This window comes from Phyllobates terribilis, unplaced genomic scaffold (genome assembly GCF_046119375.1).
Source record: "Phyllobates terribilis strain yellow unplaced genomic scaffold, ASM4611937v1 Scaffold_12__6_contigs__length_324123572, whole genome shotgun sequence".
Classification (NCBI taxonomy): Eukaryota; Metazoa; Chordata; class Amphibia; order Anura; family Dendrobatidae; genus Phyllobates; species Phyllobates terribilis.
Window position 1 is genome coordinate 299,370,728 of NW_027362772.1, and position 144,179 is coordinate 299,514,906.

At 45.0% G+C, this 144,179-nt stretch overlaps 4 protein-coding genes and 2 long non-coding RNA genes across 6 annotated transcripts; 4 read left to right on the plus strand and 2 right to left on the minus strand.

Annotated features, from left to right (window-relative positions):
• The first annotated feature begins 14,164 nt into the window (after positions 1-14,164).
• On the plus strand, positions 14,165-35,747 carry LOC141172749 (nicotinamide N-methyltransferase-like). The gene is made up of 3 exons (XM_073657220.1): positions 14,165-14,379; positions 14,870-15,077; positions 34,175-35,747. The coding sequence occupies exons 1-3, from the start codon at positions 14,229-14,231 to the stop codon at positions 34,596-34,598; spliced, it is 783 nt and encodes a 260-aa protein (XP_073513321.1). The 5' UTR covers positions 14,165-14,228; the 3' UTR covers positions 34,599-35,747.
• A 136-nt stretch (positions 35,748-35,883) lies between these two features.
• Positions 35,884-46,995, plus strand: LOC141172748 (nicotinamide N-methyltransferase-like). Its single transcript, XM_073657218.1, has 3 exons — positions 35,884-38,935; positions 42,992-43,199; positions 46,303-46,995. The coding sequence occupies exons 1-3, from the start codon at positions 38,665-38,667 to the stop codon at positions 46,727-46,729; spliced, it is 906 nt and encodes a 301-aa protein (XP_073513319.1). The 5' UTR covers positions 35,884-38,664; the 3' UTR covers positions 46,730-46,995.
• Positions 46,996-55,903: 8,908 nt separating this feature from the next.
• On the plus strand, positions 55,904-88,991 carry LOC141172750 (nicotinamide N-methyltransferase-like). Its single transcript, XM_073657221.1, has 4 exons — positions 55,904-56,125; positions 76,523-76,854; positions 77,300-77,507; positions 87,159-88,991. Exons 2-4 carry the CDS (start codon positions 76,701-76,703, stop codon positions 87,592-87,594), a joined length of 798 nt encoding a protein of 265 aa, XP_073513322.1. The 5' UTR covers positions 55,904-56,125; positions 76,523-76,700; the 3' UTR covers positions 87,595-88,991.
• Positions 88,992-104,565: 15,574 nt separating this feature from the next.
• Positions 104,566-111,411, minus strand: LOC141172752 (uncharacterized). The gene is made up of 3 exons (XR_012252530.1): positions 110,913-111,411; positions 107,356-107,494; positions 104,566-105,923 (listed from the first exon to the last, which is right to left on the minus strand). It is a non-coding gene; the product is annotated as an uncharacterized lncRNA (long non-coding RNA).
• A 22,083-nt stretch (positions 111,412-133,494) lies between these two features.
• LOC141172753 (uncharacterized) lies at positions 133,495-135,061 on the minus strand. Its single transcript, XR_012252531.1, has 3 exons — positions 134,756-135,061; positions 133,785-133,862; positions 133,495-133,701 (listed from the first exon to the last, which is right to left on the minus strand). It is a non-coding gene; the product is annotated as an uncharacterized lncRNA (long non-coding RNA).
• Positions 135,062-135,079: 18 nt separating this feature from the next.
• TARDBP (TAR DNA binding protein) lies at positions 135,080-141,984 on the plus strand. Its single transcript, XM_073657222.1, has 6 exons — positions 135,080-135,260; positions 137,004-137,253; positions 138,238-138,401; positions 138,493-138,633; positions 139,387-139,557; positions 140,256-141,984. The coding sequence occupies exons 2-6, from the start codon at positions 137,013-137,015 to the stop codon at positions 140,802-140,804; spliced, it is 1,266 nt and encodes a 421-aa protein (XP_073513323.1). The 5' UTR covers positions 135,080-135,260; positions 137,004-137,012; the 3' UTR covers positions 140,805-141,984.
• Positions 141,985-144,179: the final 2,195 nt, after the last annotated feature.

Consider the following 144,179-nt stretch of genomic DNA (forward strand, 5'->3'; position numbering starts at 1 on the left):
CTTTGTCTGGCCTTTCTTACCAACCCTTCTGTCCGGCTGCCTCGGGCCTCCTCTTGGTAAACTTGGCGCCAGTTTCCCTGACCCTATGTGGTGCCTTCCTAGCGGGTGTAGCGAGGGGCTGCGCCACATAAAATGTCACAGCCTCCTGTTTCTAGCTGAGGGTCGTTTCCTGCCTCCACTAGTTTCGGGGACCGGTCTCCCCCTTTGGCCTGACCCCTCCACGCAGGTGGATTCGGGCGTGCGGTGGCGACTCGCCCGTCCGCACCCCTGAGATCCCTTCGTTCCTCATTCCTGGAGCCTTCTCCGCTCCTCTTCCTTCCTTCTCCCTCTTCCAGGCCTGGGCCTCTGTTACTAGGCCTGCCTCCGGAGCAGAGCTCATGCAGAGCCCCTGCTCCCTGCCACTTCTGCTCAGACTTCTCTGCACTGAACTAAGATGGTGCCCACCTTTTATACTCCCTTCTCAATGCACCCAGGAACTGCTTCCTCCCTGCTCCTGCACTACAGGGTTCCCCTTCCTCAGTGTTCCCTCCCCCCACTCCAGCCAGGGACAGGGACTGTCGTGCCCATCTCAGAGGCATATTGGTCGCCCTGCCCCACGGCAATGTGGTGTAATGCATGCAGGTGTCGGGTCCTGATCCACACTCCATCCTTACCTGAGAGTGAGATATCACACCTCTGGGTGAGGTGCAATACCTCTGTAGCAACCGAGCCCTCAGGGTGCTACAGTTCCATTTATCTTCAGCCTAGGTGACGTATTGCGATACATGGCCGTGATTATGGCTATAAAAGGGTCCCCTAGACCACAACCCCAAGCTTTTTAAGAGAATCATATATGGCGTGCCAGGAGACTCTATGGAATGCTTTCTCAGCATCCAACGAGAGTATCTAATTACAAATTTTTAACTGCATCTAGCCCAGGAAATACTTTGTGCCTAGTAGCAGGGTCTGCTAGTCAGCGGATTATCCCGGTTGTTAAGCAAGCTACACCACCTGTAGTTTGGACACTTCATTTTTTCAAAGGAAATGCTTCGGGACCACGGGATACTCAGTGAAGAGCATCAGGAGGCACCCCAAGGCATAGGGGCTCGGACTGGCAGTAGGATGCCTTGCGGTGGACAGCCGAGCTCGATCCTTATAAAAGCTTTTTAACTGCAGCAGCTTTAGTGGACGCTACTGGAGCTGGAATTACGCGGCTGCTGGCATGAGACTTGCCCTCCAATAGATCCTTGTAAATGGATTTAAAGTGTATTTATTCAAATTAGAGAGACAATTTAAATTAAAAAGCTTAGAGCTGCCTCCACCACAGGGGGGCTCGCTCGACCCACCAGCGGACAGGCACCAGTATTGGGAGAGGGGGGCTGGCCGTCAGGGTTCACCGCGGCTCTGGCACAAACCCGGCGACACGGAGGTGGCACGGGCAGGAGCGGACTGAACGTGTCGGCTTCTCACTTTTTGGATTTTAGAAGGGCATGACATGCCTATATCTGTGTCTCCCCCTCCTTTTATCCTCCACCTCTTTTCTTTTCGCATGACTATATGTACTTGTCACTTTTCCATGTGTTAGTTGTGTCTTCTGAGCAGTTTGTCAGCTTTTGGACACCTTTGAAGGTGTTTTCTATGTGTTTCTATGTGTTTTTGTTTGCCTGCCATTGGTTTTAACGGTGTTCGAAGGTGTTCGACGAACAGTTCGACGAACAGTTCGGCGAACACACAGGTGTTCGACGAACCGAACCGAACTCGAACACTACGGGGGTGGCTCAACACTAATGAAGACAGTATTGAAATTAGATGTGATTATGGTACCCATAGCGGTACCACATAACAATAAAATGCTTTTTTTAATATGAGAAAAAAAAACAGATGAATTAAAATCACATTTACCCTATGGAAATAAAGTAATTCTTTCCCATTATAGATTCATTCTTTCTTAGGATTCTTTCTACCTTGTCCATTCACTACACTTAAAAAGTAGACAAAATTCTTAGAATTAAATCCTGTGAGCAATACATCAAAATATCTAATAATAATAATTTTTATTTCTATAGCACCAACATATTCTGCAGCACTTTACATTTCAGAGGGTATCTATGCAAATAATAAAAACTTAACAGAGTAAACACATGATTCAGCAGATACCAAGAGAAGTGAAGGACAGTTTTATTTCCCATTTGAAAGGACATTTCCGCAAAAAAAGTGCTAAAATTGAAAAAGCTCAGAAAGCCGAAGCCAAGTTACAAAGTGATGATATATTCAAAGACTTCTGTTTTTGACTTACCATCCCTAATGCCTTCTAAATTTAGGGTCTGTTTACACAGACTGACCGGCAACATGATACAACCGCCGATTGATAAACTTATACCAATTGGCGGTTGTTTGAATGCTTGTTTACACAAGCAGACCAAACCAAATGATTCATACTAGATGGCTCACTGAGCATAACTGCCCTTACTGCTGTATGGGGCCCAGTGAATAGAAGTAAAGAGTGGGGGCCCGGGCCCAGTCTGGGGCCCCCCCTCTTGTGCTACTATTCTCCGGGCCCCGGGGTATCTTTTGCCGGAGCGCGGTGTACATCACGGCGCAGGGAGCCTTGGAGCTCTCACAGCCGTCAAAACTGAATGGCCATGCAGCTCCAAGGGAGTCCCTCTGCCTCTTCTGTGCTGCACTGGAGATGACGCGTACGGAATGACATCATCGTATACTCACCGGCATCGAGCGCCAGGATGCTAGTACAGAAGTTTAGCTGCCAGGGATCTATGGAAGGGTAGTATGAAAAACTTTTTTTTTTAATATAATTAATTAAATGGTCTTGGGGGAGAGCACATGATAAACAGAGTGGGGGATGGGGAGAGCACATGATGAACTGAGAGTGGGGGTGGGGAGAACATATGAAGAACTGGGAGTGGGGGGTGGGGAGAGGACATGATGAACTGGGAGTAGAGGGTGGGGAGAGCATAAGATGAACTGGGACTAGGGGGTGGGGAGAGCTAATGATAAAATGGGAGTAAGGGTTGGGGAGGGCGCATGATGAACTGGGAGTGGGGAAAGCATATGATGAACTTGGAGTGGGGGTGGGGAGAGAATATGATGAACTTTGAGTGGGCATGGGGAGAGCACATAATGAACTGGGAGTGGGGGGTGGGGAGAGCATATGATGAATTTGAAGTAGGGGTGGGGAGAGCATATGATGAATTGGTGGTGGAGGGTGGGGAGAACATATGATGAATTGGGAAAGGGGAGAGCATATGATGAGCTGGGACTGGGGGATGGGGAGAGCATATGATGAACTGGGAGTGGGAGGTGGGGAGAGAATATGATGAACTGGGAGTGGAGGGTGAGGAGAGCATATGATGAACTGGGAGTGGGGGGTGGGGAGAGCATATGATGACCTGGGAGTTGGGGATGGGGAAAGCACATGATGAACTGGAAGTGGGGGGCGAGGAGAGCACATGATGAACTGGGAGTAGGGGGTGGGGAGAGCACGTGATGAACTGGGAGTGGGGGGTGGGGAGAGCACATGATGAACTGGGAGTGGGGGGTGGGGAGAGAATATGATGAAAAGGGAGTGAGGGGTGGGGAGAGAATATGCTGAATTGGGAGTGGGGGGTGGGGAGAGCATATGATGAACTGGGAGTGGGAGTGAGGAGAGCATATGATGAACTGGTAGTAGGGGTGGGGAAAGCTTATGATGAACTTGCAGTGGGAGGTGGGGAGAGCACATGATGAATGGGAGTGGGGGTGGGGAGAGCATATGATGAACTGGGAGTGGGAGTGGGGAGAGCATATGATGATCTGGTAGTAGGGGTGGGGAAAGCTTATGATGAACTGGGAGTGGGGGGTCGGGAGAGCACATGGTGAACTGGGAGTGGAGGGGAGCACGTGATGAATTGGGAATGGGGATTAGGGGGGCATATGATGAATTGTGAGTGGTAGGTAGGGAGAGCATATGATGAATTGGGAGTGGGGGGTTGGGAGAGAAAATGATGAATTGGGAGTGGGGAGAGCATATGATGAACTTGAGTGGAGGGTGGGGAGAGCATATGATGAACTCGGAGTGGGGGGTGGTGAGAGCATATGATAAGATGGGAGAGGGGGTGGGGAGAGCATATGATTAACTGGGAGTGGAGGGTGGGGGAGAACATATGATGAACTGGGAATGAGGGGTGGGGAGAGCATATGATGAACTGGGACTGGGGGGTGGGGGAGAGCATATGATAAACTGGGACTGGGGGGTGGGGGAGAGCATATGACAATTTGGAAGTGGGGGGTGGGGAAAGCCAATGATGAGCTGGGAGTGGGGGGTGGGGAGAGCACATGAAGAACTGGGAGTGGGGAGAGCACATGATGAACTGGAAGTGGGGGGTGGGAAGAGCACATGATGAACTGGGGGTGGGTACAGCTAATTATGAGCTGTGAGTGGGGGGTGGGGAGAGCTAATGATGAATTGGAAGTGGGGGTGGGGAGAGCATATGATGAGATGGGAGTGGGGGGTGGGGAGATCAAATGATGAATTGGGAGTGGAGGGGGAGAGAAAATGACAAATGGGGATGGGTAGAGCAAATGATGAATTGGGGATGGGGAGAGTAAAAGAATTTGGAGTGGGGGATCGGGACAGCAAATAATAAATTGAGAGTGAGGAAGTGCAAATAATGATGAATTGAGGGTGGGGACTGGGTCAAGCATCATAGGCTATGTTGTGAGGTGAAATTTTAACCACGCGCATTCCAATTCACCAAACAATTTTGCCTCTATCTACATAATGGGGAAAAAGTGAAAGGAAAAGTGTTGGAGGCAAATTGACAGCTGCCACATGTGAACAAGGGAGAATTAAAGAATGAGAGCGATGGTGCCAAAGAGTATATACCATACAGTTGCAAAGGTGGGGCCCCGACATGGGATACTCATACTCACTACACACAAAATGCGCCACACACTACCATGTGCTTGAACACATATACCACCCTCAGCACACACAAAACTCATCTCACAAAGATTTATCAGGCTGCCAATAGCAACCAATCACAGCTCAGCTTCTATTTTGCTACAGTTAATTAATCTGAGCTGTGATTGGTTAATATCGGCAACAAAGGACATTCTCAGTATAACAAAGCTTGTGTAAGGTAATAAGATGTCAGTTAGGGTGTGTTGCTGGAAAGGCTGATGTCAATCACATTACTTCTATGTGAGAGGATATAGAAACTGCCAGTTACAGACTATTTTTACCACAATAATGTCTCATAAGAAAAGGAATTTCATGGCACGAATGTCAGCTGATGCGAAAAGAAAAGCTGCATTACGGGCCAATGAAAAATGTGTAGACTGAGAAACAAGGCTGACACACATGAGAACAGCAGCTGCTTCCTCAAGAGCCAATGAACTTTCTGAGGAGAGGGAAGCGAGGCTTGCAGACATGAAAACAAGAGCTGCTTCCTCAAGGGCCAATGAACTTTCTGAGGAGAGGGAAGCGAGGCTTGCAGACATGAAAACAAGAGCTGCTTCCTCAAGAGCCAATGAACTTTCTGAGGAGAGGGAAGCGAGGCTTGCAGACAAGAGAACAAGAACTGCTTCCTCAAGAGCCAATGAACTTTCTATCTATTTGTTTTGTGTTTTTTGTGTGGAGAATACATTTTTGTTAACACATTCTATTTTGCTAACAGCAGTTATTAACCCGGGCGAAGCCGGATAGTACAGCTAGTTAATTTATATATTTATTAGGTGGGGAAAGTGGCTATTTAAAGCACAGTGGTGGATTACAATTATATTTGGAATGTTGGGTTGCATAATAACTAATTTTGGAAGTGCATTGAGGTGAAGGGTGCATTGCTGGAAAAGGGAAAAAAAAAACTCTTTAAATCTCTTAGTTTGCGAGTGTGAACGAGCTGCGTGTGTCCGGAGCGTAAGTGCGAACGAAAGTAAGTGTGTGACTTGTTTTTCAGTGACTTTGTATTCAGGGAGTTTGGAAGGGAGGACGTTGGACTGAATTGCTGACTGTATTTCATTAATTCTTTACTTTACTTTTTACTTAACATTCTGTATATTGCAATCCCCATTAGGAAATGAGCTCCATTATTGACAATGCTATCCAGTGTACATCTTGCCACATGTATGTATTCCTTGAACAGCCGGTCGAGGTTGCTTACTGCTGCGCGAAATGTGTGCACGTTGTGCGTTTGGAAGCCCAGATACTGGATCTAAATGAGCAGCTGGCAACACTGCGATCCATTGACAACATGGAAAGGAGTCTGCTGCTCACTGAGCAGCAGCTCACTGGGGTAGATGTGGGGGAGGGTGGTAGTCGGGAGCTGCAGGACAGTGAGGTCGCTAGTTGGGTGACAGTTAGAAGGGGTGGTAGAGGGAAGAGTGCCAGGGAGGCTAGTCCTGATCTTGCACACCCCAATAAGTTTGCAAAGTTGGCAGATGAGGGGAGTGATGGTACAGGGGTAGCACTACTGCAGCAAGGCATGTCCCCTGAAAGCCGGAGGAGTGTCAGCTCCAGTAAGGAGGGAAATAGGAGAGTAGGGCAGGCCAGGCAGGTGCTGGTAGTGGGGGACTCAATTATTAGGGGAACAGATAGGGCAATCTGTCACAAAGACAGGGATCGTCGAACAGTGTGCTGCCTACCTGGCGCTCGAGTCCGGCACATCGCTGATCGGGTTGACAGATTACTGGGAGGGGCTGGTGAGGACCCAGCGGTCATGGTGCACATTGGCACAAATGACAAAGTTAGAGGTAGGTGGAAGGTCCTTAAAGATGATTTCAGGGTATTAGGCTGCAAGCTGAAAGCAAGGACCTCCAAGATGGTATTCTCTGAAATACTACCGGTACCACGTGCCACGCCAGAGAGGCAACGGGAGATTAGGGAGATAAATAAGTGGCTCAAGAACTGGTGTAGGAAGGAGGGATTTGGGTTCCTGGAGAACTGGGCCGACTTCTCTGTTGGCTACAGACTCTACGCTAGGGACCGGCTGCACCTCAATGGGGAGGGTGCAGCTGTGCTGGGGAAGAAAATGGCTAGAAGGTTGGAGGAGTGTTTAAACTAGGGATTGGGGGGAGGGTATTCATTTTATAGGTGGGGAAGATAGTGCAGATAGTGACCTGGGCACAAATAAAGAAATTGGGGGTGGGGTTAGAACAGTCAATAAAGTAAGAACGAATAGAGGTACAGAGAGATACATAAAATGCATGTACACTAATGCCAGAAGCCTCACCAACAAAATGGAGGAATTAGAATTAATTTTGTTGGAAATTAATTATGACATGGTAGGGATATCTGAGACGTGGCTGGACGAGAGCCATGACTGGGCAGTTAATTTACAGGGCTATAGTCTGTTCAGAAATGACCGTACAAACAAGTGAGGGGGGGGGGTGTTTATATGTAAAATCATCCTTAAAACCTGTCTTGCGGGAGGATATATGTGAATCTAATGAAAATGTAGAGTCCCTGTGGGTGGAGATAAGGGGAGGGGAAAAAATAATAAATTACTGATAGGAGTTTGTTATAAGTCTCCAAAAATAATGGAAGTAGCGGAGAATATCCTCGTAAAGCAAATAGATGAAGCAGCGACTCAAGGAGAAGTCATTATTATGGGAGACTTCAACTACCCTGAAATACATTGGGGGACAGAAACATGTAGTTCAAGCAAAGGAAATAGGTTTTTGACTACTATGAGAGACAATTACCTTTCACAACTGGTTCAGCACCCAACAAGAAGGGGGGCACTGCTAGACCTAATATTAACCAATAGGCCAGACCGCATATCAAATATACGAGTTGGGGGTCACTTGGGTAATAGTGATCACAAAATAATACGTTTTCATGTAACCTTTAATAAGATGTGTAGTAGAGGGGTTACAAGGACACTAAACTTCAGGAAGGCAAATTTCCAATGGTTAAGAGATGATCTTAGTGCAATAAACTGGGACGATATCCTGAGACATAAAGCTACGCAAAGCAAAGGGGAGACATTTATTAATATCCTGAATAGGACCTGTGCACAATATATACCCCTTGGGAATAAACATGCTAGAAATAGGAGGAAACCACTATGGCTAAATAGAGCTGTAAGGGGCGCAATAAGTGACAAAAAGAAAGCATTTAAAGAACTAAAGCAAGTAGGTAGTGATGAGGCATTAAATAAATATAGAAAATTAAATAAATTATGTAAAAAACAAACCAAGGCAGCAAAGATTGAGGCAGAGAGAATCATTGCCAGAGAAAGTAAAAATAACCCCAAATTATTCTTTAACTACATAAATAGTAAAAAACTAAAAAATGATAGTGTTGGCCCCCTTAAAAATAGTCTGGGTGAAATGGTGGATGAGGATGAGGAAAAAGCCAATATGCTAAATGATTTTTTTTCAACCGTATTTACACAAGAAAATCACATGACAGAAAACATGATTAGTGATAACAAAAATTCTCCAGTAAATGTCACTTGCTTAACCCAGCAGGAAGTACGGCGGCGTCTAAAAATCATTAAAGTTGACAAATCCCCGGGCCCGGATGGGATACACCCGCGAGTACTGCAGGAATTAAGTAACATCATAGATAGACCATTATTTTTAATCTTTAAAGATTCCATAATAACAGGGTCTGTACCATAGGACTGGCGTATAGCAAATGTGGTGCCAATATTCAAAAAGGGGACAAAAACTGAACTTGGAAATTATAGGCCGGTAAGCTTAACCTCTACTGTGGGTAAAATCCTGGAGGGTTTCCTAAGAGATGCTATGATAGAGTATCTGAAGAAGAATAACCTCATGACTCAATATCAACATGGGTTTACGAGGGACCGTTCCTGTCAAACTAATCTGATCAGTTTTTATGAGGAGGCAAGTTCTGGACTGGACCAAGGAAATGCACTGGATGTTGTGTATATGGACTTTTCAAAAGCTTTTGATACGGTTCCACACAAAAGGTTGATACATAAAATAAGAACAATGGGGATAGGGGAAAATATATGTATGTGGGTTAAGAATTGGCTCAGTGATAGGAAACAAAGGGTGGTTATTAATGGAAAACACTCAGACTGGGTCTCAGTTAACAGTGGGGTACCACAGGGGTCAGTATTGGGCCCCCTTCTTTTTAACATATTTATTAATAACCTTGTAGGGGGCATACAGAGTAATATTTCAATATTTGCCGATGACACTAAACTCTGCAGGGTAATCAATACAGAGGAGGACAATTTTATATTACAGGAGGATCTATGTAAACTAGAAGCTTGGGCTGATAAATGGCAAATGAGCTTTAATGGGGATAAATGTAAGGTAATGCACTTGGGCAGAGGAAATAAAATGTAGAATTATATGCTTAATTGTAAAACACTGGGCAAAACTGTCACTGAAAAAGACCTGGGTGTATTGGTGGACGACAAGCTCACGTTTAGTGGCCAGTGTCAGGCAGCTGCTGCAAAGGCAAATAAAATAATGGGATGCATTAAAAGAGGCATAGATGCTCATGAGGAGAACATGATTTTACCTCTATACAAGTCATTAGTGCGACCACACTTAGAATACTGTGTACAGTTCTGGTCTCCGGTGTATAAGAAAGACATAGCTGAACTAGAGCGGGTGCAGAGAAGAGCGACCAAGGTTATTAGAGGACTGGGGGGTCTGCAATACCAAGACAGGTTATTAGAGGACTGGGGGGTCTACAATACCAAGACAGGTTATTACACTTGGGGTTATTTACTGTGGAAAAAAGAAGGCTTAGGGGTGATCTTATTACTATGTACAAGTATATGAGGGGACAGCACAAAGACCTTTCTACTGATCTTTTTACTCTGAGGCCTGAGACGGGGACAAGGGGGCATCTTCTACGTCTGGAGGAAAGAAGGTTTAATCATAATCACAGACGGGAATTCTTTACTGTAAGAGCAGTGAGACTATGGAACTCTCTGCCGCATGATGTTATAATGAGTGATTCACTATTAAAATTTAAGAAGGGCATAGATGCCTTTCTTGAAAAGTATAATATTACAGGTTATAAATACTAGATTCCTTGATAGGGCGTTGATCCAGGGAACTAGTCTGATTGTCGTATGGAGTCGGGAAAGAATTTTTTTCCCCAATGTGGAGCTTAGTGTTTGCCACATGGGGTTTTTGTGCCTTCCTCTGGATCAACAAGTTAGGCTATGGGTTGAACTAGATGGACTTAGTCTTCCTTCAACCTTAAAAACTTTGTTACTATGTTACTATGTTATATATTAAAGATGGGTGCACGTCTGTATTCAGCTGCATAGTGTAGAAGTTGGGAAAAAGTGGGAAATGTCCTTTAGATAACTGTGTGTTATTTTATGCAGAGGCGAGTCCTGGCTTGAAGAAGCGATGGGGGTCTGCACTGGATGAAGCAGAAAAGCGAAGATGAAGGACTTCAGCTAGAGACGTCACTGGTGAGTCAGTGTGTTACCTATACACTGACACTATATACTATATACAGAACTCCTGTGTATAATGTCACTGGTGATCACTGTATTACCTGCACTCTGGCACTATATACAGAGCTACTGTGTATAATGTCACTGATGATCCCTGTATTACCTATACACTGACACTATATACAGAGCTCCTGTGAGTAATGTCACTGATGATCACTGTATTACCTGTACACTACAGACTATATACAGAGTTCCTGTGTATTATATCACCAGGGATCCCTGTATTACCTGAACACTGTATACAGCACTCCTGTGTATAATGTCACTGGTGATCACTTTATTACCTGCACACTGATACTATACACTGTATACTATCCACAGAGCTCCTGTGTATAATGGCACTTATGTTAATATTAGTATTGTGTTTTTTTATTAATGATCAGTATTGTAGCATTCGGTCACTATGTGGTGGCAATATGTGGTCTGGTCACGTTGTGGTGGTATTTGTCCCTTGTATGTGGTATTATTCAGTCACTATGTGGAGGTAATATGTGGTCTAGTCATGGTGTGGCCGTATTTGTTCCGTGTATGTGGTATTATTCAGGCTCTATGAGGTTGTAAAATATGTACTCCAGTCATGGTGTGGTGGTATTTGTTCCTTGTATGTAGTATTATTCGGTCACTATGTGGTGGTAATATGTTGTCTGGTCATGGTGTGGCTGTATTTGTGCCTTGTATGTGGTATTATTCGGTCAATATGTGGTGGTAATATGTGGCCCGGCCATGGTGTGTGACATTATTTGTCCCTTTATGTGATATTATTGGTAATTTTAAAAAATGTACGTGACACATTCCCTTAAAGAAAAATAAATAAAAAATATACCTACAAAGAGTATTGGATATTTTAAGAAATGTTTAATAGGTTAGAGTAGAGTAGGACCCGGCCAGAAGAGTCTACCTTGTCATGGTGGCGGCTTAAAAAAATCTTTTGGCCAAAACAAAAGCTGATGGCTATGTGTGTGATCAGGTGTTCGATGGGAACTGGTAATGTGTGATTGGTGAGAATGTGGTGCAGAAGTGAAGTTTTTCCAAGAGTGGGCGGTGGGACTGTGGAAGGTTCGAGGGGTGGAGGTGGAGCTGGGGTGGAGCCTGGGCAGAGTCTCAAGGAGGCCCGAAAATGTTGCCAGTATGGGGTCCTGAAATTCCTGGTGGCAGTCCTGACAGCCATAGTTCACAGCGGTGTGAGTCCTGTTTACATATTAAGAAGCTCCAACGAGAACGGCAATTTTCTATGCACATAAAAGATAATTTCACCCACTGAACGAGTATTTTGCTTGTTCATCGGGTGATCAGCAGCCTGTTTAGTTGCTCGTTCACAATTATCTTACAGTGTAAATGCACCTTTAGGCTGCGTGCCCACTATACGTTTTTCAAGCGTTTTTGCTGTGGAAGTTTCACAGCGAAAACGCTTAAAAAACATTTGGTAATATGTGCCCCATGGTCCCCAATGATTATCCGTTTGTGCTGTGCACATGCTGTGGATATTTCCGCCGCGGATTATCATTGCGGAAAAATCCGCAGCATGTCCATTATTTTTGTGGAAACGCGGCGTAATTGCCGCCATTGACTTTCATTGAATCGCTTAATATCCGCATGACTACACGTGCACATGCGGATATTAAGGGATTCAATGTGTGGATGGTTCCGGGGTCTGGAGAAGAGGAGACTCTCATCCAGACCCGGATACCATAGCACCTGTTACAAAAAAGAATTTAAAATAAAAAATATACATTATACTCACCTTCTGATGGCCCGAGTCCTGGCTCCCTGGCGGCTCGCGATGGTGTAAAAGGACCGCTGACGTCGGTGGTCGCGTGCCCTGTCACATGACTAAATGACGTCATGGAAGGTCCTTTTACACCACCGCGAGCTGCCCAAGACACCGGACCGGGGGCCATCGGAAGGTGAGTATAATGTTTTTGTTGTTTTTTTTACCATTTTTATTCTTTTTTTAACTATTAACTTGGTCACACTATATAAATCCATGCCGGTTGGATGGATTTATATAGTATGACCAAGTTGTCAAGCACTTTTCCAAGTGATGCTAAAATCACTTGGAAAAGCGCTTGATAACCTGCATGCAAAAACGCTTGACAAACGCTTGACAAACGCTTCTACCTGGCAGGAAAAACAAATGTAAAATATGCATGCGTTTTTCCTGCCAGGAAGATGCATTTCTGCATCGTGGGCACTTAGCCTTAGACTTTAGGTCAACAGAGAGCTGTAAAGTAAATCTCTTACCACTGTGATAGTGGTGCACAAAGGGAGAACTTTCACTTTTACATTCTGGACAGGAAGCAGATTACATAGAGTGAGTTTAAAAAAATATTTACAAACATGAATTATCCATTTTCTTATGAACAATTCCATGTGGTAATAGTCACTTACTGCGCATTAATATGGGAGTTTTTTTTTTTTTATTGTAGCCAGGTGAGTATAATTTATTATTATGTTCTGGGGTCAGGAAAAACCTTGAAGCATAATAAAGCACTTTTGATTTGCTGTGGATACATTCTATGCAAAATTTAATTTTTGGCACCGTACCATAAGAAGCACCCCAAATTTTGGGGCGGAAAATATCTACTACCATGTTTCCTCAAAAATAAGACAGGGTGTTATATTATTTTTTTTACTGAAAAAGATGGGTTAAGGCTTATTTTCAGGGGATGTGTTATTTTTTTTCCATGAACAACAATCCACATTTAAACAAAAAAAATCAACATTTATACAAAATATAATCATTTCAACACAAATACACACACCGCACATACACATGTGTATATACACACCCAGAGAAATTGCCCAGCTTGCACGCCCTTTCCACTAATGCTGGGTCTGTATACCAGCCTGTCTCCTCTTCATTTCCTCTAGACTCCCGCAGTTAAAGGACCTTTGGTGACATCATGGTCACATGACCAAGATATCACCAAAGGTCCGTAAGCAGTCATAACCTTGGAATAGAAACACTTGGGACCCTAAGAGAGTGGGGGCCATGAGGCAATTGCCCAAATAACCCCTCCAAACGCCAGCCATGAATGTAACCAGGGCTTACATTTCTAGCATACTCCAAAAATTCTGTAAAATCATTCTAAGGCTTATTTTTGGGGTAGGTCTAATTTTTGGGGGAACACGGTAGTTAGCATACTTTGAACCAAAAATTTAAGCAGTAATTTCAACATCATTTGGTTCACAGTGTTACACGTTATTTAATGTTCCTTCTCTACTAAATCGTGTTCATTATTTTTGAGTTCAAGCACCCCCTGACGGACAAGGCATGGTGTCTAAAACTTATATTAAATATGGTGCGAGTCATGAAAGAATTTTGTTTGTGCAAAATGAACCAGATTTTGCTTGATAAATCTCCCCCAATGTGATTTTTTATATTGTCTTTAAGCAACGTTGAGTCATATGACACTTACTTGTACGACTTGAGTGTTGCTCATAGTATCTAATAGATGTACTAACAAGCTCTATGCAATGTTGTTTTTGAGGGGATTTGAACCCAGGACCCCAGAGCCGCATGGCCGCAGTGCTAATGGCAATGTTAAGAAAAATTTCTGCATTCTTTTTTTTCTATTGTTCATTTTACAAAAAAAGAGATCTGTTTGTATAAAGATAATGTATTCTCCATGTGAATTTATGAAAACCCAAGTTCCCATGACTGCCTCATGAACACAAGATCTCATGATGTCGTTAGTAATATTTCTAAATTGGAAATTGATTCCTTCTATTTATATAAAGACCTTTAGCGTCAGTGTAGAGGTCGTCACTCCACTGATACAGGATCAAACGATGGACTCCAGTACCCATAAACACTATCATGAAGATGGCTTTGACTCCAGACAATGTTTGGAGCATTATTTTTCAGATAAATCTGCCTCAGTCTTCGGAGAGGATTCCTTGATATTTCCGATTGAAAATCTTACAAAAACTTTCTCGGAGGGTAAGTATTGCTTTATTTTTTTTGTAGTTATATTATTGAATAATTTTCTACTTTAGAACTTTAATGGTTTATTATCATGGATATCCCCTTGTGCCTAATCTGATGGGGTCCACTACCCTGCTACTCATGACGTAAGGAAATTGGGAAAAAAAAAATTGTAAACTTTTTCTTGCCACATTAATTGATTGTAAGCAAATGTGAATGACTAAATACTAGAGATGAGCAAATTGGTTCTAAACAAATCAAATTTGATTTTAATAATTCTGAATTTTTGGAGGATTCTCTTTGCCTCACTTCAATACTCCATAGAAGCCACTAATCAATATACAGGGCTGCCTGAACATTGACTCTGTACAATACCTACATCCGGCCACTGCTAGAGCAGATCAGTGGGGATGTCGGGTATCGGACAAGATAGATGATCACTAAGTGATTCCCGGATAACCACTTTATCATCTCAGCTGTTTTTATATTTGGAATTTTTTTGCAGGTCATATTAAAGGAGACGTCTTGATTGACCTCAGTGTTGGTCCACTGGTTCATCATTTGTTTGCCGCCTGTGACTTTTTCAACCACATCATAGTGCTGAAAGTCAGTGACAGGTGCATCATGGAGCTGAAGAGATGGGTGGACGAACGTACAGGAGCATTTGAATGGGGTCATGCAGTAAAACTTCATGTTGACATAGAAGAAAAGAGGTGAGGTATTCATAATATTAGTGGAGATCCATCATCATTGTTGCTACTGTACAAGAGATACTCAACCGAATGGGCCGCACATACTCTAAGTCTCACCAAGAAAATATTAAATCCTATGATTAAAAAAACATTTTTTTTCATATAACATATATGAAATGCTCAGTTACCTATAGAAAATGCTATCTACCTCTTTTTTGGCATTGTTTTTTTCAGAAGTCAGTAGAAAAATCAACTAAAATAAATTAATGGGAAAATCAACATTTATACATATACAGTTAGGTCCATATATATTTGGACAGAGACAACATTTTTCTAATTTTGGTTCTAGACATTACCACAATGAATTTTAAAATTTTAAACAAAACAATTCAGATGCAGTTGAAGTTCAGACTTTCAGCTTTCCTTTGAGGGTATCCACATAAAAATTGGATGAAGGGTTTAGGAGTTTCAGCTCCTTAACATGTGTCACCCTGTTTTTAAAGGGACCAAAAGTAATTGGACAGATTAAATAATTGTAAATAAAATGTTCATTTCTAGCACTTGGTTGAAAACCCTTTGTTGGCAATGACTGCCTGAAGTCTTGAACTCATGGACATCACCAGACGCTGTGTTTCCTCCTTTTTGATGCTCTGCCAGGCCTTCACTGCTGTGGTTTTCAGTTGCTGTTTGTTTGTGGGTCTTTGTCTGACGTTTAGTCTTTAACAAGTGAAATGCATGCTCAATTGGGTTGAGATCAGGTGACTGACTTGGCCATTCAAGAATATTCCACTTCTTTGCTTTAATAAACTCCTGGGTTGCTTTGGCTTTATGTTTTGGGTCATTGTCCATCTGTAGTATGAAGCGATGACCAATCAGTTTGGCTGCATTTGGCTGGATCTGAGCACACAGCATGGCTCTGAATACATCAGAATTCATTCGGCTGCTTCTGTCCTGTGTCACATCATCAATAAACACTATTGACCCAGTGCCACTGGCAGCCATGCATGCCCAAGCCATCACACTGCCTCCGCCGTGTTTTACAGATGATGTGGTATGCTTTGGATCATGTACCACGCCTTCGCCATACTTTTCTGTTTCCATCATTCTGGTAGAGGTTGATCTTGGTTTCATCTGTCCAAAGAATGTTCTTCCAGAACTGTGTTTGCTTTTGTAGATGGTTTTTTAGCAAAGTCCAGTCTAGCCTTTTTATTCTTGATGCTTATGAGTTGCTTGCACCGTGCAGTGAACCCTCTGTATTTACTTTCATGCAGTCTTCTCTTTATGGTAGATTTGGATATTGATACGCCTACCTCCTGGAGAGTGTTGTTCACTTGGTTGGCTGTTGTCAAGGGGTTTCTCTTCACCCTGGAGATTATTCTGCGATCATCCACCACTGTTGTCTTCCGTGGGCACCCAGGTCTTTTTGCATTGATGAGTTCACCAGTGCTTTCTTTCTCAGGATGTACCAAACTGTAGATTTTGCCACTCCTAATATTGTAGCAATTTCTCGGGTATTTTTTTTTCTGTTTTTGCAGCTTAAGGATGGCTTGTTTCACCTGCATGGAGAGCTCCTTTGACCACATGTTTACTTCACAGCAAAATCTTCCAAATGCAAGCACCACACCTCAAATCAACTCCAGGCCTTTTATCTGCTTAATTGAGAATGACATAACGAAGGGATTGCCCACACCTGTCCATGAAATAGCCTTGGAGTCAATTGTCCAATTACTTTTGGTCCCTTTAAAAACAGGGTGGCACATGTTAAGGAGCTGAAACTCCTAAACCCTTCATCCAATTTTAATGTGGATACCCTCAAATTAATGCTGAAAGTCTGAACTTCAACTGCATCTGAATTGTTTTGTTTAAAATTCATTGTGGTAATGTCTAGAACCAAAATTAGAAAAATGTTGTTTCTGTCCAAATATATATGGACCTAACTGTAGCGTGGCATGGGGTGGGAGGCATGGGTGAGGTTCTCGTCTTCCATGCCCTACATTAAAATGGAGATCTTTACTGGGTGTATGTGCTATAGTTACTTTGGTGATATGCCTCTGCAGACCACATGATGACGTCGTACTTGGCAAGCCAGGAACAGATGTAACGGAGATGAGTGAGGGAGATCCAAGTCTAATAATAAACTTTTCTTTATTGGACAACAACTTGATAAAAACTATGTACGTCAGATAGTAGTCACAATACAGCTACTCTGAGTTCCCAGTTGACTTGTGAGGACCCCACTGGTTGGGGATTATTGGTATGACTCCTCGCTAGAACCTCCAAAGTCCATTTGATTAGGGCCACATGATTGTTGCTGTCACATCTTCAGCTCTCCATAGGAGAACTCCTATCCCAGTATGGTGACACTCCAGCTTCGTCTCTAGGATAGACAATTGTTTGATAAGTCCTGTTTGTGTTATTCCTTCCTTTCGCTTCCCTTCAACTCTGTCTTCTGATTCCCCTGAGTAAAGTTTTGTACCATCATGATAGCCTCTCTTGCATGCACCTAAGACCTCGTCCTTTCCTTCCATCTCTGCTAGACTGCCTGCCTTAAATCTGACTTCCCACTGTTTTTTTCACTTCCCTTGGAGTTATACCATCTGATGTCTCGAGTCTCCCTCTTGGCACATGAACACCCTTTAAATGGGGATCTGCAAGTAGCTAGACTATAGGTCAGTACTTCTCAGTTGCTAAACCCTATCAGATTCACTACTAGGAAGTTGCATCCCATATGCCCCTGTAGATCCTCCCATCTGAGCTGGTCCCAACTATTAACCTTGGCTGGTATTAACTTGCTGTTGATGGGCAAAAAATGACTACATCAACATTTCACCACACAACAATACAAATTACCAATTAGGCAAAATAGTACAATGCATAATCACAGATTCTTCAGGGGGGATGTGACAGCATCTCCACTTCCTTACATCCATAGGGTCGTATAATATAGGGTACTTTTGAGAGGGTACAATAAAATCTTTAAAATTGAGAAGACAGTGTCAACCTAAAGTTACCTATTGTTTAATACCTTTTTGGCCTTTATGACAACCATTTTTTATTTCACTTTTTTATTGATGCATTCCAGCAGGCTTAAATCTTTGATTCTTTTTCATCCTTATGACCATATAAGATGTTTCTTTGTTTGGTGTATTTGTCAGTGGCATCATGTTGGGAGACAAATAACTTATTAATAGTGTTGAGCGAGCATGCTCGACACTGCTCGGTACTCGCCCGAGCATCTCACTACTCGGGCGGGAGCTCGGGTCTCCGCCCTGCACATTTGGCGCTCTTTACAGAGCCAATTAACATGCAGGGATTGCCAGCCAGTCACTGTAATGCCATAGCCATGTTGTTTGTTGGCATTACAGTGATTGGCTGGCCGCACAGCGTCACCTCGAGTATTCAAAACCGGGCGCCGCCATCTTGGACACAGTCGCTCCGGATCAGACAGTGTAGGGTCAGGGCTGCTGAGCTAGGGAGAGATTTATACTCCAAAATAGTTAGTGTAGGGTCTCTAAAGCCTGCCAAATCAAACAAACAGTCCTTCTCAGATCCATCCCAGATATCAGGCAGGCAGGCAGGCTGTATAGGAGACGCAGTGGTTATACCAGCAAACGCTGCATTACAGTCCTGTGTGCTCCTGTTGGTCAAATTGATAGACTTATCACCCCGGTCTCAGGGGCCAGGAAAAATTATTATTTTTTTCATCTAAATCCTTTTTTTTTTTTTTCCTCAGTCAGACTGTCCAAGTACGCGTCTTATTAACTGTTTGGTATTCCCCACCCCAAAATAAAATTGAGTGTGTCTGTGACTGTTCAGACACCAATATATCTGTTTAAAATAGTCTGGTGTAGGCCAGAAAAATATAACTGTGGTTTTGCAGTTCCACAGGTGAAATCTCTGTATTATCCTGTTTTTGGCATTTTTTGCCATAAAAAAAAACTGTAATAGTGTCTCCCTGACTGGTCAGACACCAATACATCTGTTTAAAAGAGTCTGGTGTACGCCACATAACTAGAACTGTGGTTTTGCAGTTCCACGGGTAAAATCTCTGTATTATCCTTTTTTTGTCATTTTTTGCCGTAAAAAAAAATCTGTAATCGTGTCTCCCTGACTGGTCAGACACCAATATATCTGTTTAAAAGAGTCTGGTGTAGGCCAGAAAAATATAACTGTGGTTTTGCAGTTCCACGGTTCAGATCTCTGGATTATCCAGCTTTTGGTATTTTTTCTGTAAAGAAAAACTGTAATAGTGTCTCCCTGATTGTTCAGACACAAATATATCTCTTTGAAAGATTCTGGTGTAGGCCAGAAAAATATAACTGTGCTTTTGCAGTTCCACGGTTCAAATGTCTGTATTATCTAGCTTTTGGTATTTTTTCCGTAAAGAAAAACAGTAATAGTGTCTCCCTGATTGTTCAGACACAAATATATCTGTTTGAAAGATTCTGGCGTAGGCCAGAAAAATATAACTGTGGTTTTGCAGTTCCATGGTTCAAATCTCTGTATTATCCAGCTTTTGGTATTTTTTCCGTAAAGAAAAGCAGTAATAGTGTCTCCCTGATTGTTCAGACACAAATATATCTGTTTCAAAGATTCTGGTGTAGGCCAGAAAATATAACTGTGGTTTTGCTGTTCCACAGTTCAAATCTCTGGATTATCCAGCTTTTGGTGTTTTTTCCATAAAGAAAAACAGTAATAGTGTCTCAATGATTGTTCAAACACAAATATATCTGTTTGAAAGATTCTGGTGTAGGCCTCAAAAATATAACTGTGGTTTTGCAGTTCCACGGTTCAAATCTCTGTATTATCCAGCTTTCGGTATTTTTTCCGTAAAGAAAAGCAGTAATAGTGTCTCCTTGATTGTTCAGACACAAATAGATCTGTTTGAAAGATTCTGGTGTAGGCCAGAAAAATATAACTGTGGTTTTGCAGTTCCACAGTTCAAATCTCTGTATTATCCAGCTTTTGGCCTGTTTTACGTAAAAAAAAAAAAATAGTGTCTCCCTGTCTGTTCAGTCACAAATATATCTGTTTAAAAGATTCTGGTGTAGGCCAGAGAAATAGAACTGTGGTTTTCCTCTTCCACGGTTCTAATCTCCTTTTTATTACCCTTTTTCCATTGATAGTGCGAGTGTAAGCTATTTTACTTAATTTACAATTGGCAAGGCGCGTGGCAAGGGACGTGGAACTGGACGTTCTGGTGATGGTGCGTGTAGAGGACGGGGCTGTGGCCAAGGTGAAAATGTGCCACAACCAACAGCCACATCTTCTCGCTCCCACTTCTTGACCGAATTACTAGGGAACCACACTACAACACCAGTATTGCGAACTGATCAGTGTGAACAGGTTATTAATTGGATAGCTGATAATAGTTCCAGTTACCTGGGCACCACCACCTCCGGTCTGTCTTCCACACGGTCAAGTTTTAGTAGCCGTGAGTCTCGACCGCATACTCCTCCTCACCCTGAGGCTCCTTCCTCCCACCATGCCGAGTGTCGTCAGACAGCAACTGATCCCACACTTGGACACTATGAAGAGCTGTTCACTGGTCCATTTCCATATTTGTGCCCCTCGCCTGCTCTGCTTGAAGTGGTGGAAAAGGAGATCCCATGTAGCGATGCCCAAATATTTGAACAGCCACGGACAGAGGAAGTTGACGCTGGCAATATGTCACAAGAGGTGGACGATGACGAAACACAATTGCCACGAAGTGAGGAGGAGGATCGTAGTGCACAAGTGGAAGAGGAGGAGGTGGTGGATGACCTAGTAACTGACCCAACGTGGCAGGAGGACACGCAGAGCAAGGCCAGCAGCACACAGGGGGAGGGAGGCAGAGTACCCCAACAGGCAGGAAGAAGCAGTGTGGTGGCCACACACAGAAGGCGGGCAACACTTCTCCGTAACACCAACACGAGGGACATTGCTAGTACAACCGCTAGGTCTTCCAGAGTCTGGAATTTTTTTAAAGACTCTGCTGAAAACCCCAAAAAGGCCATTTGTACCACCTGACATGCCAGCATCAGAAGGGGTGACAAAACTAACAGCCTGACCACCACCAGCATGATCAGGCACAAGGCAGCAAAGCACCCGACTTTGTGGGGCGAACCCCAAGATCCACGACCAGTGTAAGCGGGTGTCACCACTGCTTCTTCCGCTGTTGTGCATGTAATAGAACCCTGTGTTGTGCGTGCAAGGCAATCCCCTGTCCATACTGCATGCAAAGATGCACCCTCCTCTCAGTCTTCACTTGTTATGGCAGTTTCTCAAGAAACAGCATCAACGTCCACGTCCACGTCTCACCGCAGCGTTCAGTTTTCTATATCCCAGAGCTTTGAATGAAAGCACAAATTCACAGCCAACACCCCACAGGCCACTGTCCTAAATTTGCACATTTCACAACTGCTTGCACTGGAAATGCTGCCTTTTAGGCTGGTGGAGACGGAATCCTTCCGCAACCTTATGGCGGTGGCCATCCCTCGGTACGCGGTCCCCAGCCAACACTATTTTGCCCGGAGTGCCATCCCCGCACTACACAAGCACGTGTCCCAAAACATCTGCCGTGCCCTCAACAACGCAGTTACTGGGAGAGTCCACCTGACGACGGACACACGGAAAAGTGCTTGTAGCCAGGACGGTACATCTCCCTGACGGCACACTGGGTAAACATAGTGGAAGCCGGGACCCAGTTGGACCTTGGGACGGAACACATCCTCCCCACACTGAGGATTTCGGGCCCTATGTCAGTCAGAGTTGCCTCCACAGTGTGCAGCTCCTGCACCTCATCCTCCTCCTCCTGTTCAGCCTCCATCTCAGAGATCACCACATCAGTTACAAGCAGGAAGCACTGCAGTACTGCCTCAGCCAAGCGGCAACAGGCTGTGCTGAAACTCATAAGCTTAGCTGATAAACCTCATACTGCTTGTGAGTTGTGGACAGCTGTGAAAGAGCAGGCAGATCTGTGGCTGATACCGCGTAACCTACATCCAGGCTTGGTCTTGTGTGACAATGGCCGTAACTTGGTGGCGGTTCTGAGGCGAGAGCGAGAACACACATGTACCATGCCTGTCTCATGTGCTTAACCTCGTGGCTCAGCGGTTTCTTACATCGTACCCCGAGTTGTCAGATCTGCTCGTATGCCGCCTGTCAGCTCATTTTCGCAAGTCGGCTACAGCTTCGGCCACCCTTGCTGTGTTCCAGCAGCGTTTGCAGCTTCCTGCACACCGACTGGTGTGTGATGTCCCCACACATTGGAACTCTACCCTCCACATGTTGCAAAGGATTTGTGAGTAGAAGAGAGCAGTTGTGGAGTACCAGCTGCAACAAGGCCATCGATATTCAGGTCAGACTCCACACATAAGACCTCAGGAGTGGACCTGGATGTCTGACATATGTACCATCCTGACAAATTTTGAGGAGTCCACCAAGATGGTGAGTGCCGATGACGCCATCATTAGCATCAGCATCCCACTTGTCTGTCTCTTGCAACGTTCTCTGCAGAGAATTAAAGAGGAGGCATTGCAGCCAGAGTATGATGAGATGGATCAAGAAGCTGTAGCGGGCAATTACACACAGCCCAGCCTCATCTCATCCCAACATGCATTGGGGGACAATGAGGGAGAGGAGGAGGAGGAGGAAGAAAAGGAGCTGGTATTATGTGTGGTAGACGGTAGTACATGTATAACTGTCATACCGTCGGTTCAGCGTGGGTGGCCTGAGGACAGGGGGGAGGAGGAGGAGGAGGAGAGCATGTTCAGTCGTCATCTTGGTGAGGACACGGAAGTCTTGCCCGTTACCAGTCTGGCACGCATGACTGACTTTATGTTACGGTGCCTTAACCGTGACCCTCGCGTTGTCAAAATGTTGGGTGACAGTCATTACTGGTTGGTGACACTTTTAGACCCACGCTACAAGGAGAACTTTCCCTCTCTTATTCCTGAGGTGGAGAGGTCTACAAAAATGGGGCAGTACCAGAAGGCCCTTGCTGCACAACTGTTAAAAAAATTCCCATCTGAACACGCTAGCGGCACAGGTCACAGTTCATTGACCAACCAAGGCGTAAAGGCGAGAGAGACGCAACTCCAATCCAGCAGAGGCAAGGGGAACACTGTCAACATTCTGGGACAGTTTTCTGAGACCCGCCCAGCTTATAGGCCCTGAGGCACGGGGTACTCTCACAAGGAGTGGAAAGTTTCAAAAGATGGTGAGGGAGTACCTTGCCGACTGTACCAGCGTCCTCCGTGATTCCTCTGTGCCTTTTAATTTTTGAGTATCCAAGCTGGACACTTGGAATGAACTCGCTCTGTACACCTTGGAGGTCCTGGCCTGCCCTGCCGCTAGTGTGTTATCGGAGCGTGTTTTTAGTGCCGCTTGGGGAATTATAACTGATAAGCACACTCGCCTGTCAACTGACAATGCTGACAAGCTGACCCTTATCAAAATGAACAAGGGCTGGATTGGGCCAGACTTCTCATCACCACCAAATGACAGGAGAGTAGCATAAAGTCAAATCCATTGTGTTATTTCGGGAGGTGTATTCCCATGCACCCCTTCACACCCACACATGGATATACGCTTCCTCATTTCGGCTGTATTTTGCTCTTCTCCTTATCCTCAGCCTCCACCACCACTATGCCACCAGGGTGACCTTGGTCCATGTTGCCAGCATTGCAAGTTCCTCCCTCCTAATTTTTGGCAGCTTTTGCTTGGAAGGCATAGGCAAAGACTATGGGAGACCCACTCCCCAATAATGGGAATAATGTTTTTAAGATGCTGTACTGCATGGCTCTTCCAAGGGCCATTAAAACCGTCTTCTTAAGCTACTGCGACCTCGACCATTCTTCCAAGGGGCATTAAAACCGTCTTTTTAAGCTACTGTGACCACCACCACTCTTCCAAGGGGCATTGAAACCATCTTGTTAAGCTACTGCGACCTCCACCACTTCTCCAAAGGGGCATTAAAACCATTTTTTTAAGCTACTGTGACCTTCACTACTCTTCCAAGGGGCATTAAAACCGTCTTGTTAAGCTACTGCAACCACCACATCTCTTCCAAGGGGCATTAAAACCATCTTATTAAGCTACTGCAACCTCCACGTCTCTTCCAATGGGCATTAAAACCGTCTTGTTAAGCTACTGTGACCTCCACCACTCTTCCAAGGGGCATTAAAACCATCTTTTTAAGCTACTGTGACCTTCACCACTCTTCCAAGGGGCATTAAAACCATCTTGTTAAGCTACTGCGACCTCCACCGCTCTTCCAAGGGGCATTAAAACCGTCTTGATAAGCTACTGCGACCTCCACCGCTCTTCCAAGGGGCATTAAAACTATCTTGTTAAGCTACTGCGAACTCCACCGCTCTTCCAAGGGGCATTAAAACCATCTTGTTAAGCTACTGCGACCTCCACGTCTCTTTCAAGGGGCATTAAAACTGTCTTGTTAAACCATTCTGAAATCCACAGCTCTTCCAAGGGGCATTGAAATGTTGTTTTTAATTAACTCTAACCTCCATGACTCTTCCAACGGGCATTGCATTTCCTCTTAATTTTAGTCAGCTTTTGCTTTTCAATGCATAGGCGAACACTAAGGGAGACACACTCCCCAATAATGGGTAGAAGGTTTTTAGTATGCTGTAATCCACGTCTGTTTCAAGGGCCATTGCAGTTCCTCATAATTTTTGGAAAGCCTTCCATTCACTGCTTAGGCCAACAGTGCACAGGAGACCCAGTTGCTATAAATGGAAAAAACGGTTTAGTTAAGTCACTCTGACCTCCATGTCACTTCCAAGGGGCATTGGAGTGCCTCGAAATTTTTGGTAGGCATTGCACTCACTGTATGCCCTGTAACTGTGTAGCCGGACCACTCCTTTTGGTACAGAAACATATCCTACAAGACATGTGTGGTTGACTGGCCTGATATTGATGTGAATGGTCCCTGTTCCTCCCGCTCTTTCTCCTTTGCCACCACCTCATCCATCATTCATCACCTGAAGCTTTGTTTTAATGGGAGTCATAGAACTGGGATAGTAGCAGGAAAACATCCAGCAATCCTCGGAGGAGGTAGGATATGCGCCAAAATGCTGACCACCTCAGGCCTAGCCGCTACTACATACATGCGCTTGCATTCCAAGGAACAGAAAGCTAAGGAGATGGATGGCCTCATGATCATGAATAATTTACTCGTTGTGTAGGAGGCCGACCACTGCTGCTGTCTGCCTTTTGAACTTTGTGTTGAAGCCTGATTGACCCAGGACCCGCAGTCCTCTATGTCTGGAAGACGTGTTGCATCCCAGTGTCCGACTGTGTCCCGGCTTCCACAATATTAACCCAGTGTGAAGGCGTGAGATGGACCATCCCTGGCCACATTCACTTGTCCACGTGTTTGTGGTTAGGCTGTCCTTCAAGTAGGGGCAGCTGGGGACCGTTTATGGACACCCGGCCGCCCCCTGGCGGCTGGGGCCGGAGCGTGGACACCCGGCCGCTGGGCGGCTGGGGACTGAGTATGGATACCAGGCCGCCGACGCAGCCATGACGTGGTGGCCAGATTCCACCTCCACATGCCTAAAAGGCCCAATTTCAAGTGCAAGCAAGCTAGCAGTATGGTATTGCAGCCTGGGGGTGGGTGGCAGGTTGCACACGTACGCTTGCATTCCAAGAAAACAAAGCAGATGCTAACTTCTATCATCATCATCATGCTCCTCACCTTGGCACTCTCAACTCCCCTGATGGAGAAGCCAGGGCCCACCGGAGAAGTCTGCTTCACTGGTGGGCTCGTCCAATGCTGCCCTAAAGCAGGCCGGGCTAAGAAAAGTGTGTGGGGGGATGTTCCAAGGAGAAATAGGGGCGGCTGGGGACCGTTTATGGACACCCAGCCACCCCCTGGCGGCTGGGGACCGAGCGTGGACACCCGGCCCCCGGGCAGCTGGGGACTGAGTATGGATGCCAGGCCGCCGACGCAGCCATGATGTGGTGGACAGATTCTGCCTCCACATGCCTAAAAGGCCCAATTTCAAGTGCAAGCAAGCTAGCAGTATGGTATTGCAGCCTGGGGGTGAGTGGGTGGCAGGCTGCACACTTACGCTTGCATTCCAAGAAAGCAAAGCAGATGCTAACTTCTATCATCATCATGCTCCTCACCTTGGCACTCTCAACTCCCCTGATGGAGAAGCCAGGGCCCACCGGAGGAGTCTGGTTCTCTGGTGGGCTCGTCCAATGCTGCCCTAAAGCAGGCCGGGCTAAGAAAAGTGTGTGGGGGGATGTTCCAAGGAGAAATAGGGGCGGCTGGGGGTCATTTATGGACACCCGGCCGCCCCCAGGCGGCTGGTGACCGAGTATGGACACCTGGCCATCCCCTGGCGGCTGGGGACCGAGCGTGGACACCCTGCCGCCGGGCGGCTGGGGACTGAGTATGGATACCTCGCCACCGACGCAGCCATGACGTGGTGGTCAGATTCCGCCTCCATATGCCCAATTTCAAGTGCAAGCAAGCAAGCAGTATGGTATTGCAGCCTGGGGGTGGGTGGGTGGCAGGCTGCATACTTGCGCTTGCATTGCAAGGAATGGGGGAGGTACAATTGAACACTGCCCTGGGACAAGGACTTGCACAGGGATAGTTGCAAGTCTGCATCTTCTGATGCGGCAAGGATCACTTCTGATGGGCACATTTTTAGGCAGTGACCTGGGTGTCAGAGATGCTTCCAGGGGTCTTCCCCATGCTGTTCCCATGTCTTTTCAGCACTGTATGCATGTGTCACACAGCACATGGCCAGATAAGATTGTAAAATGTTAAAATGACATTTCCCGGTGAATGCATTTGTCACGGTTGAAAGCAATACAAAAGTGCAAAAACGCATAAAAAATGCTACTTGTGAACATAGCCCAAGGTGTGGAGGAGTATTTTTGTTTTTGGTTATTTATTTTACCTTATACACAATTCTTTACCCTGGAAAGGAAGTTCCTTAACATAGTTCACAGGAAAACCGTTTCAGCTTCGTTTTTGAACATTTTATTGTGAGCCCGTAAAAGTGGCTTAATACCTCTGACCACGTTGTTGACAGCAGTGACCTGGGGGTCAGAAATGCTTCCTGGGGCAATGCCCATGCTGTCCCCATGTCTTTTGAGCTCTGTCACTATCGGGCACTTTTTAGGCTTTCCACAGACTGCCGGGGGTGCCACCACAAAAATGCTCAGGTCTCCCATAGACTAACATTGGGCTCGTTGCTCGGGTCGAGCACCCGAGTATCACGGCGAGCCCGGCCCGAGCTTCGAGCACCCGAGCACTTTAGTGCTCGCTCAACACTACTTATTAACAAACTATTGCTAATTCTTTAAGGGGAGAAATATAATAAAAAAAATACAAATTCTGCTGTGTTTTTGTATCTTAAACTTGAAGTTATTCACTGAGATACACAAATAAAGTGATATATTTATTATGAAGGTCAGTACGATTATACAGATATTACATGTATATATTTTTCTTCATTTTGTGCAATAAATCAACTCTTTAAAAAAAATCATTAATTTTTATGTCACCATACTCATAGTGATGAGCAAGCATGTTTGCTACTGTTCGGTGCTCGCACGAGCATCTCACTGCTCGAGATGCTCGGCGCTCACCAAGTATTTCCGGGGTTGCTCGGTGGGAGCTCGGGTCTCCTCCCTGCATGTTTAGCGCTCTTTACAGAGCCAATGAACATGCGGTGATTGTCTGCCACTCACTGTAATGCCATAGCCATGGTGGTTGTGGCATTACAGTGATTGGCTGGACGCACAGCGTCATCAGGTCTATATCAGACCTGGCACCGCCATGCTCATCACAGTCACTCTGGAATCAGACAGTGTAGGGAGAGCTGCTGCTGCGTCAGGGAGAGATTTGCTTGTTTCTAGTTAGTGTAGGTGTACCAGACTATATTAGAGACACATATTCATCTCAACAAATAGTCCTTCTGAGGACTAATCCATCTGCAGAGATATCAGGCAGGCAGTGTATATAGGCAAGCAGGGTGCATAGCAGACTGCAGTGCATATAGCACAAGAGGCTCCATTCCAGTTCTGTCTGCTGCTGTTAGATATTTCTAGACAAAGGCCCAGGTCTCAGGGGCCAGGAATACTTTTTTTTGGATCTTAATCCTCATTATTTGCTTAAAAAGCAATCCAGAGAACATTCTGCGCCATTTGCTTGTTGGCACTGCAGAATGCAGCCAGGTCCTTTCTATATTACAGCGCTAGAAATCCAGCTATTTAAAACTGTGGTTTGTCCATCACATGGATCACATATAATTGCGCTGAAAATACTGCCATTTCTGGCATCCATTAAAAATTTGTTTCAGTGTGTCAGTGAAGCAATTGACACCAGTTTGCTGTTCAAAATAGTTACCTACAGGCCAGCTATTAAAAACTGTGGCTTCTCCATCACACGGATCACATATTACTTCGCTCCAAATTCAGCCAATTGTAGTGAACGTGGAAGATATTGTCCTACATTTAAAATGGGCAAGGCGCGTGGCAAGGGATGGGGAACTGGATGTGATGGTGATGGTGACCGTGCATGCAGAGGCCGAGGCCGCGGGCAAGCTGAAATTGTGCCACAACAAATACCCACAGCTTCTCACCCGACCTTCCTGTCCCAATTCCTAGGGGACCGCAGCACACCACTATTGAACCCAGAGCAGTGTCCAAAGGTTGTTGGTTTGAGAGCGGATAATGCTTCCAGTCACTTAGCCACCACCACCACCACCCTGCCTTCGACACGGTCAAGTCATCAGTAGCCGTGAGTCTGGACTGTATATTCCTCACCCTGATCCTCCTTCCTCCAACCATGCCGAGTGCCCGGAGACAACAGATCCCACACTTGGACACTCCGAAGAGATGTTCACTTTTCCATTTATAGATTCGGGCCTCTCGCCCGGTCCACTTGAAGCGGGGCAAGAGGAGATCGTATGTAGCGATGCCCAAATATTTGAGCAGCCACGGTCACACGAAGGTGATGGTGGGAAAGTGTCACAAGAGGTGAATGATGATGAGACACAATTGCCAGAAATTCAGGAGGAGGACCAGGGTGTGGAAGTGGAAGATGAGGTGGTGGATGATATAGTAACTGACCCAACCTGGCAGGAGGACATGCAGAGCGAGGACAGTAGCACACAGGGGGAGGGAGGCAGAGCACCCCAACAGGCAGGAAGAAGCAGTGTGGTGGCTGCAAACAGAAGGCAGTCAACCGTTCTTCGTAACACCAACACGAAGGAAGTTGCCAGTACAACTATTAGGTCTTCCTGAGTCTGGTTGTTTTTTAAAGACTCTGCCGATAACCCCAAAAAGGCCATTTGAACCACCTGCCAGGCCATCATCAGCAGGGGTGGCAAAACGACCAGCCTGATCACCACCAGCATGATCAGGCACATGGCAGCAAAGCACCCAACTTTGTGGGCTGAACCCCAGGGTCCAGGAACAGTGTCTGAGGGTGGCACCACTGCTTCTTCCGCTGTTGTGCATACAAGCCAATCCCCTTTCCATGGTGCATGCAAAAATGCCTCCTGACCTGCATCTGTCATTGCACACTCAAGTAGCAACATCAGAAAGCGCGTCCACGTTCTACTCCCAGTGTTGCGTTCAGTTGTCCCTACCCAAGTCCTTGGAACGCAAGCGCAAATATGCAGCCAACGCCCCACAGGACACTCTACTAAATTCACACATTTCACGACTGCTTGCGCTCGAAATGTTGCCTTCTAGGCTCGTGGAGACGGAAGCATTCCGCAATCTGATGGCGGCAGCCATCCCTCGGTACTCAGTCCCCAGCCGCCACTATTTCTCCCGGTGTGCTGTCCCCGCATTACACAAGCACGTGTCCCAAAACATTAGCCGTGCCCTCAACAACGCAGCTACCGGGAAAGTCCATTTAACCACGGACACGTGGACAAGTGCTTGTGGGCAGTGACGGTACATTTTGCTGATGGCACACTGGGTTAACATAGTGTAAGCCAGGACCCAGTCGGACCTTGGGACGGAACACGTCCTCCCTACTCCAAGGATCGCGGGCCCTAGGTAAATCAGGGTTGCTCCCACAGTCTACAGCTCCTGCACCTCATCCTCCTCAGCCTCTTCTTCCTCTTCAGCCTCCATCTCCGAAATGACCACATCAGTCACAAGCTGGAAGCACTGTAGCACTGCCTCGGCCAAGCGGCAACAGGCTGTGCTGAAGCTAATATGCTTAGGTGACAAACCGCACAATGCTGAAGAGTTGTGGACAGCTCTGGAAGAGCTGCAGATCTGTGGCTCACACCGCTGATCCTACAGCCAAGCATGGTCATGTGTGACAATGGCCGGAACCTGGTGGCGGCTCTGAGGCGAGGCGAGCTCACACATGTGCTTAACCTCGTGGTTCAGCGGTTTCTCAAATCCTACCCGGAGCTTCCGGATGTGCTTGTTAAAGTACGCCACCTGTGTGCCCATTTTAGAAAGTCAGCTACAGCTGCCGCCGCCCTTGCCGTGTTTCCGCAGCATTTGCAGCTTCCAGCTCACAGACTGGTGTGTGATGTACACACGGGTTGGAACTCTACACTGCAGATGTTGGGAAGGATTTGTGAGCAGAAGAGGGCAGTTGTTGAGCACCAGGATCAACAAGGCCGTCGGTATTCAGTTCATACTCCACACATAAGACCTCAGGAGTGAACATGGATGTCAGACATATGTACCATCCTCCAAAACTTTGAGGACTCCACCAAGATGGTGAATGGCGATGATGCCATAATTAGCATCACCATCCCACTTTTCTGTCTTCTGAAATGCTCTCTGCTCACAATCAAAGAGGATGCACTGCAGGCAGAGCACGATGAGATGGAGCAAGGAACCATACAGAGTGATTCCACACAGCCCAGCCTCATCTCATCCCAACATGGTTTGGGAGCAATGAGGAAGAGGAGGAGGAAGAACAGGAGCTAGACATGCACTATAGACTGCACAACTGGCTTACCGTCTGTTCAGCGTGGATGGCCAGAGGGCAGAGAGGAAGAGGAGGAGGAGAGCATGGTCAGTCATTCTCTTGGTGAGGACACGGAAGTCTTGCCTGTTAGCAGTCTGGCACGCATGGCTGAGTTTATGTTACGCTGTCTTTCCCATGACTCTCGAGTTCTCAAAATTTTAGGTGACAGTCATTACTGGTTGGTGAGACTTCTAGACCCACCAGAACTTTAAATATCTTATTCCTGAGGCGGACAGGTCTACAAAAATGGGGCAGTACCAGAAGGCCCTTGTTGCGGAACTATTAAAAAAATTCCCATCTGAAAACGCTGGCGACAGAGGTCACAGTTTGTTGGACAACCAATGAGTACAGGCGAGAGAGACACAACTTCAATCCAGCAGAGGCAGGGGAACACTGTCAAAGTTCTGGGAGAATTTTCTCAGCCCCTCCCATTGCATAGGCCCTGAGGCGCGGGGTACTCTCACAAGGAGTGCAAAGTATGGGAAGATGCTGAGGGAGTACCTTGCTGACCGTACCAACATCCTCTGTGATTCATCTGTGCCTTATAATTATTGGGCATCCAACCTGGATACGTGGAATGAACTGACTCTCTATGCCTTGGAGGTCCTGGCATGCCCTGCCTCCAGCGTTTTATCAGAGCGGGGTTTAGTGCCGTGGTGGAATTATAACTGATAAGCGCATCCACCTGTCAACTGAAAATACTGACAGGCTGACTGTTATAAAAATGAACAAGGGCTGGATTGGGCCAGACTTCTCAACAACACTGAATGATAGCAGTGTAACAAACTCAAATCCAGTGTTCTTTTTTGGGAGGTGTATTCACATGCACCTCTTCACATCCACACATGGGTATACGCTTCCTGATTCTGGCTATTTGCTCTTGTCCTTCTCCTTCTCCTCATCCTCATCCTCCACCACCATATCACCAGGGTGACCGTGGTTCGTGATGCAACACCCACATAATTTTTTTTAAAGGGTGTTTATGATGCCAGTAAAAAAAAATTTTATACAGTATGTTCATGTATACCCCCCAGGGGTAAATGTTTGTCAGCCCATACACTTCGTGCATGGGCATTACAAGTATAGGAGATCCGCTCCTTTCTAATGGGAACATTTTTTATGAGGCCCTCCTCCACACCTCTTCTAAGGGGCATTGGATGGCCTCCCAATTTTTGGCAGCCCTTGCATTCACTCCATAGGCAAACACAATGGGAGACCCACTTCCTAATAATGGGAACATTTTTTTCAGGAGGCCCTCCTCTACATCTCTTCCAAGAGGCATTGGAGTGCCTCCAAATTTTTGGCAACCCTTGCATTCATTGCATAGGCAAACAAATGGGAGACCCACTTCCTAATAATGGGAACATTGTTTTCAGGAGGCCCTCTGACCTCCACGTCTCTTCCAAGGGGTATTGGAGAGCCTCCAAATTTTTGGCAACCCTTGCATCAACTGCATAGGCAAACACAATGGGAGATGCACTTCCTAATAATGGGAACATTGTTTTCAGGAGGCCCTCCTCTAAGTCTCTTCAAAGGGGTATTGGGGTACTTCCAAATTTTGGGCAGCCCCGCCACTCACTGCATATGCAATAGCAGTACAGGAGACTCACTCTTTAGTAATGGGAACAATAAAACATAGCCGGCTGATGGCTCTCTAAGAATAGTGAGCTCTGACTGCTGGCCCTTTAAGAATAGTAAAGGCCGCCTGATGGCCCTATAAAAATAGGCTTTGTGACTTTCAGAGTACCTCCTTCATAAATGAAACAGGATGTGTCTGATCATGTCTCACACACCACATGGCCAGATAAGGTTGTAAAATGTTAAAATGACTTTTCCTGGTGAATGCATTTGTCATGGTTGAAAGCAATACAAAAGTGCAAAACGCATCAAAAACGCTAAGTGTGAACATAGCCCATGGTGTGGAGGAGTATTTTTGTTTTTGGCTATTTATTTTGCTTTATATACAAGTCATTACCCTGGAAAAGATGTTTCTTAACATATTTCCCAGGAAAATCCATTTTGGTTTCATTTTTGTATGTTTCATTGTGAGTCCGTAAAAGTGGCGTAATACCTCTGACAACGTTGTTGACAGCAGTGACCTGGGAGTCAGAAATGCTTCCAGGGGTCTTCCCCAGGCTGTTCCCATGTCATTTGAGCACTGTTCCAATCGATTTGGGCAATTTTTAGGCCCTCTGCAGACCACCGGGGGGGGGGGGGCCTGAAAAATGCTCGAGTTTCCCATAGACTTACATTGGGCTCGTTGCTCGGGTCGAGCACCCGATCATTCCAATGTGCCCGACCCGAGCATCGAGCACCCGAGCATTTTAGTGCTCGCCCATCACTACATACTCATCTGAGAGCAATACGTTTTACAACTTTCCATCAGTGGAGCAGAGTGAGGGATTCATTTTGCATGACAAGCTCTTGGTTTTATTGGTACTGTAGTGTGCTATATGTAAGCTTTTTGATCACTTTATTATTACACTCTTTCGGAGGCAAAATGAACAAAAAAACAGCAATTCTAGATTTTTTTTTTTTTTTTTAAACACTATTCACCGCTATGTATGATTGACACAATCTTTATTCTGCAGTACAATATGATTACAGAGATACAAAATTTATATATACAGGGAAAATTTACCTCCTGTTTCTACATAGAGCTTAGAATGATTCAGCTAGTCAGTTTTTAATCACGTGATGTCATAGACCTAATGGAAAAGAGAAGAATTAACTTGGTAGAGAGGCAAAATGAGCAATTGTAAGTGCTCAATGTTATATAATATAATGACTGAAATATATTAAGAGGATAAAAATGTTAATGGGAGTGCTTCTTCAACTTTTCTAAAAGCTAAAAGATTGGATATTGAACTCAGCAATGTCAATCCAACTTTTTCCCAGCAATATCTATTGGGGAAAGAGTCAGGAGACCCTCATACACGTGAGATAACGGTCTGGTCCCAGTTCATCCAAATATGCTTCAATGTGTATGAAGGTCTTTAGTATTACTAGTCTTGATTAAATTTAGACCTCTCAATCAGTTCTAGAATCCGGTAATTCAGAGCGAACACCTGAGTTTTCATGTCTTCCTTTTAAAATTCATAGTGTACAAAAAAATCAATTTCTTCAATTTTTCCATTTTTTTCAGTTACCAGTTAGAGGACAAAGAACAAAAAGTGCGATCAGCCCTTCAACATGTTTTGAAATGTAACCTCGAGAAAGAAAATATCATGGACCCGATGGTCTTACCACCAGCAGATTGTATCATCAGTGCTTGGCTCCTGGATGTTATCAGCAAAGACGGAGATGATTACATGAGAAAGCTCAGAAACTTCTCAAAGTTGCTAACACCTGGAGGACACCTCATATTATTTGGGGATTTAGATACAACATATTACAAAGTTGGTAAAGACACTTTCCACATGTTCAATTATGATGAGGACTTTGTCAGGAAAGCTCTGACCGAAGAAGGCTTCATCATCGACTTCTGTAATACTAAAGCCAGAACGGTGGTGAATGACCTATGTGACTGTAAAGCCCTCATATTCATTGTGGCTCACAAAAAGAAGTAGGTCTAGGTAGAAACTTACAAAGTGCAAAGATTATATGTAAAGTTTTTAAACTGAATATTATAATCAAATAAGGGCTTTGTATATAGTTATTCCATATGCCAAGTTATTCTGCTACTAGCTACTTATATTAAAGTCATCAACTACAGAGGTCGTTGACCCAGCGGAGAGTTTCACCTTGACAGGCTTCTTCAAGTGTATGACAGCTAAAACTTCACTTCCAACATAAATAATCCTCCTGTTGAAATGTCACACCTCCTATTTACCCCTTCCCAACATTGAATGTACTGGAACGTCCAATTTTGGATCCCCACTTTGGATGCAGGCGCAGAAGCTGAGCTTGCATCATTACCAGCATTCACGGTATCATTACTACTCTAACAGCACTAATAGAGAGGAGATGAGTTCCACTCACTGCTGGTAACCTCTTACATTGTCTTGTCAATCTCTTACAGCATGGTCCAGGGTCGCACAATTCCATGTACACACCCCCATCCGCAAAGCAATCTCAGGGTGCCAATAGTTGTAGGGGCTCTGTGAAGGTCCTGTTCCTGCCATCACAGCACTCATGTGAAGACCAGCTTGTGGCCAGCCATCATAGGAAAAAGTGTTTTTTTTTACTATATACGACAATACTGTGGTATTACAGTATATAGAATAAGTGATAGGATGATTGGAGGTTCAAATTTCCTAAGGTTTTTAAAAATAAAATGTAAACATAAATATAATATTTAAAAAAATTATAAAAATTTCAATCACCTGCTTCCCCCCTACCATAAATAAAGAAACAAAAAATGATTAAAAATTAAACATATTTGCATCCATAAATGTACAATCTATCAAAATACAAAATTAATTAAGCCCATCAGTTTGTGCCATAAAAGAATACAAGTAAACACGCCAAAATTGTGATTTTTCAGTCACCGCAACACCGCAAAAAATGCAATAAAAAGGTATCAAAACTTATGTACTCAATATGGTATCAATAAAAATTTGAGCTTGCCACTACAAAAACAAGCCCTCACACAGCTCAATCGACGCAAAAATGAAGATGTTACCAGTCTCTGAAAATTGTGACAAGAGCAAATTTTTTTTGTTCACAAAATTCTGAATTTTTTTTTCACCACGTCAATAAAAAATATATATATACAAGTTTGGTATTGTTGTAATTTTAATGACCTGGAGAATCATATTGCCAGGTGTTTTTTTGTTGATTAGGATGCATGCTTAAAGTCAATGCCATTCTAAAAGGTTAAATTCCTCTTCATCTGCAGCTTTTTAGCAAATGCCTGAAAGTTGTGCTGCAAAATCAACTGATATTAGGAAGTCATTATAAGTCATTTTGACTAAAGTCTCAGTTCCAGCTGCCCGAAAAAGCCCCAAAGCATAATGCTGCTTCCACCGTGCTTCACTGTGAGTATGGTGATGCACAGAATGAGATTTACACCAAGCACCTCTTGGAATTATGGCCAAAAAGTTCAACCTTGGTCTCATCAGACCATAACATGTTCTCCCACATGCTTTTGGCAGACGTGATGTAAGTTTTAGCAAAACATAGCCGGGCATGGATGTTTTTCCTGTAAAAAAAAAGCTTTCCATTTTGTCACCGTACCCCACAGGCCAGACATGAGAAAAATATGGGAGATTGTTGTCACATGCAATACAAATTCAGTACTTGCCAGAAATTCCTGCAGCGCCTTTATTGTTGCTATAGGCCTCTTGTCAGCTTCTAATTTTCTTCTTGTCTTTTCCACAATTTTTGAGACATATCCAGCTCTGGATAATATCACTTGCCTTGGAACTGTTTTTGTACCACTCTCCTGACTGATGACTTTCAATAACGAGATCCCTTTGCAGTGTTGTAAACTGCTTATGGACCATGGCGCTTGCTGTAAAATGCAATCAGGAAAATACTACTAGAAAAGGGAAACTTTCTAAGGTGTTAATCAGAATCCCAGTAATTGACGTCGGCCGTGCACTGACTGCTATTTACCATGAGTTTAAATGTGATTGACTAATTCTGAACATAGCCTCATTCCCAATTATAAGAGGCTGTTCACACTTAGGCAACCGCATTATTTTAGCTTTGTTATTTTTATTTTTCTCCTAAAAATGATTTCAGTTTGTTTCTCAATGAATTTGTACAGATTATGGATGACAAAGGTGGAAAAAGTCCTGAAATTAGCTTTAGCAATTTTTCATGACAAAAACCTAGCATTTTACCGGGACTATGTTGACTTTTTATATCCACTGTAGATGCTTTTCCCATCAATGTTAATGGGAGGTTACGTAAAAGAACTTTGCTCTGTGACTTTGTTCTGTTGGTGGATGATCAGACCTCCTGATCTTCATGCGCTGTCAATATTTGTTCAAGATGACGTCATTAAAGAAAAACATTGCTAGTTCTTTTGACAAAGAGGCCGTAAGGAATCAGACTGTTACACAATTTCAATTTATCCAGTCTTGGTCTTTGCTTTTAGGGGTCATTTTTGAACCCTGCAAAAAACTGATCTGGTGTAAATTTACTTGTCAAGGGATTCCTTGGGACTTTATAATTATTAGAACCAGTGTCTCAATACATTGCCTACACAACACCATAGTGAGTTGGCAAATACATTGTCCACATGGTCAGACAGGGTCAATACAGGGTGCACCATTTATATGGATACACCTAAATTAAATGGGAATGGTTGGTGATATCAACTTCCAGTTTGTGGCACATTAGTATATGGGAGGGGGAAAACTTTTCCAGATGGGTGGTGACCATGGCGGCCATTTTGAAGTTGGCCATTTTGGATCCAGCTTTATTTTTTACAATGGGAAGAGGGTCATATGACACATCAAACTTATTGAGAATGTCATAAGAAAAACAATGGTGTGCTTGGTTTTAACGTAACTTTATTCTTTCATGAGTTTTTTACAAGTTTATGACCACTTATAAAATGTGTTCAAAGTGCAGCCCATTGTGTTGGATTGTCGATGCAACCCTCTTCTCCCACTCTTGACACACTGATAGCAACACCGCAGGAGAAATGCCAGCACAGGCTTCCAATATCCATTGTTTCAGATGCTGCACATCTCGTATCTTGATGGTATGGTGTGGTATAAGTGTTTTTATTTTACCGGGGTCAAACATTCAGATTGAGAATGGGTTCTCCTAGTAGTGGACAACCCCTTTAATTTCACAGAAAATAACTTCTCTGTGAATTGAACTTTCCCGAGGAGAAACAATGCGAATAGGTAAATTCAAATTATACCCGATATATTGTTCAACTCTGCTAATTATGTTTTTTCCTTTCCTATTCAATTAGAGAGGGAGAAAATTTATTAAAACAATCTGAGCTAATTGAGACTAGACAGAGCATTCAAATAAGTGAGATTTATCCAAAGTATCTCATGCTGATGATGCTGTTGAGTTGCATGGCCTGAATATCGGTCAAACCTGGGCATGCACCATTTTTTTCGGACCGACTCTGTCCAAACAAAAAAATTGGACATGCGCATAGCCCCATAGAATAACATTGATCCGAGTGCAATCCGTTGCTTTGTCAGATGGCACAAGGACCGATAATACGGTCATCCGTCTACTCAAGCCCCAAGACTACACCATCTTTCAGCATACAAATTTGAGCAGCAATGTCACCATTTTTTGGTTCACAGTGTTATGCGCTATGTAATGCTCCTTTTCCACTAAACCATTAATATTATTATCAATGCCACGGACCCCCTGACGGACAAGGTACAGTGTCTAAAACTTATTATAAGTATGGTGTATGTCATGGAAGACTTTTATGGACCAGAATTATGTTGGATTTAGCTTGATAAAGCTTCCTTAATGTGCCTCTTGCAGTATCTAATAACTAAATCTATGAAAAATTTGTTTTTGGTGGGAATTGAACCCAGGACCCCAGCGCTGTATGGCAGCAGTGCTAATTGCAATGTTAAGAAAAAAAAAATCTGTATTTCTTTTTTCTCCAATGTTCATTTTACTACAAAATAGATTTGTTTGCATAAAGATAATTTATTCTCCGTGTGACTTTATGAAAACCCATGTTCCCATGACTGCCTCATGAACACAAGATCTCATCATGTCTTTAATAATATTTATAAACTGGTTCCTACTGATTATATAAAAGCCATGAGCGCCGGTGCAGAAGTCGTCACTCCAGCTGTCATACAGGATTACACGATGGATTCCAGCACCCATAAACTCTACCATGATGATGGCTTTGACTCTAGACAATTTCTGGATCATTATTTTTCAGATAAATCTGCTAAGGTCTTTGAAGAGGATGCCCAATTTTTTCCCATTGAAAGTCTTAAAAAAACTTTCTCGGAGGGTAAGTATGGCTTTATTTTTTTTTTATACTTTTATTATTGAATCATTTTTATCTTTAAAACTTAAATGGTTCTTTTTAATGAAGATCCCATTGTGCGTTAACTGATGGGCTCCATCACCCTGCTACTCATGAGAAAAGGGGGGAGAAACTTTTTATAAACATTTACTTGCCACCTAAATTTAATTGATTTTAACCAAATGTAATAACGAAATAATACTAGAGATGAGCAAAACAAAACAAATTTGCTTTTAAAGAATCTGAATTTTTGGAGGATTCTGTTTGCATGAATCCAGCAAAATGGCAGCAGGGAAATGAGTAGGAGAATGGAAGATAGACTGCAGTACTCGGTAGCAGCCATTTAGCTGGATTCTCAGAACAGAAGGTGTTAAACATTAAAGTACACTCCTATTGTTAGGTGTCAGGCATTTGCTGGATTTGAAATGGGTTCAGAACCATCAGTGGATCATGTGGTCTCCCATTCTGGTTGAGCCAGGGCTGATGCTGCTCAGCATCATCATCAGTCCCAACGCCTAGCTGGTCCAGGAGAGGTAAAGGTTGTCTCTCAGGTCTTTGTTCCTAGCCACATGAAGGATAGGTTGCGGAGGGAGACAGGGCTGCTAAAGCCTAAGTCCAGGATTCTCTGTACTGAGCAAGCCCGTGACATGGCGGACCGTAATTGGTGGTTTGGGAGTCAGCTGATCCGGTGACCTGGCACCGCCTGATTGGTCGCGGGTGACGTCACCAATGGTGCAACGGTGGGCAGGGCTTAATCTTTAAAAAGCCCGCCCACAAACATGGTGGCGCGCTCTGATCATTGAGCTGTGATGGTGTTGTGTGGACGCTTGGTCTCTTGGGCTCCACGTGTGCTTTAGTTTCTGGCAGGCAGGTTTAGTAGAAATAGGCAGGCTTAGATGAAATAGACAGGTAGCTTCATGTGACAGTCTGGCTCTGACAAAGGGGTCGCCTTACACCCCAAGCAGTCTACAGACACCCTATTCCCGGTACCACCTGTAAGCCACGTGGAGAGATACTCCTCAGTCCAGTAGCATGCCGGCTGGGAGCACGTATTCGCCGGCGTGAGTCACACACGCATCCTAGCGCCAACTGCGTAGTCCCTGTGCTGCAACAGGACTACAGATACATTATTTATCGCACATCTCGCGTGCTGTTAACGGAGATAGTGCGAATCCCTATTCCCGTTCCGGTGTGCTGTAACACGGAAGGGATTGCCATTTAAGTTGGTTGTTTTACCTTCTCACCCAGAAGGTGTTCAGCCGCAGTCCACCAGGCTGCATCGCGGACCCCGGGTTCGGTTGCTTTCCATTATTTAATAAAGTTGTTTGCAACCACCCCCCTAACACCTTTACTTAGCGCTCTTCATTCCTGTCCTATCACTGGTCTTCTTCCTTCTTCTTCTTCTCCGAGGTGCCATCGCTGACTAGACCCCATGCGGTAATGTTCGGTCATTGATATCTATCTTGCCTGACATCACCAAGAGGGGTCTAATTAGTGAAAGTGCCCATTAAGAAAAGGAAGAAAAAAGAAGATGTCACGACTGGAAGAAGGAAGAGGAGTGAAGGTGGAAAAAATACATGGAGGGTAACAGAGATGTGAGTATAGGAGGTTATTTATTTTTTTATTTATTTATTTTTTTTTGAGAGTTTGTAACTCTTATCTCTGTTTTTCATCAACAACTTTTTATTTTGGGAATTTTAATAATTTAAGGGATAAGGGAATATATATATATATATATATATATATATATATATATATACACATATATATATATGATCCAAGCAATAAGTATTAATCATATTAGAAAACAATTATTCAAATCAGACAATTAAGTAAAACTTTATAACCTAGGTGGAAATGTTAGGAAAGAAGGAAGGGTTAAAGCAGAAGGGGTAAGGGGAAAGGGACATAGGAAGAGGAGAATGAAAAGGGGCAATGTGAGGGGAAAGGAAAAGGGAAGAGTGGTGAAGGATAAACAAAAAAGAACAAAGATATGGATAGAAAAGATCATCCTTATTATAATAATGGTTTAAGCAGTACAATTTTTTTCAATGTGTTTGAACAGATATACAGTTGTACATGTGTTTAGGAGTTTATTTTTTTAACCCTTTCTCGAAAGATTCAATTTGCATCAAAATTACACTGTGTGCAGAATTATTAGGCAAGTTGTATTTTAGAGGATTATTTTTATTATTGATCAACAACTATGTTCTCAATCAACCCAAAATACTCATAATTATCCAAGCTTAATATTTTTGGTAGTTGGAGTGGGGTTTTTTTTAGATTTGGCTATCTTAGGAGGATATCTGTTTGTGCAGGTAACTATTACTGTGCAGAATTATTAGGCAATTTAATAAAAACCAAATATAATCCCATCTCACTTGTTTATTTTCACCAGGTAAACCAATATCAGTGCACAAAATTTAGAAATAAACATTTCTGACATGCAAAAACAAAAACAAAAAAAATGAGTGATCAATATAGCCACCTTTCTTTATGATGACACTCAGCAGCCTTCCATCCATAGATTCTGTCAGTTGCTTGATCTGTTTTCAATCAACATTGCGTGCAGCAGCCACCACAGTCTCTCAGACACTGTTCCGAGAGGTGTACTGTTTTCCCTCCCTGTAGATCTCACATTTTATGATGGACCACAGGTTCTCTATGGGGTTCAGATCAGGTGAACAAGGGGGCCATGTCATTATTTTATTTTTTCTTCTCTTAGACCTTTACTGGCCAGCCACACTGTGGAGTAGTTGGATGCATGTGATGGAGCATTGTCCTGCATGAAAATCATGTTTTTCTTGAACGATACCGACTTCTTCCTGTACCACTGCTTGAAGAATTTGTCTTCCAGAAACTGGCAGTAGGTCTGGGAGTTGAGCTTCACTCCATCCTCAACCTGAAAAGGTCCCACAAGTTCATGTTTGATGATACCAGCCCATACCAGTACCCCACCTCCACCTTTCTGCCCTCTCTGCCCTTTACTGATCCAGCCTCTGGCCCATCCATCTGGCCCAACAAGAGTCACCCTCATTTCATCAGTCCATAAAACCTTTGAAAAATCAGTCTTAAGATATTTCTTGGTCCATTCTTGACGTGTTATCTTATGTTTCTTGTTCAAAGGTGGTCGTTTTTCAGCCTTCCTTACCTTGGCCATGTCCCTGAGTATCGCACACCTTGTGCTTTTTGATACTCCAGTAACGTTGCAGCTCTGAAATATGGTAAAACTGGTGGCGAATGGCATCTTGGCAGCTTCACACTTGATTTTCCTCAATTCATGAGCAATTATTTTGCGCCTTTTTTGGCCAACACGCTTCTTGCAACCCTGTTGGCTATTTGCCATGAAACGCTTGATTGTTCGGTGATCACACTTCAAAAGTTTGGAAATTTCAAGACTGCTGCATCCCTCTGCAAGACATCGCACAATTTTGAACTTTTCAGAGCCCGTCAAATCTCTCTTCTGACCCATTTTGCCAAAGGAAAGGAAGTTGCCTAATAATTAAGCCCACCTTATATAGGGTGTTGATGTCATTAGTCAACACCCCTCCTCATTACAGAGATGCACATCACCAGATTTACTTAATTGGTAGTTGGCTCTCAAGCCTATGCAGCTTGGAGTAGGGCAACATGTATAAAAAGTATCATGTGACCAAAATATGCATTTGCCTAATAATTCTGCACACAGTGTAGTTCTATGCAAATGAAATCACCTCACTGAATTGATCAAATCTACCCAAACTGAACTTCAGGAGATTAAATTATACTAATTACAACTTGGATAAATTTGGGGTTTTTTTGGAGTCTGATAGATCAGTTCATGTCCAAATTTGCCTCAATGAGAGAATGGACTCCAGGACCCAGGTACTGATCAATGTTCAGTGTTGCCCTGTTCCACTCTTTACAGTGCTGATATCCGGCCACTACTAGAGCAGATCAGTGAGGATGTCGGGGGTCGGACTGGATTGATAATCAACATGTGAGTCTAAGACAACTCCTTTAACGTCTTAGCTGTTTTAATATTTGGATTTTTTTCTGCAGGTCTTATTAAAGGAGACTTGTTGATTGACATCAGTGTTGGATCTACAATTCACCATTTATATGCAGCTGGTGATTATTTCAAGCACATCATAGTACTGAAAGCCAGAGACAGATGCATCTTGGAGCTGAAAAGATGGGTGGACGAACGAACAGGAGCATTTAGTTGGTGCCATGCTGCAAAATTTCATGGAAACGTAGAAGGCGAAAGGTGAGGCATTCATAATATTAGTGGAGTCACGCCATCATTGTTGCTACTATACAAGAGATACAAAGCAAATATGTAGTAAGTATGCCTGCTAAAAGATGTCATTGAACCGTACGCAACGCACCGACACTATTTTATTGAAGACCAGCCAGGAAGTCAATCTGAGAATGCGCCGTCTACGGCAATGATGGTGCCGATGCAAAATTTCAAACAGTGGGCAGGGGAAGGAGGAGAAGTCTCAATGGACTCATTACCAGTCTCATGAAATTAACTGACCAGGACAATGATTTCCTTTTCAGATTTGACAAATGAATGCAGTTGTAGCCAAGGAAATCTGCTTGTTCTTGCAACTCATAGTTCCGCTTTCTAGCAATGTACTGTAACTTCCTGGACTTCTGAAAAAGATTAAAGCTCAGTACATGTAGGGGAGGAGGTAGAGGGGACACGCAGGGCCGGCATCAGCACCCGGCGCACCCGGGCAAGTGTCGGGGCCCTGAACAGGCGGGGGGGCCCACTCGCCATTGGGCACCCAGCCGTGCTATGGGACCCGTGAGCAGAGGAGAGCGCTGCCAGCGCCCGTTCCCCCCCACTTACTCAGGGCCCCGGCACCCAGCACAATACTTACCTCTCCCCGTGCCTCTGCAGCAGCTCCGGTCTCTTCCGCGGCTGGTGCACAGTGGTGTCTCAGGTCAGAGGGTGTGGTGACGTCTTTCCACCGCGCTCTCTCCTGAATCGTCACAGCACAGAGCGGGAAGACGCCGGCGTGCGTGAGGAGTCCGGAGCAGCGGCAGCAGGTGAGACGTTAGGTGAGTATTTGATTTTTTTTTTTATTGTATGGGGGCATGGGGCATTATAAGGGAGGGGGGGTGACATCCTGAATGGGACATTATAAGGGAGGGGGAGGTGTGACATCCTGCATGGGACATTATAAGGGAGGGGGAGGTGACATCCTGTATGGGGCATTATAAGGGAGGGGGGTTTGTGACATCCTGCATGGGGCATTATAAGGGGGGGTCACATCCTGCATGGGACATTATAAGGGAGGGAGGGGTGACATCCTGCATGGGCCATTATAAGGTAGGGGGGGTGTGACATCCTGCATGGGACATTATAAGGGAGGGGGGGTGTGACATCCCACATGGGGCATTATAAGGGAAGGGGGGTGTGACATCCTGCATAGGGCATTATAAGGGGGGTGACATCCTGCATGGGGCATTATAAGGGGGGAGTGACATCCTGCATGGGGCATTATAAGGGGGGTGACATCCTGCATGGGGTATTGTAAGGGAGGGGTGTGACATCCTGCATGGGGCATTATAAGGGAGGGTGTGTGTGTGACATCCTGCATGGGGCATTATAAGGGAGGGGGGTGTGACATCCTGCATGGGACATTATAAGGGAGGGGGGGGTGACATCCTGCATGGGACATTATAAGGGGGGGGTGACATCCTGCATGGGGCATTATAAGGGAGGGGGGTGTGACATCCTGCATGGGGCATTGTAAGGGAGGGGTGTGACATCCTGCATGGGGCATTATAAGGGGGGTGACATCCTGTATGGGGCATTATAGGGGGGGGTGACATCCTGCATGGGGCATTATAGGGGGGGTGACATCCTGTATGGGGCATTATAAGGGGGGGAGATCCTGCATGGGGCATTATAAGGGGGGGACATCCTACATGGGGCATTATAAGGGGGGAACAGCCTGCATGGGGCATTATATGGGGGGGAACAGCCTGCATGGGGCATTATGTGGGGGGAACAGCCTGCGTGGGGAATTATGTGGGAGGAACAGCCTGCATGGGGCATTATGTGGGGGGAACAGCCTGCATGAGGCATTATGTGGGGGGAACAGTCTGCATGGAGCATTATGTGGGGGCACAGTCTGCATGGAGCGTTATATGGGGGCCAGTATTCTGTATGGAGCGTTATATGGGGCCAGTATCCTGTATGGAGCGTTATATGGGGGCCAGTATCCTGTATGGAGCGTTATATGGGGGCCAGTATACTGTGTGGAGCGATTCACCGGTTTCTGAGCTATTGTGGAATTTACAATAGATATCACTCATGTATTGTAAGAAGTGAAATCTTTGCATTGTACTATATCTATATTTCTCTGCGGTATCTGTGCATCATGAATCGTGGTATGTGTTAAAGGGGCCCACTGAGACTCTTTCGCTCAGGGCCCACAAAAACCTGGAGCCGGCCCTGGGGACACGTGTGTAATCTTTGCTTTGTCTCCATCGATTGATGCCATGAAATCTGAAAAAACACCTGCCAATGTGCAGACCCTTTGGATCTATCTTAGAAGCTCTCCCTAAAGAAGGGTTTCCATGATAAGACATTCATCAACAATTGATTAACTATTAGCAAAATGCGTATGGTAGCAGATATTTTTGGTAGGGGTGTAGTATTCCTAGAAATGAAAAAACAATGGTTGTTGCAGTAATCTCAATCCAACTTTTTCCCACCATTATCTGTTGAGGAAGGATACATGTGAAATTGGTGTCTGGTTCCAGTTCATCCAATGTGTAGAGTCTTTAGTATACAAATCTTGGTTAGATTTAGCCTGCTGAGTTTTCATGCTTCCCTATTAAAGAAACAATTTCCATCAAAGGTTTTATCCTCTTAATATACTGCAATCATCATATTATTTGGCAATGTGTACATACAATTGCTGATTTTGCCTTTCTACGCAGTTCATTTTTCTGTTTTCAATTAGGTCTACGGCATCACGTGATTGAAAACTGACTAGCTGAAACCTTCTAAGCTCTATGTAAAATATGAAGTCAATTTACCCTGCATGAGTCATAAGTCACTGCAAAAGTCCATGGAAGGGGGAGGAGGGAGCAGCTGGGTCAGGAGTTGAAGATGGGATTGCTAAATGCGGGGAAAAGAGAAGAATCAGCTGGGTAGAAAGGCAAAATGAGCAATTGTAGCAGTGCTATATAATATGATGACTTCAATATATTAAGAGGATAAAAACTTTGATGAGTGGAGGAGGAGGAGGAGAAAGAGGAGAAGGGTGAGTCGGAGGAGGAGTGCTTCTTTAATGTTCACAATATAAACAAAAAATCACTTTCTTAAATTTTTCCATTTCTTTCAGTTACCAGTTAGAGAACACAGAACAAAAAGTGAGATCAGCCCTTCAACACGTTGTGAAATGTAACCTCAAGAAAGAAAATATGACAGATCCGATCGTCTTACCACCAGCGGATTGTATCATCAGTGCTTGGCTCCTAGATGCCATCTGTAAAGATCATGATGATTACATATCAAATGTAAGGAAGTTCTCAAAGCTGATAAAACCTGGAGGATATATCATATTAATTGGGAATATAGATGCAACATATTACACAGTTGGAAAACACATATACCATCTTCTCAAGTATGATGAGGATTTTGTCAGAAAAGCTCTGGCTGGAGAAGGCTTTATCGTCGACTCCTGTAATGTGACTGAAAGGAGAGCGGTACCGCATGAACTAATTGACTATAGAGCCATAATAATCACTGTAGCTCACAAAGAAAAGTAGATCTAGGTAGAAACTTACATAATTACTACAACAAGATTGTATGTAAAGCTTTAAAACAGAATATTATAATCAAGCCGGGGCTTCCTCTCTATGTTATTATTTATCAGTAAAATTTATAGAGAATTCCGATGATCCGCTTAAATAGAATCAAGTGTTGAAAATGTATCTTACAAAAAAAAACCCTAGAGGGTATATATTATTAGTACTGTGCTTTTGAAATCTGAAGATTATACAATTATAATAAAGAAAATGTCTTATTTTGAAAATCATTTGTTTTAGGTCCAAAAAATGGTTTGAGTAACAAGTTCATAATCTATCCATAAAATAATAAGAGCAATATTCACCATACCAATCGCCTACCGCACCCATGCTGTCGCTTCCCCAGTCCTTTGCCACTCTCTGTCTCCAGCAATGACATTTCAACTTGGAAAGTTACAAATATAACAAAATTAACCCTTTCAAGATATGCGCTGTGCATGTATGGCGCAAGTCGGTAGCGGGTGTATAGAGCTAGTGTCACGCCAGGTGTGGGGAAGACTTAGTGCAACACAGAGGGAAAAGGGAAAGGGAGCCCAGACACTAGGGAAAGGGGGGAAGTGGAGACCTCCTAGTCTGGGTCTAGCGTCACCCTGTCTCAACTATCGTCCCTACATTGTCTCCTTAGCAATCGCCGCACGCGTGCGTCGCCCTACTCTCCTTGACGTATGGCTAGGGATGGAAGGAGATGAGCACTAGTCAACCTCCACTAAACTCTATAGACAACAAGGTTACACAAAACAGGGGAAATGGCTTAGCTTTAGATGAACTCCAAATAAGCATACGGCCTCAAGCTCCAGAGAGGACGAAGTACTGCTCCTGCTAAGCTTCACAAGTAGAAATGGATATAGCAGGTGACTCCCTCTCAGACACACCAGGTATATATACACCCAGGCCAGAGAGCTAATTAGCAAGAGAGAGGTAGCTGCTCGGTCCTAAAGACAGCCTCTTATCTAAGAAACTGTCTGAAATGCCAAACGTAGAGATCTCCTGCAACCCACTGCAGGGCAACTGTCTGTTGCATCTGACACACCCGTGACAGCTAGCTCACGAGTTGAGCCCACCCCATACTTGGCCGGTGATGGCTGTGTGTTACAGCCAGGACCGGCCTCTAATAAATGCGTGTGGAGCGGTGAGCCGCCCATGATTGTTAACCTGTTAAATGCTTTCAAATTCTCACAGCGGCATTTAACACGTGTCGGCATGGGGGCGCGCCATTCCATATACCCATCGGCACGCCCATGATGTGATCGTGGGTTGCTGATGGGTTGCTATAATAGTCGGGGGTCTGTTAAAGACCCCCGTGTGTGTCATTACGGAGCTCCCTTGTATCCCTGCCTGACGATCGAATTCGATCGTCTTGTAACCCCAGACGATCGAATCTTCAAGTCCCCTAAGGGAACTAACAAAAACAGTGAAATGTAAAAATAATTGTTTTAAATAATATGAAAAAAAAATAAAAAAAACATAAAAGTTCAAATCACCCATCTTTTCCCCCATTGAAAATAAAGATGTAAAAAAAAACAATTACACATATATGGTATTGCCGCGTTCAGAAAAGTCTGGTCTATCAAAACGTAAAAACAATTAACTCAATCGGTAAACACTATAAATGGAAAAAATTCAAAAACGCCAAAGTTATGTTTTTTTGGTGGCCACAATCCCACAAAAATGCTGTAATAAGCGATCAAATCCTGATATCTATCCCAATATGGTATCAATAAAAACATTGTCGTGCCCCACAGAAAAAAAAGCCAGCACACAGCTCCATTGACTGAAAAATGAAATATGTTACGGGTCTCGGAAAATGGTGACACAGCACAAAATTTATTTTGTTTTAAAATTCAGATTTTTTTCACCACTAAAATAATCTAATATATAAAGCTGAATGTGTGTGTGTATGTATGTATGTGTGTGTGTATGTATGCATGTATGTATGTGTTTGTGTATGTCCGGGATTGGCATCTGCACCGTCGCAGCTACAGCCATAAAATTTTGCACAGTCACACGTCTGGCCCCCGAGAGCATCATAGGCTATGTTGTGAGGCGAAATTTTAACCCCGCGCGTTCCAATTCACCAAACAATTTTGCCCCTATCTACATAATGGGGAAAAGTGAAAGGAAAAGTGTTGGAGGCAAATTGACAGCTGCCACATGTGAACAAGGGAGAATTAAAGAATGAGAGCGATGGCGCCAAAGAGTATATACCGTACAGTTGCTAAGGTGGGGCCCAGACATGGGATACTCATACTCACCACACATGGGGATATGGACACACACACACAAAATGCGCCACACACTACCACGTGCTTGAACACATATACCACCCTCAGCACACACAAAACTTATCTCACAAAGATTTATCAGGCTGCCAATAGTAACCAATCACAGCTCAGCTTCTATTTTGCTACAGTTAATTAATCTGAGCTGTGATTGGTTAATATCGGCAACAAAGGACATTCTCAGTATAACAAAGCTTGCGTAAGGTAATAAGATGTCAGGGTGTGTTGGTGGAAAGGCTGATGTCAGTCACATTACTTCTATGTGAGAGGATATAGAAACTGCCAGTTACAGACTATTTTTACCACAATAATGCCTCATAAGAAAAGGAATTTCATGGCACGAATGTCAGCTGATGCGAAAAGAAAAGCTGCATTACGGGCCAATGAAAAATGTGAAGACCGAGAAACAAGGCTGACACACATGAGAACAGCAGCTGCTTCCTCAAGAGCCAATGAACTTTCTGAGGAGAGGGAAGCGAGGCTTGCAGACAAGAAAACAAGAGCTGCTTCCTCAAGAGCCAATGAACTTTCTGAGGAAAGGGAAGCGAGGCTTGCAGACATGAAAACAAGAGCTGCTTCCTCAAGAGCCAATGAACTTTCTGAGGAGAGGGAAGCGAGGCTTGCAGACAAGAGAACAAGAGCTGCTTCCTCAAGGGCCAATGAACTTTCTGAGGAGAGGGAAGCGAGGCTTGCAGACATGAAAACAAGAGCTGCTTCCTCAAGAGCCAATGAACTTCCTGAGGACAGGGAAGCGAGGCTTGCAGACATGAAAACAAGAGCTGCTTCCTCAAGAGCCAATGAACTTTCTGAGGACAGGGAAGCGAGGCTTGCAGACATGAAAACAAGAGCTGCTTCCTCAAGAGCCAATGAACTTTCTATCTATTTGTTTTGTGTTTTTTGTGTGGAGAATACATTTTTGTTAACACATTCTATTTTGCTAACAGCAGTTATTAACCCGGGCAAAGCCGGGTAGTACAGTGAGTAAAATAATAAAAAAAAATGGACATGTTGGGTACTGCCGCAATCAAACCGATGAGCAGAATCATATTGCCCAGTCATTTTTACCACAAAATGTACAATTTACAAAAACAATTTACAGAAAACAGTCAGAATTGCGTTTTTTCCCCATTTTCCAGCAGACTATGTGGTAAAATGAATGCTGTCATTCAAAAGTACAACTTGTCCCGCAAAAAACAAGCCCCCCATATGTCAATGGGAGCAGAAAAATAAAAGAGTTATGGCTCTTGGAAGAAGGAGAGGATAAAATGAAAACGCAAAAATGGAAATTGGCCACCTTGTGAAGGGATTAAGTTCTGCAAATGGACACAAGAATCCAATAAGATTAGGCCAATAAGCCGCCACATTAAATACTAGTCAGATTATTAAATTCAAGTCAACCAAAAAAGGTAGGCGCAAAATGCAGACTTAAAGGGAACCTGTCATCTAAAATAACGCTATTAACCTGCAGATATGGGGTTAAGCTGCATATTAATAGCGTTCTGACACTGTGTGGTGCCTGCAGTGAGAGCCCCACTGCCAGGAGAAAATTAACTTTATCCCCCCGGCAGCCTTGCTCTTTCAGTCATAGGGGTGGTGCCGGCAAGGTTTCAGTCACCGCTCTGTGCATAGAGAACGGTGGCTGCAACTGCACCCCCGGCAATGACTGACAGCCAGCTCAGAATTAGAGCTGGCTGTCAGTCAGTGCCAGGGCGTGGTTACAGCTGCTTCTCTCTATATAATGAGCGATAACTGAAACAGTGCTAGCACCACCCCTATGACTGTAAGAGTGAGGCTGTCGGGGAAACTAAAGTTAATTTTCTCCCGGCAATGGAGCTCTCAGTGAGGGTGCGGCATGGTGTCAGAATACTATTAACCTGCAGAATAACCCCACATCGGTAGGTTAACATGACAGGTTCCCTTTAACGGGCTCCTCTATTCAAGTTGAATAAAATCCATCTGCTGGAATCAATTCACACCCTCATCAGAGTTCTGTCCATGCCAATATCATTAAGTGCAGATAAAAGTCCATCAATTGTGTTTCATAATAACAGTGCATAAAGTATTACCAAAAATACCTACGTGACCCTGTAAAGGAAAAATAAACTCTTTTATGACCAGGCTTGAAAGGACCATAATGACCAGCTAGTTTTTTATTAATATTTTTTTTACTTTTGCCTGTGAAAATTTCAGCAGCCATAATTTCTTTATTTTTTTTTCAACAACGAAGCAGTATGAGGCTGTGCAAGACCGCATGGATTAGGGCCCATCCCACTGGACGCCTGTACTCCTTTCCTGCGGGCAGAATACTACTCAGACAACACAGGGCGAGGGTAACACACTATGGTAATAATTTATTGGATCAACAGCAGTCAATAACATATAGTACAGTCCCAGCAAGTACATAAGATGGTGCAAATGAGTCTCACCCTTCCCCTGGCTCTCCAGGAATTAGAACATCTGTGACTTTGGGGCTTCGAGGGCCAACTACTCAAACCAGTAGCACCCCGCTTTTGGTGGGTATCCACAGAGAGGGGGTAGCACCAAGCTTAGGAAGCTGACAGAGTCCATTGAGGTATGTGGCCAGAAGACCTGATTGTTACTTCCTGGGTTCTCCAAACGTCTCAATGGGCTCCATGATGAGCAGTAGATCAAATCTGTATTCCTCCGGTTGGAGCCATTACACCTTGCCTGCTGTCCTGTAGCGTCTGTGTGGAAACAGAAGCAGATCCCCTTTTTATAGTTCACAGATCTTTATCAAGAGACAATTTACATATTTCCCAGAGGAGAATTGTTGCATTAAAAGTCTCCTCACCATGACATGCTTAAAATTTCGCTCTCCGCAAGGAGAAATGTTACCCCTTAGATACCGGTTTGAAGCCTCTCACCCAGCCAAACCAGAACTCACACTTTGCACTGACGAGGGGCAGTACCCCAAAGCAGAGTGTCTGCAAACTGAGTTTCTGGTTCTGGCTTATATCCTAAGTCATATGATAAGGCTCGTTAAAGAGTCACTATTGACTTTTAGGATTGCTACTTCTTGTAGGTGGCACTAGAGTTCTGGTCCTCTTCCTCTCTGAAGAGACAATTTGCATAGCTCTTATTCAGGCATTTTTCCCCAGGATTGGGGGAAGGTGGGAGGACGTCATCTCTTATTGTTCGAGCGTTCAATTAACCTACATATTACATGCAAAATATGTCCTTTAATGTTTGCAGAATAACAAGCAGCATGGACTGATACAATGGATTATCAACATATTAACAAACATTGATTGTTCAATTAACCTGCTTCTTTGTCCCCCAAGGATATCAGAACAATAAGCTGCAAGGACTGATACAATAGGTAGTTAGCAACCGTTCAACAAACATCAATTCAACTTACAATAAGAGTCAATGTTCAGTCCCATATGAACAATATCTCATGTCCCTGGGCCTACTGAATAATACGTCTGGCATAATTAAAAATTAACACGGTGTCATCACAGAGGCCCTTAAATATTTTGGATACATTGGATTATTTTTCGGTACTTTTTTAGTGTGCTTATAACTTCCTGTGTAACTTATATAATTACTATTAGCAACAATAAAAAAAAAGATTACAGTTCAGTAAATCAAGGGAGGACAACAATGTTGGCTGCATTTTGCATTAAGGGGTTAAATATTACAAATTTTGCTATGTGACTTTGTTTGTTATCGATACAACTTATTGTTGGAGAATGATCGCTTTTCCTGATCCTCGTGCTGTCATTTGCCACTTTATTAAAAAGCAAAGATCGTTCATAGTCATGAGGAGTCAAAGGATTTCTGGATGTGGACCACATGTTTTTAATATTTTGCAAAGAATATATTTTGGGTCTTTTTTTTGGAGAACTATGTTATATTTTTTGGAGGCAGCATTTTGGTGAACGGATAACTTATTGGTTAACTTTTCTTAACCGCCTGCAATAACTTTTATTTTCTTGTTAACTGTGTGATGTGTGATGTCTATCTTTTTTTACAAGATGAATTGATGTCTTGGTTGTTTTCACTCTGTATTTTTTGTGGGAGGTGAGAAGAACAAAAGACAGCAATTTTGACTCTTTTTTTGCAATTTGTTAGATATTTACAGCGCTTATTGTGTGATATATAGTAAATGCTATTGAAACTTACTCTACAGGTCAATACGATTACAGCTATGCAATTTTTAAACTTTGACCACTTTCACACAATATAAAAAAATCTAATTTAAAAATCAATTTCTTACTACACTAAGATGTGTGAGGGCTTGTTTTTGATGTGCTGAGTTCTAGCTTTAATGGTAATGTTTGAGAGTGAATAAAAGTTTTTTACTCCTTTTTATTCTTTTTTTTTTGAGCAGACAGAATATACAAAAACAGCAATTCTGGCATTGATTTTGCGCAAATAACACGATGATTAGAGATGAGTAAGTTTATTCAAGTGGAATTGAATTCTAAATAAATAAGTATTCTGTATTCTATAGAATACCTTGTGAATTTGCTGAATCATAAAAGTAAAAAAAAAAATAACACCTCTCCCATCTCCATGCTGTCTCCCGCCCAGTCCTCCAGCAATTCTATTTTATAAAGCATTCTTACTTGCAGCATTTTTTCCACACCTCCTTAAACCTTTTGCATGGTATTGTAGGTTACCTACATGCCCATATAGACGGCTTAGGACGGTTGATCCTTCTGACAGATTCCCTTTAAGCAGAGGTCTTATCAGTGTGCAAAGCTCCTAAGTTAAGCACTTTGGATGTCTTTGTCCTGGCTTATCTTCTTACATCTTACTGAAGAGATAAATTCTACAAACCTGAGGCTGAGTTCTCAAAGGATCTGGATCAACTTTCAATTTATTAGAGCTGCAGCTAGATATAGTACTTGTCACAAGATATAACATGAACGATTTCAATCTCAAGACCTGATATGTTCCCTGAAATGGAATCCCATTGCCGGTGTCACGCCAGTGACGATGGCTTCTAGTACCCACAAGCATTTCCATGATGAAAAGTTTGATGTTAAAGACTTTGTAGAGACTCTGCTGCAGTCAGAAGAGTTGATCAAAAATATTCAAAAAAACGTTGTCCATCATCATATCAGTAGTCTGTGCATAACGCACCAGAGCCCTGTGAGCTTCCTACTTCCTCTATGCAGAGCCGGCGCCTCTTCTGTTTAGTAGGCCCAGTACAACGTCTTCATTGCAGCACGATGCAGATATGATGTCACACCTCCCCCAGACTAGATCTCTCCACCCATAGTGATGTCACCAGTCCGCACCACAGCTACACCAGACTTGATCTCTCTGTACCTAGTGATGTCATCAATCCTCACCACACCTTCCCCAGACTAGATCTCTCCACCCATAGTGAGGTCACCAGTCCGCACCACAGCTACACCAGACTTGATCTCTCTGTACCTAGTGATGTCATCAATCCTCACCACACCTTCCCCAGACTAGATCTCTCCACCCATAGTGATGTCACCAGTCCTCACCACACCTACTCTAGACTAGATCTGCCTGAACCTAATGATGTCATTAGGTCACACCTCCTCCAGATTAGATCTCTCCACCCATAGTGATGTCATCGGTCCTCACCTCCTCCAGATTATATCTCTCCACCCATAGTGATGTCATCGGTCCTCACCACACCTCCACCAGACTAGATCTCTCCACCCATAGTTATGTCATTAGGCCACACCTCCTCCAGATTATATCTCTCCACCCATAGTGATGTCATCGGTCCTCACCACACCTCCACCAGACTAGATCTCTCCACCCATAGTGATGTCATTGGTCCTCACCTCCTCCAGATTATATCTCTCCACCCATAGTGATGTCACCAGTCCTCACCACACCTCCACCAGACTAGATCTCTCCACCCATAGTGATGTCATTAGGCCACATCTCCTCCAGATTATATCTCTCCACCCATAGTGATGTCACAAGTCCTCACCACATCTACACCAGACTTGATCTCTCTATATCTAGTGATGTCAATCTAGGCCACCCCTCCCCAAATTAAATTTCTCCACCCATAGTGAAGTCACCAGTCCTCACCACACCTACACCAGACTTGATCTCTCTATATCTAGTGATGTCAATCTAGGCCACCCCTCCCCAAATTAAATCACTCCACCCATAGTGAAGTCACTAGTCCTCACCACAACTACACCAGACTAGATCTTTCTGTAGTTAGTGATATCCTCTTGTGGATATGGATTAGCGGATAAGCGTTTGAAGATGATCATGCTTTTGTTCGGGATGAGAGGTTCCACATTAGAGATAGATTCAAATAGTTTTATTACGCGATTCTGGATCGAACTGAGCACTTTTTCAAATCAAACTACAAATACAGATTTTTTTTTACCTAGTGATGTCATCGGTCCAGGCCACACCTCCACCAGATTAGATCTCTCCACCCTTACTGATGTCATCAGTCCTCACCACACCTTCCCCAGACTAGATCTCTCTGTACCTAGTGATGTCATCAATCTTCACCACACCTTCCCCAGACTTGATCTCTCTGTACCTAGTGATGTCATCAATCCTCACCACACCTTCCCCAGACTAGATCTCTCTGTACCTAGTGATGTCATCAATCCTCACCACACATACCCCAGATTTGGTCTCTCAACCCTTAGCGATGTCACTGGTCCTCACACCTACCCCAGACTAGATCTCTCCACCATTAATAATATCCCCAATACTCTCTACACTTTCCCCCCAGGCAGGATCTCTCCATACAATCCTCACCACACATACCCCAGATTTGGTCTCTCAACCCTTAGTGATGTCATCGGGCCTCACGACACCTCCCCCAGACTAGATCTCTCCACCCGTAGTGATGTCACCAGTCCTTATGACACATTTCCCCAGACTAGATCTCTCTATACACTCCACTCCATCTGTAGTGATCTCATAGCTCCTCACCACAGGCCCCCACAGGTAATTCACTGCTGACACAGGACACCTCCCGTGCCTCAAGCTCTGTATAAGAACCTTTGAAGCCTGTGCTATGTTATCAAACAGCGAGAAAACTGCAGAGCACAAGAGTCGATGGTTCCACACTTCACATCAGGGACAGGTAAATATCTATAGGTTTCAAGTTTTACCTTATCCTGCCACTGTGTAGACGTGCTTATGTCTGACATACTGCACATATGATCAATTACTCTTCGCACTTGTTGCTACACTTTATAACTGTATTGTAGCCAATGTCTCAATAGCATATACTTACTAACATTAGATACATTCACTCCTTGTATCCTCCTGGTCAGTTTTCCTTCACGCTGTGTTGAGGTCATTTGTGCCAAATTTATCAATCTGTCGCATGATACCTGATCTACAGTGATTTCACCTAATTTTAGTGTGTTAAGTTATCCGTGCCCTCCCCAAATCTATGCTATTCAGCAGGACTCCGTCCCATACTTCTGCCAAACCAGTCAACCCAACCCCGGCTGCAATTTGTTTTGTTGGTTTTTTTTTTTGTTTGTTTTTTTTGTTAAATTGTGTTTACCCACCCTCCCCGGGTCCAGCGCTTATTCTCTGTTGATGCTCCTGGTGTCTGTTATTGTTTGCCAGCTGCTCTGCAGCCAATTTCTTATTAACTGTGTTTTTAATGATGTTTTTATAATACAATACAAAACAATATCATTAATACTAATAGAAGGGAGGGAGGAAAGTGGGGTGAGGAAGGAGTAACGGATCAGGAAGGCGAAGAACTGGGAACTACAAGGGAAATGGGGGAACTAACTACTAAGATTCTACTGGTAAATTTGCACTCTATAAACAATATAATTTCAAAAAGAAATCAAATACAACATGTATCATTAAGGATTGTATGTCCAACCGGTATATTGAACTTAGATTCTGAAAAAGTCCTTTAATAGTTGAATTTGTCGAAGATGATGAAACTTGGCTTGTCTCGTCCTGTTTCAGGTTAATCAAGAAATATATATATATATATATATATATATATATATACATCCAGCTAAGGGGAAAAACATTATTCCAAAGCTGCCATCTCTTGGAATACATTATAAATTTGTTCTCTCTTAAAGTGCACCTGTCAGCAGGATTGTGCGTAGTAAACTACATACACTGTCAGGTGTGCGACATTACACTGAGTGAAATGATACCTTTGTTGATGAAATCCGTCCTGTGGTTCTTTTATAATCTTTAATTTCAGTTCTGCCATAATGAGATGCTCGTGCTCTGGGGCGGGACTTTAGGGAGGGGCTGTAGCTGGTGCTCTCATTATGTATGCCTATCTCTGGCCTCTGACAGGTCACTGTGCTTTCAGTGACCTGCCCATTGTTTTTAAATATTGCATGTGTAATTTATGTTCAAAAGTGAAAATTTACATCCCCCAATATGGCCGCCGTGGCCCACGCATGCGCAGTAGAATCTCTCGGCGATCGAGAAATGCTACTGCGCAAGTACGGGCAGCGGGGGGCCATATTGCTGCAGACAAATTTCTTTTTCCTCTAGCAAAATGGAACCCGTGCGTGCGCAGTAGCATCTTTCGCTTGCCGATGCTACTGCGTGGGCGCCATTTTGCTGCACCTAAATTCTTTTTCCTGAAGCAAAATGGCGCCCGCGCATGTGCAGTAGCGTCGGCAAACAAAAGATGCTACTGCGCAAACGCGGGCCGCGGCAGCCATATTGGGGGATGTAAATTTTCACTTTTGAACAGAAGTAACACAGGCAATATTTAAAATAGTAGGGAGGTCACTGAAAGCAGATAGGCCAGAGACAGGCATACATGAATACATAATGAGAGCACATAATGAGATACCGCCGCTCACAGGCAATAACCGCAAAGCGAGGTATTTACAAAGATACTTATTTTTAACATAAAAATAGAATGGCCAAATATTAAAAGTAGTGGACAACCCATTTAACATTAAGTTTGGTGATTCTTGATATTTGCTATTTCAGTCCACGGAGATCTTAGTACAGGACATTCCCGAAAAATGTGAAATAAATGGCCATGATGACCAGCAAAATCTTGATTGCACCGGAAAAACTTTGTGTAGTTTCACTGGTGTGAAGTACCGCTTAGATAATAATTTAACACATACTTCATGTAAAAGAGCACAAGAAGTAGAGGAGTAGATTATCTTAAATGCTTTCACCCAATTATCTGTATCAAAATGCTTGTTAAAAAATTCAAAATATGAGCTTTCCTTAAGAATTCAATACCCTCTCATAGGCTATGTTCACACTATGCGTTTTTGCTACGCTTATTTTTTTTTTGCTACTTTTTTTATGCAAATTAAAAGCTATATTTTATAGTACCAACTAAATAGACCCTATAGGGGTAATGTTGGCAAATCCGGGAAGAAATATACCCCCGATTTGCTAACCCAAGCCAACTCATGAGGCACATACATATATAGGAGAACAACGAGTTAATTGGCATAAAACATATAAATTTTTATTACATCAAATATTTAAAAACATACATAATAGAAGACAAGATGACATAATTCGGATAGTATGGAAACACTAGTTGGACTGCCAATGTGGTAAGATATGTAACAAAAAATATATACATATATGATCACGCATAGGGTCGAAGTGGGTCATGAGCAACATAAGTAATGAAACATCAGGTTAGTATATCAAAAATAGTGCAATGAATATAATAATATATATCGGGAAATAGTCCATAGATATTCCACAGTCATTGGATTTTACAATTACCCTATATATCAGATGTCCATCTAAATGATGCTCCCGCCCACAAATAGTCAACACGTGTCACAAAAAATGTCCAAAAAATTGTATCCCACCACATAGCAGTCCCTAGTGTAGAGACACTAATTAGATTGCCACTGTGGCAAGTGTATAGCAGAAAATACATATATAATCATGCGAATGGCTACAGTGGGACATAACTGAACCTAGATGATATAACATAAGGCAAGTACATCAAGACAATCCTGATAGACATAGTAATGGATCAGGAAGTATTCCATCAAAATCCCGTAGTCATTGAATTGACACTAGCCATATGCATCAAGTATCCATCTAGGTAATGTACCCACACACCAGTAATCGAATATATATCGCATAAAGCATAAAAAAGTAATCCCATACCACAGAGAGTGTCAGGAGGAGAGTGAGGTGCATGAAAGAACGCACAATGGCAGCCCCATTTTTATAGTACCAGCAAAAGCTATGAGATTCCAGAAATCTCATGCACACACATTGCTTTTTTTTCTCTGACTGAATTGAAAAACTGCTGCGTTTTTGAAAACTGCAGAATGCCACCTCTTTCAGCATTTTTGCAGCAGTTTTTCACCCATAGAGAGCAATGCGTAAGTGCAAAAATGCAGCGAAAAACGCAGGTATCAGGTTTTGATGAAAAATAGCAGGTACAGCAGGATGTAAAACACAATTTTTTTGTGATTTTCCCAAGTTTAAACCATAATGTCTTGGTGTCTTCACCTGAGATGGCAGCTAGGATTAGTACAGTTTAATTAAATTAGTGATGTGTACAAAGTAAACATTGGCCGACCAAGGTGTGAAATTGAACAATAACCGACCAACTCAAGAGCTGTGTGAAAGTAAACAGTGTCCTACAAACTCAATGCTCTGCCAATGTCTTAGGTAAACTATTCCTGACCAATTCACCTCCCCCCCGCTGTTACATTTGTAATTGTGTTTTTTTGTTCATTAACTCATATGAACGTTTTTCTTCCGAATAGTCACTAGTTTTTCAGACATGAAAATATTTTTCCACTAAATAATTTGATCAAATTGCCCTTTTTCAAAAAATGGTTTTATGGTTTCACATATATCTTGCTTCCATGACCTGTGTTCATGTGTTCATGCTTCTGTGGTGGAAGCAAAGCTGAACTTTGGGATCCTGAAAAACGCAGCAAAAACTACTTTTTGTAAGCAGCTTCTTCACTGCCAAGAGAGAAGGTTTTGCCTGTAGAAAAAAAAAACCGCAACGTGAGAACATAGCCTAAAGGTTACGTAAAGCTCACTTGTCTTCCATTTATTATTGTTAGAAGGGTTGTTTAAGAGATCCAGAACTTCCTTAGGAAGTGTGAGGAGGAACTAAAAATATTTATAATCAAAGAAAGTTGTCCTATAATAAGGCACTATACATTGCTGTGTATGTAAGAAAAATTCAGATTCTGGTATATTAATTTTTTCTTTGAGGTCCTGAAAAGTGATAAAAGAATTTTTCTTATAGTCCGTAATCAAATTAGATAAATATAATACACCTTGCTTTTTGACAATTCTTTAAAGATATCCTTTGAACTGGGTTTTCAAATATTGCTATAAGGATAGTCTCCAAAGGTATATTTTGGTTATTATGCTTAATTTTTCCAGGTAAGAATATTGTCTTTTACTATAGCTATTTAACGGGGACTCAGACTTGGATTTAAAAGATTTACTTGCAGCCAATTTCTGAGCTCAACGGGTCCGACTGATCTCACGCAGCTGAGGTCACTGATTGGCTGCGTCTCTGCTAACGTTACGTCTGCGCTACAGACAATAATAGTCACCGAGAACTGCGCTGGACCTGGGCAGGGTTAGTAAAGGACAGTTTGTTTTTTAAAGCAAACTGCTGGAGGGTCACACGTTTTCCCGAAACCAGAAAACACCTTTAAATGCTGCTGTCATAATTGAAAGCAGCATCTAAGGGGTTTCTAATCACAGGAGTCACCCTCAGTTGCCATCTGTATAACAAGGTGGGTCACGCGCACTTATGGAGGAGGCTAACCAATGCAGTGCGTGCATGTACATGTATGGCAGCTGAAGTCAAAGGGTTAAAGACTTTTTGAGGAATTATGCAAGCTATCTTTCAGAATATATACAAGATTGGACAAGACTATACAGTGAGAGCTAGGGGAAATGATCAGATTATAGAGATGTAAATCATTCCTGGTATTTGAAGTGTTGCACAATTACCCTAAAGAAATGCTCTTCTATCTGCAAGTTAATAAGTGATAAGGAATTCGGCCAGTTAATATGCAATCAAGAAAACAGCCCGATTATATCAAACATAATCGTTGCTTGTGGCCAAATGTACATGTTCCAACAATTCTGCAGCCCAAATGGTTACGAGCAGTTCCCTGCAAAAGAAAAGCTCAACTTTGTATCATCGAGCAGCTGAATAGGAAAAGACACAAACAAAAAACCTTCTGCAAGAAATATATTCATGTTGTTATGCTTGTGTAGCAATTCACTGGGGAAAATACCTAATATACTAAAAAACTGCAACTGACCCTGTTGGTTCCTGTACAGACTAGAGATCATGACCCCGCAGTCCCTAGGTGGTTCCTGCGTGAGCTGAGATAGCTCCGACCACAGAATAGACGATGGCAACTCGGACCTATGCTGCCTGAAAGGCCGTTGAGTTGCTTCACGTTTCTCCTAAAGAACCAGAGGGCAGAGATGAGTGTGAATACCTACTAAAGGAAAAGTGTGCAAAAAAAGATCCCAAAGTGAGTGTGGCGAAAAAGATCCCAAAGTGAGTGTGCTGAAAAAGATCCCAAAGTGAGTAGAATAAATCACGAAATACAAAATAAGGCATAAAGTATGTACTGTTAGATAATATGACACCTACTTCCTAGAAAGCAACAAGATAGGTGCAGAGTAAAGTACAGAAAGAGCAAAGAGATAAAACCTAGCTGGAATTTCTAAGACTGGCTTTAATAGAAACATTATGTCTGAACATTCAAATGAAACTATCACCAGCAGGAAATGCCAGCAGGGGGAAAAAATAATATAAAGCCGCACGTGAAAGGTGATAGGGCAGACAAATAAAAACAACTGTGTTTTGCTACACAAACTGCAGCCAGAATAACAGAACTAAAACATCCAGTGAAAAGGTGTCTGCTGTGGCTTGGAGGACAGAGACACTGACAACAAACCAGGCTCAAGGGTTTGGTTGCCTGAATAATTCCCCTCTTCAACTCCTGACCCATCTGCTCCCTCCTCCTCCTGCTACTGGATTTTGCAGTGACTTATGACTCATGCAGGGGAAAGAGACTTCCTGTTTCTAAATAGAGCTTAGAAGGATTCAGCTAGTCAGTTTTTAATCACGTGATGTCATGGACTTAATAGATAAGAGAAGAATTAACTGGTTAGAATGGCAAAATAAGCAATTGTAAGTACAGAACACAGTGCCATATAATATAATGACTGCAGTATAATAACAGGATAAAAACTTTGATGGGAGGAGTGCTTCTTTTAGTTAGGTTCCTACATACAAGTGCTCTACACCGAGCACCCGGGGCAGATTATAATGAGGGCAGTCTGGGTTACTGCCTTTAATACCCCCCTAAAGAGCACTACATTGGGGCTTCTGTTGGAACCCAGTTTTTCTGAGTCATTCACCTGAATAAAGCTGATGAAGTCACTGGGGACAATGTCTGGCCTCTGTTGATGGAGTATTTTTCTTTTTCAGACACGCAAAAATGCATGTGTAACCACGTTATTTTGCATGTTTGAAAAAGACAAATACTGCCAGGACAGAGGCCATACAGTATCCCCAGTGACTCAATTTAAGGCTTCAGTCAATGGCTCTGTCAGGACTCTGTCGGGGTTCACATTAGAATACAGCTTTTCATGGATTTCGATGGAAACTCCGACTTAGTGCTCGGCGTAAATCACTCGATATGCGTGACTTTAACAGTATATAGTGAATTAACCTCAGCACTATAAAATTGCATTTATACTTACTAGTGTTGAGCGAACATGCTCGACACTGCTCGGTACTCACCCGAGCATCACGCTACTCGGGATGTTCGGCGAGCACCGAGCATTTCCGGGTAACTCGGGCGGGAGCTCGGGTCTCCGCCCTGCATGTTTGGCGCTCTTTACAGAGCCAATGAACATGCAGGGATTGCCAGCCAGTCACTGTAATGCCGCAGCCATGTTGTTTGTGGGCATTACAGTGATTGGCTGGCCGCACAGCGTCACCTCGAGTATTTAAAACCGGGCGCCGCCATCTTGGACACAGTCGCTCCGGATCAGACAGTGTAGGGACAGCGCTGCTGATTTAGGGAGAGATATATCCTGCAAAATAGTTAGTGTAGGGTCTGTAAAGGCTGCAAGATCAAACAAACAGTCCTTCTCAGGACTAATATCCATCCCAGGTATATCAGGCAGGCAGGCAGGCAGGCTGTATAGGAGACGCAGTGGTTATACCAGCAAACGCTGCATTACAGTCCTGTGTGCTGCTCCTGTTGCTGAAATTGCTGGACTTAGCTTCAGGTCCCGGGGGCCAGGAAAAATCCTTTTTTTTTTATCTAAATTCTCTTTTTTTTTCCTCCTTCACAATGTACAAATACCCATTTTATTAACCTTTTGGTGCCCCCCCCCAAAAAAAAAAAAAGTGTGCCTCTGATTTTTCAGACACAAATATATCTGTTGAAAATAGTCTGGTGTAGGCCAGAGAAATAGAAGTGTGGTTTTGCAGTTCTATGGGCCATTTGTATCTAAAAAAAACAGTTTGAGTGTGTCGCTCACTGTTCAGCCGCAAATATATATATATTTTAAAAAGCCTGGTATACACCAGTAAATTATTACTGTGATTTTGATGTTCCACGGTAAAACATCTCTATTATCCTGTTTTGGGCATTTTTTGCTGTATAAAAATAATAATAGTGTCTCCCTGATTTTTCAGACACAAATATATCTGTTGAAAATAGTCTGGTGTAGGCCCGAGAAATACAAGTGTGGTTTTGCAGTTCCACGGTACAAACCTCTGTATTATCCACTTTTGGGCCATTTGTATACAAAAAAAACAGTTTGAGTGTGTCGCTCACTGTTCAGCCGCAAATATATATATATTTTAAAAAGCCTTGTACACACCAGTAAATTATTACTGTGGTTTTGATGTTCCACGGTAAAACATCTCTATTATACTGTTTTTGGCATTTTTTGCTGTATAAAAATAATAATAGTGTCTCCCTGATTTTTCAGACACAAATATATCTGTTGAAAATAGTCTGGTGTAGGCCAGAGAGACAGAAGTGTGCTTTTGCTGTTCCACGGTAAAAAATCTCTATTATCCTGCTTTTTGCATTTTTTGCTGTAAAAAAAAAAATAGTGTCTCCCTGATTTTTCAGACACAAATATATCTGTTGAAAATAGTCTGGTGTAGGCCAGAGAGACAGAAGTGTGCTTTTGCAGTTCCACGGTAAAAAATCTCTATTATCCTGCTTTTTGCATTTTTTTGCTGTAAAAAAAAAAAAATAGTGTCTCCCTGATTTTTCAGACACAAATATATCTGTTGAAAATAGTCTGGTGTAGGCCCGAGAAATACAAGTGTGGTTTTGCAGTTCCACGGTACAAACCTCTGTATTATCCACTTTTGGGCCATTTGTATCTAAAAAAAACTGTTTGAGTGTGTCGCTCACTGTTCAGCCGCAAATATATATATATTTTAAAAAGCCTGGTATACACCAGTAAATTATTACTGTGGTTTTGATGTTCCATGGTAAAACATCTCTATTATCCTGTTTTTGGCATTTTTTGCTGTATAAAAATAATAATAGTGTCTCCCTGATTTTTCAGACACAAATATATCTGTTGAAAATAGTCTGGTGTAGGCCAGAGAGACAGAAGTGTGCTTTTGCTGTTCCACGGTAAAAAAATCTCTATTATCCTGCTTTTTGCATTTTTTGCTGTAAAAAAAAAAAAAAAAGTGTCTCCCTGATTTTTCAGACACAAATATATCTGTTGAAAATAGTCTGGTGTAGGCCCGAGAAATACAAGTGTGGTTTTGCAGTTCCACGGTACAAACCTCTGTATTATCCACTTTTGGGCCATTTGTATCTAAAAAAAACAGTTTGAGTGTGTCGCTCACTGTTCAGCCGCAAATATATATATATTTTAAAAAGCCTTGTACACACCAGTAAATTATTACTGTGGTTTTGATGTTCCACGGTAAAACATCTCTATTATACTGTTTTTGGCATTTTTTGCTGTATAAAAATAATAATAGTGTCTCCCTGATTTTTCAGACACAAATATATCTGTTGAAAATAGTCTGGTGTAGGCCAGAGAGACAGAAGTGTGCTTTTGCTGTTCCACGGTAAAAAATCTCTATTATCCTGCTTTTTGCATTTTTTGCTGTAAAAAAAAAATAGTGTCTCCCTGATTTTTCAGACACAAATATATCTGTTGAAAATAGTCTGGTGTAGGCCAGAGAGACAGAAGTGTGCTTTTGCTGTTCCACGGTAAAAAATCTCTATTATCCTGCTTTTTGCATTTTTTGCTGTAAAAAAAAAAAAATAGTGTCTCCCTGATTTTTCAGACACAAATATATCTGTTGAAAATAGTCTGGTGTAGGCCCGAGAAATACAAGTGTGGTTTTGCAGTTCCACGGTACAAACCTCTGTATTATCCACTTTTGGGCCATTTGTATCTAAAAAAAACTGTTTGAGTGTGTCGCTCACTGTTCAGCCGCAAATATATATATATTTTAAAAAGCCTGGTATACACCAGTAAATTATTACTGTGATTTTGATGTTCCACGGTAAAACATCTCTATTATCCTGTTTTTGGCATTTTTTGCTGTATAAAAATAATAATAGTGTCTCCCTGATTTTTCAGACACAAATATATCTGTTGAAAATAGTCTGGTGTAGGCCCGAGAAATACAAGTGTGGTTTTGCAGTTCCACGGTACAAACCTCTGTATTATCCACTTTTGGGCCATTTGTATACAAAAAAAACAGTTTGAGTGTGTCGCTCACTGTTCAGCCGCAAATATATATATATTTTAAAAAGCCTTGTACACACCAGTAAATTATTACTGTGGTTTTGATGTTCCACGGTAAAACATCTCTATTATACTGTTTTTGGCATTTTTTGCTGTATAAAAATAATAATAGTGTCTCCCTGATTTTTCAGACACAAATATATCTGTTGAAAATAGTCTGGTGTAGGCCAGAGAGACAGAAGTGTGCTTTTGCTGTTCCACGGTAAAAAATCTCTATTATCCTGCTTTTTGCATTTTTTGCTGTAAAAAAAAAATAGTGTCTCCCTGATTTTTCAGACACAAATATATCTGTTGAAAATAGTCTGGTGTAGGCCAGAGAGACAGAAGTGTGCTTTTGCTGTTCCACGGTAAAAAATCTCTATTATCCTGCTTTTTGCATTTTTTGCTGTAAAAAAAAAAAAATAGTGTCTCCCTGATTTTTCAGACACAAATATATCTGTTGAAAATAGTCTGGTGTAGGCCCGAGAAATACAAGTGTGGTTTTGCAGTTCCACGGTACAAACCTCTGTATTAGCCACTTTTGGGCCATTTGTATCTAAAAAAAACTGTTTGAGTGTGTCGCTCACTGTTCAGCCGCAAATATATATATATTTTAAAAAGCCTGGTATACACCAGTAAATTATTACTGTGGTTTTGATGTTCCATGGTAAAACATCTCTATTATCCTGTTTTTGGCATTTTTTGCTGTATAAAAATAATAATAGTGTCTCCCTGATTTTTCAGACACAAATATATCTGTTGAAAATAGTCTGGTGTAGGCCAGAGAGACAGAAGTGTGCTTTTGCTGTTCCACGGTAAAAAATCTCTATTATCCTGCTTTTTGCATTTTTTGCTGTAAAAAAAAAAAAAAAGTGTCTCCCTGATTTTTCAGACACAAATATATCTGTTGAAAATAGTCTGGTGTAGGCCCGAGAAATACAAGTGTGGTTTTGCAGTTCCACGGTACAAACCTCTGTATTATCCACTTTTGGGCCATTTGTATCTAAAAAAAACAGTTTGAGTGTGTCGCTCACTGTTCAGCCGCAAATATATATATATTTTAAAAAGCCTGGTATACACCAGTAAATTATAACTGTGGTTTAGCTGTTCCACGGTAAAAAATCTCTATTATTCAGGTTTTGGTAGGTTTTTCCGTAAAGAAAAACAGTAGTGTCTCCTGACTGTTGTGTCACAAAAATATATCTGTTGAAAATAGTCTTGTGTAGGCCCAACATCCCAGTGTGGTTTCGCAGTTCCACGGGTCAAATCGCTGTACTATCCAGTTTTGGGCCTTTGGTATCTAAAAAAAAAGCAGTTTGAGTGTGTCGCTCACTGTTCAGCCGCAAATATCTCTATTTAAAAAAGTGTGGTATGCCCCAGTAAACAATAACTGTGGTTTTCCTCTTCCACGGTTCTAATCTACTCTTTATTGCCCTTTTTCCATTGATAGTGCAAGTGTAAGCTATTTTACTTCATTTACAATGGGCAAGGCGCGTGGCAAGGGACGTGGAAGTGGACGTTCTGGTGATGGTTCGTGCAGAGGACGGGGCCGTGGCCAAGGTGAAAATGTGCCACAACCAACAGCCACATCTTCTCACTCCCACTTCTTGACCAAATTACTAGGGAAGCACAGAACAACACCAGTATTGAGAATTGATCAGTGTGAACAGGTTATTAATTGGATAGCAGACAATACTTCCAGTTACCTGGGCACCACCACCTCCGGTCTGTCTTCCACACGGTCAACTCTTAGTAGCCGTGAGTCTCGACCGCATACTCCTCCTCACCCTGATGCTCCTTCCTCCCACCATGCCGAGTGTCGTCAGACAGCAAGTAATCCCACACTTGGACACTCTGAAGAGCTGTTCACTGGTCCAATTCCATATTTGGGCCCCTCGCCTGATACGCTTGAAGTGGTGGAAGAGGAGATCCCATGTTGCGATGCCCAAATATTTGAACAGCCACAGCCACAGGAAGTCGACGTTGGCAATCTGTCACAAGAGGTGGACGATGACGAGACACAATTGCCAGGAAGTGAGGAGGAGGATCGTGGTGCGCAAGTGGAAGAGGAGGAGGTGGTGGATGATCTAGTAACTGACCCAACGTGGAAGGAGGACATGCAGAGTGAGGCCAGCAGCACACAGGGGGAGGGAGGCAGAGTACCCCAACAGGCAGGAAGAAGCAGTGTGGTAGCCGCAGACAGAAGGCAGGCAACCGTTCCCCGTAACACCAACAAGAGGGACGTTGCCAGTACAAGCGGTAGGTCTTCCAGAGTCTGGAATTTTTTTAAAGACTCTGCTGATAACCCCAAAAAGGCCATATGTTCCACCTGCCATGCCAGCATCAGCAGGGGTGACAAAACTACCAGCCTGACCACCACCAGCATGATCAGGCACATGGCAGCAAAGCACCCGACTTTGTGGGGCGATACCCAGGGTCCACGACCAGTGTCAGCGGGTGTCACCACTGCTTCTTCCACTGTTGTGCGTGCAATAGAACCCCCTCTTGTGTGTGCAAGGCAATCCCCTGTCCATACTGCATGTAAAGATGCCCCCTCCTCTCAGTCTTCACTTGTTATGGCAGTTTCTCAAGAAACAGCATCAACGTCCACGTCCACGTCCCACCGCAGCGTTCAATTGTCCATATCCCAGACCTTTGAACGAAAGCGGAAATTCGCAGCTAACGCCCCACAGGCCACAGTCCTAAATTCGCACATTTCACGACTGCTTGTATTGGAAATGCTGCCTTTTAGGCTGGTGGAGACGGAATCCTTCCGCAATCTTATGGCGGTGGCCGTCCCTCGGTACTCGGTCCCCAGTCGACACTATTTTGCCCGGTGTGCCATCCCCGCACTACACAAGCACGTGTCCCAAAGCATCTGCCGTGCCCTCAACAACACAGTTACTGGGAGAGTCCACCTGACAACGGACACGTGGACAAGTGCTTGTGGCCAGGGACGGTACATCTCTCTGACAGCACACTGGGTAAACATAGTGGAAGCCGGGACCCAGTCGGACCCTGGGACGGAACACATCCTCCCCACACTGAGGATTGCGGGCCCTATGTTAGTCAGAGCTGCCCCCACAGTGTACAACTCCTGCGCATCCTCTTCCTCCTCCTCCTCCTCATGTTCAGCCTCCATCTCAGATATCACCACATCAGTTACAAGCTGGAAGCATTGCAGTACTGCCTCCGCCAAGCGGCAACAGGCTGTGCTGAAACTCATAAGTTTAGGTGATAAACCTCACACTGCTTGTGAGTTGTGGACAGCTGTGAAAGAGCAGGCAGATCTGTGGCTGAGACCGCTGAACCTACATCCTGGCATGGTCGTGTGTGACAATGGCCGTAACCTGGTGGCGGCTCTGAGGCGAGGTGAGATCACACACGTACCATGCCTGGCTCATGTGCTTAACCTCGTGGTTCAGCGGTTTCTTAAATCGTACCCCGAGTTGCCAGATCAGCTTGTGAAAGTACGCCGCCTGTCAGCTCATTTTCACAAGTCGGCTACAGCTTCCGCCGCCCTTGCTGTGTTGCAGCAGCGTTTGCAGCTTCTGGCACACCGACTGGTGTGTGATGTCCCCACACGTTGGAACTCTACCCTCCACATGTTGCAAAGGATTTGTGAGCAGAAGAGAGCAGTTGTGGAGTACCAGCTGCAACAAGGCCGTCGATATTCAGGTCAGACTCCACACATAAGACCTCAGGAGTGGACCTGGATGTCTGACATATGTACCATCCTGACAAACTTTGAGGAGGCCACCAAGATGGTGAGTGGCGATGACGCCATCATTAGTGTCAGCATCCCACTTTTCTGTCTTTTGCAACGCTCTCTGCATAGAATTAAAGAGGAGGCATTGTAGCCAGAGTATGATGAGATGGATCAAGAAGCCGTAGCGGGCGATTACACACAGCCCAGCCTCATCTCATCCCAACGTGCATTGGGGGACAATGAGGGAGAGGAGGAGGAGGAGGAGGAAGAACAGGAGCTGCTATCATGCGTTGTAGACGGTAGTACCTGTACAAGTGTCATACCGTCGGTTCAGCGTGGGTGGCCTGAGGACAGGGGGGAGGAGGAAGAGGAGGAGAGCATGGTCAGTCGTCATCTTGGTGAGGACACGGAAATCTTGCCCGTTACCAGTCTGGCACGCATGGCTGGCTTTATGTTACGCTGCCTTAACCGTGACCCTCGTGTTGTCAAAATGTTGGGTGACAGTCATTACTGGTTGGTGACACTTGTAGACCCCCGCTACATGGAGAACTTTCACTCTCTTATTCCTGAGGTGGAGAGGTCTACAAAAATGGGGCAATACCAGAAGGCCCTTGCTGCAGAACTCTTAAAAAAATTCCCATCTGAACACGCTAGCGGCAGAGGTCACAGTTCGTTGCCCAAACAAGGCGTACAGGCGAGAGTGATGCAACTCCAATCCAGCAGAGGCAGGGGAACACTGTCAACGTTCTGGGACAGTTTTCTGACATCCGCCCAGCTTACAGGCCCTGAGGCGCGGGGTACTCTCACAAGGAGTGGAAAGTTTCAAAAGATGGTGAGGGAGTACCTTGCCGATCGTACCAGCGTCCTCCGTGATTCCTCTGTGCCTTTTAATTATTGGGTATCCAAGCTGGACACTTGGAATGAACTCGCTCTGTACGCCTTGGAGGTCCTGGCCTGCCCTGCCGCTAGCGTGTTATCGGAGCGTGTTTTTAGTGCCGCTGGGGGAATTATAACTGATAAGCGCACTCGCCTGTCAACTGACAATGCTGACAAGCTGACCCTTATCAAAATGAACAAGGGCTGGATTGAGCCAGACTTCTCATCACCACCAAATGACAGCAGAGTAACATAAAGTCAAATCCACTGTGTTATTTCGGGAGGTGTATTCACATGCACCGCTTCACACCCACACATGGGTATACGCTTCCTCGTTTCAGCTGTTTAATCTTCTTCTCCTTATCCTCAGCCTCCACCACCACTATACTACCAGGGTGCCAGCATTGCAAGTTCCTCCGTCCTAATTTTTGGCAGCTTTTGCTGGGAAAGCATAAGCAAATACCATGGGACACCTACTCCCCAATAATGGGACTTATGTTTGTAATATGCTGTACTGCATGGCTCTTGTAAGGGGCATTGCAAGTTGCTCCGTCCTAATTTTTGGCAGCTTTTGCTGGGAAAGCATAAGCAAATACTATGGGAGACCCACTCTCCAATAATGGGACTTATGTTTGTAATATGCTGTACTGCATGGCTCTTGTAAGGGGCATTGCAAGTTGCTCCGTCCTAATTTTTGGCAGCTTTTGCTTGCAAGGCATAAGCAAATACTATGGGACACCCACTCCCCAATAATGGGACTTATGTTTGTAATATGCTGTACTGCATGCAACGCGCCTCCTAGGCCGTGTGTACACGTGTGTGGGATACCTGGTGCCGGGTCTCTGGGGTCTGTAGTCTCCGTGGCAGTGACCCGGTCCCGTGGCTCAGGCTGGTCAAACCAGTGGCAATATTTCTTAGGTTTTGAGGTTAATTGTCCGACTGCGCCACCCGTGGATTGCGGTCAGGGAGTACCACCGCTGCGAGGCAGACCGCTGAGGCTGGTGTTGTGTGCGCAGCATAAAATGGGATAACTCTCCTCGGGAGGAGTATAGCCTCAGGGCAGTGAGTGTGGATGATGGGGGTGATGGTGCACGAGCGCAGCAGGAATGACTCAGAGTCTTTGCAGTGCAGTTCAGGGTCTTTACTGATGATTATAAGGTAGACCCTCCCGGGAGTACTGGCTAGCATAAGAGGCCTGGTCAGTCTGTGAGCAAGCAGGAGTTCCCCTGGCCAGGTGGAGTTGTAGGCCTCCCCGTCTGTCTGCACTCTTCCTGGCTACCTTGCTGTAAGCGGGTAGAAGTAGCCCACGTCCCTGAGTGTACCGTGTAGTGCTCACCCGTATGGCTGGTGACTTGGGGCCTTCTGTTAGCCTCCGCTCCACGACGGCGGTGCTGGTCCCTTGCTTGTGACTGAGCCTCCGGGCTTCTATGGCCAGAGGACCTGAAATCCCCTGCCGGCTGGTTTCTGCTGCTGGATATATAAGTCCTCACAGCTTCGGACTCCTGTGTCCGGTTCCTATTGTCTTCTGCCAGGGCGAGCTCTGCTCAGCTTCTAGCCCCTCGTCTTTAGCTCCTACAGAGCTCCTTGCTGTTACTTTCCCTTGCTCTCACTCTAACTCTGACTGTTCTCTGTTCTCTGACTCACTCAACCCCACCCCAGATCCAGTTTATAAGGGCAGAATTCTCCCCTCCCAGGACTGGGGCAGGAGGATGTTGCATGTTTAAGGGATCCTGACCAGGAAACCTCCCACTTGCTCTCCGACGTAATCTCTATTACTGTGGTGACCAGACCCCTGGGGTGCCACACATGGCTCTTGTAAGGGGCATTGCAGTACCTCATAATTTTTGGAAAGCATTCCATTTACTGCTTAGGCCAACAGTGCACAGAAGACCCAGTTGCTATAAATGGAAAAAAAGGTTTAGTTAACGCCCTCTGACCTCCATGTCATTTCCAAGGGGCATTGGAGTGCCTCGAAATTTTTGGTAGGCATTGCACTCACTGTATGCCCTATAACTGTGTAGCCGAACCGCTCCTTTTGTTACAGAAACATATCCTACAAGACATATCTGGTTGACTGGCCTGATATTGATGTGAATGGTCCCTGTTCCTCCTGCTCTTTCTCCTTTGCCACTACCTCATCCATCATTTATCACCTGAAGCTTTGTTTTAACGGGAGTCATAGAACTTGGATAGTAGCAGGAAAACATCCAGCAATCCTCGGAGGAGGTAGGATATGCGCCAAAACGCTGACCTCCTCAGGCCTAGCCGTTACTACATACATGCGCTTGCATTACAACAAAACAAAGCAGATGCTAACTCTCAACTCCCCTGATGGAGAAGCCAGGGCCCACCGGAGGAGTCTGATAGTCCGGTGGGCTCGGCCAATGCTGCCCTAAAGCAGGCCAGGCTAAGAAAAGTGTGGGAAAGGTTACCGGCACAAATAGGGGTGGCTGGGGACCGACTATGGACACCCGGCCACCCCCTGGAGGCTGGGGAGCAAGTGGGGACACCCGGCCACCAGGCGGCTGGGGACTGAGTATGGATACCAGGCCGCCGACACAGCCATGGCGTGGTGGCCAGATTCCGCCTCCACATGCCTAAAAGGCCCAATTTAAAGTGCAAGCAAGCAAGCAGTATGGTATTGCAGCCTGGGGGTGGGTGGGTGGCAGGCTGCATACTTGCGCTTGCATTGCAAGGAATGGGAGAGGTACAATTGAACACTGCCTTGGGACAAGGACTTGAATGGGGATAGTTGCAAGCCTGCAACGACAGGTGCAAGGTGGGAGGCATCTTCGCATGTACCATGAACAGGGGTTTGGCATGCACACATTACAGCGGAATAGGCTCTCCTTCCCACTAAATGCACTGGGGAGGGCACAGGTAATGTTTTGGTATACACGCTTAATCTTATGTATAAGGCACACCAGGACAAATAGGGGCGGCTGGGGACTGAGTATGGATACCTCGCTGCCGAAGCAGCCATGAGGTAGTGGCCAGCTTCGGCCTCCTCTAAACTAAAAGGCCCCATTTCAAGTGCAAGCTAGCAGTATGAATTGCAGTCTGGGGGTGGGTGGGTGGCAGGCTGCACACTTACACTTGCATTAAAAGAAAACATAGCAGATGCTAACTTCTGTCATCATCATCATGCTCCTCACCTTGGCACTCTCAACTCCACCGATGGAGAAGTCAGGGCCCACCGGAGGAGTCTGGTTCTCTGGTGGGCTCATCCAATGCTGCCTAAAGCAGGCCGGGCTAAGAAAAGTGTGTGGGGGGTTGTTCCAAGGAGAAATGGGGGCGGCTGGGGACCGTTTATGGACACCCGACTGCCCCCAGGCGGCTGGGGACCGTGTGGACACTCAGCCGCGGGGCGGCTGGGGACTGAGTATGGACACCCGGCCGCCGGGCGGCTGGGGACTGAGTATGGATTCCAGGCCGCCAACACAGCCATGACGTGGTGGCCAGATTCCGCCTCCACATGCCTAAAAGGCCCAATTTCAAGTTCAAGCAAGCAAGCAGTATGGTATTGCAGCCTGGGGGTGGGTGGGTGGCAGGCTGCATACTTGTGCTTGTATTGCAAGGAATGGGGGAGGTACAATTGAACACTGCCCTGGGACTAGAACTTGCATGGGGATAGTTGCAAGTCTGCATCTTCTGATGCGGCAAGGATCACTTATGATGGGCACACTTTTAGACAGTGACCTGGGAGTCAGAGATGCTTTCAGGGGTCTTCCCCATGCTGTTCCCATGTCTTTTCAGCACTTTATGCATGTGTCACACAGCACATGGCCAGATAAGGTTGTAAAATGTTAAAATGACATTTCCCGGTGAATGCATTTGTCATAGTTGAAAGCAATACAAAAGTGCAAAAACGCATAAAAAATGCTACTTGTGAACATAGCCGAAGGTGTGGAGGAGTATTTTTGTTTTTGGTCATTTATTTTAACTTATACACAAGTATTTTCCCTGGAAAGGATGTTCCTTAACATATTTCACAGGAAAAAAGTTTCACTTTCGTTTTATTGTGAGCCTGTAAAAGTGGCTTAATACCTCTGACCACGTTGTTGACAGCAGTGACCTGGGGGTCAGGAATGCTTCCTGGGGCGATCCCCATGCTGTCCCCATGTCATTTGAGCACTGTCACTATCGTTTTGGGCACTTGTTAGGCTTTTAAAAGACTGCCGGGGGTGCCACCGCAAAAATGCTCGAGTCTCCCATAGACTAACATTGGGCTCGTTGCTCGGGTCGAGCACCCGAGTATCACGGCGAGCTCAGCCCGAGCTTCGAGCACCCGAGCATTTTAGTGCTCGCTCAACACTAATAATTACCGAATACTAATGTAAGCAAGGTCCGGGAAGACTGAAACGTTGATTTGGAGTATTCTTAAATATTTAGTATTTATCCATTGTGGAGGTTTCGGCTCTCTGGTAGCCGCATGGATACGTACAGGGTTTTTATATGAAACAGAATAAAGTTTATTGTCCTTCAAAAACTTCAAAATGAAAACAGCCTTCCTTCACCGCATATGTAGAATAAAACAATCCTTACTCTGGGTAAGGCAAAGTAAATCAAAACAGTCTCACCAACTTGATATTACAGGCACTTCTCGGTCTCTAGAATAGACTGTCCACCATGATTCTTAAACTCCAACACAACACACACACTCCTGAGCTAACACAGCTGCCAGTAGACCTATAAGACCCAGACTGGAGGATGGGAGGGACCTTTCCCACCCATGCTCTTTTGGTCGCTCCTAAATCCCGGACCCAAAATCTAGTCAAAATAAAACCATCTCAGTAACCTATTGCTACAGGTGCACTTTCTCCCAGGACTTATATCATCAAGACCAACCACCTTGGTGATACATATCTGCCATCCAGAACCTTACCTCCTGCTTTCTTACACCTGATGTGGATTAAAGAGGTTGTCCACTACTATTAACATTGCCCGCATGGATTTAAATTGTGGAAACAAGTCTTTTTGTAAATACCTTGCAAGTTCTTTATTGCCTGTGCGCGATGCAATCGCTGGCCGCTCACTAGGTATCACGTGACCCCCGGCTGCAGCCAACTCCAACATCTGCTGATGTCACGTCAAGTTATAACTGCTCATGCCTGCCTGCAGCCGGAACTTGACAAGACATCAGCGGATGTCAGACGAGGCAGCAGCCGGGGTCACGTTATGCCTGGTGAGTTGCCAGCAATAGCGCCGCTCACAGGCAATAAAGAACTCGCAAGGTAGTTACAAAAAGACTTGCCACAATTTAAATCCATGGGGGCAATGTTAATAGTTGTGGACAATCTCCTTAATAAATTCTAAATGCAATTATAGGACCGTGATTAATTCCTTATATACCGCTGGATATATTTCCTACCATTGAGCACTATCCTTTTATATACCGGTGACCATAAAAAAATAAATTTAGCCTTAGTCAAAAAAGTCTTGATCTTAGCAGATTGTCAATAACAAGCAAGAGCTAAAAAATGGCATAGACAGACTAAGTAGTTATCATGTCCCATTTGCGAACTCTTGCCACATTTTGGGGAACCTCCCCCTTTCTCAAGCATGGTGGTTGGTATGCCGGCTATGATTTATAATAGACTAAAATTTCACTAGATTATGGTAAGTGGGCAAACAACAAGATAATATATAAGAAAATGTCCATGTTTGTCATTTATTGTATTCATTACATAGAAGTAATTACAGAGGAAGGAATAAATTAACACTTCCCTGGTTTATCGGTCAGGTCAATACCCCGCGGCAACTTTACAGGAGCCCTAAGAACCACCTCCTACCTTCTTGTCGTATTTTGATTAGCTGGACTGTGTGCGTCACACCGTAACAATGTCATTCCAGGTTGGCCAATTGAAAGAGGAGGAGAGAATACTGCCAGGTCGGAGAAGGTTTGCAGAGCTCCTGTCCAGAAGCCACAGAATGTTGACCTGGACCATGGCCCTGCTAATCAATAATTCATCTCTAGTAGAAGCGCAAAAATGAGTCTCACCTACCTGTACACGTTCTACCTATGTGTTCTGTATGGAATCTCTTGTGGTTGTTTCAATAAAAATTATTGGAAAAGGAATCTCTTGTGGTCAATATATTTTATCTGTCCATATCCAAACACTTTGATGATTATTTTTCTAATATATCTTTTATTCCTAGATGATCTTGACAAACTTCTATCACTGATAGAACAGGGGATCATTATTCACTGCCCGTCAGTTGGAAAAAAGTCGTTTGGAAAGATTAATGAAAATCATAAACGTTTAAAATTATAAGATCTGAACCGAACTCTGCCTGGTTTATAAAGAAATAGAAGCAGAACCTCCGCGGAGAACCAATGACCATGGCTTCCGATACCCTCCTAGACTATACTGACAAAAACCTCCATGCCAAAGACCTTATGGAAAGTCACTTTTCCAATGGTGACATATGTTTTATAGAGGAAAACGTGGGGGCACCTTTAAAACTGCTGCATGAACTGTTCTCCTCAGGTCTGTATGTGATACGTAATTCATAGTTTTATGATTGCCCGATATGGACGGCCAGCATCGTACAAACGTTTGAATTCCTGTGGCCATGATCTATCTCATGTCTGATCAGCTACTGATAAAAAAAAACGAATATTGAAATAACCCAAGTTCCATCTTAGAAGCCTGGCCATTTGTGATACTTTGCAAGCAAAGTCAAGTCTTGGCTGTGCCGAGTCCTGTCTGGACATTGTGGTTCATACTTAGTGAAGCTGGTCTAAGTTCCAGCCGACGTCCAACTATTCACTTTGGCTATTATTCTGCTATATTCCCCAGGACAATATAAGGGTTGAACATTTCTTGGTAGTTTATGGGGACCAAGGTCTTCTTGTTGTTCTCGGCTGGCAATGTCCTGCAACCTCTGTTCCAGTCTATACTGGGCAATTCATCTTTCTCTTCTTTCTTACAGGCCAAGTGAAAGGAGACAAGTTGCTTGATATGAGTGCGGAAGGGGCGCTCTTTCAACTCTTCTCAGCCAGTAATGTCTTCAAGGAGATGTATGTCATGAACTTTATAGATTCCAATAACAGGCACTTCAAGAGGTGGCTGGAGAAGGAGGAAGGAGCCACAGATTGGTCATTTGTTTCCAAACGAGTTTGTCAGCTTGAAGGCAATGTGTACGTAAGCTTAGTTTTACTTAAATGGGTTTTCAGTGTTGTCTTTGGTATTTGGGCAATTCTGCGTCCCCCTTCTCTACATAAAACAAACTGATGCATCTATGTCATGTTCCTGCATACGGAGAAGGCTCAGCAGATGAGCCAACAGCATATTTGGCAAATGCTGGCTGTGTTACACAACTGGCATCTAAGTGAAAAAACATGTAACGATTGCTGGTATTGGTAGTGATCGCTGCTGGTAAACCCTTATCTGCTTCTGTCAGGAGCATTTAAAGTGTGCGGTTGGGGGAAAGACGAGATATTGCATGCACCTATCGACCAACTCCAAGCAACCAGAAGGTGCCAATGAGTTGACATGGCCGCCACGTTGGTACTCCTGCGAATCACAGCTATATAGCAATATACTGCTTTATTGCAGTATATAGAAGAAGTGATCTGAAGAACACAGTGGACTAAACAATAGTTTAAAAAAAGACCCCCAAAAAAACTAATTCAAATTACCTTTTACCCCATTAAAAAAGTTAAAAAAATACACATATCTGGTTTTGAAGCACACGTAAAATTCTGATCTATCAAAACATAAAATGAACATACCCATATGACGTCAAGAGACAAAAAACATCAATATGCCAGAATTGCCATTTTTGAACAACTTATCACCTAGAAAATGCAATCAGTGATCACAAAAATTTATTTATCCCGAAATGGTATCAATAAAAACAAAAAATATCAGCTCCTCATGTAATAAACTAGCCATCATACACCGCCATCGTAGGAAATATAAAAAAAAGGCCACGGGCCTCCAAAAATTGCGAAGGACTAGAAGTGTGGAGGTCATCATTTCAATTATAGATTATCTGTAGATAGTTACTACGATGAGCCATCTCTCTAGGTGATCTACAGGTATTATCTGCATTGCATCTCCATGCCTGAATGCTCTGCTATTCATTGGTATATATATATATCTCATTCATCTACATTGTTTAATCCATGATGCTTTCAATCTGACTGACCGATCACAGCATGATCGAGCAGGACACGCTAAAATTTCAGCCTCTCCTGCCCGATCAGTGCCGGAGGTCAGCTCCGACACTAAACAGCCAGGAGTGGTGTCAGCGCCGCCCCTAGCTGTTAACCGCCTGAATGCTGCGATTGAGCTCGATTGCAGCATTCAGGAGACAGGCAGAGGGCTGGGAGCTCCCTCTGCCTTCAGATCGGCAAACCCGCGGGGGCCCAACCATTACCATGGTGACCAGGGGTCATCATGACGACTCCCGGGTCACCAAGCTACGAAAAGCTCCTGAGACAGATGCATAGCATGGTCTCAGGAGCTTTCACTATAGGTATAATAAACTGCAATGCTAGTGCATTGCAATACATTATACCTATGGAAAAAGTGAAAAAAAAGTGAAAGTCCCATAGTGGAACTAAGTGTAAAAGTTTAAAAAAGTTTAAAAAAAAAAATTGTAAAAATGTAAAAAAAAAATGTTAAAAAATAAAATATATTACACTATGAAATACAGATTTTTAGGTAAAAAAATTTAAATAAACAAAAAAAAGGAAAACATATTTGGTATTGCCGCGTCCGGAACGACCCGATCTATAAACGTTTTACACTAGTTAACCCTTTCAGTGTACAGCATAAAAAATACCACATGAGAAACTATGACTTTTCATCATGCCGCTGGGAAAAAGTGGAATAAAACGCAATTAAAAAGACAGATGTTAATAAAAATGGTACCGCTGAAAATGACATCTTCTCCCGCAAAAATCAAGCCGCCATACAGCTCCATCAGCCAAAAAATGACAAAAGTTACAGCGCTCAGAATAAAGTGATGCAAATAAAGTGATGCAAAGATAATTATTTTTTCTATAAAAGTTTTTATTATGTAAAAGCGCAAAAGCATAAAAAAATTACATAAATGTGGTCCAACTGTAAACGTACTGACCCGAAGAATAAAGCTGCCTTATTACTTTTACCACACAAGTAATTGCAAAAACAAAAAAAAATTCCTGAATTGCTGTTTTTTGTTCATTCTTCCTCCCAAAAATCAGAATAGAAAGCGATCAAAAAATTTAATTTGCCCGAAAATTGTGCCAATAAAAACGTCAACTCGTCCCGCAAAAAACAAGCCATCACATGACTCTGTTGGCCGAAATATGGAAAAATTATAGCTCTCTAAATATGGCGATGCAAACATTAGTTTTTGCAAAAAAAAGCGTCTTTTAGTGTGTGACAGCTGTCAATCATAAACACCCGATATGAATCTGGTATCACAGTAATTGCACTGACCCAAAGAATAAAGTCATCTAATCACTTATACCGCACGAAGAATGGTGTAAAAAATAAATAAAACTAATTCTTCACCTGCTGTTGATTTGTTTATTCTGCCTCCCAAAAATCGCAGTAAGGCTCGGCGCACATTTATCCTGCGTTCTGTGCTGAGCACTTACACCGGGGTTTCCGTGTAAATCTCTGAAATAAGTGATTCAGATGGAAACCCCTCATGGAAAATTCACTGTAATGAGGCAAATGGAGGCACTGTGGACGCCGTCTGGCCTATGATTTGGCGGTGTCCATCTTTTTAGGCGTAGATAAAAGCGCGTTTGGCGACAGTTTTGTGCACCTCTGAAAAGAAGGACAATGCTGAACAGAGGCCAGATGGAGCCCAGAGTAACTCTGCTACCTCATCTCATTATAGTGAATGGATCCCTCCGGGGTTATATCTGAATCACGTCATTCGGAGATTTAGATGGAAACCCTAAAGTAAGTGCTCAGCGTAGAGCGCAGGATAAATGCGATCTGAAATGTTATGTAAAATGTTCCCAATAAAAGCTTCACATAAAAGCCCCCACTCAGGTCTGTCATGTGTTAATGGAAATATAGGGGGCTTCCACGTTACTGGTAGCACAAAGGCTCTGGAAAAGCTAAATGGCTTCTCGTCCCCCAAAAGAAATTCAGCAAATTCTGCGTTCCCAAATTCAAATCCCCCACGCCCTTCTGAGCACTGCAGTGTGTCTAAACCATATTTAGTGTCCACATGTTTGGCAGGGGTATAATTTCCAAAATGGGGTCACTTGAGAGGGGATTCTGCTCTTCTAGCACTTAGGGGCTTTGTATATGGAGTCTGCAAACTATTCTAGGAAAATAACAATGATTGCTAAGTACCTTAAATAAGGAGTACAGTGGCACTGGTAGATGGTGTAATAGTCCTGCTGCAAATTGGGGTGCTAGCCACAAAGTGCCCAAATAGAGAAATTACAATAAAGACGAATAAGGTAATTTGCGCTGGACTACGAGAATACAAGAAGGAGTGAGAGGTGATAAGATAAAAAAGTATATTTTATTTGGATAAAATGATATACAATAGGGAATAAAATAATAGATACTAAAACAAGATATGAGGAGGGGATGTAGAAGATGGTCCTGATTCCAGGGACGAAGTCCTATTTTGGGTCGAGCTGGTGTTAGAAGTGGTTGGTAGATGGGTCACGTAGAGGTCAGTTTAGGTTGAGGTGGTAATAATTCCTTGAATGAAAAAGTGGAAGGTGGGTTAGGTTTTGGTTGTATTTCAAAATGGTTGGATCCGGGATTCAGTATTTGTACCTGGGACAGGTCTGGGTACTGAATGTGGTGGAACGGTTCCGTAAAGCGTTGTGGACCGAACTTAGGGAAATACTAGAGGAGAGAACACAAGGATAAGATCAAAAGTAGGTAATGCAGTCCTAGTGGTTATAGGTGACCGTACCTGGCTGACAGGGCAGTATCCCTGGACCTCCTAGGGGTGGATGGGAGGTTGGTACAAGAGTAGTAAGCGAGGTGGTAGGCCCCTTTTTTATAACCTAGATGGAGAAGGCAGATGGATTATAGATAGGTGGTATTATCAATTTTGATTCTGTGGATATAAGGCCTGGACAGAATACCTACTGGCAAAAAATAGATGTTGGGGTTAATGTGTGCATGTGGTAGGCACTTCAAATCTGATCCCGTGGCCAGATGTGCTTGTGATGGTGGCCCCAATATGCACTTGGTGCGGTGCACAACACTTGTGCGGATAGAAGTCTGCTGGTAAATACTGTGATTTTAGTGGTGCCTTGAATATAAACTTGTTATATATAAAGGACCACTCACAGCAACAGGACCATCCCTGATGAAGGAAGCCGAACGCCTCCGAAACGCTTAGGAATTTTTTATTTTCACGCTCTACATTATAAACTTCTGTGAAGCATCTGGGGGTTCAAAGTGCTCACCACACATCTAGATAAGTTCATTAAGGGGTCTACTTCCAAAATGGTGTCACTTGTGGAGGGTTTCCGCTGTTTAGGCACATCAGGGGCTCTTTAAATGTGCCATGGCGTCCGATCTAAATTACAGCCAATTTTGCATTCAAAAAGTCAAATGGCGCTCCTTCCCTTCCGAACCCTGCTATGTGCTCAAACAGTGGTTTTCATCCACATATGGGTATCAGCGTGCTCAGGATGAATTTCACAACTTTTGGTGTCCATTTTCTCCTGTTACCCTTGTGAAAATAAAAAAATTGTGCTAAAAGAAAATTTTGGTGATTTTTTTATTTCCACAGCTCTACGTTATAAACTTCTGTGAAGTACCTGGGAGCTCAAAGTGCTCCCCACACATCTAGATAAGTTCATTGAGGGGTCTAGTTTCCAAAATGTGATCACTTGTCTGGGGTTTCCGCTGTTTAGGCACATCAGGGGTTCCCCAAACGCAACATGGCATTCGCTGATTATTCCAGCAAATTTTGAATTCAAAAAGTCAAATGGTGCTCCTTCCCTTCCGAGCTCTGCAGTGCGCCCAAACAGTCGTTTTCCCCCACATATAGGGTATTGGCATGCTCAGGAGAAATTGCACAACAACTTTTGGGATACATTTTCTCCTGTTAACCTTGTGAAAATAAAAGATGTGGAGCTAAAAGAAAATTTTTGTGATTTTTTTATTTTCACAGCTCTATGTTACAAACTACTGTGAAGCGCCTGGGGGTTCAAAGTGTTCCCCACACATCTAGATTAGTTCATGGAGGGGTCTAGTTTCCAAAATAGGGTTACTTGTGGGGGGGTTTCCACTGTTTAGGCACATCAGTGGTTCTCCAAATGCGACATGGCGTCCGCTAATTATTCCAGCAAATTTTGAATTCAAAAAGTCAAATGGCACTCCTTCCCTTCCAAGCCCTGCCGTGTGCCCAAACAGTGGTTTTCTGCCACATATGGGTTATCAGCATACTCAGGAGAAATTGCACAATACATTTTGAGGTCCATGTTATCTGTTACCCTTGTGAAAATAAAAAAAATGGGTCTAAATTTAATTTTTCACAAAAAAAAGTTAAATATTAATTTTTTTCTTCCTCATTGCATCAGTTCCTGTGAAGCTTGTGAAGGGTTAGTAAACTTCTTGAATGTGGTTTTCTGTACCTTTAGGGGTGTAGTTTTTGGAATGGTGTCATTTTTGGGTATTTTCTGTCATATAGACACCTTAAAGTCACTTGAAATGTGATGTGGTCCTTAAAAATTGGTTTTGTAAATGTTGTTGCAAAAATGAGAAATCGCTGCTCAACTTTTAACCCTTATAACTTCCTACTAAAAATGTTTTTTTCCAAAATTGTGCTGATGTAAAGTAGACATGTGGGAAATGTTATTTATTAATTATGTTGTGTGACATATCTCTCTGATTTCAGGGCATAACAATTCAAAGTTTGAAAATTGCAAAATTTTCAAAATTTTCACCAAATTTCCATTTTTTTTTACAAATAAACGCAAGTCATATCGAAGAAATTTTACCACTATCATGAAGTACAATATGTCATGAAAAAACAATCTCAGAATCAGGGGGATCCGTTGAAGTGTTTCAAAGTTATTACCTCATAAAGTGACAATGGTCAGAATTGAAAAAATTGACCCGGTCATTAACCAACAAAGTGGCTCGGTCCTTAAGGGGTTAAGCCAGTTGATTGATTGCTAATGAGTTAAATTTGTGTTAGATCTAAGCACATACTTCCCTATATATTGAAAGCTAAGGGGCTGCATTTATGCGGGATGCATGGACAGGGCAGGAGACAGGTAAGTCATGCAAGAAAATTATACAAACTTGCTTCTAGGTCATCAATTTTGCAAACAGTGTTCACCATTTGTTTTTGCGCTATTTATGTTCTGGCTGCTACAATTATCCACATTCATTGTTCTCCCGCAAACTCGGCAAATTTCATCCATCTTAACCCCTCTCTCCTCTATTCTACTATGTACAGCTCTGAAGCTCTCTTCACAATGTTATACAGCACAAACCCATTCATTCCCACCATACAACACAAGAAACGCTCTCACAAATCACTCAACCGTCTGCTCACTCTCTTTATTTTCCTTTCTACTAATCAAGGACCTTCTTGTAATAATAACACTCTTTCCCTGCTACATTCAGAAGCCCTGATAACCTCATTAATATTCCTAGCATGCCTTCTGTCTCTTTTAATTGTGCCCTTTGGAATGTGCTGTCAGCATGTAATAAACTCTCCTACATTCATAACTTTTTCCTTCTTCCTCTCGAATTCCCTTAACCTTCTGGCTCTCACTGGAACCTGGATCCAGTAGTCAGACACTACCACCGATGCTGCTCTCTGGTATGGTGGCCTACAGTTCTCTCAAACCCCGCGACCTGACAATAGATCAGGAGGAGGTGTTAGTCTGCTCCTTTCAATAAAATGTACTTTTCAGGTTATCCCTCCAGTACTTTCCCTTCTTTCGAGGTCCACACAGTCAGACTCTACCTGCTCTTCTCCCTGCGAGTGGTAGTTGTGTATCGCCCTCCGGACCCCTCCTATCAGTTCCTGGATCACTTTGCCACCTGGCTTCCAAACTTTCTATTCTGTGACATCCCCACTCTTATCATGGGGGACTTTAACATCCCCATTGGTGATCCCCTCTCCCCATCTGCCGCTCATCTTTTATTGCTAACCTCCTCCTTCAGCCTTTCCCAGCTTACTAATTCTCCTACATATGAAGACGGGAATACTCTTGACCTGATCTTTGCCCGGCTCTGTTCAATACATGACTTTATTAACTCTCCTCTTCTGCTCTCTGACCAAAACCTTCTTTCATTCTCTGTCAAGAACTGTCACCCTGCTCAGGACACCCCCACTTTCCACACCTATAGAAATATACGTGCCATTAACACCCAGAAATTTCTGAAAACGTTGCAATCATCATTGGCCCCGATCTCCTCCCTCTCGAGTCCTAACTTTGCACTGAAGCATTATAATGAAACATTGCAATGTACCCTGGATGAAGACGCATCTCCTACACAAAGAACAACGTGGCACAGACGGCCACAACCCTGGCACACGCTGCAAACACATTTTCTCCAGCGGTGCTCCAGGTGTGCCAACCAAACGGCTGTGGAGAAAATCGAATCTGGTCAAAGATTTCCTCCATTATGAATTTATGCTTAACACATATAACTCCACCCTCCACCTCTCCAAACAAACCTACTTTAACAACCTCATCATCTCACTTTCCAATAATTCTAAACGACTCTTTGACACTTTTCACTCTCTCCTTAATCAAACAGCACAGGCCCTGACCACCGACCTCAGCACTGATTTCAAAGAAAAAATTGACCATATCCGACAGGAAAATTTCTCCCAATCCCAAAATGTTATGCATGCCCCCCCCCCCCCCCCACATTGCATCTTGCTCACTTTCTGACTTTGAACCAGTCACGGAAGAAGTGACCAGGCTCCTTGCTTCTTCTCACTCTACCATCTGCACCAGTGACCCTATTCCCTCACATCTCCTTCAGTCCCTTTCTCTAGCTGTGACCACTCACCTAACTAAAATATTCAACCTCTCCTTCTCAACTGGTATTTTCCCTCATCTTTTAAACATGCCAGCATACATCCATTACTTAAAAAACATCCCTCGACCAGAGCTGCACTGCTAACTACTACAGACCTGTTTCCAATCTTCCCTTTATCTCTAAACTCCTGAAATGCCTGGTCCATTCCCGTCTAATCCGCTATCTCTCAGATAATTCTCTTCTTGACCCTTTACAATCTGGTTTCCGCTCTTTACATTCTACTGAAACTGCCCTCACCAAAGTCTCTAATGATCTACTAACAGATAAATCTAATGGTCACTGCTCCCTGTTGATCTCCTGGATCTCTCTGCAGCATTCAAAACCATGGATCACCAGCTCCTCCTCACTATGCTCTACTCTATCGGGCTCAAGCACAGCATTCTATCCTGGTTCTCCTCCTACCTATTTGGCCGCTCCTTCACTGTATCTTTTGCCGGCTTCTCTTCCTCTTCTTTTCCCCTTACTGTCAGGGTTCCTCAAGGATCAGTCCTAGACCAAATCAACAGATTTGGTTTTCAGTACCATCTCTATGCTGATGACACCCAATTATACACCTCTTCTCCGGACATCACCCCTGGATTATTACAAAATACCAGTGATTGTCTTTCCTCTGTCTCTAACATCATGTCCTCCCTCTATCTAAAATTGAATCTGTCAAAAACTGTACTCCTTGTGTTTCCTCCGTCCACTAACCTACCTATGCCCGATATTACCATTTCCGTTTGTGGCTCCACCATTACTCCCCAGCAACCCCAGCAACACGCCCGCTCTCTTGGGGTCATACTTGATTCAAATCTTTTTTTCACTCCTCACATCAAATCACTCGCCTGCTCATGCCATCTACACCTCAAAAACATCTCTAGAATCAGAACTTTTCTCACCTTTGACTAGGCAAAAACTCTTTCTGTCGCTCTTATTCATTCTCGTCTGGACTACTGCAACTCTTTACCTCTTTACTCGGTCTCCCTCTTACTAAACTTTCCCCTCTCCAATCTGTCCTAAATGCAGCATCCAGGATCATCTTCCTCACCAACCGATACACCGATGCCTCCACCCTGTGCCAGTCGTTGCACTGGTTACCCAGAGTTCAATATAAAGTCATCACCCTTACCCACAAAGCACTCCATGCTTCAGCAACCCCCTACATCTCCTCCCTCGTCTCAGTCTACCACCCTTCCCGTGCCCTCCGTTCTGCTAATGACTTAAAACTAAAATCCTTCATAATCCGAACCTCCCACTCCCGTCTCTAAGATTTCTCGCGTGCTGCGCCAATCCTTTGGAATGCACTACCCAGGACAATTCGATTAATTCCCAATACCCACAGTTTTAAGCGTGCCCTAAAAACCCATTTCTTTAGACTGGCCTATCACCTCAACACACTTGTCTAACTGTCCTAGTTTAGCCCATATTAAAATTTTCTTCAAAATCTTGTTCATACCATCCATGCACTGCTTAGCCTCTGTCTGTACTGTGCATATACTGGCTGGCGACCAGTTCATGTAGTGCTATGTACTTACCCTATTTAGCATATTATGGCTGTATTATACAATATATGTATATTTTACCTTTTGTGTCTCCCCTATTTCCTTATAGACAGTAAGCTTGCAAGCAGGGCCCTCACTCCTTTTGATATCTGAGTTATATTTATTCTGTAACGTCTTTATTGTTTTCTACAAGTCCCCCCTAAAATTGTAAAGTGCTGCGGAATATGTTGGCGCTATAGAAATAAAAAAAATATTATTATTATTAGGGGAAGTGATTCTAACTGTACCGCATATGGTTTGTTTTAGAGATGGATGGCAAGAAAAAGAAGAGCAACTGAGAAAAGCAATTGTAGAAGTCATTAAATGTGACATATCGGCTGGTTCTGTCGACTCTATTGTCCTACCAGAGGTGGACTGTGTGACCACTGCCTACTTATTCAACGTCATCTGCCAGACCAAGGAGGACATCGTCAAAAATCTGAAGACCCTGACCTCATGTCTGAAAATTGGAGGCTATTTGGTCTTCCTTATTGCCCTCAATATGAGCTTTTTCCGGGTGGGCCCGCACAAGTTTTTCGCTCTGACAGTGGATGACAAATCTGTGAAAGAGTCTGTGACTAAGGCAGGTTTTGTCATTGAGAAGGAGGAGGTCATCCTCACCTCAGTAGAGAAAGATATCGTTGATTATAAGAATTTGTTGTTCTTAGTAGCTCGAAAAGAGAGAAACCTCCAAAAACTGTAAGATCAGGGGAGTCAATAAATAAAACAATAATAAAACAATAATTGCAAAGAAATTTTAAAGGGTTATTCTCATCTTCATTACTGAGTATGTCAGATGGCGCTTGCAAATGAAAGCAATTCACTACTTTCTAAAAATGTTTAGCCGTTCTTGAGATATTAACACTTTTTCTTTTGTTTACAGCTTATTGCCTTGGAGACCGACCACCGCTGTTATACATGTGCAGTGCTTACAAGCTCTTCTCTATTGAGCATGTAAGCGTTGCTTCAAAGCTGCCAGGACCGTCGGAGCGCGCTGTTACTTCTTAATCCCAGCCAGCATCAGCTCAGTGTTTACAAACATGGTAGCAGGGGTGGTCGGTCTACATGACAATGGGCTGTAAACAAGACTAAAGAAAAATGTTAATATCTGAAGAACCATAAAAGAATAGTCTAATGGTCTATTTACAGTAATCGACTGCCAATCGGTAAATGTTTACAGACTGGTAGTCATTTAAAGACCTGTTTACACAAGCTGACAGCGCTTCAGATGAGCAGTGAACAATTTGTAATATATCATTGAGCGCCTATAGGCTGCCATTGTTCTAGGCAACTCGAGTCCTCTTTATAGAGGGCGATGTGCTGCTGAGAACGATCTTGGGTGCAAAAAATCATGTCATCTGACGAACAAGTGTTTTGCTCATTCGTCAGGTGATCGGCAGCCTGTTTAGACCGCACGATTATCAGGAGTTGAGCACTCTTTCAGGACTATCGTGCAGTGGAAATGCACCTTGGTTCTTATCTATCGTAATGGCTTGTGCAGTTCCTTGCATGTAATCTAGTAGACAGTAGAAAGTATTTAACCCCTTTGATTAAAGGCCTCCTGTGTATGTGTGTACGGTGCTAATATTCACGGCATCTGCCCTCCCCCTTCTGACTACAAACTACAACATTATGTAGTCAGAAGGTCATTGATAAGCTAAAACGTACTGAAAAACCAACCAAATATCACTGTGCAGAGCTCACACCTTCTACAAGCATCAAAATGTTACGGATGACGAGAAAAATCGCAGCCCAGGAGTCACACAAACTTTTCCTTGCAGGAGATGGAAGGGTGGGCGATCCAGTGCAAATAATCCTGGGATGGGGAATGTGTTGTGATATCCAGTAAACAATCCCACGAAAAGGGCTGAGGTTTGTGGAACTGTTTGAGCGACTAACACTGCAAACGTCCATCATCTCTCTCTTTAGGAAACGCTAAAGGTCTTTGAATTCACTGCGATACGGTAAAGCAAACAGTTGTGACAACGTTGACTTATATATAACGTACGCCTTCATTTCTTGAATGGGGAGATGAGATCTGTGAATCCCATCTCAGCTTTGCTAACTTTTTGTATCAATAAAAATAAATGAAATGGGTAATACGGTTCTATGTTTTTATTTCATCATTTGTATTTATTTTGTAACTATTAAAGGGTATTGTCCAGGAATAGCAAACAAGATTTCTAATTCTCCAGTCCATGCATTGAGCTTTACATCGCATCTCCACTCAAGTAAAATCCACATAAATCCACCAAGTATCTTTTTTTTCTTTCCCTTCTTGTCTTTATAGCATCTTCTCATCTCCAAGCAGAAAAATATTCAGCGAGCCGGATCCTTCTCTCCCTCGACATCATCTTTCAGGGAACAGTCTGAAGGACCAATACATGTGAGACTATTGCCCGATCCAACCTATATCAGCGGATTTTAATGTATATGGGGTTGTATAATGGGCAGATTTCTTCCCAATGAGTACTGGTCATCATTAAAGCAAGGACCCTTATACATGGGCTGATAGCGAACACTTTGATCCTTCTGTCCCCATAAAGTATGCACATGCTTAGCAGCACCTCTGCTATTACTATGGTGTGTGGGATTGTGGCGCCATCTTGTGGTTTCCCACTTTTTTAATCATTTTTTTTAATGCACCATTTTTTGTACTGTTGCAATAAAAAAAATGTATACAGTACAGACCAAAAGTTTGGACACACCTTCTCATTTAAAGATTTTTCTGTATTTTCATGACTATGAAAATTGTACATTCACACTGAAGGCATCAAAACTATGAATTAACACATGTGGAATTATATACTTAACAAAAAAGTGTGAAACAACTGAAAATATGTCTTATATTCTAGGTTCTTCAAAGTAGCCACCTTTTGCTTTGATGACTGCTTTGCACACTCTTGGCATTCTCTTGATGAGCTTCAAGAGGTAGCCACCGGAAATGGTCTTCCAACAATCTTGGAGGAGTTCCTAGAGATGCTTAGCACTTGTTGGCCCTTTTGCCTTCACTCTGCGGTCCAGCTCACCCCAAACCATCTCGATTGGGTTCAGGTCTGGTGACTGTGGAGGCCAGGTCATCTGGCGTAGCCCCCCATCACTCTCCTTCTTGGTCAAATAGCCATTACACAGCCTGGAGGTGTGTTTGGGGTCATTGTCCTGTTGAAAAATAAATGATGGTCCAACTAAACACAAACCGGATGGAATAGCATGCCGCTGCAAGATGCTGTGGTAGCCATGCTGGTTCAGTATGCCTTCAATTTTGAATAAATACCCAACAGTGTCACCAGCAAAGTACCCCCACACCATCACACCTCCTCCTCCATGCTTCACGGTGGGAACCAGGCATGTAGAGTCCATCCGTTCACCTTTTTTGCGTCGCACAAAGACACGGTGGTTGGAACCAAAGATCTCAAATTTGGACTCATCAGACCAAAGCACAGATTTCCACTGGTCTAATGTCCATTCCTTGTGTTCTTTAGCCCAAACAAGTCTCTTCTGCTTGTTGCCTGTCCTTAGCAGTGGTTTCCTAGCAGCTATTTTACCATGAAGGCCTGCTGCACAAAGTCTCCTCTTAACAGCTGTTGAAGAGATGTGTCTGCTGCTAGAACTCTGTGTGGCATTGACCTGGTCTCTAATCTGAGCTGCTGTTAACCTGCGATTTCTGAGGCTGGTGACTCGGATAAACTTATCCTCAGAAGCAGAGGTGACTCTTGGTCTTCCTTTCCTGGGGCGGTCCTCATGTGAGCCAGTTTCTTTGTAGCACTTGATGGTTTTTGCAACTGCACTTGGGGACACTTTCAAAGTTTTCCCAATTTTTCGGACTGACTGACCTTCATCTCTTAAAGTAATGATGGCCACTCATTTTTCTTTACTTAGCTGCTTTTTTCTTGCCATAATACGAATTCTAACAGTCTATTCAGTAGGACTATCAGCTGTGTATCCACCTGACTTCTGCACAACACAACTGATGGTCCCAACCCCATTTATAAGGCAAGAAATCCCACTTATTAAACCTGACAGGGCACACCTGTGAAGTGAAAACCATTTCCAGTGACTACCTCTTGAAGTTCATCAAGAGAATGCCAAGAGTGTGCAAAGCAGTCATCAAAGCAAAAGGTGGCTACTTTGAAGAACCTAGGATATAAGACATATTTTCAGTTGTTTCACACTTTTTTGTTAAGTATATAATTCCACATGTGGTAATTCATAGTTTTGATGCCTTCAGTGTGAATGTACAATTTTCATAGTCATGAAAATACAGAAAAATCTTTAAATGAGAAGGTGTGTCCAAACTTTTGGTCTGTACTGTATATCAGCGGATTTTAATGTATATGGGGTTGTATAATGGGCAGATTTCTTCCCAATGAGTACTGGTAAAGCAAGGACCCTTATACATGGGCTGATAGCGAATACTTTGATCCTTCTGTCCCCATAAAGCATGCACATGCTTAGCAGCACCTCTGCTATTACTATGGTGTGTGGGATTGTGGCGCCATCTTGTGGTTTCCCACTTTTTTAATCAGTTTTTTTAATGCTGTTGTAATAAAAAAAAAGTATATTTTTTTGCTATATGTGGTTTTTGTGTACAATTTCTTATACAGTTATATGAAAAAGTTTGGGCACCCCTATAAATCTTAAGCTTAATGTTTTATAAAAATTGGTGTTTTTGCAACAGCTATTTCAGTTTGATATATGTAATAACTGTTGGACACAGTAATGTTTCTGCCTGGAAATGAGGTTTATTGTACTAACAGAAAATGTGCAATCTGCATTCAAACAAAATTTGACAGGTGCATAAGTATGGGCAACTCACCAGAAAAGTGACATTAATATTTAGTAGATCCTCCTTTTGCGATAATAACAGCCTCTAGTCGCTTCCTGTAGCTTTTAATGAGTTCCTGGATCCTGGATGAAGGTATTTTTGACTATTCCTCTTTACAAAACAATTCCAGTTGAGTTAAGTTTGATGGTTGCCGAGCATGGACAGCCCTCTTCAAATGATCCCACAGATGTTCAATGATATTCAGGTCTGGGGACTGGGATGGCCATTCCAGAACATTGTAATTGCTCCTCTGCATGAATGCCTGAGTAGATTTGGAGCGGTGTTTTGGATCATTGTCTTGCTGAAAGATCCATCCCCTGCATAACTTCAACTTTGTCACTGATTCTTGAACATTATTGTCAAGAATCGGCTGATACTGAGTGGAATCCATGCGTCCCTCAACTTTAACAAGATTCCCAGTGCCGGCATTGGCCACACAGCCCCAAAGCATGGTGGAACCTCCACCAAATTTTACTGTGGGTAGCAAGTGTTTTTCTTGGAATGCTGTGTTTTTTTGCCGCCATGCATAACGCCTTTTTGTATGACCAAACAACTCAATCTTGGTTTCATCAGTCCACAGGACCTTCTTCCAAAAAGAAATTGGCTTCTCCAAATGTGCTTTTGCATACCTCAGCCGACTCTGTTTGTGGCGTGATTGCAGAAACGGCTTCTTTCGCATCACTCTCCCATACAGCTTCTCCTTGTGCAAAGTGCGTTGTATAGTTGACCGATGCACAGTGACACCATCTGCAGAAAGTTGATGCTGCAGCTCTCTGGAGGTGGTCTGAGGATTCTCCTTGACTGATCTCACCATTCTTCTTCTCTGCCTTTCTGATGTTTTTCTTGGTCTGCCACTTCTGGCCTTAACAAGAACTGTCCCTGTGTTCTTCCATTTCCTTACTATGTTCCTCACAGTGGAAACTGACAGGTTAAATCTCTGAGACAACTTTTTGTATCCTTCCCCTGAACAACTATGTTGAATAATCTTTGTTTTCAGATCATTTGACAGTTGTTTTGAGGAGCCCATGATGTCACTCTTCAGAGGAGATTCAAACAGGAGAACAACTTGCAAGTGGCCACTTTAAGTAGCTTTTCTCCTGATTGCATACACCTGGCTATGAAGTTCAAAGCTCAATGAGATTACAAAACCAAAAAAAGTGCTTTAGAAAGTCAGTAAAAAGTAGGTATGAGTATTTAAAACAAGAAAATGATAAGGGTGCCCATACTTATGCACCTTTCAAATTTTGTTTGAATGCAGATTGCACATTTTCTGTTAGTACAATAAACCTCATTTCAAGGCAGAAACATTACTGTGTTCATCAGTTATTACATATATCAAACTGAAATAGCTATTGCAAAAACACCAATTTTTATAAAACATTAAGCTTAAGATTTATAGGGGTGCCCAAACTTTTTCATATAACTGTATGATCCTATATTTCCTATGTACTGAACCAGTTACTTATTCTATATAGTCCATTTGGCACTTATATACTATGATTAGTGATGAGCGAGTATGTTCGGTTAACCCTTTCGGCGAGTATGCTCGGGCGAGTACCGAGTATCTTCAGCATACTCGGCGACTGTTTGACAGCTTTAATACATGTGAGGAATGCGAAAGAAACAAGCATTCCTCACATGTATTAAAGCAGTCAAACAGTTGCAAATCATGCACACGGGAGCGATTCACACATATCACCGAGTACGCTGAAGATACTCGGTACTCGCCCGAGCATACTCGCCGAAAGGGTTAACCGAACATACTCGCTCATCACTAATTATGATATAGTAATTAGAATTTTTACTGTTATGAAATATGTGCTGTGACTGTTGACACCCTCTTTTAATTTTTCTTACCATGATACACGGTACATTTAGAATTACTCCATACATGCCGGGACCTTCACCCTATTATGCCTGAGGAGGTATAACTGGTAACGAGTATGAAGATTATCTAAAGGACTCCTGCATTACTGGTCTGTCGCCATATCCGGAGACCCGTAACTTTTTTATTTTTCTACCAGTTCGGACAGAACGTCAAGGCTCCATCCAAACTGACTCCACAGGGGTCTCCCAGTCCTTGTTCATGCCAACAGGAAACCTGGTGTCACAACTGAAGGGGAAAGACCCCTTTGTTCATGGGGCCTGGAGATCATAATAGACTCACCGAGCTCCCGCTTTGGACACTCCTTCAGGACCTTTTGGACTGTCATCTAAGAAAGAGGAGAAACATGGGATCTGAACACTCGCTCTAGTGATAGGGTAGAGGTGGGACCGACCCTACAATCAGGCATTTATAACCTTCCTTATGGATAGAAGGGAAAACTTCTCTAGGTGCTTGAGCGTTGTACTTGGACTCCTTTATTGCCTAGAGGTACTCCGCTAAATTGGTCCTGTGTGCAAAGAAATCAACTGGAATCCATGTTATCCATGTTTAACAAAAGACCCTTTTCCTGTACTGAAGTCCTTCTGTACATCAGTTAGGTTCAGTGTTAATCATCAATTGTTTTTCATTTGGAGCCGTACAACTCCCAATATTTTATTCTTGACAATGGGGATCATGCTATCCATGACCAATTCTAAAATATTCCCATTTCCCATATTTTTAAAGGACCATGTGCTAGACATAACCTACTATAAGGCAGTAAGATCGTATTTATTGCACTATTTTAAGGAGAATCAGGATCTTTAATATCTTAACCGATTTGACACTGAAGGTGACATATCACATAAATAGATGATTTAGTGAATCCTGCTTTGAGCAGGGGGTTGGACCAGATGACCCAGGAGGTCCCCTCCAACTCTACCATTCTATGATTCTATAATTCTATGAAATGACTCTACGTACTCTTCGCCTTAGCCAAAGTTGGATTGGAATTATCCAACTTTGGTCCAACTTAACATATAAATTAATGTTCCATTATCTTAAGAATCAGTGTTCATTCCATGTTTGAGTAACATGTAAAAAGCAGAGTGAAGTATAAAGTGCAAGTGCTTTGAATTGACCATATTTCCAGCAGAGTGGAGTATAAAGTGAAAGTGCTTTGAATTTACCATATTTCCAGCAGAGTCAAGTATATAATGTAAGTGTTTTTGAATTGACCATATTTCCAGCAGAGTGAAGTATAAAGTGCAAGTGCTTTTGAATTGACCAGATTTCCAGCAGAGTGAAGTATAAAGTGCAAGTGCTTTTGAACTGACCAGATTTCCAGCAGAGTGAAGTGACATTTATTATTTCACCAACATAAATATATAAAAAAGGCATGAAAGACTCAATTGTAATCTGACTTACAGCTATGGTGTGTGAGGCAGTGACCGGGATCGTATACGAGGGACGTTATATATCCCCCAGAATGTGTACAGAGACCTATTAAATCCATTGGAGTGCATTGCAGTCACAGACATAGCTGCGGCTGCAATGCAGGAATGAAGGTGAGCAATGACCAGGTCAGACTACCTGGCTAAGAAGTAAAACCTGGCAGGGCCTTCATTTCTTGGAGGAGGTCACAGGAGGCAGTGGGGCGGACTCCTCACTCCAACCCAGGTTTTCCAGTGGCTCTTGCCACAGGTCCTTTAAAATCCCTGCACTAAGGATTAGTGTGGTTCTATGTTGGAACCTGCTAGGAGCACAGCAGGGGAGCTCAGCAGGATTGAGTGTGGATGAACCCACGCCTGGGAAGCCTTTGCAACTGTCAGGCTCTGAGCGGCCCGGCGCGGCCGTTGCCCACGGCAACCGTTGTTTAAAGACTTGTGTTAACCCGGCCGCGAACCGGAGGACTGTCCTGTTTACCCGTGAGTTGCTGAATAAAGCTGTTTATGTTGGACTTGCTTGGGTCACTGCCTCAGTTACTGAACGATGTGAACACCGACGCCTTGCAGCTTAGTGGAGAATACGGGCATTGTGACTGAGGCATACCCCACCGGCAGCTGCATGACCACAATCCGGCCTGCCACCTTTCAGTTCCACCGCGTGGACAAAATGGACGAACTATTAAAGCAGCTGACACTCGCCCAGCAGCAGCTGCTGCAGTCTCAGCGGCAACAACAGGAGGAGCAACAGCAGCGTAATCAGCAGCAACAGCTATTGTACCAGCAGCAGCAAAAAACAAACGAACTGCTGCTGCAACAGATTGCTGCCCTGTGGGAGACACCGACGGCATCAGCCCCGGAACGTTGAGAGGCCCGGGACAAGGTTCGCTCAGCGTTAAGGAAGATGGGACCGGTGGACGACGTGGAAGCCTTCCTGACCATTTATGAGCCCACAGCGGAGCGAGAAAACCTACCGACCGGCCAGTGGGCAGAAGTGGTGGCTCTGTTTCTGGTCGGAGATGCTAAAAAGGCCTACTTCGACCTAAGTCGAGAGGACGCCCAGGACTAACAGAGGCTCAAAGGTGAGATTCTTGCCCGGCTGGGGGTCAATACATACGTGAGGGCTCAGCGTGTGTTTTCGTGGGCCTATGTGGAGACCCGACCCGCCCGGTCTCAGGCTTATGACCTCCTGCAGCTGGTAAAGAGGTGGCTTCAGCCTGAGACTTTGTCTCCAGCCCAGATGGTGGAGAGGGTGGTGGTTGACCGGCTGGTGAGGACTCTGCTAGCCGCTATCCAATGTTGGGTGGGGCAAGGGGACCCCGGCACACTCGACCAGGTGGTCAGCCTGATCGAGCGCTACTTGGCCACTCAGGACTTTATCCGGGACTCTGCCCCCTCGCAGCTGTCACGCCGATCCCTGCCAACCCAAGAGTCGGGAAAGGGGTCGCGTCCCTCTCCTGGGGACAGTCAGCTCCGTACCCGTGCTGAAGGGGAACCTCGGAGTGAGAGTGGCAGGAGACCGATTCCCTCCCAAACTGTCATAAGACCTAACAGTACTTCCACCCTTAGGTGCTGGCGCTGTCAGGCGCCGGGACATGTGGTTGCTAATTGTACCCTGACTACGGAACCCATGGACTGCGGATATAGCCGCCGGGGTCTCAATGTATGCCCAGACCGTCTGCACAGCGAACGCCGACCCCCTGGACAGTGAACTCCAACTATGCCAAGTACTGGTTAATGGGTACCCCACGGAGGCCCTCCTGGACTCAGGGAGCCTCGTGACTCTGGTACATGGGTCGCTGGTGGCAGGAGACAACCCCAGTGGACGGCCAGTCGGGGTTGTGTGTATCCATGGGGACCTCCGAGAGTACCCAACTGTGGAGGTAGCTTTGTCCACGCCATGTGGAGACATAAAACGTGTGGTGGGTGTGGTAGAGACTCTTTCCTACGGGACTGTGTTGGGAAGAGACTTGCCCCTGCTCTGTGGAAAAACAAAATCCACTCTCCCCCGGTAAGATGTATTACAGATGCTGTACCCGACGAACCTGCCGTAGGGGTGTCCAACCTGGGGACAGAGTGTGACCCCGATAGGTTTACCTTAGAGGTGCTGGCAGGAGAGGTTGAGGAGACCCCATCGATCCCCGAGCTGGAAGTGTCCCAGGACACGTTTGGGACGGCTCAGCTACAGGATCCCACCCTGACTCAGGCGCGGGAAAGGGTGGTAGAGGTAAACGGCGTAGCCCAACAGCCCAATGCAGATACAGTATTTCCACGCATGGTAGTCAACGGTGAGTTGCTCTATAGGATAGATAAGATCAAGGATGAGGTCGTGGAACAGCTGGTAGTACCTCAGTCATACCGTCGGGTGGTTCTAGATTTGGCACACACACACTTGCTGGGTGGACACTTAGGGGAAAAAAAAACGCAAGAATGTATCTTGCAGCGGTTCTTTTGGCCTGGGGTTTACGCGGAGGTCAAAAGGTACTGCGAATCCTGCCCCGAATGTCAGTTGACCTCACCCACCGCAAGTTTCCGTAGCCCATTGGTACCCCTGCCAGTGATAGAGGTACCTTTTGAACGGATTGCAATGGATTTGGTAGGGCCCATTGTAAAATCAGCCTGTGGCCACCAACATATACTGGTGGTCGTCGACTATGCCACCCGGTACCCGGAGGCTATACCACTATGCCACACCTCGGCAAAACTGATTGCACGGGAGCTGTTTGCCATGTTCTGTCGCCTTGGACTACCTAAGGAGATCCTGACGGATCAGGGGACCCATTTTATGTCCAAAGTGACAAGGGAACTGTGCAAATTGCTAAAAATTAAACAATTGCGCACCTCTGTGTACCACCCTCAAACCGACGGGCTAGTAGAATGGTTCAATAAAACCCTCAAGTCCATGTTAAAAATGGTGGTTTCTAAGAACGGAAGGGATTGAGACATGTTGCTACCCTATTTGATGTTCGCCGTCCGTGAGGTACCCCAGGCTTCCACAGGGTTCTCTCCCTATTGAGTTATTGTACGGCAGACACCCTAGGGGTCTGTTGGACGTAGCCAAAGAGACATGGGAACAAGAGCCGACTCTACATAGGAGTATAATTCAACAAGTGGCTGGTATGCAGGACCGGATCGCGACGGTCATGCCCATCGTGTTAGATGCCCAGGCGCACATATAATAAAAGAGCCAGAGTCAGGTCTTTTAACAAGGGCGATCGGGTGTTAGTACTGGTACCCACAGCCAAGAGTAAGCTCATGGCCAAGTGGCAAGGGCCATATGAGATTCGAGAAAAAGTGGGAGAGGTAAATTACCGGGTGTATCAGCCCGGAAGGAGGAAACCTGAGCAGCTTTACCATGTAAACCTGCTAAAGCCTTGGAAAGATCGAAAGTGTTTAGTTACAGACGTCACCCTGGGCATATCACCAGAGAGTTCTCTACCTTCAGCCAGGGAAGCGTCCGAGGGGGAGGTCAGGATAAGTGATGCCCTCACTAAACAGCAGCGACGAGAGGCTCGCTCGCTGGTGCAGCACAATACCGACGTGTTCTCAGAGCTACCAGGTAGGACTACGGTTATCCAACATGACATTGTCACTGAACCTGAGGTAAGGGTGCGAATAAGACCGTACCGAGTACCCGAAGCCCGGAGGCAAGCCATCACGGCTGAGGTAAAACAAATGCTTCACTTAAGGGTCATAGAGGAATCACGGAGTGAGTGCGCTAGCCCCATAATACTGATTCCTAAACCAGACGGATCGTTACGCTTCTGTAACGATTTCCAGAAATTGAATGAAGTGTCAAAGTTTGACCTTTATCCAATGCCCAGGGTGGACGAGCTGATTGAGAGACTGGGGCAGGCCCAGTACTTTACCACGCTCGATCTCACCAAGGGTTACTGGCAGGTACCTCTCACAGATTCGGCGAAGGAAAATACCACCTTCGTAACTCCGGAGGGTCTATACCACTATGTGGTCTTACCTTTTGGGTTACATGGGGCCCCGGCTACATTTCAGAGGTTGATGGACATAGTGCTCAAGCCTCATCAGGAGTACGCGTCCGCGTATCTAGATGATATTATCATCTTTAGCACCGACTGGCATACGCACCTATCACAGGTACAAGCGGTGCTGGATTCTCTCAGAGCCGCGGGGTTAACGGCAAACCCAAAAAAATGTGCGATAGGGCTAGAGGAAGCCCGATATTTGGGGTATGTGATAGGCCGAGGAGCTATCAAGCCCCAAATCAATAAAGTTGAGGCCATAAAAAACTGGTCTAAACCGTCAAGTACAAAACAGGTGAGAGCGTTCCTTGGCATCCTTGGGTATTACCGCCGGTTTGTACCTAATTTTGCTGGGCGAACGGCGGCCCTGACCGATCTCTTGAAAGGAAAAAAATTGGTAATGGTTCGGTGGAACCCTCAGGCAGAAGAAGCTTTTCAGTCCATGAAGTTGGCTCTGTGTGGACAGCCGGTCCTCATCAGCCCCAACTTCAAGGAAATGTTCATTGTACAGACAGATGCCTCGGAGGTAGGCCTAGGGGCGGTATTGTCACAAAAAGTGAATGGTGAAGAGCACCCGGTCACCTACTTGAGTAGAAAACTTGTCCCGGCAGAGAAAAACTATAGCGTGGTAGAGAAGGAGTGTTTGGCTATTAAGTGGGCCTTTGAATCACTACGTTATTATTTATTCGGGCGTCAGTTCCGCTTGGTGACGGACCACTCACCCTTGGTATGGATGAGGAATGCCAAGGAGAGGAATGCGCGAGTCACCAGGTGGTTCCTGTCACTGCAAAATTTCAGTTTCTCTGTAGAACATCGCCCTGGGAAGTTGCAAGGCAACGCGGATGCTCTGTCCCGGGCACCCTGTATGGTGACAAATGTTCAACCTCACAAGTTTGAACAGAGGGGGGGGGATATGAGGCAGTGACCGGGATCATATACGAGGGACGTTATATATCCCCAGAATGTGTACAGAGACCTATTAAATCCATTGGAGTGCATTGCAGTCACAGACACACCTGCGGCTGCAATGCAGGAATGAAGGTGAGCAATGACCTGGTCAGACTACCTGGCTAAGAAGTAATACCTGGCAGGGCCTTAATTTCTTGGAGGAGGTCACAGGAGGCAGTGGGGCGGACTCCTCTCTCCAACCCGGGTTTTTCAGTGGCTCTTGCCACAGGTCCTTTAAAATCCCTGCACTAAGGATTAGTGTGGTTCTATGTTGGAACCTGCTAGGAGCACAACAGGAAAGCTCAGCAGGATTGAGTGTGGCTGAACCCCCGCCTGGGAAGCCTCTGCAACTGTCAGGCTCTGAGCGGCCCGGCGCGGCTGTTGCCCACGGCAACCGTTGTTTAAAGACCTGTGTTAACCAGGCTGCGAACCGGAGGACTGTCCTGTTTACCCGTGAGTTGCTGAATAAAGCTGTTTATGTTGGACTTGCTTGGGTCACTGCCTCAGTTACTGCATGGTGTGAACACCGCCGCCTTACAGGTGATAGAGACCTGTATGTGCCTGGGCTACCACCTCGATGACGCCGTTTCGCCTTAGCTTTTTCCAAAAGGGGCGCCTCTGAATAGAAGAGACATTTGCAGCTATGAGCGCCTTCTATGATGGGTAGCTACAGTCCTGGTCATCGTTATTGGCACCCATGAAGTTTACATACATAATGTGGAATATCTCCTGAAAAAAATGAATCAAATGAAACAGTTTTTTTGTATAAATGCAAAAGAGCAAATGATAAACAATAATTAAAAAACAAAAACAATGGGAGAGAAAAATAGAAAAAGCTAAAGCTTGCTGTGTCACTGGTATTGGCACCCTTTACATTAATTTAGTATGGTAATACATTTTGACTTGCCTGTGGTAAATCACAAAAAAGATTCACTTGTGATTAATTGTCGTTGCCCATGTGACATGAATTAGCCAATGAATGATGATTTCAACGTTTTAAAAAGCCCCATGGTGGGCCCTGTTCCTTTGTCACAGTGGTGAAGACAAAGGAGCTGTCTGAGGACATCAGAACTGCTATTATTAGCAAACACAAGACTTCCAAAGGGTATAAGGCCATCTCCAAAGACCTTGGTATCCCAGTTTCAACAGTGCGCAATGTTATTAAGAAGTTTGCCAAGCATGGAACCGTCAAGAACCTCCCTGGCCGTTGGGGAAAGAGGAAAATTGACAAGAGATGTCTTCAAAGGTTGGTGCAAATGGTGGAAAAAACACTACGTCAAACATCTAAACACCTGAAGGCCAACCTGGAAAAGTCTGGGGTCATGGTTTCAACAAGTAACATGAGCCGCACACTAAACCAATCAGAGTTTAATGGGCGAAGGCCAAGGAAGAAACCATCGCTGAAGAAAAGACATAAAAAGGAATGACTGATCTTTGCCAAAAAGTACCTTGACAAACCACAATCTTTCTGGGAAAATGTTGTGTGGACAGATAAAACAAAAATAAAGCTTTTTGGCAATCCAAAGCAATAGTTTGTTTACAGGCGGCGCAATGAAGCTTATAAAGAAAAGAACACCTTACCAACAGTTAAGCATGGTGGAGGATCCATAATGCTGCGGGGTTGCTTTGCTGCGTCTGGTACTGGAGGCCTTGACCGTATCACAGGAATCATGAAATCAGAGAACTATCAAGAGATTTTAGAGCGAAATGTCTTCCAAGTGTAAGAAAAGTTGGTTTGAGTCGAAGAACATGGGTCCTTCAGCAGGACAATGGCCTAAAGCACACATCTAAAAGTACACAGGAATGGTTGAAAAATTAAAAAAAATGGACTGTTTTAAAATGGCCAGAAATGAGTACTGACCTCGATCCCATTAAAAATCTTCGGGGTGAGCTGAAATCTACCATTGGGAAAAAAGAACCCTGCAAACATTCAAGAGCTTGAATAAACTGCAAAGGAAAAGTGTGAGAAAATCCCAGCTGAGAAGTGCAAGAAGCTTATAGATGGCTACAAGAAACGTCTGGAGACTGTCAGCAATGCCAAAGTGTGTGCAACCAAGTAATAATTAGGAGTGCCTTTATTGCAGCACATGCTGGTTATTCTGTTTCTTATTTGAAATTGCAACATGGAAGTTGAAAAACAATGTTTTATTGTTGTATTACTTTGGATCACTAATTAAAAAATCCTGACGATATAACTTTGGTACATTTCCATTTAGTTCTGAAGATATTGTACAGTCTATGAAAAAAATGAAGAGGTGAAAATAATGGTGAACATTTTACAAATGAAGTTCAGCTTCTCCCGCTGCCCTATACTGATCATGCAGATCAGTGCCAGGCAAAAGAGAATTGTGCAAATATGAACATACGGAAAGTACTCTAAATGATCAGGCAGAACGCTTCATAATGTCTCTGACCAATCATTAAGGAAATTAACAAGGGGTTTGACAATGCTGGATCCCCCTGATCAGGAATTATAAGATCCAAACTTTTAAACAATATTTTTTTCTGGCTAAAAATTGTGTCTCATAACCCTAAAAGTACATTGTATACAAAAAAACTTTAATGGGGTTGTCCAAAATAATGTAAGTGATGCACACAGGCAGCAATATATACTCACCCTTCTAGCTGGCGGTAGCTCCAGTGCCATGTCCCCGATGTTTCTACACTGTGTTCCAAATTATTATGCAAATAATATTTTCTCAGATTTTCCCAAATTACCTATATGAATTGCAGTCATTGTAATTTTCCAGTCAAATAACTATTAGAGTACAATTGAAAGGTTTTTGTACAAACTGCCTATGATAACAGTATATTTTTTAAAAAATAAAACACTCAAACTGCACTCAAAATGCATGTTCCAAATTATTATGCACAGCAGAGTTTTCAACCTTTTCATTTTAATAAAGAACAAAAAAATGGTCATTTTTGAAATTATAAGCATTAGCAGGTTATTACAAACTGAAATCAAACAGTTTTCAACTCAAAACTTTATTCTAGGTGATGTTACATTTGCACATAGGACCCCTTGTTCGAAAGGAGCTTCTGAACTCTCTCGTCCATTGAATTTGTCAGGGTTTGGATGGTTTCTGCTTCAATTGTTTTGCATGAGGACAGAATACCCTCCCAGAGCTGTTGCTTAGATGTAAACTGCCTCCCGCCATCATAGACACTCCTTTTGATGATGCTCCAGAGGTTCTCAATGGGGTTGAGGTCAGGGCAGCATGGGGGCCACACCATAAGTTTGTCCCCTTTTATGCCCATAGCAGCCAGAGATGCAGATGTGTTATGTGCAGCATGAGACGGGGCATTATCATGCATGAAAATGATCTTGCTGCGGAATGCACGGTTCTTCTTCTTGAACCAAGGCAGGAAGTGCTGTTTGAGAAACTCAACATACATTATGGAGTTCATCTTTACCCCTTCAGGGATCCTAAAGGGGCCGACAATCCATCTCCCCATGATTCCAGCCCAAAACATTACTCCACCTCCTCCTTGTTGGCGCCGTAGCCGTGTTTGCATGGGGTGTCCATCAACCAGCCATCCTCCACTCCATCCATCTGGACCATCGAGCGTTGCACGGCACTTATCGGTGAACAAAACAGTTTTGAAGTCAGTCTTCATGTATTGTTTGGCCCACTGGAGCCGTTTCTGCTTGTGTGCAGTGGATAGAAGAGGTTGACAGGATGGCTTACGCACAGCTGCAAACCTCTGAAGGACCCTGCATCTTGTTGTTCGGGGGACGTTGGAGGCACCAGCAGCTTCAAAAACTTGTCTGCTGCTATGACAAGGCTTTTTTGCCGCTGCTCTTTTAACCTGACGTAATTGCCTGTAGGAAAGAGTCCTCAATTTTCCCTTATCAGCACGCACACGTGTGTACTGTGAATCAGCTACATACTTCTTGATTGTGCGATGATCAGGATGAAGTGTCTTGGCAATGTTGATTGTAGTCATGCTTTGACCTAAACAATTTGTTGCTTCTCAGCAGCCGACACATCCTTTTTCTTTCCCATTTTGGCAGAAAATGTAGGCTGCTTAGTAATGTGGGACAGCCTTCTTAAGTAGTCTTGCCTTTCATTGGACACACCTGCCAAACTAATTAGCACAGGTGTCTGCAATTGATTACAGTGATATAAAGAGCCCTGACACACATCACCATCAATGAGTTTAACTGACAAACAAACAAATTCTTCCCTTATCACTCCTAAACACTTTTTGCATAATAATTTGGAACACAGTGTATTATGAATTTATTGTGTAAAAATAACAAAATAAATCACACTCACCTGCTGACCCCGTCCCGGATGGTCTGCACCACCATCAATGATGCCACCGTTCTACCAGTCACACAACTGCTGCAGCTTGTGATTGTTATGCCAAGTTTTTAACACTAAGATTCGGATACGGCTTTAAAGAAGGCAACCCTTTGCGATATAACGCAATTTTATTTATAATAGTTGATTTAAAAGGTAAAATACATAATTAAAGGAATAGTATGATATGATATTGCATACACTTTTGTATATGTTATAATACAAAGGTTAAGTACATATATACATATATATATATATATATATATATATATATATATATATATATATATATACTCACTTCGTCACCAAGGAGCTTTTAAACATCATCCGTCTGGAACATCAGAGAAGCAATTTCACCAAGACAGAGAGACCCCAGGAAGTCTTCACAACACTGCATGGGCAGGTACATACAACACTACACATCAGTGCAGGTATAACTTATGGCTTCTTCATCTAGGAGTTTATGAGCATCATCTGTCTAATTGACAGAGAACCCCTGAGAAGTCTACACAAGAAAGCTTCTGTCTGTATCATGATTCCAGTGACTTTTATAAGGTTTAGACAATGGAAGCATAAAGCTGGTTAATGTTTATAAGTATGATTCGTCGATAATACAGAATTGGCCAGGTTCTGTAATCTCGAGAAGTTTACCCATGAACATTGTTTTAGACAATAGATCTGTGTATTTCTCGTGGAACATAATGGTAAGTGTACACACATTATTTGAATCAGGATTTTGGTTACAATAACACTATTTGTTAAAGCAAATATCACAGTGGTCACTTGTGTACAAATCAGGATAATGAATCTTTGAAACACACAACTTCATAGACCATAGAACAATTAACATTGTCTTACTGCATTGACACCTAGCAAACACTTTGTGGATAGCATGCATCAAGGACAGTTCATGTGAAAGAACCTAGTTTCTCAGTATCAGAGTATATCAATATTATACTGCAGTATATTGCAATATTATAGTGCTTGGATTCAGACAACTATATTTGCAATACATTCCACACTTGGTCTAATGACCACACTTTATCAAATCATATAAACAATATGTTACAATATGTAGGCTATAAGATATCCATATTTTTATTAGCACTACAATCCACACTTGGATATCTTATAGCCACACATTATTTATACAAAGCACCCTATCCAAAGTGGATGGTTTTAGCGGATGATTGACATAAAAATAATAATGGAAGTGTACACTGTGTACAACAACACAAAGCAATGCATGAACAAATTATAGCAAAAAATAAATCAGCTGGCCTAATACTCAAAGTCTTCATGGTAATCATCTCCTCTGCCAAAAAGCTTTCCCCAATGCAGTTCACACAGGCACAACATGGATTGAAGTTCTGGGTCACAACTTCTCCTTCTGTATCGCCATCTTGAGTAGCTACCCCTATAAGCTTTGTCCATAACTGTAAAGGGGGTCGGTACTGCCACCAAGTCTCAAATATATTGATAGCAGTGGTAACCTTTGTCATGCAAAAATGGCTAGTGTTCATCATTTGAGCTAAGTAAATCCATAGATTCTGTTTGGTTTTCCATGACGCCACATTTTCCATGGTTGGTCTCTCGATTTTCGGTCTGAAGATCGCTTGGGTCATCATTTCCAGATTTTGATCTAAAGGGAAAACACATATTATTCTCTGCACAAAATCCCGGTCAGTTGGGACGTGTTCCCCTTTCTTTTGCCCGGGTTTCATAACTGTCAACACATTGTCTGCTCCTTGAACAATTACCTCAGCAGGTTCTGGAGGACCTTTGTCACCCAGTTGTTTCACCCAGATTTTTGCACCATCATTGATAGGATGTGAGGATCCAAATCCTTCACCTCCTCTGACCTTCACAACTGCAGGGGTCCTTACTCTGACCACCTTCGTTTTAGAAATAGACAGTACTAGTAAATGAGTTATCTTATCTCTCTTCTGTATTATCATGACCTTTTCTTCATAATTCATTAAAAGTACCTTAATTTCTTCCTGATAATCCTGGTCTATCACTCCTCCCATTACCTGAATACCCTTTAAGGCCAAGCCTGACCTTGAGGTTATAAGACTTAAGCCCCCGTCTCACATAGCGATCTCGCTAGCGAGATCGCTGCTGTGTCACGGTTTTGGTGACTCACCAGCGACCTCACCAGCGATGTCGCTATGTGTGACACTTTGCAACGATCAGGCCCCTGCTGTGAGGTCGCTGATCGCTGCAAAGTGTCCTGGACCATTTTTTGGTCGTTGGCCTCCCGCTGGCCAGCACACATCGCTGTGTGTGACCAGCGGGACCAACGATCTGGCTGGTAACCATGGTAAATATCGGGTTACTAGGGGCACGCGCGCACTTAGTAACCCGCTGTTTACCATGGATACCACTCTGCTACGGTGCGCGGAGGCTCCCGTGCACCGTAGCAGAGTGGTATCCATGGTAAACAGCGGGTTACTAGGGGCACACGCGCACTTAGTAACCCGATGTTTACCATAGTTACCAGCCTGCTCCTGCTTAAGCAGCAGGCTGGTAACGGGAGCAGGACATCGTGGAACGATTCTTTCCACGATATCGCTGCTCCCCTGATCGCTGGTGAGCCTGCCTGTTTGACAGCTCACCAGCGATGTATTAGCGATGCAGCAACGATCCCTGACAGGTCGTATCGTTGTCGGGATCGCTGCTGCATCGCTTAGTGTGACGGGGCCTTAAGACCAAAACGCTCAGGTTGCATTTGCAAGCCTATAGCAGTCCTGATTTTCTTTACAGCTTCTTTGAAGTGACTTTCATTGTCACTTTGAATCTGTATTGGGATACAGTACAATACCATTGTTTCCAAAGTCTTAATAGTATTGTTAGCATTGGCCATTTTACAGGTACAAATCAACGTAAACCCAGAATGTGCATCCACAGCCATGCATACGCATCCTCCATCATGTAGAGGAGGGCCAATGTAGTCCATTTGCCAAATTTGCCCAGGAAGTTTTCCTACAGCTTTCTGGCCTCTCACCACATGAGGGATTGGTCACTGTTTTGAATGTTGACGCTTCATGACAGTTTCCTTTATGAAATCTAACCTGATGGGCACCCCTCTCGTCTGTGCCCATTGAGTCAGTCCAAGCAGCTCCTCAGTGGTGTCAGTCTTTTTACTGGATTCAGTGACTGATATTTTGGACTGTTCGTCTGCTACTGAGTTGAAGAGTCTTTCCAGGGTATCTGAAGCACAAATAGCATCAACATGAAACACAGTCACTTTAATCATTTGCACAGTTGCCCAGATATCTTGCCACAACTCTTTTCCCCATACTTCTTTGCTATGTATACTTGTAGTCTGATAGCCCACTGCGTTCCACACATGGTTGTTGCCTTGGTAACTAGCTGACCCTTCTGTAAACCACACTTGTTTCCTCTGCTCAGGAATCAATTGTTCTAAGGGTATCTCCTGCTCCTGAAGTCCCACAGAGACTTTGCTTAACTTCTCATGCAATGTGGAGATTCCACTAACTCCTGGTTTTGCTCTGTCCTGAATTGCCTCAATTTGCTTTCCTCCTAATTCTGTAGTTATAACCTTTCACTCACTGAATTGTTTTGGAGTTCCCTTAATCAAACTGGCCTCCGCCCCTGTATCTACCAACATATGTGGGGCGTGGCCAGCATGTCAGTCACTTTTATCTGTCTCCCTCCATCGATCCTCCATTTCAGATGAAGACATCTTATTAGGAGAAAATGATGCCCCCTTCTGTTGGGCTTTGAATTCCTGTATCAAGGATTTAACTTCATCATAAAGATCCTCAAACCCCGGTGCTGTGGGCTTTGCTGGCGACGAGGAGGGAGTGAGTCCTCTCTCTCCCCATGTCCTGCCCGGCCCCTGCTGTGGGGATTCAGAATCTTTTACTGTAACCTTTCTATTATGTGAAACCCCTGACTTTTTATTAAGTCCTCTCTTTAGATACAATTTCCACATCTCGTCAGTACCAATCCCGTCGATTTTATCCCTGTGGACACCATCCTTTATCAGGGCCATAAACATATCTTTCCGGGTAATGCGGGATCTAGGATTGTAGTTACTTTTGACATTGTCACGCTGCTCTTCAGAGGGAAAATTACCCTTTTGTTTGGGACCCCAATCTCTCAGATCCCCTAACTGTCTAATTGCCTCCAATGTATTGGCGATAGTTTTCCCAGTCTGATTGATCATTAGTGTCATCATGATATGCTTATAGCCTGGAGGGGCATTTCTAATGATACGATTTCTAATAGATACACTTACAATAACTTGCATGTAATCGTCATATGTATTTGCTGAAATAGCATTTTTCATGACCTCCTCCTTCAATCTCTGAGCACAATCTTTCAATGTAAACCATGGTTTTTCATTTGGTGGCCAATCTGCCTCTGATGGGTATTTATGCTGCAATGCCATGGCCACAACATCAAGCATACTACACATCACATGTGGCTGCTGAATTGTCAAGGTACGGAAGGCCTCCTTCACTACAGGTTCATGACTGAGTTGGACAAATTTTGAGCCATCCACAGCATCCACCTGCACTCCATGAGCCCCCATCTCCCATAACCTGACAGCCCAAGCTACCAAAGATTCATCTGGCTTTTGAGAAAAACGATCATGAAGGTCATTAAGCTCCTGCTGACTGTAATCCTCTACTGCATTCTTATTCTGATTACCTGCAGCAGTCTCTACCATCCGTCTCCGATATATAGGATGAACTTTCACTGGGTTAAGAGGAGGATCAATTTCTCTCTTTCCATTGAAATATTCATCCTCAGTCTCTGGATCGGTGATGTTTTCGGAGTCAGTTGAATCCCATACATCCCCATCCCACTGATCAGGGCTCCACTCTATCCCTGCTTTGGCTATGGCCAAAGCTACTTTCTTTTTATTAACCTTCCCTCGCCTCCTTTTGTATTTATACTGCGCTACACATACAGCAGCCTTTTCTGCAACATGCTGATATCCATCACATCTGTCCATTAATAACGTATTCTGACACTGTGCTATAACCAATGCATTCTGGGCCTCGCACAACTGTCTTTCCAATTCCTGAACTTTTGTTAATATACGTATTCTTTCCTCATGCTGTTTTCTATATGCATACAGCAGGATCCATCCACGCCTGCCAACAGCGCCCAACTCTTTACCTTTTTCTACTTTCACTTTCTGCAAGCATGAAACCACATCATCAGGTTCAGCATCATTCAAACATTTGTCCCACGCTTCACTCAAACCAGCACTGTGGGACCATTTAGTTGCCAAAATATAATAGGGAGTCTGTTCCCAACCTGGAATCTCAACAGACTCACTTACACGTACCTTTCTCTTAAAGAAAGGCATGTTTTACGCAATATAACAATATCACTCTATCAAACCTTATCACACAGAGTCCTTATCAATTCAAGATGATTGTAATTTTTAACAAAAAAGAACTTCTGAGCCTTCTGCGTATCCTGCCGACTACGCCAAATGTTTTATATCGCAAAGGGTTGCCTTCTTTAAAGCCGTATCCGAACCTTAGTGTTAAAAACTTGGCAATACAGTGATGCATTCAGTTCAAGTAACCTGACCGCTGCAGCCTATCACAAGCTGCAGTGCTCCTGTGTCAGGTAGAACGGTGACATCATTGATGCTGGTGCAGATCACAGATCAATCTGTCCCGGCTCCGTGAGTCCATGTGTCACTTCCGGTGCGCAGCATTTTCATTATTTTGGACAACTCCTTCAACCCTTCACCCCAGGGCGATTTTCAGCTTTCATTTTTTCCTCCTCTTCTTCCAGAAGACATGCGTTTTTATTCTTCCATCAATATGGCGGTATGAGGGCTTGTTGTACGTGGGACGAGTTGTACTTTTTAATAACACCATATAAATATGACGTCATAATGAATGTGAATGACATCATCAAAGCGCTGTGGAATATGTTTGGCGATATAAAAATAAAAATTATTATTGTTATTATCACCATCATATGACATCATCATCATCATCATCATATGACATCAAATGACATCATATTGAATTTGAATGACATCATAAAATCATTTACCATGTAGTGTACTGGAAAAATGAAAAAAAAATTTTTAAGTGCAGTGAAATTGCAAAAAAAAAAGTGCAATTCCACAATTGGTTTTTTTTCATTTCCCATGTTCACTATATGGTAAAACTGACCTGGCAATATGATTCTCCAGATCAGTATGAATACGCAGATACCAAACATGTCCAGTTTGTTTGTGTTGTTTGTATTGTTTTCATATTTTTAAAAACTTTTTTTTTTTTTTTTTTAACTTTTTACTGTTTTTAATAGTCTCCTTATGGATTGAATGCAGAAATCACGATCTCCTATGAATACAAGCCGCGGGCTGGCTTTCAGGCTTTCAAAGGAGGATTGTAATGATAGGCTCACAGCTTAGGCTCACGTTAAATGTATTTATTCACCAATATGGCACATGTGGCCCTTCACCCCCACCACACGGGGCCTTTCACAAACTAGTAATGGAGCTGAAATGCCAGATACGACCATATGTGAATACATGGATGTACTAAATACAAGTGCATCACATACACAGATGTACACAGATACATGGACATGACACATATACAAACATTAGACATGGACTTACCTACTCTGCAGATGATTGCACATGATGCATTTGGTGCAGCCTCCCATCCCCCAGGGCCCGGCTGCAGAGCTGTCTTGCTTTAAAGAGCTTGTCCACTACTATTGAGAATGCCATAGTCGATTTAAAAGGTGGAAATACGTTGTTTTTTTTTAAGTACCTTGTGTTGTGATTCTTGCCTGTGAGCAGTGCTACTCACCAGGCATCACGTGACCCCAGCAGCAGCCGGCTCTGACATCCGCTGATGTTACGTTAAGTTCATCCAGGCGTTACCCACTGACGCGCGCCCCCCTGATTGATGGGCTGTGGGCGGGGTTTCACCGCATATCACAGCCCAGCATCCACCACGCACTTTCCCAATGTGCCCACAGCACATTAATCAGATGCGCGTCAGTGGGTCATGGCCTGCTGCAGCTGGAACTTGACGCGACATCTGCGGATGTCAGAGCCGGCTGCAGCCGAGGGTCACATGATGCCTGGTGAGCGATGCAGCCAGAGGTGAAGAGGTGGGTCCTTCTCCCCAGGGCTGTGGAATCAGAGTTGTGGAGTCAGAGCCCATTTTGGTGGAGTCATAGCCCATTTTGGTGGAGTCGGAATCGGTATAAAATGTACCGACTCCGACTCCTAAAATATATAACAAATTGGGTACAGTAGTTCAATGCAGTTTGTGGGGAATATTTTTTCATAAGAATTTGGGAAAGTTATGAAATGTCCTATAAATGTCTGTCCTATTCCTGATCTAAGGGTCTAGACTTTTAGCTGAGATGAATCTGTGCTACAATAAATTCATCACTTAAACATGAGCCATGTATGGGGGAGTCGGTGTCATGGAAATTGAGGTGTTGGAGTTGGAGGTTTGGCTTACCGCCTCCACAGCCCTGCTTCTCCCGACTCCGGGCCACCGAATCATCTGGAGGTTCTGACCAAGAATGGTTGTTTTCAACTGTATCTGCGTTGACATTGTGGTGGGGGATGGAGAGGTCCGATGCTGTTTAATGCTGGGCCCCCCGTCTCATGAGCTCCATAGCGGCTGCATGGGCTGCCGCTATGGATGGTACCTCCCTGGGTTTTCAATTGTTCTTGGATGGTAGCCCTGATTCACAAAGGTCTTTCTGAGGCCACCAAGAAGTTTGTCTCTATCTGTAGGGTTGGACCATATCTGATTGTATCTGATGGCCGGACTGTAGACAATAGAGTTTATTGGATGAAAACTGTCCCATTTAAGGTATGATGGATGGTCAATTAGTTTCTGGTTTGGTGACGTCTCTATTCCATTGTTCTGTAGTTTGATGATGGTGTCCACAAGTTTAATTTCAGTCTAGATTGAGTGTTCAGTGTAACGGGTCTGGGAGGCGGAACCTCTGAGCAACTATACAAGGGGGCGGCCCTTGTAAGGAAGCGGGTGGCGCCCAGGGAAGACGGGCAGGTAGTCACAGCAAGTGACAGGGACAGTCTCTGGGTAAACGGGCAGGTGGTCACGGCAAGTGACCGGGACAGTCTCTGGGTAAACGGGTAGGTGGTCACGGCAAGTGACCGGGACAGTCTCTGGGAAAACGGGCAGGTGGTCACGGCAAATGACTGGGACAGTCTCTTGACAGGCGGGTGATCACGGCAAGTGACGGCAGAGCCTCGAGGTAGGCAAGCAGGCTGGTAGCAGGTGGACGCTCCCAGGTGAGCGGGCAAGAGTCTCTGGACAGGCAGGTGGTCACAGCACGTGACGGCAGGGCCTCCAGGTAGGCTAACAGGCAGGTAGCAGATGAGCGCTCCCAGGTGAGCGGGCAAGAGTCACTGGACAAGCAGGTGGTCACAGCACGTGACGGCGGAGCCTCCAGGTAGGCTAGCAGACAGGTAGCAGGTGAGCGCTCCCAGGTGAGCGGGCAAGAGTCTCTGGACAGGCTGGTGGTCACAGCACGTGACGGCGGAGCCTCCAGGTAGGCTAGCAGACAGGTAGCAGGTGAGCGCTCCCAGGTGAGCGGGCAAGAGTCTCTGGACAGGCTGGTGGTCACAGCACGTGACGGCGGAGCCTCCAGGTAGGCTAGCAGGCAGGTAGCAGATGTGCGCTCCCAGGTGAGCGGGCAGACGGATCCATAGACAGACTGGCAGGGCTGGTAGGCAGACTGTCGGACCACAGGAATAGAAGCAGGTTGACACGAGACAGGCAGGTATCAGACAGGAAACTGGCAGGAAACTGGCAGGTAACTGGCAGGTAACTGGCAGGTAACTGGAAACGGGACCTGAGGGCTGAAGCAGAGTGATGAACTGTGCTACAACATTGCTCGGGCACCTCCATTTTGGAGGAGGTGCCTTATATATGGTGAAGTCCTCCGGCCATTGGCCGGGGACTCCTTAGGACGGCGCGCACGGCCCCTTTAAGAGAGGGGGAGCGCGCGCGCGCCCTAAGCACTGTGGCCGGGAAGGAGCGCGCGCTGCTAGCAGAGCGGGAGGAAGACGCCGGGCACGGAGCGGAGAGGTGAGGGGAACAGCGTCCCTGCCTAGCAGGAGGCAGGGACGCCGACGCTACAGTACCCCCCCCTTTAGGCCCCCCCCTTTTTTAGGCCAGACAGAAATTTAGCAAGGATGAGAGGGGCATGGATGTTCTCCCGGGGCTCCCATGTTCTCTCCTCAGGACCAAACCCCTTCCAATCTACCAGAAAAAAAGTCTTTCCTCTTACCCTTTTGGTGGCCAGAATGTTCTCTACCTCAAACTCGTCTTCAGCAGAAACCGGAGCAGGAGGCGTACCTGTAGACTTGGAAAAAGAGTTAAGTACCACGGGTTTGAGGAGAGATAAATGGAAGGAGTTAGGGACCCGCAGGTTGGCCGGGAGTTTCAATTTATAGGCCACCGGGTTGATCTGTTTGATAACCTCCAGTGGGTCGATGAACCGAGGCCCTAACTTGTAGGAGGGAATCTTGAGCCGGACATACTTGGACGAGAGCCAGACTTTATCTCCAGGACGGAATTGTGGAGGATCCAAGCGTTTTTTGTCAGCGTGTTTTTTCATCCGCTCGGGCGACTGAAGGAGTGCGGATCGGGTACTCTCCCAAATGGAGGAAAATTCGCTAACGAGAGATTCCGCAGCCGGATTATCCACCGAGGTGGAGACGGGAAATGGGATCCGAGGATGCTGAACGAAGACTACAAAAAACGGGGATTTGGAGGAAGATTCGCTCTCGTGATTGTTGTAAGAGAATTCGGCCCATGGCAGGAGATCCACCCAGTCTGAATGATGGGCATTAACGAAGTGCCGGAGGTAACTAGTCAGGTTCTGATTGATCCGCTCCACTTGACCATTGGACTGTGGATGGTAAGCGGAGGAGAAGTCCAGGGTGACGTCTAGCAGTTTACATGTGGCTCTCCAGAAGCGTGAACTGAACCCCACGATCCGACACGATGTGGAGAGGCAGGCCATGAAGACGGAAGATGTGGCGGATAAAGTCTTTAGCCAGCTCGGGTGCAGACGGGAGGCCTGGCAGGGGAATGAAATGGGCCATTTTGGAAAAGCGGTCAGCGACCACCCAAATGACTGTACAGCCGGCAGAGACAGGGAGATCTGTTATGAAGTCCATAGCTATATGCTGCCAGGGGGCAGCAGGTACTGGAAGAGGAAGGAGGCGACCGGCTGGCAGGTGTCTCGGGACCTTGTTGCGGGCGCAGGACACACAGGCAGAAACAAAGTCTATTACGTCCTTGTGCAGGGTAGGCCACCAGTAGTGCCGGGTAATAAGCTGGAGGGTCTTTTTCTGACCGGCGTGGCCAGCTAGTTTAAACGAGTGACCCCAGTGTAGAATCCTCTCCCGATCAGGTACAGTGACGAACGTCTTACCGGGAGGGAGACGATTTAGACTCACGGGAGCCACCTGCATTACTCTGGCGGGATCGATGATATGTTTAGGTTCCTCCTCTAGATCAGACACCAGGAAGGATCGGGACAAGGCGTCCGCTTTGATGTTTTTGTCAGCCGGGCGAAAATGAAGAACAAAATCAAAGCGAGCAAAAAACAAGGAACAAGGACCACCGGGCTTGGCGCGGGTTAAGTCTCTGGGCACTCTGGAGGTAAGCCAAGTTCTTGTGGTCAGTGTAAATTATTACCGGGTGAAGAGCCCCCTCGAGCAGGTAACGCCACTCCTCCAAAGCCAGCTTAATGGCCAATAACTCTCGGTCTCCAATAGAATAGTTGCGCTCAGAAGAGGAGAAGAGTTTGGAGAAGAAGCCGCAAGTTACCATTCTCCCGGAAGACGATTTTTGGGTAAGTACCGCTCCGGCTCCAGAGGAGGAGGCGTCAACTTCCAGGAAGAACTGCTTGTTGCCGTCCGGGCGATGCAGCACCGGGGCGGAAGAGAAAGCCTGTTTTAAGGAAAGAAAGGCTTCCTCTGCTGCAGGCGGCCATTCTCTGGGATTAGTGCCCTTACGGGTGAGCGCGGAAATTGGGGCAGTCCGGGAAGAGAAGTGCGGTATAAAGAGGTGGTAATAGTTGGTGAAGCCCAGGAACCGCTGAATAGCCTTCAACCCCTCTGGTCGAGGCCACTTCTCGATGGCAGACAGTTTCTCAGGATCCATTCGTAGGCCGGTCTGAGAAATTATGTAGCCCAAAAACGGAAGCGAGGTCTGCTCAAAGAGGCACTTCTCATATTTAGCGTAGAAGTGGTTCTGCCTGAGCCTGAGCAGGACCTGACGAACATCCCTCCGGTGAGTCTGGAGATCCGGAGAGAAGACCAAGATGTCGTCCAGGTACACCACTACGCAGGAGTAGAGAAGGTCCCGGAAGATGTCATTGACCAACTCTTGAAAGACGGCGGGAGCGTTACAGAGACCAAAGGGCATTACCAGATATTCATAGTGGCCGTCCCGGGTGTTGAATGCCGTCTTCCATTCATCCCCCTGACGGATACGAACCAGGTTATATGCCCCACGGAGGTCCAGTTTGGTGAAGATTCTAGCCCCCCTCAGGCGGTCAAATAATTCAGGAATGAGCGGGAGGGGGTATTTATTCTTCACTGTAATCTGGTTAAGGCCTCTATAATCTATACATGGACGGAGTGAGCCATCCTTCTTTTTGACGAAGAAGAAGCCTGCTCCCGCCGGGTAGGTAGATTTCCGGATAAATCCCCGGGCCAGATTCTCCTCAATATATTCAGACATGGACCGGGTCTCTGCAGCGGACAAAGGGTAGATACGCCCACGGGGAGGAGTAGAGCCGGGTATCAGGTCGATTGGACAGTCATATGGTCTATGAGGGGGTAATGTCTCTGCTTCTTTTTTATTGAAGACATCCGCATAAGACCAATAGGGAACCGGTAGACCGGGTAGATTGACTGGGGTAGGAGAAGGACGAGCAGGATGAACGGGAACTAGACAAGTCTTATGGCAGTCCTGTCCCCAGCGAAGGACTTCTCCGGTCTGCCAGTCTAGCACGGGTGCATGTTTCTGGAGCCAAGGTAGACCCAGCAAGAGTGCGTGAGAGAGTCCAGGTAGAACATGAAAGGAGATGCTCTCAGAATGCAGCATTCCCACCTGCAGAGTTATGGATTCTGTGATGAGTTGGATGGGATGTGGTAAGAGGCCCCCATCCACGGCGGCGACAGATAAAGGTACGGCCAGAGGTTTGGTAGGAATGCGGTACCTCTCTACCAGGGATTGAGAGATGAGATTACCAGCAGCTCCTGAGTCAAGTTGAGCCAGTTCGAAATAGCGGTTCTCTCCGCAGGTGATAGAGACTGACAGCATCAGGGATGGAGAGGGTTTACTTTTGTCTAGGGCGACCTCTCTGAGCGACCCTAGACACAGGCGTTACTGCCACAGTAGAAGCAGCTCCCCTCGGCACGGCGTGAGTCTTGACGGGTTTTGACCATCTTGGTCTGGTCGACCTGCATAGGCTCAGGAGAGTGTGCCTGGGGAGTAACGGAGGGAGTGACGGGTTTCTGGAAAGTAGGGGCTAGACGTGGAAACCTCCTCTCACGGGTGACCTCTTTGGCGCGCTCCTGGAACCGGATGTCAATCCGGGTGGCAAGTGTTATCAAGTCGTCGAGAGTGGTAGGAATGTCCCGACCGGCGAGTTCATCTTTAATACGGCCGGACAGACCCTCCCAGAAGACAGACACCAGAGCGTCGTTATCCCAGGCCAGCTCCGAAGCAAGGGTACGGAACCGTATGGCATATTGGCCCACGGTGAGATCTCCTTGACGGAGGCGTAGCAGAGACGATGCGGATGAGGTCTTCCGTCCGGGTTCGTCGAAGACTTTCCGGAAAGCTGTGAGAAAGGCTGGCAGGTCGGACACCAGGAGGTCTCCTCTCTCCCATAGAGGATTTAGCCAAGCCAGTGCCTCCCCCGTGAGATGAGACATGATGAAGGCAACTTTGGCCCGGTCGGAGATAAACTGGTGGGACAGGAGTTCAAAGTGCAGGGTGCACTGGTTTATGAAGCCCCGAGCTTGAGCGGGGTCGCCTCCGAAGCGAGGAGGTGCAGAAAGCCGGGGTCGGGGCAGGATACCATGGTATTGGTGGGCAGTGGCGCTGCCGGGTTGCGAGTCATGACGCTAGCGGTGGTTGCTGGTGGAGCAGTCAGAGTGTCCAGGCGAGAGTTGACATTCCGCAGGTGACCCAGGATGGACTCCTGTTGGGACCTCTGACGGGACAGTTCATGACATAGGTCCGAGAGCGAGGGAGCTTGGATGCCACCGGGTTCCATGGCCTGAGCAAACTGTAACGGGTCTGGGAGGCGGAACCTCTGAGCAACTATACAAGGGGGCGGCCCTTGTAAGGAAGCGGGTGGCGCCCAGGGAAGACGGGCAGATAGTCACAGCAAGTGACAGGGACAGTCTCTGGGTAAACGGGCAGGTGGTCACGGCAAGTGACCGGGACAGTCTCTGGGTAAACGGGTAGGTGGTCACGGCAAGTGACCGGGACAGTCTCTGGGTAAACGGGCAGGTGGTCACGGCAAATGACCGGGACAGTCTCTTGACAGGCGGGTGATCACGGCAAGTGACGGCAGAGCCTCCAGGTAGGCAAGCAGGCTGGTAGCAGGTGGACGCTCCCAGGTGAGCGGGCAAGAGTCTCTGGACAGGCAGGTGGTCACAGCACGTGACGGCAGGGCCTCCAGGTAGGCTAACAGGCAGGTAGCAGATGAGCGCTCCCAGGTGAGCGGGCAAGAGTCACTGGACAGGCAGGTGGTCACAGCACGTGACGGCGGAGCCTCCAGGTAGGCTAGCAGACAGGTAGCAGGTGAGCGCTCCCAGGTGAGCGGGCAAGAGTCTCTGGACAGGCTGGTGGTCACAGCACGTGACGGCGGAGCCTCCAGGTAGGCTAGCAGACAGGTAGCAGGTGAGCGCTCCCAGGTGAGCGGGCAAGAGTCTCTGGAGAGGCTGGTGGTCACAGCACGTGACGGCGGAGTCTCCAGGTAGGCTAGCAGGCAGGCAGCAGATGTGCGCTCCCAGGTGAGCGGGCAGACGGATCCATAGACAGACTGGCAGGGCTGGTAGGCAGACTGTCGGACCGCAGGAATAGAAGCAGGTTGACATGAGACAGGCAGGTATCAGACAGGAAACTGGCAGGAAACTGGCAGGTAACTGGCAGGTAACTGGAAACGGGACCTGAGGGCTGAAGCAGAGTGATGAACTGTGCTACAACATTGCTCGGGCACCTCCATTTTGGAGGAGGTGCCTTATATATGGTGAAGTCCTCCGGCCATTGGCCGGGGACTCCTTAGGACGGCGCGCGCGGCCCCTTTAAGAGAGGGGGAGCGCGCGCGCCCTAAGCACTGTGGCCGGGAAGGAGCGCGCGCTGCTAGCAGAGCGGGAGGAAGACGCCGGGCACGGAGCGGAGAGGTGAGGGGAACAGCGTCCCTGCCTAGCAGGAGGCAGGGACGCCGACGCTACATTCAGTAGAACGTGGGATGAAGCTGATGAAGGTGTTCAGGGAACGTCTTCAGCTGCTGCTCAGACTCTGACCAGATGATTACAATATCGTCAATGTAAGGCTATGTGCACACTGTGTGTTTTTGGCGCGTTTTTGGAGTGTTTTTTCTGCGCGGAAATGGGCTAAAAATGCTAGGGAATCCTTGTGCCAGCTGCGTTTAAATCTGCAGAATGTCAATTCTTTGTGCATTTTTGCAGCATTTTTCACCCATTGACTTCAATTGAGTCAGTTAAATCCGCAGCAAAAGTCGACAGCAAATCTGCAAATATTTTTATACCTGCATTTTTGCTGCATATTTGACTGACTCAATTCAGTTCAATGAGTCAAAAACGCGGCAAAAATGCACAAAGACTCGCCTGCGGGAGACTATACCTTCCATCATCCTACGGCCACTCCTGCTGGCAATAGCGAGAGCAGGCACGGCTGAGGGGAGAAGTAGTCTCTCCAGCCGGCGTCTGTGCGCAGTGAAAAAACTAAAAAAAATAAATTGACATTAAAATATAAAACACTTCATACTCACATACCGCCGTCATCACGATGTCCCACAGTGATCCGATCACCCGGCAGCACTCTATACACTGACAGGAGCCCGATCGCTCACGGCAGTGTATAGCGCTGAGCTGCCGGGACTGAGGTCACTTGAGTTCATCAGCTGAGAGCTCCGGAGACCTCACTTATGGCACCGGTGCTGCGCGAGCATTGAGTGAGGTCACCGGAGCTAGTCAGCTGATCATCAGCTGATTAAACTCAGGTAACCTCCGTCCCGGCAGCTCGGTGCTATACAGTGACAGGAGTGATCACTGTAGCTGTCACTGTCCTCTAGAGCAGCCACACCAGTGATTGCTGAAGTGACTGCCCTAGAAGTGACCCAGATCGCCATGGGACACTGTGAATTATGTAATTATGACGGACAGGTGAGGGATATTTATTATTTTTGTTTTCTTACAGGTGACAATGGCTTCAGCGGAATGGGCGTTAGGTGAGTATATGGTGTTTTTTATTTTTAAATGAATGATTAAAACTGTGTGGAATTTTATTTCAAATAAAAAACTTTATTCTGGCCTTGTCTTTATTTTGAAAACTTCACTACGGGGTTAGTAATGGGGGCGTTTTATAGACGCCCTCCATTACTAACCTAGGCTTCATGTCAGCTGCCAATGCAAGGCTGACATGAACCCACATGAACCCCAACCCTATTACCCCACGTGCCAGTGCTCCAGGGCAGGTGGGAAGAGTGGAGGCTAAGCGCCAGATTTGGCACATCTTATGGATGCGCCATTTCTGGGGCCGCTGAGAGATGATATTATTAGCCTTGGAGGGGTCAGTCTCCATGCAGCGTCAAGCCTGCAGCATTTCCTGATCATAGGCACAAACCTAAACTCACCCACAGCATGTCAATTTCTGTAGCGGAGACACTAGTCTCCGCTGCAAATTTTGACCGATTGAAGTGTCATTATACGTGGTGGATCCGCATGTACTGACAAAAAAGTGCGGCATTAGAACACAGCATTTTGGACGCAGCGAAAATACGCTGCTGGTTGCTCATCATGGAGATGTAGCAGCTAACCAAACAGCTGTGAGCTGTTATTAATAGCCAGGGAACATGTTGGTCTAATGGCTCCTTCCTAGGCTAAAAATAGCAGCTCTCAGCTGCCTCCAGAAATAACATTAAAGGAAATTAGAGCTAATGGGATTAGGGTTTATGGGATTAGGTGTCGTTGACACCAAGCTCTTTGTTTAGTGATGAAGAGTAGTGTTGAGCGATACCTTCCGATATCGGGAAATATCGGATCGGATTGGATCGGACCGATACCGAAAAAGTATCGGATATCGCCGATTCCGATACCGGAAACCAATGCAAGTCAATGGGACATAAATATCAGAATTAAAATAAACCCTTTCTTTCCTTGTAGGTTAATTCTACATGAAGGAAAACAACTAAGAATAATGTAGAATGTATTGGGGGAGGTGGGGGAGACAATAAAGGCATAGAGGTTTAGCCCAGTCAAATGGAATAGCAGGAATTACTATTTTTTTAAGACGTTCTGAGTTACGGAAATATTGACTATGTTAAGTATTTTTATATTTTGTCAGATATTTATGTTTCACTACTTCCATGCTCTTCACCTTCTTTTTTACTTCTCCCACACTTTCTCCTTCATCATCCTCAGCATCTTTTTCATCCACTTCTTCTTCACCTTCTTCTTCTTCACCTTCTTCGTATTATTCTTTTTTTTACATTCTTCATATTCTACTTCTTCATCTTCTTCATATTCTTCTTCTTCATCATATTCTTATTTGTGACAGGCATTCCTGTAGTTGTTATCTATAAAAGGTTGGACATTACACCTTTCGTTCTGCCCGTCACAAAAGATTCACAACAGGATTTGTCCGCGTTCAGTTTGGCCTGCAGCAGCAGGTCTTTTCCAGGGGCACCACGAGGAGGAACGGACTCACCCCCATACACTGCTTAGTCATATTCTGCTTATAATTTAGATATTATCTTTTGCTCTGAATTTTAATCTTATGCTTAATGTTCTTCCGCTTTTTGTTCTGCAGCTTCTTGTATTTCTGCTTCTTGGTTTTCTGTCTCTTGTTCTTCTGTATCTTGGTACTTGTCTTCTCTTCTTTGTCCTCTTGGTCAACTTCTTCAGGGTCATCTTCTTGGTCTTCTTCAGGGTGGTCTTCAGGGTGGTCGTCTTCCGGGTCCTCGTCTTCGGGGTCCTCGTCTTCTTCGGGTTGGTCTTCTGGGTCCTCGTCTTCGGGGTCCTCGTCTTCTTCGGGGTGGTCTTCAGGGTCCTCGTCTTCTTCGGGGTGGTCTTCAGGGTCCTCGTCTTCTTCGGGGTGGTCTTCAGGGTCCTCGTCTTCAGGGTCCTCGTCTTCTTCGGGGTGGTCTTCAGGGTCCTCGTCTTCAGGGTCGTCGTCTTCGGGGTCCTCGTCTTCTTCGGGTTGGTCTTCAGGGTCCTCGTCTTCAGGGTCCTCGTCAGGGAGATCCAGAGTGATTACCAAGAACCATTTCAAAAAGCTTGAACTTGGAAATGTAGCAGAAAGTACAAGAAGGCTGAGGAACTACCGAGGACCAGCTGACGGTACTGGAACCCGGATGGGTAGCAGAAGGTACAAGAGCCAATGGAACTACCGAGGACCAGCTGATGTTACTGGAACTCGGTTACTAAGCAGGAGGTACCTGTGCCAGAAAGCACTACCAAGGACCAGCAGACGTTGGTGGAACTTGGATACAGAGAAGGAGGCACCTAATCCAAAGGCACTGCCGAGAACCAGCTGACGGTACTGGAACCCGGATGGGTAGCAGAAGGTACCCATGTAAAAAAAAGTTCAAGGCCGCGAGCCAGCCGCAGTTACCAAAACCCACAGTCCTACAGGGGGTGCTTGTCCTATTGGCACTATGGAACCAGCCTTCATTGCCAGATCCCGCAGCCCACATAGGAGTCACCTAAACTGCAGGCACCATAGAGTCGGCTAACCCGACCGCAACACGACAGGACAACGCATTGGAGGCAAAGTGACGTTGTCACTACCCGGAAACAGCTGGCGTGCTGGAACCAGGCTGGGCAGGAGGGAGTACCCGTGCCAAAGACACTGCCGAGAACCAGCTGACGGTACTGGAACCCGGATGGGTAGCAGAAGATACAAGAGCAAATGGAACTACCGAGGACCAGCTGACGGTACTGGAACCCGGATGGGTAGCAGAAGGTACAAGAGCCAATGGAACTACCGAGGACCAGCTGATGTTACTGGAACTCGGTTACTAAGCAGGAGGTACCTGTGCCAGAAAGCACTACCAAGGACCAGCAGACGTTGGTGGAACTTGGATACCGAGAAGGAGGCACCTAATCCAAAGGCACTGCCGAGAACCAGCTGACGGTACTGGAACCCGGATGGGCAGCAGAAGGTACCCATGTAAAAAAAAGTTCAAGGCCGCAAGCCGGCCGCAGTTACCAAAACCCACAGTCCTACAGGGGGTGCTTGTCCTATTGGCACTATGGAACCAGCCTTCATTGCCAGATCCCGCAGCCCACATAGGAGTCACCTAAACTGCAGGCACCATAGAGTCGGCTAACCTGACCGCAACACGACAGGACAACGCATTGGAGGCAAAGTGACGTTGACACTACCCGGAAACAGCTGGCGTGCTGGAACCAGGCTGGGCAGGAGGGAGTACCCGTGCCAAAGACACTGCCGAGAACCAGCTGACGGTACTGGATCCCGGATGGGTAGCAGAAGATACAAGAGCAAATGGAACTACCGAGGACCAGCTGACGGTACTGGAACCCGGATGGGTAGCAGAAGGTACAAGAGCCAATGGAACTACCGAGGACCAGCTGATGTTACTGGAACTCAGTTACTAAGCAGGAGGTACCTGTGCCAGAAAGCACTACCAAGGACCAGCAGACGTTGGTGGAACTTGGATACCGAGGAGGAGGCACCTAATCCAAAGGCACTGCCGAGAACCAGCTGACGGTACTGGAACCCGGATGGGTAGCGGAACGTACCCATGTAAAAAAAAGTTCAGGGCCGCGAGCCGGCCGCAGTTACCAAAACCCACAGTCCTACAGGGGGTGCTTGTCCTATTGGCACTATGGAACCAGCCTTCATTGCCAGATCCCGCAGCCCACATAGGAGTCACCTAAACTGCAGGCACCATAGAGTCGGCTAACCCGACCGCAACACGACAGGACAACGCATTGGAGGCAAAGTGACGTTGACACTACCCGGAAACAGCTGGCGTGCTGGAACCAGGCTGGGCAGGAGGGAGTACCCGTGCCAAAGACACTGCCGAGAACCAGCTGACGGTACTGGAACCCGGATGGGTAGCAGAAGATACAAGAGCAAATGGAACTACCGAGGACCAGCTGACGGTACTGGAACCCGGATGGGTAGCAGAAGGTACAAGAGCCAATGGAACTACCGAGGACCAGCTGATGTTACTGGAACTCGGTTACTAAGCAGGAGGTACCTGTGCCAGAAAGCACTACCAAGGACCAGCAGACGTTGGTGGAACTTGGATACCGAGAAGGAGGCACCTAATCCAAAGGCACTTCCGAGAACCAGCTGACGGTACTGGAACCCGGATGGGTAGCGGAAGGTACCCATGTAAAAAAAAGTTCAAGGCCGCGAGCCGGCCGCAGTTACCAAAACCCACAGTCCTACAGGGGGTGCTTGTCCTATTGGCACTATGGAACCAGCCTTCATTGCCAGATCCCGCAGCCCACATAGGAGTCACCTAAACTGCAGGCACCATAGAGTCGGCTAACCCGACCGCAACACGACAGGACAACGCATTGGAGGCAAAGTGACGTTGACACTACCCGGAAACAGCTGGCGTGCTGGAACCAGGCTGGGCAGGAGGGAGTACCCGTGCCAAAGACACTGCTGAGAACCAGCTGACGGTACTGGAACCCGGATGGGTAGCAGAAGATACAAGAGCAAATGGAACTACCGAGGACCAGCTGACGGTACTGGAACCCGGATGGGTAGCAGAAGGTACAAGAGCCAATGGAACTACCGAGGACCAGCTGATGTTACTGGAACTCGGTTACTAAGCAGGAGGTACCTGTGCCAGAAAGCACTACCAAGGACCAGCAGACGTTGGTGGAACTTGGATACCGAGAAGGAGGCACCTAATCCAAAGGCACTGCCGAGAACCAGCTGACGGTACTGGAACCCGGATGGGTAGCGGAAGGTACCCATGTAAAAAAAAGTTCAAGGCCGTGAGCCGGCCGCAGTTACTAAAACCCACAGTCCTACAGGGGGTGCTTGTCCTATTGGCACTATGGAACCAGCCTTCATTGCCAGATCCCGCAGCCCACATAGGAGTCACCTAAACTGCAGGCACCATAGAGTCGGCTAACCCGACCGCAACACGACAGGACAACGCATTGGAGGCAAAGTGACGTTGACACTACCCGGAAACAGCTGGTGTGCTGGAACCAGGCTGGGCAGGAGGGAGTACCCGTGCCAAAGACACTGCCGAGAACCAGCTGACGGTACTGGAACCCGGATGGGTAGCAGAAGATACAAGAGCAAATGGAACTGCCGAGAACCAGCTGGCGGTGCTGGAGCCCAGGGTAAATACTAAAAACAGAGGAGCCAGAGGTGTATTTGGAGGAGGTTTTAAATCCGTAGTACAGTGGTTGTGGACAAAGCAGGAGAATTTGCCGGACACACAGCTGGGGATCAGCTGACGTTACTGAACCCCAATAACACTGGAGCAAGCGTTGACTGTGCAGACGGCACTTCTGAGCAGCAACTAGCGGTATTGGAGCCCAGGGTAAATACTAAAAACGGAGGAGCCAGAGGTGTATTTGGAGGAGGTTTTAAATCCGTAGTACAGTAGATGTGGACAAAGCAGGAGAATTTGCCGGACACACAGCTGGGGATCAGCTGACGTTACTGAACCCCAATAACACTGGAGCAAGCGTTGACTGTGCAGACGGCACTTCTGAGCAGCAACTAGCGGTATTGGAGCCCAGGGTAAATACTAAAAACGGAGGAGCCAGAGGTGTATTTGGAGGAGGTTTTAAATCCGTAGTACAGTGGATGTGGACAAAGCAGGAGAATTTGCCGGACACACAGCTGGGGATCAGCTGACGTTACTGAACCCCAATAACACTGGAGCAAGCGTTGACTGTGCAGACGGCACTTCTGAGCAGCAACTAGCGGTATTGGAGCCCAGGGTAAATACTAAAAACGGAGGAGCCAGAGGTGTATTTGGAGGAGGTTTTAAATCCGTAGTACAGTGGATGTGGACAAAGCAGGAGAATTTGCCGGACACACAGCTGGGGATCAGCTGACGTTACTGAACCCCAATAACACTGGAGCAAGCGTTGACTGTGCAGACGGCACTTCTGAGCAGCAACTAGCGGTATTGGAGCCCAGGGTAAATACTAAAAACGGAGGAGCCAGAGGTGTATTTGGAGGAGGTTTTAAATCCGTAGTACAGTGGATGTGGACAAAGCAGGAGAATTTGCCGGACACACAGCTGGGGATCAGCTGACGTTACTGAACCCCAATAACACTGGAGCAAGCGTTGACTGTGCAGACGGCACTTCTGAGCAGCAACTAGCGGTATTGGAGCCCAGGGTAAATACTAAAAACGGAGGAGCCAGAGGTGTATTTGGAGGAGGTTTTAAATCCGTAGTACAGTCGATGTGGACAAAGCAGGAGAATTTGCCGGACACACAGCTGGGGATCAGCTGACGTTACTGAACCCCAATAACACCGCAGCAAGTGTTGACTGTGCAGACGGCACTTCCGAGTGCCAACTGGCGGTGTTGGAGCCCAGGGATAAGAATGAAAACAGAGAGGAGCCAGAGGTGTAATTGGAGCAAGTTTTAAATAAGTAGCACAGTGAATATGGACAGAGCAGGAGAAATTGCCGTGAACACAGCAGGGGAACAGCTGACGTTACTGAACCCCAATAACACCGCAGTAAGTGTTGACTGTGCAGACGGCACTTCTGAGCGCCAACTGGCGGTGTTGGAGCCCAGGGATAAGAATGAAAACAGAGGAGCCAGAGGTGTAATTGGAGCAACTTTAAAATGTGTAGTACAGTGGATGTGGACAAAGCAGGAGAAATTGCCGTCCGCACAGCAGGGGAACAGCTGACGTTACTGAACCCCAATAACACCGCAGCAAGTGTTGACTGTGCAGACGGCACTTCCGAGCGCCAACTGGCGGTGCTGGAGCCCAGGGATAAGAATGAAAACAGAGGAGCCAGAGGTGTAATTGAAGCAACTTTAAAATGTGTAGTACAGTGGATGTGGACAAAGCAGGAGAAATTGCCGTCCGCACAGCAGGGGAACAGCTGACGTTACCGAACCCCAATAACACGGCAGCAAGTGTTGACTGTGCAGACAGCACTTCCGAGCGCCAACTGGCGGTGCTGGAGCCCAGGGATAAGAATAAAAACAGAGAGGAGCCAGAGGTGTAATTGGAGCAAGTTTTAAATAAGTAGCACAGTGAATATGGACAGAGCAGGAGAAATTGCCGTGAACACAGCAGGGGAACAGCTGACGTTACTGAACCCCAATAACACCGCAGCAAGTGTTGACTGTGCAGACGGCACTTCTGAGCGCCAACTGGCGGTGTTGGAGGCCAGGGATAAGAATGAAAACAGAGGAGCCAGAGGTGTAGTTGGAGCAACTTTAAAATGTGTAGAACAGTGGATGTGGACAAAGCAGGAGAAATTGCCGTCCGCACAGCAGGGGAACAGCTGACGTTACCGAACCCCAATAACACCGCAGCAAGTGTTGACTGTGCAGACGGCACTTCCGAGCGCCAACTGGCGGTGCTGGAGCCCAGGGATAAGAATGAAAACAGAGAGGAGCCAGAGGTGTAATTGGAGCAAGTTTTAAATAAGTAGCACAGTGAATATGGACAGAGCAGGAGAAATTGCCGTGAACACAGCAGGGGAATAGCTGACGTTACTGAACCCCAATAACACCGCAGCAAGTGTTTACTGTGCAGACGGCACTTCTGAGCTCCAACTGGCGATGTTGGAGCCCAGAGATAAGAATGAAAACAGAGAGGAGCCAGAGGTGTAATTGGAGCAAGTTTTAAATAAGTAGCACAGTGAATATGGACAGAGCTGGAGAAATTGCCGTGAACACAGCAGGGGAACAGCTGACGTTACTTTACCACAATAACACCGCAGCAAGTGTTGACTGTGCAGACGGCACTTCCGAGCGCCAACTGGCGGTGTTGGAGCTCAGGGATTACAGTTCAGGTGGTAGAAACATGAACACAACAGGAGACCTGGATACTGTTGCCAACCAATTATTTATTCTGGAAGAGGACTGGCAAATTCATGAGAGATCCAGGCCTTGTTCATTTTGAGAAAAGTAAGCCGGTCAACGTTATCGCAGGATAGTCGCATGCGACGGTCTGTTAGTACACCACCTGCGGCACTAAAGACGCGTTCCGATAATACACTAGCAGCAGGGCAAGCTAGCACCTCCAATGCATACTGACTAAGCTCTGGCCATGTATCCAGCTTACAGACCCAAAACTTGAAGGGAGAAGAGCCGTCTGGGAGTACACTAAGAGGGCAAGACATGTAGTCTGTCACCATCTGACGGAAACGTTGCCTCCTGCTGACTGGAGCTGTCTGTGATGGTGTAGACATTTGTGGCGGCGGGGACACAAAACTTTGCCACATTTCGGCCATAGTGGTCTTGCCTTGTGCTGAGGCGCTGCTTCTGCTCCCTCTTTGTGCAGAGCTTCCTCCACTGCCTCGACGCACTGAGCTGCTTTGTAAAGCACTAGCAGCACTGCTCTCGGTTGGAATGGAGAACATGATGGAATGCACCAGTGCGTCTTGGTACTCCCGCATTTTACGCTCCCGGTTCAACGGTGTTATGAGGCTTTGTAAGTTGTCCCGGTAGCGAGGATCTAGGAGGGTGGACACCCAATAATCAGCCGTGTTGAGAATGTGGGCGATGCGGCGGTCGTTTCTCAGGCACTGCAGCATGAAATCAACCATGTGCTGCAGACTGCCAACTGGCCAAGAAACGCTGTCCCCTGCTTGAGGCGTGATCTCTGCCTGCTCTGCATCACCCCACCCTCGCTCTAGATACTGACTACTAGAGCATTGTGTACCTCCCTCCTCTGGACAGATGTCTTCCTCATCCATTGACTCCTCCTCATCCTCCTCACAAAGTGTCCCCTGCCTAGGCCTTTGTGAGGAACCACGTTGCGCAGACTGTAGAGAAGCAGATGGCATTTGTGACTCCTCATCCTCCACCTCTTCCAAAACCTCGTCCCTTAGTGCTTGCAGTGTTTTTTCAAGCAGGCAGATAAGGGGGATAGTCATGCTGACTAGTGCATCATCTGCACTCGCCATCCGCGTGGAATAATCGAAGGCACGCAAAACGTGGCAAATGTCCTTCATAGAGGCCCACTCAGTGGTGGTGAAGTGTGAACGGCGCGCACTGCGACTTGTTTGCGCCTGCTGCAGCTGGTACTCCATTACTGCTGCCTGCTGCTCACACAACCTCTCCAACATATGTAACGTTGAATTCCACCTGGTGGGTAGGTCACATATGATGCGATGTTCCGGAAGACGTAATCGGCGCTGCAGAGCTGCAATGCGTGATCTTGCATTGCTGGAACGCCGCAAGTGAGCGCACTCTATGCGGACCTTGTGAAGCAGTGCATCAAGATCCGGATAGTCCCTCAAAAAACTCTGCACGACCAAGTTGAGCACATGTGCCAGACATGGGATGTGAGTGAGGTTGCCTAGGCCCAGAGCTGCCACCAGATTTCGGCCATTGTCACACACTACCATGCCTGGCTGGAGATTCGCTGGCACAAACCATACGTCGCTCTGCTGCTTGATGGCATTCCAGAGCTCCTGCGCTGTGTGGCTTCGATTCCCCAAAGAAATTAATTTTAATACGGCCTGTTGACGTTTGGCCACGGCTGTGCTCATATCGGTCATCATAACAGGTAACCGTTCACGGGTCGATGTGGAGGTAGACCGTGACGGCTCCTGCAGCACTGATTCAGAGGAACTGGAGTATGAGGAGGAGTCAATGTGTACAGACTGGATTCCTGCAATCCTTGGAGTTGGCAGAACACATACAGCGCCACTCTCAAGATTTGTACCCGGCTCCACAACATTTACCCAATGGGCAGTGAGGGAAAGGTATCGTCCCTGTCCATGCTTACTGGTCCACGCATCAGTGGTCAGGTGGACCTTGCTACTGACGGCGTTTTGTAGCGCATGTTTAATTTTTCCCTCCACATGCTGTTGCAGGGCAGGGATGGCTTGCCTGCTGAAATAAAAGCGGCTGGGCACGTTGTATTGTGGGACTGCCAATGCCATAAAGTTACGGAATGTGTCAGTCTCCACCAGCCTGAATGATAGCATTTCAAGGGCCAGTAGTTTAGCAATGCCAGCATTCAGAGCCTGTGCTCGGGGGTGGTTTGCCGAGTATGGGCACCTTTTCTCCCATGCCTGTGCTAACGATGGCTGTAGACTGGCCTGGGAGTGTGAGGATGACTGGGAAAGTGGTGCTGTGGGTGGAATTACACTGTGTCTCTGTACAACAGTGCCAGAGATTCTTCCATGGCGATCCTGTGAGGAAGCCGAACCAGCTGTGTGTGAGCTGGATGAAGAGGCTACAACACGAGCTGAAGAGGTGGTAGGTGGCGCTGTAGGTTGGCCTAGGTCTTCAGTGTGTTTTTGTAACTCCACCATGTGCTTGGTCCGCACATGTTTCCACATATTTGTGGTATTGAGGTTGCTGACACTTTTCCCTCTTTTCACCTTCTGATTACACAGCTTGCATTTGACAAAGCAAATGTCATCTGCAACTGTGTCAAAAAAGGACCAGGCACTGCAAGTCTTGGGAGCGCCCGCTTTGGATTTTGGAAGAGCCATGCTCCTAATGGGTGCCGAAGTGGAGGCTACAGGCAACCAAGTCTGCCCCCTCCCTCTCCCTCCTTTATGGGCCGTTCGGGGAATCTCTTCCTCAGAGCTGCTCCCACCACCTTCCTGTCCCTCACGCCATGATGGGTCAAGGACCTCATCATCTACACCACCCTCTTCAAACAACTGCTTCTCCTGGGTAGTCTCGACAGCACAGTACGCACCAGAAAGTGGCACCTGAGTCTCATCATCAGATGCGTACTGAGGTGTGCTGCTGACCATAGGCACTGGCCCACCCGCCTCTTCAGATTCAGAGAGACAAAACGGTTGCGCATCACTGCATACTACCTCTTCTTCAAATTCTAGAATTCTGCTTGGCTGGCCCCCTCTTTCCAAGCCAAGAGATTCAGAGAACAGAAGTAGAGATGGCTCCTGTCCAGGGCTCTCTGACTGCCTGGGCAATTTGGCAGGTGGTGAAGAGACAGATGGGTGCTCTTCAGTGCTCAGGACCTGAGAGGATCTGGAACTAATTGAAGTCGATGCGTTAGCTGCCATCCATCCGATAACGGCTTCAATTTGGTCCTCGCGCAGCAGTGGGGTACGGCTAGCTCCTACAAAGCTGCGCATAAAGGACTGTTCCCTGGTAAAACTGGGGGATGCTGAGTCACTGGTGCCCGCAGCAGGCACAGAATCCCCACGTCCTCTCCCTGCAGGCACAGAATCCTCACGTCCTCTCCCTGTAGAAACTCCACGCCCACGACCACATGCCTTACTCCCTGCCTTCTTCATCTTGGTAGACTGATAAAGATAGGCAGAAAAGTACTAAGGGCTTAGTGTGCTTATTCCTGAACAGCTGCTAACAGGTATAAGAAACACTAATTTTATAAAGTGTGGACTAGACTTTAATATGAGCTAATGTGTCCTACACAACTGTAAAGTGGAGTGTTTGGTGAACTTTATTTAGGTTTTTTTTTGTCACAAAAAGACACTGGATGTGCCTAAAGATGTAATAACGATAGTATCACAAACTTTTTGTAGCTATTACAATGTAGGAAGGTAACCTACAATGCAATAGATGAGGCTGCAAAAAATAGGCTAATACTAATCTGGCTGGGGCTGCAGGGCCCAATGCTGCAGAAAGGCTCCTCTATCTACTCCTATATAGTGTGTTTAGAATCAATTTAGCTGAATACGGATGGAACCACCACACTAATAGGAGATATCAGGAAAAATTATGAATTGGCAATAAAGGACAATGTATGAGGCAGTGACACACACTGAGTGCACTACAACCAGACGGGGTTGAAGCACACACTACAGGGTGAGCTGCACTCACACACCAGACCTTGCAGACAGCGGTGAACAGTACAGATGCAGAGCACTGTGCACTAGCGCTGCAAGACCAAAAAAATTTCTCTATCTACTCCTATATAGTGTGTTTGGAACCAATTTAGCTGAATACGGATGGAACCACCACACTAATAGGAGATATCAGGAAAAATTATGAATTGGCAAAAAAGGACAATGTATGAGGCAGTGACACACACTGAGTGCACTACAACCAGACTTGGCTGAAGCACACACTACAGGGTGAGCTGCACTCACACACACAGACCTTGCAGACAGCGGTGAACAGCACAGGGAACTGTGCACTAGCGCTGCAAGGCACAGTGATTTAGAAAGTAGCTTGGGTAAAGCAGTATAGAGAAAATAGGTAGCTAAAACTGTCCCTCAGAACAACAGCGTCCTATCCCTAACTGAATTCACAGCAGAGTGAGCTCAAAATGGCGGCGGCGGCTTTTATAGTGCATCATGACATCATTTCAGCAGCCAATCACAGCCATGCCATTAGTTAAGATGCCTACATGCCTAACAGGATGTGCCCACACTTCTTAGGATCCTCATTGGCTGAATAAAATGAAAATGGCTCATTGCATTATGGGAACTTCCGATTCCGGTATACGATATTGCAAAAGTATCGGAATTAAGTATCGGAATTCCGATACCGCGAATATAGGCCGATACCCGATATTTCAGTATCGGAATGCTCAACACTAATGAAGAGGTGTCAACCAGACACTCTCATTACTAACCTTGAATGTAAAGAGTTAAATAAATCCACACAGAGAATAAAACACTTTATTTGCAATACAACAGACACATTCTTTAATCATTTAAATTAACCAATATACTCACCTTAGGTCTGCCGGTAATCCAAGGGTTGAAGCAATGTCCCACATTTCTTTTTTCAAATATCTTTATTTAGCTCCAAAAAGCATTCATTGCTGTACAAAAACGCATCAAAAAACGCATGCAAAAACGCACCAAATCATGGCAAAAACGCACGTTTTTTTCCGTAGCGTTTTTGCTGCCAAGAGGTGCAGAAACCTGGCAGAAATTACTGCAATCAAACACTGAACGTGTGCACGTAGCCTAACGGTGATAGGACAGAGGCCGGACGGGACAAGAGGACAGAAAGTCACTTTCGAGCTTGTCCATTAGAAGATTTGTGTATTGTGGAGCCATTTTACTTCCCATCGCCATACCATCTCCGGTAGACATATGTTGTCATCAAATGTAAAGTAATTAGGGGCGAGGATGAACTGTATAAGCTTCACCACAGAATCCGCATCAATTCCTGTATTTTCCATGAAGACTTTGCAGCATTCAGTCCATCCTGGTGTGGGATATTCGAGAACAAAGACTCCACATCCATGGTGGCCGGGACAGGTCCTTCTGGTGGACGACCTACTGCTGCTAGTTTACTCCATAGGTCAGATGTAACCTGTATGGAGCTGGGTGTCTCCTCTACCAGGGGATAACAACAACCTCTACCCATCCAAAAACTTACCCAGTAATGGTTCCCACACAGGAAAAAACAATTATTTGGTCGAAATGACAAAGTTGCAGTCCACCAGTTGCCACTGATTGGCTGCAGCGGTCACATAATCCTCTTGCCAAAAGAGGAAGCCAGCAGGGGTCACAGAAAGCAGTGCACAGGAGAGGCAGAGGGGTTTTTTCTTTCTTTTTTACACCATTTTGGAGCTAATCTTTATATAATAATTGATAGTGGACATCCCCTTTAATTTATCAGTTTATTTTACTAGAAATATTTATTTTTTTCTTTTAATCTTCTCGTCTCCAAAAAAATAAATAGTAAAATGATAGATATAATATATTCGAAGTAGCTGAAAATAAGTAAATTTGAACTAGTGGTAGTGAACAGAAGGACAGCACGAGAGATTTACAGTGCAAGGGATAATTTTATTTAATCGAACATAAGCTTAAATTAGCTTAGTTAAAATGATTCAGACTCAGTGGGGTCACTGGGTCGGATAAGAGAATAGGTATTAAAAGTATTAAGATTTTTTTAAAATCAATAAAAAGATTGGTGTCCACTGATATAAGATCAACATAGGCCTTTTTCCCGTAGTCTGTGGATGTTCGGTTGCAGTAGATGTATAAGGAGGCAAAGGCTTGTAGACCTGGTGGGATAGAATAGGAATGTATAAATATGGTATACTGATGAGCGATAGGGAACAGGTAGATATCTTTTTGTTGTGGTTACCTGATACTGGTGCCTCGTATGGGATACGAGGGTCACTGGTGGTACATGTTGGTGCCTAGGAAGGAGGACGAAGGGTACCTAGAGTGGGGTACAAAAGATGTATGGATCGGCGTTTCATATTACCGTACAACGTCCTGAAAAGCATGATGTGATTATATGGCGCCAAGAGAAATCAGTCAGTCACTTGTGTAAAGGAAGGACGGGCCCGGTCCGCCAAAGTCTGGCAAATGTACGGGCGCCACCCTTGTCCACAGGTTGTGTGTGGTACTGCATCCTGGCCCCAATTAATTCATTGGAGCTGAGCTGCAATACCAGATACAGCCCAGGAGGAAGAGTGGCGCTGTGTGTGTGGCAGAGATATTTTATTTAGTCACATACAAGCCCTTTAACTGCGACAGTCCGACAACGTGCGCATAATATGACACTCACAGCGGTTGTCATCGCCTTACATTTTAGCAAAGCCGTTGCCCGTATCGACCAATCACAGCACAGCTTTCATTTTACCACAGCTGTATGAAACCCTCTTATTGGTTGCCAATAAAAATTAAATGACAGCAACCAATCAGATTCCTGCTTTCATTTTACCACAGCTGTATGAAACCCTCTAATTGGTTGCCGATAAAAATTAAATGACAGAAACCAATCAGATCCCTGCTTTCATTTTACCACAGCTGTATGAAAGCCTCTTATTGGTTGCCGATAAAATTAAATCACAGCAACCAATCAGATCCCTGCTTTCATTTTACCACAGCTGTATGAAACCCTCTTATTGGTTGCCGATAAAAATTAAATTACAGCAACCTATCAGATCCCTGCTTTCATTTTCCACACAAATTAAAGCTGCAATCTGATTGGTTGCTATGGGAAATTGCTGTATTTCTAATTTTGGCACATTATTTTTGGTGTTATTTTACAGCAAGCTGCTGCAGTAAGTCTCTTTCACCATGGAGACACGCGGACCGCCCCCTCACCTCACTTCTTCACCACAAGCCTATTTCATTCACCCTTTGTCTGTACAGCGTTGAACTGCGCATGCGCCTCTGCCGCCACGCATGCGTAGTGATTCTCCGCAGAATCGGATGCTACCATCTTTTAAAACCTAGGGGTGAAGAGTAGACGTAGACTTCCACTCGCCGGCCTGCTGAAGCATATTTCTGGAATTGTGCCCCGTATATCGCGGTCACTGTATTTTCTCTGTCTGTGATAACATTATTTATGATGTAAGTGTGGAATAAACACTTGGGAATCACATGTTGCAGGTTTGTCCTCCCCCGTGTACGGAAGTGGTAGGGCGCAGTATGAGATAGACGCTTGTGTAGAAGCTGCCGGCGCCATTTTGTGACGGAACCTGGGAGGTGTGAACACCACGGCAGCAGCAGAGCGCAGCACCGTTGGGTTTTGTGGACGGTTTCCTTCTTTTGAAGCTTCAGTCGACTCGACACCAGGGATTTCAGCTATAGTTCGACCCTGGAGCCTGTGAGTATCTGGCGGGGGCGCTGTGCGGAGGCCGCATGGCCGGGGCCTCCGGTGGGAGGGGCGGCGGTTGGGAGCCGGGCTCGGGCCTGTACTCCGAGCTCAGCATCGGCGGGTACCTGCCATGTGGCTGCCCCTTTAAAACCCATCCCTTTTATATATGTGATTTTTATAGTTAATTTCACTTCACTTTTTTTTTTTTTTAATTCCTGTAACTTTCTGATACTTTTTTCAGTCCCCACCTCCCCTATATTATCTCATTACTGGCTGTAACCCTGAGAGTGGTACCAGGCCCCATCCTAATGGGGTACATTCCGACCACCATTCTCCTAGGTTAGGGGGGGTGATTAGTGGGGTCCGACTGCTGGGCAGAAAGGAGCCATAGTGCGCATCCCCAGCCGCTGCTCCAGTCATTCCCGATGGGACTGCTGAGCGCCATGCTCCTTTTTCTGGTAGCCCCCTAGAGATTGAAGGGTGCGGTGGTCACGCATGTGTGCGGATGAGACTTAAAGGTTGACCACTACTTTAACATTGTGGACCTATCCTTGGGACAGGTTGTCAATGTCTGATCGGTAGGAGTTCAACACCCGGCTCCCCCGCCGATCTGTTCTCTATGCCGGCCAGATGTGATTGGTTATGAAGCGCCCCCCATCTGATAATGGCTGTAGCTGGGTACTGCAATCTGCCCCTTAGTCATATCAATGATGTGCAGTACCCGGTCGCAGCCACGATCGTTAGATGGAGCAGTTCCGTAACTGAGCACTTCTGGCCAGCACTGAACAGGTGATCGGTGGGGTTGCACGCAGGGCTGTGGAGTCGGTAAGCCAAACCACCGACTCCTCAATTTCCCTTGTGACTACTGAGCGTATCCATAACGTGCAGCAGATTCAGCTCAGCTAAAAGCCGAGATCCTTAGATCAGGAACAGAATTTATAGGACATTTCATAACTTTCCCAAATCCTTATGAATACATTTCTACAGGGCTGTGGAGTCGGTAAGCCAAACCTCCGACTGCTCAATTTCCAGGCCTCCGACTCCCTCATACATGGCTCACGTTTAAGTGATAACTTTACTGTAGCACAGATTCATCTCAGCTAAAAGTCTAGACCCTTAGATCAGGAATAGGACAGACATTTATAGGACATTTCATAACATTACCAAATTCTTCTGAAACAAAATATTCCCCACAAACTGCATTAAACTACTGCACCCATTTTATTATATATTTTCGAAATCGGTCCATTTTATTCCGACTCCACAGTCCTGCATTTACAGCACATGCTGGGTTGTATTATATATTTCAGGAGTCTATTTTATTCCGACTTCAGTCCTGGTTGCCTCCTCTTTGGAGTTGTGTCCTTGTGGGCTGTGGTTGTGAAGCCCCTGAATCCGCAGGTGCAATATTACTGATGTTGTAAACTTGGACTGGACAACCGTGGACCTAATTAAAACTAAGAAAAAAAAGCCTTCCCTGATGTCTGCCCTGTCACTTGACCTCAGTTTGTTCTGAAGTTTGTTAGGCAATCCCCACGTTTTACGGCGTCTTATCGGCTACAAAACATGCGGCCCGGGTACACATGTCACTCGAGCACCCGCGATACTCTGTGCATACTCGAGTAGGCATGTATATGATGACTGTAGAATTTCTTGCTGGAGCAGGTTTTTCTGGACCTTGTATATAATTTTTTTAAAAAAAGCCAATATCTTGTGATGTATTGGGTTGGTAAGTGAAATGGTTTCTTTTAGTTTGCAGCCATGGAGATGGAATATATCCGTGTGGCAGAGGACGAGAATGAGGAGCCAATGGAAATACCATCGGAGGATGATGGCACCGTCCTGCTGTCCACCGTAACTGCTCAGTTTCCTGGTGCCTGTGGCCTCCGTTACCGGAATCCAGTGAATCAGTGCATGCGCGGCGTCCGCCTGGTAGAAGGCATCCTACATGCTCCAGAAACTGGATGGGGAAACCTCGTGTATGTCGTGAACTACCCAAAAGGTGAGAAGTTCTCCTCTTACAGTGGATTTGTGACGTCCGCTCGGCCAGTGCTGGTGGGCTGCAGCAGAGGCCGGTATGGCTATAAAGCCTTCATGTGATTAAAATTTCAAGACCCTTTTTGTGTTTATCTACATTAATTGAAATTATGTTGATTTGTCCAGAAGAGATCTGCAGCTGGTAAGATTTAACAAATGAATCTGCATGCTGCCGAATTTTTCTGCACAGAAAGTAAAGTGAGAGGCAAATAATTTTAATCCCCAGTGTGACGCTTTCCAACCCCTTCAGTGTAATTGGGGTGACATGTGCTATTCATTTTCATGCCAAATTTCCTTCTCTGACCACCATTCCATTTATCTATTGGTCTGCCGGTAAAAAAAACAGCTCAGCAGCCCTATAGGAAAGTAATGGAGTAGTAGTCAGGCTTTAAGCAGTGCTGTCGCTCCTGCCTAACAGGAATGAAATCTCCTATTGGTGCTCATCCCAGCAATCGGACCACCACCGGTAAAATTATCCCTTTATCCTGTTTAATGGGTAGTATCTTGTTTTCACTGGACACCCCTTTAATGTGCATAGGAAACATTGCAGAAATGTGTGCCAAGTATGTAATGTTAATGTACAGATGAGACCCAAACTACCACTTATTTGCCTAGTAGACTGTTGCTGCTACTCTGTACTGTGTCCCACTGATCTTGTGGCTTACTAAATCATGGCAGGCAGGGCCAGAAGAAATGGGACACCGTAGGGATTAGTGCCAGTCCTGTAGACCTTATCCCATAGTCTTGGTGCTCATCCAGTAAAGTCTAAACCATGGAGACTTCCTATAGAGCTGGAGTGGTGTGTGCTGACGGAGCTGGGAATGGAGAACATTGCTGCTGTTCTGCATGGCCCACCTGATGGCTTGGAGCTCTGCAGCTTACGATAGATGGTATATCTATATAGACCACTGTGCCTTCTTTCAAGACAGTCAATATATTTTTATTGCAGACAACAAAAGGAAGATGGATGAAACCGATGCTTCTTCTGCTGTTAAAATTAAGCGAGCCGTAACAAAAACCTCTGACCTCATTGTGCTCGGCCTACCATGGAAAACAACGGAGCAGGATCTGAAGGACTACTTCAGCACCTACGGAGAAGTCATCATGGTCCAGGTACTGATGCTGCAGACCTTCACGGGCACTTGCTAATGAGCTGAATTTTGACACTTTAACACTTTTTTTTTTTTTTTCTTTTGATTTGCAGGTTAAAAAAGATACCAAAACCGGGCAATCTAAAGGCTTTGGCTTTGTAAGGTTCACAGAATATGAAACGCAAGTGAAAGTGATGTCCCAGCGCCACATGATAGACGGAAGATGGTGCGACTGTAAACTGCCCAATTCCAAGGTAACGTCACATCCTCGTGTCATTCTTGTGCATGTCTGTTACATACTCATGGAGGCGTCAATGGCAGTCTTTTGTCTAAAGTGACTTGATCATTAACTGGTACCTGACAGCAGGTTTTTTTTCCATAGAATCATGTGACAGGTTCCCTTTAATGTCTGGAAACCATTAGAATAGGATATAAAGGCTTGTACACATGCCAGCTTGCGTCTCTATTTAAAGTGAACCTGTCAGCGGGATTAAACTACAGGCATTGTCATGCTGAGGCTGTTGCACTGTCTCTATGATGAGGAGCATTCTTGTGCTTCGGGGTGGTCTTTTCTTGCTGATCTGGCCTAGAGCCCCAGGAGAAGACCCTGCCTACAGTCCTGCCCCGGAGCACGGGCATATCATTAACTCAAACTGCAAACACTTAAGATGGATTCCTTCACATCCAGTATCGTGTTGGGGCTGCTGCACTGATTAATATGACACTGCCTGTAGTTTACTTGGCAAAATCCTGCTGACAGGGTTTGCTTTAAGAGGTTCGTGGAACATGTGACAAAATGTACTGATTAAAGGAGGGATTGCTTTTTTTTTCCTTTGTGCAAGGGTTGCAATTTATTATAAATCTTGAGCATACAGTGCACAATGGAGATCTTTGGATTGCAGAAATGGTTCATTTTATGTAACACAATGGCACTATTTTAGGTTTGCAGCCTGTTTGTCAGCCCATCCTAATGATAAATATCTCCACTCATTGTGGCTCCTTTACAGCAAAGCCCGGACGAGCCAATGCGCAGCCGTAAAGTGTTTGTTGGCCGCTGCACTGAGGATATGAGCGCCGAGGAGCTGCGCCAGTTCTTCACACAGTACGGCGAGGTCGTGGATGTCTTCATCCCAAAGCCGTTCAGAGCGTTCTCCTTTGTGACTTTTGCAGATGATCAGGTAAGACTGGGGATAAATGCAAATCCAGTAATTATCTGCCTCGTTCTTGGGTTGTTTTAGCATGACTTCATGAGCAGATCACTTCGGCAGTTTTTCTAATAAAATTACATACCGTGGATGTGCTATAAAACAGATGTCTTTTATCTGTGTGACCACACGCACCCACCTGTATTAACTTGAATTTAGTCCCCCCACTCATCCGACCTGTATCTGCACATTTATTGGCCTTGTGTGTACAGGGAAACCTGATCCAGCAGTAATTGCTTTGTGCAACTAGTTGGTAACCTGTCACTTTGCATATGGCAGCCGGTCTGTAGGAAGAGCTGAGCGTGCAGGCATGGGGCAGTGGTTCAGTATATCTTATGTCATAGTCTTACCGTGCACTGGGGGCTCTTATTCTGATTATCCGCACAGTCATACAGGGATTTCTGCAAGGACCGCCCACTGGACTCCTTGGCAGACATCTAAGTAAGCACATGCTGCCTGCACACTACACCATGTAACTACCGGCCTGTCATACATTAGTTTTTTTCTTTTTAGCCACAGGCAAACTGCACTTAAGCTTTTTAATGGTTTTGCTGTCTAATATGGATAGTCTTTGACTTTAAGGCCTGATATCGGGGTCTTTGTAGCAGTTGGTGCTAGAATTGGTTTTTGTAGGTGACACCCCACTAAGTGAATGTCTTTTATTTTTCAAGGTTGCCCAGTCTCTGTGTGGAGAAGATCTCATTATCAAAGGAGTCAGTGTTCATGTGTCTACGGCGGAGCCGAAGCACAATAATAACAATAGGAGCCCTTTGGAGAGGGGTGGCAGATTCCCAGGCCCCAACTTTGGCAATCAGGGGTACCCTAATAACAGGCCCAACAGTGGTGCACTTGGTAACAATCAGCCCAATAACATGGGGGGAGGTGGTGGTGGTGGAGGAGGCGGCGGCGGCATGAACTTCGGGGCATTTAGCATTAACCCAGCAATGATGGCAGCTGCTCAGGCTGCTTTACAGAGCAGCTGGGGTATGATGGGCATGCTGGCTAGTCAGCAAAATCAGCCTGGCCCCCAGGGTCAAGGCAATCAGGCTCAAGGCAATCAGCCACGAGACCAGCCACAGGGCTTTGGCTCTGCCAGTAACTCCTATGGGTCAAACTCTGGGGCTATAGGCTGGGGTTCTCCTAATGCCGGCTCCGGCACGGGCTTCAATGGGGGCTTCAGCTCGAGCATGGAATCCAAGTCCTCTGGTTGGGGTATGTAGATGGTGTGGTAGATGTGTTGGAGGGGGGGGGGGTAAATGATCATTTCCTAATTTTATGGTAAGTACAATGTTGAATGCATTTACAGACCTACTGTCCCTCGAGGTTTTCTTCAAGCTTGCAGGTGGTTCAGCAGATATATCCTCTATGAAGGAAACAGGTGGCCGTGATCCCATGTGTAAATGCTCTATGAACCCTTACTGTATGTTGAAGAAAACCACTTGCCTTTGTTTGGTGTTGCCCAGTGACTAACTTAAAACCATTTTATATATGACTTTATTTTTTTTTTATTTTTTTCTTCTCTGATGTTAATGAGAATCGCATCTTAGAACCGTTTTCCTTTCCTTATTGTGTTCACTGCTCCGCACACTTGTCTCTCTGGACCTGGCACTCAGTTCTGTTTTATATCCGGCCCTGGAATTGTTCCTTCATAATTCCTCCCCACACTCCCATCAAGAAATCTGCGGCACACGGCCAGTCTTAAGACGGTGGGTGATCCAATTTTTGTCCGCTATATTTCATGGAAGTCGTACCAGCGCTTTTGAGAACGCACGGCTGTGAGATGGATCCAGAAAGCTGTTTGGTCCGTGGGCTTGTTGGTGCCAAGGCATGAGAGGCTTGGGGTATGAGCGAGAAGCGGAGAGCGTGCAGAGACCTGGTGGTGCATTTTGGAATTTTTTTTTTTTTTTTTCTAAGCGTTAAAAGATTGTGTCTCTCGATCCGGTGGCCATGGTTGAGCGTGGTGTGCCGAGAGCAGTGGGAGCCAGTAACGTACGAATGTTTTTCTTGCATTCAAGAGGACTCGTTCATTTGGAAGACTGGGGCTGATTATATATCTTTGTTTCTTGCCTAAATGCTATAAATGTTTGAAATAGTTTTGTGTATAAAGAAAACCATTTTTTTTTTTTTTCCCCTTGAAATGTCTACTGCTGTGAATGCTGTATGAGGTGTGCACTCTTTACCTGTTCAATGACCTTGTGAGTCTTTGTGAACTGTATATGGTTGGGGGCGGGGGGGTGAACGCTCTGGAGTGACCTGGGAAATGCTCCTGTTCTAGAGTGTCGGGACTGTTTTGGTTTGTAAGTAATACCCAGAATGCTGTTTGCAGTCATGTGTTCTGTGTCTGAATGCTTTTTACAAGACTTGTCAATGTAGGATTCTTAAATAAAATCGGTTAACTAAGACATGGTTTGATGTTAATGTTTTCTTTTCCCTCCTTCCAATCTGGTTTACCCTGTAAGTGACAGCTACAGCCATGTTGACAGAGACCAGGGGTAAGTATGGCTGAATTCACACTACGGAGCTCTAGTCTGTGCTCAGATGCAATGCCTCGTACAGCTGGGCTTCCTAACCGCCTCTTGGGCGTAAGGCCTGCGGTATTGCAATCAAGTGCTGACATGTGGATTTGGCTTAAAGCCTCATTAAGATTTGCAATAATGACAGTCAGGTTTTGAGCACACATGGTCTGAAAAGACAGTAAGATTATCAACTGACAAAGGTCTCTCCTAAAACGCTTTTTACCAAGGTGGAGGAGCAAAGGATACGTCTTGTAATCCAGCTGTGATTGTACTACGAAAAACCCCACAGCAGCCTGCATCGTCCCTCATCACAGCTACGGACATGGCTGGATGCCGAGGGGGCATTTGCCCTTTTAATGAACACTCTCCTTATGTGAAATAATCAAGGGAAGGAAGACTCTGTCCTACTTGGTTTAGGATTGGTTTTGTGTTTGTTGATTTGATGGCCATTAAAGAAGTCAGTCAGTGTTTTAATGAGATCTCTGGTAGGGTTGAGCGAGTATGCTCGGGCCGAGCTCCGAGTAGTTACAGCTGCTCGGTGATATGGTTGAATCGCTCCCGTGTGCATGATTTGCAACTGTTTGACAGCTTTATTACATGTGAGGAATGTGTAAGAAATAGACATTCCTCACATGTAATGAAACTGTCAAACAGTTGCAAATCATGCACACGGGAGCGCTTCAACCATATCACCGAGCAGCTGTAAATACTCAAAGCTCGGCCCGAGCATACTCGCTCAACACTAATCTCTGGTGTCTGTATGCATCCTAATCAATGATCAAGTCTTCCCTGTAGGACTGCACCAATAGATGACTGCCTGTCACTGGATAGGACCACTATTCAATAACTTTCTGCTTGATCCTGAGCTATGGTTGACTTGATGGATGAACGCTCTTTGCTCTGTAAGAAGGTTGATCTTGTGCAGCCTAGATGGATCCACCATTATCTTGACAGTATCAAGTAAGGAGGCAGTAATGTGTTACAAGGAAAAAACGAGAACCTGTAAAAAACAAATAAAAATAGCGAAGGAGGAAACAGATGTATTGCTAGGGAAAGTAGATCAAATCCCAAACTGTTCTTTACGTATATAAATAGTAAAAGGATTAAATCGGATAATATTGGACCGATAAAGTGAGGAAGGCAAAAATCATAGAGAAAGATGAGGATAAAGCTAATCTATTAAAAAAAATTTTTTCGACAACTTTCACAAAGGAAAGAGAACTAACAGGAGAAATGAGAAGTGACAAGCTTAATCCTCCACTAAGTATGACAAATCTAACCCAAGCTGGGGTACAGAAACGCCTCAGTAACATTAAAATAAACAAATCACCAGGACCTGATGGCATACACCCACGGGTACTAAGGGAACTAAGTAATGTGATAGACAGACCGTTATATCTTATATTTAAGGACTCTGTTGAGACTGGGTCTGTACCACTTGATTGGCAACAGGTGAATGTAGTGCCAATATTCAAAAAGGGAGCGAAAAGTGACGCCGGAAACTATCGGCCGGTGAGTCTGACGTCCGTTGTGGGCAAAATTTTTGAGAGTTTCATTAAAGAGGCAATTACGGAGCATCTTGATGCTAATAATCTTTTATTCCCGAACCAACATGGATTCATGAGGAATCGCTCCTCAAACTAACCTGATTGACTTCGACGAGGAGGTTAGCTCTCGAGTAGATCAGGGGGAACCAGTGGATGTCGTGTATCTCGACTTCTCAAAAGCATTCGATAGCGTGCCACATAATAGGTTGGTATACAAAATGAGAATGATGGGGCTGGGGGAAAATGTCTGCAAGTGGGTAGCTAACTGGCTAAAGGATAGAAGGCGGAGGGTGGTTATAAATGGAATATACTCAGATTGGGTAAGCGTCACTAGTGGGGTACCACCGGGGTCTGTACTAGGCCCAATGTTATTTAATATCTTTATTAACGACATAGTCAACGGGATAAATAGTAAAATATCAATATTTGCAGATGACACAAAGTTATGTAAAACAATTAATACAAAAGAGGACAGTGCAGACCTACAGAGGGATTTGGATAAGCTGGGTAGGTGGAGCATTAAATGGCAAAT

Excerpts from the sequence above, each read along its gene's own strand:
- LOC141172749 (XM_073657220.1), top strand. The coding sequence starts at position 14,229 with ATGGACTCCAGTACCCATAAACACTATCATGAAGATGGCTTTGACTCC. Across the intron at positions 14,380-14,869 it reads TACAAAAACTTTCTCGGAGG|GTCATATTAAAGGAGACGTC; the intron begins GTAAGTATTGCT and ends ATTTTTTTGCAG. Across the intron at positions 15,078-34,174 it reads GTTGACATAGAAGAAAAGAG|TTACCAGTTAGAGGACAAAG; the intron begins GTGAGGTATTCA and ends CATTTTTTTCAG.
- LOC141172750 (XM_073657221.1), top strand. The coding sequence starts at position 76,701 with ATGACCATGGCTTCCGATACCCTCCTAGACTATACTGACAAAAACCTC. Across the intron at positions 76,855-77,299 it reads GCATGAACTGTTCTCCTCAG|GCCAAGTGAAAGGAGACAAG; the intron begins GTCTGTATGTGA and ends TCTTTCTTACAG. Across the intron at positions 77,508-87,158 it reads TGTCAGCTTGAAGGCAATGT|AGATGGATGGCAAGAAAAAG; the intron begins GTACGTAAGCTT and ends GGTTTGTTTTAG.
- TARDBP (XM_073657222.1), top strand. The coding sequence starts at position 137,013 with ATGGAGATGGAATATATCCGTGTGGCAGAGGACGAGAATGAGGAGCCA. Across the intron at positions 137,254-138,237 it reads TGTCGTGAACTACCCAAAAG|ACAACAAAAGGAAGATGGAT; the intron begins GTGAGAAGTTCT and ends TTTTTATTGCAG. Across the intron at positions 139,558-140,255 it reads TGACTTTTGCAGATGATCAG|GTTGCCCAGTCTCTGTGTGG; the intron begins GTAAGACTGGGG and ends TTATTTTTCAAG.
- LOC141172748 (XM_073657218.1), top strand. The coding sequence starts at position 38,665 with ATGAACACAAGATCTCATCATGTCTTTAATAATATTTATAAACTGGTT. Across the intron at positions 38,936-42,991 it reads TAAAAAAACTTTCTCGGAGG|GTCTTATTAAAGGAGACTTG; the intron begins GTAAGTATGGCT and ends TTTTTTCTGCAG. Across the intron at positions 43,200-46,302 it reads GGAAACGTAGAAGGCGAAAG|TTACCAGTTAGAGAACACAG; the intron begins GTGAGGCATTCA and ends CATTTCTTTCAG.